At 42.7% G+C, this 115,615-nt stretch overlaps 2 protein-coding genes across 4 annotated transcripts; one reads left to right on the forward strand and one right to left on the reverse strand.

The window, feature by feature from the left end:
• Positions 1–1,753: 1,753 nt before the first annotated feature.
• On the reverse strand, positions 1,754–89,306 carry UBE3B (ubiquitin protein ligase E3B). Its single transcript, XM_077461316.1, has 29 exons — positions 89,110–89,306; positions 85,116–85,184; positions 75,433–75,546; positions 75,171–75,339; positions 74,932–75,052; positions 66,223–66,282; positions 60,515–60,619; positions 60,300–60,396; positions 57,675–57,760; positions 52,818–52,900; positions 51,452–51,557; positions 51,249–51,369; positions 47,031–47,208; positions 46,507–46,676; positions 44,420–44,587; positions 43,522–43,693; positions 43,171–43,289; positions 42,931–43,045; positions 33,176–33,275; positions 32,548–32,667; positions 24,658–24,834; positions 14,260–14,370; positions 14,041–14,178; positions 10,607–10,672; positions 7,979–8,037; positions 6,389–6,571; positions 5,924–6,035; positions 5,747–5,839; positions 1,754–5,162 (listed from the first exon to the last, which is right to left on the reverse strand). Exons 4-29 carry the CDS (start codon positions 75,329–75,331, stop codon positions 4,971–4,973), a joined length of 3,213 nt encoding a protein of 1,070 aa, XP_077317442.1. The 5' UTR covers positions 75,332–75,339; positions 75,433–75,546; positions 85,116–85,184; positions 89,110–89,306; the 3' UTR covers positions 1,754–4,970.
• A 149-nt stretch (positions 89,307–89,455) lies between these two features.
• KCTD10 (potassium channel tetramerization domain containing 10) lies at positions 89,456–113,777 on the forward strand. Of its 3 annotated transcripts, none has more exons than XM_077461318.1 (7): positions 89,456–89,609; positions 95,271–95,484; positions 99,671–99,840; positions 102,772–102,861; positions 107,402–107,454; positions 109,764–109,959; positions 112,803–113,777. In XM_077461318.1, the coding sequence occupies exons 1-7, from the start codon at positions 89,607–89,609 to the stop codon at positions 113,019–113,021; spliced, it is 945 nt and encodes a 314-aa protein (XP_077317444.1). In that variant the 5' UTR covers positions 89,456–89,606; the 3' UTR covers positions 113,022–113,777. The 3 variants fall into 3 exon arrangements, with proteins under 3 accessions (XP_077317444.1, XP_077317445.1, XP_077317446.1); XM_077461319.1 differs by having other exon boundaries at positions 89,457–89,609; positions 102,775–102,861; XM_077461320.1 differs by lacking the exon at positions 89,456–89,609 and having other exon boundaries at positions 102,775–102,861.
• The last annotated feature ends 1,838 nt before the right edge of the window (positions 113,778–115,615 follow it).

Here is a 115,615-nt window from a genome sequence, read left to right on the forward strand (position 1 = left end):
CGCACCTGCTCCTTCCCGTATCTCTAACTTTGACATGCAACTAAGTTTGTGCACCAGCTGCATCCCCCTTCCACTTCTATGGGATGCCTGTGTGCAGCTCAGAGGTGAATGTGTATGCAGCAAAACCCAGATCAGTATGGAGGACAGGGCTCATCAACCATCTGAATGAAACCTTAGGCCCCTTGCACACAGGTGTCTAGCTTGTGTGCATCCAATTTTGTTTTCAGGATTGACCACAATCTTTTAAGTTCAAATGCATTTAGCTCCCACCGCCTGCATTCGGCAAAAATCTATAGCATGCTGAAATGCATTGTAGCTATATGGGCAGAATGCTGCACCAAGGGCACTCTGTGTTCATAGATGAAGGTCCTGAGGCTGTAGCTGGGCGGTGACTAGGGGACCAGTAAGGTGTCCACAGTACAGGGATCCTGGCAGGTGCACAGGCTCAGCACTTCTATACAGGGTGCAGATACAATCTGACCATAGTATACAATTACACCTAAACACCCTTTACTGTGATTTTCATAACTGCAGCAAGATACGGTAAGTGTGTGTGTATATATATATATATATATATATATATGGCTTTGCATCATGCCTTGGCAAAAATTATACCCTCTGATGTGTTCAGTGGGTAGTACTTGGACTCTGGTGTATAGCTCCGTTACAGTAAAGGATTTGGAGCTGTCTTGGTGATTTAAAACAGCTTCTAGAATTGAATTGATAAAGGTAATTTATTGTCACAAAAATAGAAAAACTTACATACGAACTGCCATCTCCTAGGCCCCCCAGATGTTTTGGAACTACATTTCCCATGATGTCCAACTACACTGCAGAATGCATAAGCATCATGGTAAATGTAGTTCCGAAACATCTAGGGTGCCAAGGTTCACTGTCCTAGGCCAATGGGGCATACAACGGGGCCTGTCCTTGGATGGAAGGGACTTCGGTGTGTCACAGAGAAACTCAGCAGTGCTGTGGATGAAGGTGTTGTAGCCCCAACAGCAAGATGGATAATACCTGGGGAGCCTCCTTGCCGTCCGGAGGGTGGTGTGAACCCAGTCAAAAACACCACTGGTATCCCTGCTGAAGTGATCGCAGCGTCTGGCGATGACGTAATCCACCTGCCCTGAAGGATCAGGTGAAGACCAATGGGAAGGTGGAGGAGAGAAGCACAGGGAGGCAGTCCGTGTTCATAGTCCTGCCACCATAACGACATGTTTCGCGTCCAGTGCTTTGTCAAGTCAGGTGACTTGACAAAGCGCTGGACGCAAATCAAGTCATCATTTATCCGTAAATATACATTGTCTCCTTGCCCATTCAGGACATAGTGTCAGTATCTTTGTAAAGGGCCCACACCTGAACTACTGTTACTTATGTGTCAGAGCTCCCCTGCTACTCCTTCCTCTGGAGAAAAAAAAAAATACCCAGTGCTTCTGTGTATAGAGAAAGCACAGGATCTTCTCCCCGTGACAGTGCTTGGGTTTATCATCCAATTGCTAGGCCCAAGTCACATGACCTAGGTTGTAATCGCTGCTCCTTTAGGCATCAGACAGCAGCCACCATCATGGATTTTTAGTGACATCTGTGATGGAGGAGACAGCGGCAGGATAGCACTGACAAGGCGAGTATCAGGGGTTAAGGAGGCTCTTTCAAAGACATTATTGCTTTTTCCCGAATGAACAAGGCGATAGTGCTTCTTTAAATTAGCACAAGATTTTATTACATTAATTTAGGCACATTAAAGGGAACATAGCAAAGAAGTACTTTATTTTAAATAGGTGGACATTAAATAACTTGTGAAGCACAAATAAAGTGATGCTTTATTTTACAGTATATCACCTAATAATTTATTCTGGTAGCATTTTTACAAGCAGATAATGATGGCAGGGCTTTCCTCTTTACACAGTAAGAGGGTGCTGCTCATTGCTTTCTGGACATCTAGCACTGTAAGATTTAAGCCCTTCAGCAGTTAGTGGTAAGATCCCTTAATGAAGACATCTGAAACTAACATAACAGCACCTTTTGATATTAGACTGGCTTCAGGTTAGTTTGCAAATATTTCCTTTTGAATATATTTATGTTCCATGATAAACCAATTTTACCTATGATATATGATAAAAAATACATCAGGAGGCGATGCATTCTTTCAGGGAGAAGAGAAAGCATAACCACTGTTTTGCAGGAATATAATGGTAACCCAGATGTACTACAACAGGTCATTATATATGGTTAGAAAATACCCGGCAAAAACAATAAAACACTATGGCAACCTGAAGTACTCACTTGTTAGGTTTCTTTGGATGGAGAAAGCAAAAAAGCCATATACTGACACAAATGCTTTCCATTACAGGCACTGGGGCGGCTTTCAAAGACAATGCAGAGTATAATTATCCAGGTGAACAGCTTAATCTTTCCTCATCAGCCCTGAGATTGCCAACTATTTTTTGTGCACACCTACTACAACAATACACTACTAGGTGCACTTTATCTCAGAATGGCTGGAATTTAAAATGTATCTTCACTAAAGATTGATTTCTGTTCTGGGAGGAGTAGAATAAAGTCAGTTGTTTTCTGAGTCTTTACTGCTGTCCAGGATATTAGCAAACTGATGTCTCCTGCCTTGGCTTTTCAACTGAGCTACTGACTTCATTCACCTACAAAGATGCTTCATATACTACTACTGAGATTATACTAAGAGGTGAGTGATGATGTATTTCTATACCCCATTCGGTCTAGTGAATTTTCTACAGCTTAGTTGAGTTTAGCATATCATGACTTTGAAAGGGAAGTCCTTTTGCAGGTTAGTAAAGATCCAGAGAGGGCTTGAAATCTGACCAGACTTCACATAAAACTCTGTTTTGGGCAGAATCATGCTTTAAACTTCTAAATCTATATAACCAAAATTATGCAATTCTTGCACTGCCCCTCAAAGGTATTTTTTACTGAGATATAAAAAGTTCCAGATCACCCACCACAAATAAAGGAAAAAGCATGACCTTTTATTTCTGGTGGGTGATTTGGAGCTTTTTATATCTCAGTAAAATAAATACCTTTGAGGGACAGTGCAAGAGAAAGCATAATTTTAGCTCCAGGATCACAGACCGATATCAAGGTATTGATAGAAAGGTATTCTTAGGTAAAGGAGTGGACAAAGTGATCTAACATAGCCAAGAATTTGGTTTCCTAACCAGTACGACTGAAGTTACCCCTCAAGCCCCATACACACTATCAGTTTTTCTGCTGAGTTTTTCCTTCAGATTTACCAAAACCATATAATATGAGGTCAAACCTTAGGAGTTTCAATTTGTATGCAATCAGGCAGGCCCTTACACTACATGGTTTTGGTAAATCTGAAGGAAAAAGTCAGCAGAAAATCTGATAGTGTGTATGGGGCTTTTGAAACTGTGGCTGGTGGGTTTCAGACTCACTCTATAGTCCTGAGATTGTTGCCCAAAATGGCTATAAATGGTTGAACAGTGTCATTTGCAGTCTGTGTTGCTTAAGAAAAAACACACTGTATCTAAGCTAATCTTTTAAAGAAAGACAAAATAATATTTAAAAAAACTTGCCTTTCTTGATGATAGAAGAAAAATTGAAATGACAAAAAAAAAAAAAAAAAAAAAAAAAAAAAGAAGACAAAATAGATGGGCATGACTGCAATGGCGATTACATGGATGAACATTGTGAACATTTTTATAACAGTGAGAAATACATATTTCTACATTAACAAAATAAAGCCCACACTACTACTGAAAGGAGGGAGCCAGCTCCATTCCATTTACTGAAATATCAATAAATAGTTTAAAATAATACTTCTCAGTAAATGTATATACAGTAAGATGATGTTATATCCACTTGTTATTTCCTTGCCATGAGCTTCACGAGTTCATGTACCATCCTTAGAACTCCCAGTACCTCCATTTTCTATCCACTGATAACTATTCACTTGTAGTGATTTCTGGGTATGTCTGCTTTACTTTAGTTCATATATACAGTACTTACTACACTAAAAGATGATACTAGCACACCAGTATTGTCATAAATGTATGCAGAAGTCCTTACAACAAGCTAAAATATTACGTGATGTTTAACTTTCTTTTTGCCAAACACTGCATCCAGTAACAAACATAAGATGCAGGTAAGTAGCTCTTCTTATGGCTTATGATTGTAGCTTTATTTTTTGTCAATGATAGGCTGAAAAAAGGTTACAATCCTTGCTATTATTTTATTTCTGTTTGTGACCTCACCTCTATTTCTCCTAACTTCCTGTGTGGAAGTGCCAAAACAGGATGTGGGGAGAATCTCTCCAACAGGGATCAGAGAGCAATTTTACACTTGGTTTTAGTAGAGTAGAACTAGGTTTAGCTCTACAATCTGTGATGCTATTCGGGGTTAATTGCATCACTTCCTGTGTGGACAAGGACAGAAAGTGACGGGAATTTTTTTCAACAGTGTCACATACAACTTTAAAAACCTGACCAGGGTTCACATAGTTAAAAAAAAAAAAAAAGCCTTTTAGCTACATCTGGACTTTAAAAAATACATCCTAATTTTCAACACTGTAGTGAAAGTTACAGATTTTAAATAGGGAAGTTTTGTGCTCATTTATAAATGAAATGCATTGGGAGTTATTTAGCAAGCATCCTAAAGAAGATCTGTGTTGGCAACAGTAATGTATAGGAATACAGCTGCCCTATTCCATTGTGGTACAGCCTATGTATGAAATCATCTGGAGGCTAGGGTCAACACGTATAGTTATGCTTTCAGACACATTCATAGATAAACTCCAGTGTCTGCAACCTGAGGGCTTAAATCATGCAATATACGTAAACTGCATATTTAAAATAGTGCGATTCTGACACCTCTGCTTTTACACCACAGAAAATATAGAATACACTGTGCTGCCATAAGGCAGAGAATCTATACCATTAAAAACAATATTTGGAATGAAGTCCATAAAACAAGTGCTAAGACAATTCAAAGCCAGTGTTCATGCTGATAGCATAGCGGAGCTTCTCTCTGAGGATCGCTTTCTTGCTGTAGTTTGGAAGTTTTAGAAGGTTGAAGCAGGTAGATGAAGTGGGCAGACGACCCCCTGGCTCTCGTTTCCTAATAGTAAAGAAGCCACGCAGCACACTGCCTAAGGTGTCCCCAGTATCCTAAAAAAAAGAAAAATCTTTATTAAAAATAAAAGGCACCTTAGTGCACTGCAAACAATTTAAACTTCTAGGAGGTACAAAGTGAAAGAACCTAGATGTTCCAGCACATACCTGCACAGCAGCTTTCATTGCTCACCCCACTCCTGAATGCCAAGTTGTTCCAAGCTGTTATATTTCAAAGTAGTGTCAAACTTGTCCACTACCTCCTACCCCCAAACATTCCTATGACTATGGTGGGCTACCTCACTTACCGATAAGAATGTATGCAAAACGGGAGGGATTGGGTTAGCTTCATCACTAGCAAGGAGTGCCAGAGCTTTTTACGATCTGAATGAAGCCACTCTAACCAAGGAAGAGTAACGGTACCTCCAAATATTAATATGGTGCTAGTACACGCAATGAGAGTAGGAACCATCATATCTCTAACTAGACACTGGAACATGTGTGGAAGCTTCCAACGTATAACATACAATGGCACAATGCGCAAGCTGTGGTGACCATTATTACAGGATATCAGAAGCTGTGCAGTTTTAATATTTGTTTGGTGCAGTACAGATACTCTAAAGTATGAATTAGTGTCTCACCTGATCATCTGATACTTCTACACAGCGAATGGAAAATGGTGGTTTGAGGTAGGCAAAGCCAAGCAGAGGAGGGCGGGAACAACTTGTGATAAACTGCATAAAAAAAACCCAAGACATCATAAATTCATGGACAAGTAATATGGGTATTATTGATAAGTCTCTGTTACACTTTCATACCTTTAGAAACATGGCTTTTTCCTCAGAGGTAAAGTCATTGGCCAGAATATCCCATAGCCAAATAATTACTCTGTGACTGCCATGGAACCCTCCATAGTATACTGTGTGCTTCCTGTCAACAAAAAACATGTTCAAATAACAATCTGAGTATATAAAGATCAGGTATTAAAATGGATAATACTAGGGTAACACTCACTGTACTGTATTTTAAAGAGCAGTGGTTCTCAACCTCAGTCCTCAAGTACCCCCAACAGACCATGTTTGCAGGTTTACCTTCATCTTGCACAAGTGCTTTAAATCAGAGGCAATGGCTTGGTATTTTGGACAGCTATTTTATCTAAGAGAAATTCCCAAAATATGGCCTCTTGGGGGTACTTGAGGACTGAGGTCATAGAGGAGCAGTGTGTCAACCTAGGCCCGTGATTATACATATATGCCTCAGTGGCGTATATGTACTTAACTTACTTTAGATCATCCAGGTCAATCTCAGCATTGTCCCCTGATATAAGACGCTGCAGTTCTGGAGCAGAAAACATGCGTATCCACTCTGGCCGGATGATGGAACGAAAGCCGCTTATTAGTGCAGCTGTTTGGTTTTTAATCTGAGTGTGCATTCGGAAGTGAGCCATGAGGTGGATGTAACTTATCCTGAAAAACAAACAGTCAGGATCAAACATCAAGTACTGCTCATGTGCAGTCTCTGGTGTGTATGTCCCTTTCTTTAGCGTTTCTGAAATTAAATAGTCACTGTTACATAGTTAGAAAGGCAGAAAAAAATAACACCTGGCCATCAAGTTCAAATGTGGGTACTTGCAGTAATCTCAGGCTGCATTCATCCCTGGGCCTTTTGAATCGCGGGCAAAATCGCTGCAATTCTGCCTGCAATTTCAAAACACGTTGTTAAAATGACAAATCACACAACATGAATTTCACATGGCATTCATTTTAATGTCACCTAAAAATGCAATGCCGTTCTGCCGCTATTGCGGTGCGATAAATCATGCAATCGCGGCACACCACATCACAGGAAGCTTGTCGCCCAAAAAAAGTTCAGGAGCTTCTTTCGAGCAACACGCTTTGCTGCAATTTTTCGCATGGCAACCGCGGCAGAACAGAACGTTTTTAGGTGCCATTAAAATGAATGGCATCTGACATTCGCATTATGCGATTTGTCATTTTAGAAGTGTGTTTTGAAATCGTGGGCAGAGGTGTGAATGCAGCCTCAATCTTCATTCTTATAGTTTAACCAAGGTCAAATTTTTTTTTAGTTTTGGATAGGGTAGAGAGGGCTTAGAGCAGTGATGGCGAACCTTGGCACCCCAGATGTTTTGGAACTATATTTCCCATGATGCTCAGCTACACTGCAGAGTGCATGAGCATCATGGGAAATGTAGTTCCAAAACATCTGGGGTGCCAAGGTTCGCCATCACTGGCTTAGAGCACCTGTCAGTTTTTATTGCTTTCTGTGGCCCTGTTAGGGAGATTTACACTTTCTAATTCTCCCAAATTTTGGTTTGACAATGGAACAGTAAGTTAGGGGGAAATGTTCCCACAGGGATACTAGTTCTGGTGACACGACAGGATTCCCTCACTTCCTGTTTTGGCACAAGAAGTGAAAGTACATCTCCCCTATGGGACACAGATGGCAAAATAAAACTGACATTGATTATAACCTTCCCTTGCTCTACCCATAATTGAAAAAATATTGCCTTTAGTTACACTTTAAAATGGTAAAAATATGGCTTTAACCGTGAAGGATTTTTAAACCTCTATATCTGTCACTTAATGTAGCTGCATTCCCACTCTCCACTTCTGGTCTGAAAGTCAACTGAAAGGTCCTATAGCTCTTCCTGATAACTCCTTATCCTACTCCATTTAGCTCCAATACTAAAGGTCTAAAAAACAGATCCAGCAAACCAGTCATCGTGGCAATTAGTCAGACTGGTTGCCTATAATTATCTTTCATCATTAGAGTGTTTAACATACATTTAGAGAAACATTATGCAAAATCAATATGAATAGCAGTCAGTGCTACTATAAAATGTGCTTACTTACTTGTTCTCATTAATAACAGTAATCGATTTCCCGCCCGGGACCAGTTCATGACACACCAGCTGAGAAAAACATGCATGTTAAAGTTAAAAACAAACCATTTTTTATGCATTAGAGTTAACTGCAGTTTAAAACCTATTTTAATTTTCAGCTTCAATTGTGGGGAGGGAGGGGAGCAAGTCATTTCTCTTTCACTTATGTTAGTACATTTCACCTTGAGCTACTGAATTCAGTAAACAGTCATTTTACAAAATGAGTTAAGGAGAGACGGAAAAACATGTGAAAACTGAGCCAAGAGCTTCACCTGCTGGCTCAGTATAAGAATACGTATATTAACATGCAATATTTCAGATTTGCCTAAATAAATAAAAAAGGATTTAACACTTTTCGCCCGGTCAATAGCATATTGATGTCCAGGAAGTGGTTCTGTTATCCTGACTGCGCGTCATATGACGTCCTTCAGGATAACAGCCTCCGCGTGCCCATCGTGGCGATCGGTGGTGCGGTGTGTGTCAGTCTGACACACCGATACACCAATCTCGGTAAAGAGCCTCCGGCATGTCCAATCACGGCTGATCGCGATGTAAACAGGAAGAGCAGTTGATCGGCTTTTCCTCACTCACGTCTGACAGATGCGAGTAGAGGAGAGCCGATTGGCAGCTCTCCTGACAGGGGGGGGGTATGCGCTGATTGTTTATCAGTGCAGCCCCCCCTCAGATGCCCACACTAGACCACCAGGGAAGCCCCCAGCATGTGGATAGCCAGGTACATCCCCCATGGCCATCCACATGTAAAAAAAATGCCCAAAATATGCCAATCGGTGCCCACAAATGGGCACTGACTGGCACCTCATATTTACATTACAAAACTGGGTACCCAGCAATGCCACCCATTAGTGCCACCTATCAGTGCCCATCCATATCACTTATCAGTGCCACCCCTAAGTATGCATCAGTGCCTATGAGTACCCATCAGAGCCACCTATGATTACCCATCAGTGCCACCTCATCGGCGCCCATCAGTGCCACCTCATCGGTGCCCATCAGTGCCACCTCATCGGTGCCCATCAGTGCTGCCTTATCAATACCCATCAGTTCAGCCATATCAGTACCCATCATTGAAGAAGAAAACTTACTTATTTACAAAAAATACGCCTCCACACGTGCAATGGTGTACACACAAACCACACTGGGGGATATGTGAAAGAAAGGAAGCCCCCCCTTTGGTATTGCTCTTACCAGATACAACTGGTTTCATAGGCCTTTAGAGATCACTCAAGGTTTAAGTGAAGCTTGTAAGGTCCTGTGGTGGGCAGTTTGTGAAGAGGGCTGAATATAGAGTAGAGGGGTGTAAAAAATAAGTAACGATAAAAGCTTATGAAGGGTTAATAATATCGACCTCAGACACACATAAAAAGGTGATAGGACCGTATGACTCCACCCTCAGATGATGTCAATACGACGAAACGCGTCAGCGTGGAAGCATACGACACGGGCATAGTGAGACTGACAGGAGGGAAAAAAGATGTGCAGTTAAACCGTGAGCTATTTTGTAGTAACAACTTGTAGCTGCGGGTGATAAAACTCTTCCTGATCTTGATCATTTCAACTAGCTATGCATGCAGAATGAACCAACGCTTTTAAAGATTTTTACGTTTGTGAGTGCAATACTTTTGGGTTTTTTATTTAATAAAATTTTCGTGTGAGATGGAATTACGCTATGTGTGCTTTTTGTAATTACCCTTCTCCGAGATTCTGAACACCTGGAGTCTACGATGTGAATGGGACCCGGCTTTAGGAACCAGCAAGAGTGATCTCTAAAGGCCTGTGAAACCAGTTGTATCTGGTAAGAGCAATACCAAAGGGGGGGGCTTCCTTTCTTTCACATATCCCCCAGTGTGGTTTGTGTGTACACCATTGCACGTGTGGAGGCGTATTCCCGATAGAAAGGGCCACACATTACACATCCAATGAACTGTGGCAGAGAACCTCTTTATCTGTTTGGATTAACCATTAAGAGAGAGCTGATGAACATTGTAGTGAAACCACAAATTGGATGCAAGGGCAGCTCTTATGAATGAATTGCACACTAATAATTTATTTGTGACTATTGTATATATACATGCTAGATCTAAAATAGAAGACTGCACTATATCACTTTCCATTGCAAACGTAGTAATACGCGCTGTTTTGTCTATTGGTGGATTGATTTATCTTACGATATATTTATTCATTTTGTAGATTGTTTTATATTTGTGTGGGTTTTAAGTTTAAAGCCTTTTTTAATACAGCTGCTATTTAGAAATATATTACTAAAACATTCCACAGCCCCCAGATAAAAAGCACGCTACTTAGTGCAAGCGCCTGAAATTGTGCAGTTAACGGGCGGGTGTTACCTGTAACAAAAGTGGTGATCAAATTGCTATAGCACTGAAAGCTGAAAATTGGCCTGGTCAGGAAGGTGTCTAAGTGCCTGGTATTGAAGTGGTTAAGTTTTTGTTTTTGTGTTTTTAGTATTGCCTGTCATAAATAAAGCGCAAGACCACTATAAAATCCTTTTATATTGTAATATTCATTTTAGAAGGTTAGTCACATGTCACACACAAACATCAAAGTACATAAAAATACCCACCTGTCCCATTACATCTTCATCATATGAAAGCGTGAGGCCCAGATCACTAATATCACCATCATAACGCTGAAAAACACAATATACCAATAGTATTTATTCAGCGGGAAGCAGAGCACAAAAGTAAGAGCAGCTTAGGTTTATTTCATTATGATTCTTATATTTACAGCATGGATAAATGAGAATTGTTTTAAGAGAAAACAATGTAGTTATAGATAAAAGCCAGGCTTTTTCAACCTGAATTCTGTAGAACCCAAGGGGTTTCTTAAAGAAGTGGTAGATTTGTCTCCCACCTACAATGACTACCAATGTAAGAGGTTACTTCCCTATTGGCCACAAACGTAAAGGGGGGCAATTCAGGAGAAGTGACAGCAGCAGACAGGAGAAAAGAGTTGGGAGGAGGTGTGGGCTGTGCCCCTCCACCCTCTACAGCACAGGATTGCTCTGATACATGACTGTATGGGGTTTGATCACCTTCCCCCTCCCACGATTTCTGCTGGAACCATATCCTGTACGTTCTGATGTGAGAACAATCCGGTGTTAACTCCTGTGTACAGACAGGAGGGAGAGAGCACAGCCCACACTTCCTCCTGGTTCCCTCCTGCCTGCTGCTATCTGTACTAATTCTGGCAAAACAGAAAGCTGTGCGGGCCACCTGACATGTCATTAGCAACCAATGACATCATCGCTTGGTAGAAAGCGGATGGGCAGCCCGCACAGCTTTCTGTTTTGCTGGAAATAGAACAGATAGCAGCAAGGAGGAGGAGGAGAGAGCAGGGAGGAGATGCAGGCTGTGCTCTCTCCTCCTCTCTGTACACAGGAGTTAACACAGGATCACCCTCAGACCAAGCTGTTCCCTTGGCACCCCAGTTGAAAAACACTGCAGTAGGGGAATGATGTAAAATGATCTGCTCTGGGTATAAAATACTCTAGAAACAACACATATTTTCTGTATAATATACCAAGAGCTGTAGATTTTTTTATGCATTCTATTTTATTGAGTTTTCAAAAATATGAGCTGTAGATTTATTTATGTTTAGCAGGGGTTACCTGAAACCTAACAATTATTTCAATGGTAATTTCTGGGTAAAAATTTTGTGAAAGGCTGATTTAAGCAGGGTGCAGTGGAGGCCCTAGACTGGGGGAGGGAGGGGGTAGAGCTGGCCCTGGACTTGAAAAATGGGGTTGGTGTGGCAAAGAATCTGGATTCAGAAGGCAGGATGCAGAGGAGGCTGGACTAGGAGGAGAGCGCAGAGGAAGCACTGAACTGGGGGAGAGGGGGAGTGCAGAAGAGGCTCTTGACTAAAAAATGGTGGTTGGTGTGGCAAAGGCTCCTGGATGGGGGGGGGTCAAGGGAGATACTGAACTAGGTGAGGGGGTTCTTGGCGCTCCAAGATTAGAAGTGGGGTGTCTGGAGGCCCTGGGCTAGGACAGCAGGTGTCTGGAGGCACTGGACTATGATAGGGGGACAGTGGAAGCCTTCTGTACTTGTAAAGAGGGTGCCTGAAGGACCTGGCAGCTTCAGGGAGAAAGAGCCTGGACCTAAAGCCTGGGCTGAGGAAGAACGAGTTCACAACATAAATAGGGACATTTATCAATTGCCGCAAGTAATGCCGAACAGGAGCAGAGAGACAGGTAGTGTGATAGAGATGTATTGCTTATTTGGCTGTACTTCTCCTGTGGATCACAGCAGTGCAGAATGTTTTGTTGCACTCCTTTGACCTGTTTTCACCTGACAGTGGGCTGAGCCAGTCCAAGCTGGGGAACAATCGCAAACCAATGGTTGGGATCTGCACCCAGCTCACCCCTCCACAGCCCGGTGTTTCAGTGAGCATGGGGGGGGGGGGGTCAGAACAGAGAGCCAGAGACTGACAATCACCAGCTCTCTGCTACGGTTGTACTGAGAACAGAGTAATCGGTGGTGTTTGATTACTTGGTTCTCAGCCTTAGAGCTGGTGAGGGGACAGATGCAGCATCCACCTAGGTATAATTAAAAAAAATAAAAAAGCCCATACCTGACATCTCCTCTTTCTTGCTATCTGACCCGCATGACAATTAGGCCTCATTCACATGGAGCATATGCATCCATGCCTGGGGTGATGGACATGTACCGCATGGGGATACTTGGTGTTTTGTGCATCCCTGTGCAGGGAGTCCAGCCTGCCAAGTCAATTTGGACGCAGCAGCTGCATTGACCTAGTCGAATGTCAAATTCAGACACACAGACAGGAAGGGATGCATGTAGCGAAATGCACAGCGTCTACATTTGGATCTGTGCACCCACTTCTATAGGTGAAGCTTTCTGGTGGATGCAGCAAAAAGTGGCTCAGCATACAGGACCTGTCTCAGCACCTGTATGAATGAGCCCTTAGTAGAATTATAATTTAGAATTTATCAAAACTAGAGCAGACAGAATCTGGAGCAGCTGTGCATGGCGACCAATCAGCTCATAGCTTTCATTTTCAAAGTTGAACAAGCTAAAGATAGAAGCTGATTGGTTGCCATGCGCAGCTGTTCCAGGTTCTGACTGCACTAGTTTCGATAAATTCCCCTCACTGTGTTTTACATTTCTTACTCCTGACTACTGCATTCTAAGTACAGCACATGCTTTGGCAAAGTGGTTGTAAAGGCACAAGGTGTTTTACCTTCATTTATTCTATGTATGATGTAAAAAACCTATGTGCAGCTCCCCGCAGCCCCCCTAATACTCACCTGAGCCCCCTCTTGATCCAGCAATGTACAGGAGAGCCTTGGCTTTTGGCAGCAACGGGAGCCATTGGCTCCCAGCTGTCAATCACAGCTAGTGAGCCAATCAGGAGACGGAGTGAGCATAAGTGCGCCTGCTTGGATGTCCCTCCTTAAACAAGGACTCAATCAGGGTAGCTTTTTGACTTAACCCTTTACAAGTGGACTTATCTGCTTTTCTATACTTTTTCCTTCTTCTTCTCTTTTTTCCTCCTTTTTGCTTTAATTAAAATGGATGTCCCCATAGCAAGCTGCTTGCTGTGGGGACAACTGGAAGGAGGTAAGGGACAGGGGCGCCAACGGGGGACCCAAGAAGAAGAGGATGCAAGCTGCTCTGTGAAAAACCATTACACAGAGCAGGTAAGTATAACATGTTTGTGATTTAAAAAACAAAACAAGACTTTTTATATCACTTTATGGTACTGAGGTTTGTCTGTTACATATTCGCTTGTGGCACAGTCAATTAAAGAATATGGCCATTTAAGCCCCTCACACTGTTAATGAAATATGACCACACCCACAGTTTTGGCGTGACGCCGCTATATTTCCCCATACCAATATGGGTCAAAGAATGACCACCGCGGATGCCGGATGTGCTAGCTATGCCACTGTGTATGAATACATTTAAATAAACATAATGACAACCAGTTTCAGCTACTTCACAAAGCATTGTATTATTATGTAGTACTCACCTTGATGGATGTTAGGTTCTTATAGAACTCAGAATCCAGTGAAGGTAGCTCATCCACTGAGCTATAAAATATGCTGTGATGATGCCCTAGCAGCTGACTCAAGAAGAATGAAGCAAAGGGGACATCTACTACAATACCCTAAAAATAAGAACATATTTGATTGTCATTTGAGCAGATGTTATGCCTTTTTTCATACAGGCATCTCAGATGGTAACTTACCTCATACACTGCCTTTCCCAGCATCTTCCCTACAAACTCAAACAACTGGAGGTAGTTTTCATGGATATATGAAGTAGGAGATGGGTATAATCTATCTCCAGTGCTTGTAGTCTGCAAAAAAAAGGTGTAAGAAATGTAGTAAAGGTGGATTACAGTATTTAAACTCAGCAAAATGTAATATATTGGAGTTTACCAGTCCTTGGAGCCATCCGTGGTGGATGCATTCGTTTTTTTTTAAGGATTTTTTTACCTTTAATGTCACTTGGTGGTCTTGTCAATGAAACCCTTCCTGTCCTAGGGTGACACCTCTCACTCGCTAGATTGGATCTATGGAGGGGCAGAAAACTAAAATAGAAAGTGTGTTCTAACTACACAAATCTATCCCCAAAACGTTGGGGGGATGTGTTCTGTAATTCACACAGCTGAACTAGGCATGGCTGGTAACATTGTTGGCATTGTAGAGTACCCTAAGCACAGGGCAGCACTGAATTTCTGGAAGGATCAGCAGGTATTTATTTAACAAATATAACAAAAAGTGATTTTTACATACAAAGAAACTCAGTCTGGCGAATGAAAGCCATGGCAGCCAAGTAGACTGACAGCCCTGACAAAATCCAGGTAGTGAAAGGAAATTTTCTTGGCATTTTTTGGGGCAGAACACACGGAGATAAAGAAAATATCTTGATTGAGGTGAAAGGAAGAGATCAACTTGGGTAGAAAAGAAGGTCTTGGTCTTAAGACCACCTTGTCCCTGATTAATACAAGAAACGGCTCCTTATAAGAAAGGACTGCTAGCTCCGAAACATGCCTAACAGATGTAATGGTCACAAGGAAGGCAACCTTACATGTTCTTCCAGAGGAATATCTTTATTCGGTTCAAAGGGGGGTCTCTGGAGTACTGAGAGCATCAGGTTGAGATCTGAAATGACACAGGAGGTTGAATTGGGTGATTTACATGAGCAACACCTAGAAAGGTGTTGATTAGGGTCGGCAAAGTAAGCGGTTTATGAAAAAGCATTCATAAAACAGAAACCTGTCCTATAAGGATGCTCAAGACCAGATTGAAAAAAGGCCAGGATACAAGTAGCAGTATTTCCAGGAACTCAGAAGTTTTTTCTCAGGCCTTCCATGGCTTGTTCACCATGAGTCTGAGAACGTCTGTGTATTAAATCCTTCTGGGCAAAATTGATGTGACGATGACCCTATTTGCCTCTATCTTGGCTCAGCAGCCGAGGGAGAATTACCCAGAATGGTGTAAAAAAAAAAAAATCACAAGGGCATCTACTGCAAAGGCCAGAGGATACCTGTTCCTGGTCATATATCTGTTCAGTTTCGTTGTTGAATCTGGAGTCTAGGATGTCCACATTCCGTGTCCCTCATCAATGAAAGAGATTCTGCAAGATTTCTGGGTTGGGAGCCCATTGCCTAGGGCATTATCGGTTTAGGAAGACTGCTTGCCAGTTGTCCCCACCAAGCAAGTGGTCAGCAGAGAAAGTCAGGCTGTGACTTTCCACCCACGTGAGGATAAATTTGGATTTTCCCAGGGCAGCTTGACTTCTGGTGTCCTCCTGGTGGTTTACGTAGACCACTATTGCGGTACTGTCGGAATGAAACCTAACTTGCTGACCTTGCAGAGGGGGGTAAGGAGGTCCAAATTTGTAAAGACAATCTGCACACCTTCCAGGGCATGGGTAGTAATGACTTCTGCAACTCTGGGGCAAGTATGGAGGTGCACCATGTCAGGGAGAGCTTTGCATGCCTGAATAGAAGCTCAGGATACTCTAGAAAGTGAAATAGTTTGTTCCATCTCATGAGAACATTGAGTTTAAGAGTTCTGGAATGAAAATAGGCAAACATGTGCTGCCTCGAAGGAGACCAGCATTAAACCAGAGCACTCATGCAAAAATGAACGAGGGCTGCCTCTTGAATATAAAGGGTCTGTGTCTTGGACATTAAAGAGGAATGCGAAATGATGATAGATCTTGCTGGTTCAACTTGGAAATGTGACACATTGACACGTGAAAATCTGTTTACAGATTTTAAGTCCAGAATGGGGTGGATGCCTCCATTTGGTTTGGAGACTCTGAATAGGTTTAAATAAAAATCTTTCCTCTTAAGGAACTGGTACCACCACCCCTCATGACTGAAGTTGGCATAAGGCTGCTAGTAGACCTGCCTGCTTCTGAGCGGATTATGAGATCAGAGGGCAGGATCCAGACTGCCGTAAATGCCAATATACTATATGAGGGACGCCCCTTCATTGTAGCATAGCTTTTGGGTAAATGTGGTGAGCTTAGGGGTTCAGGGCTTATGACAAAAAAGTGCTAAGCCTTGGTTTGAAAGTTAACACTTGAGGAGAGCGAAAAGGTTCCTTTCGCTGAGTAGAGGTAGTAGTCATAAAAGCAGAAGACTAGGCATTTTCTTCATGTAATAGGAGTACCTTTCTATCAATGACTTCCTTGATTTCTATAGCGCCAACAGTTTTAGCAGTGCTTTAAAACATGAAGGCAGACAGTAAAGTTACAGTAAAATTCAATATAGAAGGAATCAGAGGTCCCTGCTTGTTACAGCTGCGTATGTGCACAGAAATATGCAATATTCTACAGATTTGGTGAACTGCATTCACTAGAGCAGAGGTTGTCAACCCCCGGGCCGTGTCGCCTCTGCTGCCAGGCCGTGAAAGAGACCCTGTCTGCAGTGCAGCGGCCACACAGAGAGATGACATAATCTCTCATTGCCTGCTCTGCTGTTCCAGCCTGAATTACAGGGCCGGGAAGGCTGCTCTACACAGAGGTGCAGCCACGGCCCGAGCAGAGAGAGAATGATGCCATCTCTCACCACCCGCCCTCAGTCTGGGACAGTACCACTAGCTACTTTACCCATGCTGAGGAGAGGCTGTCAGCACCCGTACTGTACTCTGCAATGCTGGGGAGGAGGGGGCTGCTATTATTTGGTGGCAGGTAACAGTGACAATTCACATCTGGTGGCAGGATAGTGACAATCCACATTTAGTGGCAGGTAACTGTGACAAGCTGCATCTGGTGGCAGGTGACGTGGCACGTGACAAGCTGAATCTGATGGCTAATGACAAGTTGAATCTGGTGGCAGGCGATGTGGCAAGTGACCAGCTGCATCTGGTGGCAGGTGGCATGGCAAGTGAACAGCTGCATCTGGTGGCAGGTGGACGTGACAAGCTGCATCTGGTGGTAGGTGACAGTGGCAAGTAACATGATCAGGGCTTCTTCTGATTCTACATAGTAATATTGCTATTACCTTCTGTACCACCCCCTCCCTTTAGAATGTAAGCTCTATGAGCAGGGCCCTCCCGTACCTTTTGTGTTGAACTGTACTGTAGACAGGAGACTGGGGTGAGATGAGTAAAAAGTAAAAATAATAAAAGTAAAGAAGGTGGGTGCCTTGGTAATCAAAAAAGACTCAGTTAGACTTACCGGTGACGGTATTTCTAAGAGCCTTTCAGGACAACCCCGGAGAGAGTAGCTCCACCTTGCAATCAGGAAACACATGCCCACTTTAAAAACACCTCCTCCTCCTCCATGGCTTCAGTTATTGTGGCCTTCCGACGCTGGAAAACAAAGCACAGAAAGCACAACACCATGGTAGAACTTAATACATTTACTAAGCATAACCTAGGGAGGGAAGTAACGGTTGTCCTGAAAGGCTCTTAGAAATACCGTCACCGGTAAGTCTAACTGAGTCTTTCTCAAATCGCCTTTCAGGACAACCCCGGAGAGGATAACCGAGAAACTTACCCTAGGGCGGGACTACTGCCTGCAGTACCTTCCTGCCGAAGGCCTGATCTGCTGCAGACAGTAGATCTAACCAGTAATGCCGGAGAAATGTCGAATAACTGGACCAAGTGGCAGCCTTGCAGATTTGTTCAGGCGTGGCACCGGCCCTTTCAGCCCAGGAAACTGCCGTGGATCTAGTAGAGTGGGCAGCAATACCTGAGGGAGGTATTTCTCCTTTTGCTTTATAGGCTTCTGTTATAGCCAACTTAAGCCACCTACCCAGCGTACTTTTAGAAGCTTTCTCCCCCTTGCGTGATCCAGAAAATATCACAAAGAGGGCGTTTGATTTTCTAAATTCTTTAGTAACTTTCAGAAACTGTAAAAGACATCTTCTCACATCCAATGTGTGAAAAACTTCCTCTCCTGCATTTGCTGGGCTTGCAGAGAATGTAGGTAACACTATTTCCTGTGATCGATGGAAAGTTGAGGATACTTTCGGTAGGAATGCTGGATCCGTCCTCAGTACCACCCTGTCCTGATAAATTCTAAGGAAGGGTTCTGTAATAGCTAGAGCTTGGAGCTCGCTGACTCTCCTGGCCGAGGTGATGGCCACCAAAAAGATTGTTTTTAAAACCACCTTCTGTAAAGAAGCTTCTTGTAAGGGTTCAAACGGTGCTCCCGAGAGACCCTGTAAAACTGTAGACAAATCCCAACTGGGAAAGTCTTTAAGGGCTACTGGTCTATTTCGAGCAAGAGCCCTAAAAAAATCTAGAAATTAAAGTTTCTTTAGATAAAGTCTTTTCAAAGAAAACTGATAAGGCAGCCACCTGAGTCTTCAGGGTACTGGCTGCGAGACCCTTCTCCATTCCTTCATGGAGAAACTCCAAGACGGACACCGTGCTCTTGACCTTGAGTTCTCTAGAACTGCACCAGGAGTTGAACTTTTTCCAGACCTTCATGTAAATTGCCTGTGTAACTGCCTTCCTACTGGACAGCAGGGTCTTTACTACTTTATCTGAGAGACCTTTAGCCTTTAACAGGTCCTCCTCAGAAACCAGGCGGTTAGCTGCAGGAGTTCCACTTCTGGATGACTTACTGTCCCCTGGGATAACAGATCTTTTCTGAGTGGTAACCTCCATGGGGGCTTCGAGGCTAGGTTTCGAAGACCCGCGAACCAGGGTCTTTTTGGCCAAAAAGGAGTGACTAGTATTAAGTCTGTCCTTTCTTCCCTGAATTTCCTCAGTACTAGTGGAATTAGAGGAAAGGGGGGAAAGGCATAGCACAGCTGGTAATGCCAGGGGTGAGCGAATGCATCCAACCCTATTGCTGCATCTCCTCGGTGAAGAGAAAAGAATCTGTCCACCTTTGAGTTCTGCTGGCTGGCAAAAAGGTCTACCTGAGGAACCCCCCAGGCCTCAGAGATCATCAGGAACACTTCCTGATTCAGACTCCATTCTGCCTCTAGCAATTTGCGCCTGCTTAGGAGGTCCGCAAACAAATTCTGAGAGCCCTTCAGATGCACTGCCGATAGTGAGGCTGTGTTCTGTTCTGCCCAGGCTAACAACAGATTGGCCAGCTCCATCAAGCTCCTGCTTCTGGTTCCCCCTTGCTTCATAATGTAGGTAACCGCTGTTGTGTTGTCTGACAACACCTGAACATGGTGGCCTCTCAAACTCTGCTGAAATGCCACTAAACCCAGAAAGATCGCCTTCAACTCCCTCCAGTTGGATGATCTTTGAGCTTCCTGTTTGGACCAGACCCCCTGAGATGTCTGACCATCCAGATGGGCTCCCCAGCCCCAGGCACTTGCGTCTGTAGTAAGGCGCTTGTCCACAGGAAAGGTCCACACCAGGCCCCTTGAGAGGTTTGCCTGGTCTCTCCACCACCAAAGAGCCCTTTTCGTCTTTGACGAAATTTTTAGCTGTTTTTCCAAAGGATCCTGATGGGACCAGCTTGACAGAACCTCCCTCTGAAGGGGTCTGGAATGGAACCTGGCCCACTGAACAGCCGGGATTGCTGCCGTAAGCAGGCCCAGAACTGCCATAGCCATCCTGACTGAGACTGTCTGGTTGCTCTGTATCCGCTGTACAGCTAGCTGTAACTTTTCCTGTTTTTCCAACGGCAGGAAAACTTTCTGGAGAATCGAATTTAATGTATACCCCAGAAATTTCATTTCCTGTGAGGGGGTCAGGATTGACTTCTCTAGGTTTAGAAGCCATCCCAGGCCCTCGAGGTGAGACTGGGCCCTCTGGAGATTGACTAGGACCTGCTCCCTGGAGTCTGCAAAAAACAAAAGGTCGTCCAGATAAGGAACAACTGGAATCCCCTTCAATTTCAGGGGTTCCAAAGCCTCTGCCATAATCTTCGTAAAGACCCTGGGAGAGGACGAGAGTCCGAACGGCAGAGCCCTGAATTGGAGGTGCCATACCGAACTCCCTACCTTCAATGCCAGGCGCAGGAACTGCTGCGATGCCTGATGAATTGGTATATGAAGGTAGGCATCCCTTAGGTCCAGGGATGCCATGAAGCATTCTGGGGTCAACAGCTTTGTGATGGAGAAAATTGTATCCATCCTGAAATGTTTGTACCGAATGAACCTGTTCAGGAATTTCAGATTCAGGATTAGACGGTACTTCCCTGAGGGTTTTTTCACCAGAAAAATATGTGAATAAAAACCCCCGCCCTGCTGGCTTACTGGGACTTGAATCAGAACCTCTTGCTGTATCAGCTCCTGTAACAACAGCTTCATTGCAGAGGCCTTCTCCTGATCCCTTGGCAATGTTGTCACATAAAACCTGCTCGGGGGTGGTTCTGAAAACTCCAACCTGTACCCCTGATCGACAACGCTCTTCACGAACAGATTTGGAGACAGCCTGTCCCATTGTTCGCGAAAAGCTGACAGTCTCCCCCCCCACTGGGGAGATATTGTCACTTGTTCTTAGGGGACTGCTCTGGGGGAGATCTAAAGAGGACTCCACCCCTGCCTTGGCCCTTCTGTGAACCCCATCTGCTCTTGTGCTCCTGGTCTTTTTTATGGGACTGCTGAAAAGCACGAAAATTCTTTTTAGCCATCTGCTTTTTCTTAACTGGAAAAGCCTTCTTTTTATCAGCTGTTCTATCCAGCACAGACTCTAAATCAGGACCAAAGAGCAAGTCACCCGAGAAGGGAAGACCACACAGCTTGACCTTAGAGGCAGTGTCCCCAGACCATGTTTTCAGCCAAACTGCTCTCCTGGCTGAATTTACAAGAGCCGAAGACCTAGCGGCCAGTTTAACTGATTCTGCTGATGCATCCGCCATGTATTTGACTGCATTCAGGATCAGTGGAAAGGACTCTAAGAGATCCTTGCGGGGTGTCCCCGCCTCAATATGGCTCTTCAGCTTCTCTACCCAACATTCCAGATTCCTGGCCACCACCGTAGCTGCCATTGCTGGTTTTAGACTGACTGACGCAGCATCCCAAGCTTTTTTAAGGATGGAGTCAGCTTTTTTGTCCATTGGGTCTTTAAGGATCCCCATATCTTCAAAGGCTAGATCCGTTCGTCTGGATACCTGCGAGAAAGCTGCATCGACTCTGGGTTTCTTATTCCAAACCTCTGAGTCCTTATCTTCGAAGGGAAACCTTCTTTTGAGAGCTTTAGAGAAGAAAGGGGCTTTTTCTGGGTCCTTCCACTCCTTTCTCACTGAGTCTGAGAGGACCCTGTGGACAGGAAAAACTCGCCGTTTTGTTTCGTCCAACCCCTGGTACATTTTGTCATGAACTGACAGTTGTACTCTTTCTTCCTGAATTTCTAGAGTAGTGTAGATTGCTTTTAAAATATCATCTACTTCCTCTAGTGATAGCTTGAATTTGGAGCCCCTGCTATCTTCTTCCTCTTCCTCCTCCTCAGAATCCCTGAAGGAGATGAGAGTACTACCCCCTTCGTCTCCAGACTCTTCAGTTTCCACCTGTCTGGATGACGACGCCCTGGGGCTGGGCGGTAAGTTCTGAGGCTCGGTCTGTGCGGGAGGGTTTTGTATCAGGATGGACTTGACTGAACTCAAAGAGTTTGTCAGCTCTTTAACCGAAGAAAACAAATCCTTATATTGTTGAGATGTTTCCTCTTCCACCAATTCTCTGATACAATTTCTGCACATTGCCTTCTGCCATGAATCTCTGAGGGGGGTTTTGCAGGAAGGACATTTTCTCTGACCTGGTCTAGCTTTTCCTAGTGATTTTTCCTGAAACGACATACAGGTTTAATTCACTAAAAGCTCTCAACAACCAGTTGCTTAACACCAAGCCAGTGCAGAGACCCACCACCAAACAGACCTACTAGTGAGACCCCAGAACTAGGCTGCAAAAGGTCAGAGCGAAGTCCACCTCTGACCTGCAGCGACAGGCCCCCAAGAGGGGGGAACAAACAAAGACATACCCACAGTAAAGCAGAGGGTGCCAGTGCACCTTACGTACCTGGGCTGGACCGGTGCTGGGGGCGCCTGTCTCCGCCATAGCTGGCTTGCACTCTTCCATCGTTTGAGTGAGGCAGCTATTTTACAAACAGCTCTCATTTTAAATTTTCCCGGCCGCCGCGTCATCAAGGCCGGCCGGAAGCGGAAGCACACGGTCACCTGACCCGCCCCATGACCCCTGCGTTCCAGGCGCTGAACCACGGCGCCACGCCCCCTCAGAGCGCCCGCGCGTCACCGTGAACGACGCCGTCGCCGCCCGGGACCCGGCGCCGAAAACGGAGCCATGCCGCTGACCTGCAGCGGCCTCCGCCAGCAACAGAGCCCTCCCTGCGCTAACAAGCGGACACCGGGCACCCGACGCCGGCACTCCGAGGGTCCTTACTCCCGTGAGATGGCGGGACCAGGAGCTCCAGGAGTCCTCTCCCCGTGGAGATGCTGCTGGGGGTCAAAGAGAAACAACCTGCAACAAAAGGTAAGCCTTACTCCCCTGCAGAGAGTGTAGCTCTCCCTGGTTCAGGCACATGCTTCCTCCAAGGAGGAAACACAATAACTGAAGCCATGGAGGAGGAGGAGGTGTTTTTAAAGTGGGCATGTGTTTCCTGATTGCAAGGTGGAGCTACTCTCTCCGGGGTTGTCCTGAAAGGCGATTTGAGAAAGAAGGAATTGCTGCTTCTACACATTACTACCACCTAGGTAGAGCAAAGGAATTAATTGGAAAGGTGTAGATGTGGTGCTATTCCTCTTTTTAAAATAAGAATAGAAAATGGAAGCCAAGTAGTGGTAAGAAATTGTTGGAAACCTGCACTGACTGCAGAATCCAAGGTGGGAATCCGTATTGGAGTAAAGAAGAAAATGGTGATTTAGAGTCAAGTGCTGGTGTACTGCACCCTCTGAAAAATGCAGAGTAGGATGAAAGAAAGGTGTGCTGAATGTAATTTTTTCTACCTAGTATATTTAGGTCTATATATACCCTGTTTCACAAAAATAAGACCTAGCGTGATTGTCGGTGATGGTTGCAATATAAGCTCTACCCCCCAGATAAGCCCTAGTTAAAGTCCTTGTAGGTCTTATTTTCAGGAAAACTGGATAGGGCTTATTTTGGGGGTAGATCTTATATTGCAGCCATCACCGACAATCACGCTAGGTCTTATTTTCGGGGAAACAGGGTAAATGTAAAAGACAAAGTGAAATTAACAACGTGCTAATGTGTTACACCCTCTGTGATATACAGGGTGTTATAAAAGGAGTGGTAGTGTGTTTCACCCTCTGCCTCCTGCAGAATTAAATAAGAAATGTGCTACAAATATTAAATATTCTGCCTAATAGATTATCCTCCTGACACTATATCAACCATTGTGCCGTGATGACTGAAGCATCGACAATTTTCTTCTACACAGCCAGTCCCAGTGCCAAAAAGGTTGGGGACCACTGCTCCAGAGCATCCACACAAAACAATAAGGCTGAAGGCACAAATTCTGGAATTTCTTTTCCATAGGATACATTTCAAAACGAGTGTATAGCATTTACGGATTGGACCGATCCTCAAAGTGCACATTCAATTTGTCCATTGATATTAAGAGTCTTTTTTTCTGACTCAGCCAGCCTCTTAAAGTGGTAGTAAAGTCATCTTAGCTCTTTTTTACCTACAGGTAAGCTTAACATAAAGCTTACCTGTAGGTGAAATTAATATCTCCTAAATGTGCACTGGTTAGGAGATATTCCACAAAGCAGCAGCTGGTGACATCACCGGCGCATGCGCTCTGTAGGAATGGCATACCAAAGTCTGTGCTGCAAACAGCTACTCCCGTGCGCATGCGCAGGAGTGACGTCATCTTGGCTCCGCCAATCAGATGACCGGAGCCCGCAAACTCGTAATGAAGACGGGTGAAGATGGAAGCCCTATCAGCAGCGACAGCGCGCCTCTGGAGGGCTTTGTTCTAAGGCAAGTCTCTCATAATGTGCTTTCCTCCATTTCATCCTCAAAGAGATATTAAGGTTCCAATCACCTGAAAGTAGCCTGCATATAACCTAAAGTCTATGAATATAACTATATTGACCTGTACTGTACAATTAGGACAGTAGAATTAGGACTTTTAATGCTATGTTTAACCGGCCAAAAGAGAGCAAACACAAGTTCATTGTTAGGTTTTACATAGACATAACATGAAACTTGAGTACCTGGGTATAATTTAAATACCTTAAACAGATTCAGTGCTGGATCAAACACCTTCTTTATAATTTCTTCCAAAAATTCCTTAAAAACTCCATCTTGGTCTATTCCAGCTTCATCAACTCCAAGGTCATTTACGAATTTTACTCTGATGACACCTTTCATGGCATTCTGTGACAACTGCCTAAGCTGGTCATAACCATCCTATAAAATGAATAAAGCTATGAAATTTGGATAGTTATTGTTAAAAACAGTATACTACACACATAAGCTATATATATGTTTTCTGATCTGGAAATGCATTGTTTCAGATGATAATGGAAGAAAAAAAAAATCATGACGACAAAACACACAATTTCACTTCACTTCAGCTGCAAAGGTACAAGTAATGATTAAAATGATGCAGTCTATAAAAAAGAAAGCACACAGTGATGTAAAGAAGTTCAGAACTGGGACATTTATTGCAACATATAAAAATACAGTGGGTTGATTTACAAAAGGCAAACTGTGCACTTTGCAATTACAGTTGCTCCAAATCTTAGTAAATGAAGTAAAGATTCACTTTGCAAAGAATACCCAATCACATCCAAGGGAAAAAAAAACTATTTTGCTAGTATTTGATTGTATGATGGAAGACAGCAAAACTTATGTTCATTTACTAAGGTTTGGACCAACCAACTGCACTTTACAAAGTGCACAGTGTATTTGCCTTTAGTACATCAAACACAGTATGTCAAGGCTAAAATTGCTGTTTTACTTATGATGTCATGGCTCCTTCCTCTTCAACTTTGTCAGTGGCAGACAGTCCTTACTGCTGCACTGAACTGAATGACTTTGATTTTTATAAAGCCCAGAAGACTGGCAACATCCACAGGTGGATTAATTCCAGACTTAAGGTGTGAAAACTGTCAGGAGTAGTTACAATAGTTTCCCTTTATTCCCATGAATTAAAAAAAAAACTCACTGCAATTGTTAACAGTGTTATAGAGATTGTTTTCGCCCCAATAACTGCCACTTAGATAGCTTGTTTGCATGTACTGTAACTGTAGAGGCACACACAATACACACAAAGGCACGCAAAGTGGAATTTTTTACTCACTGCTAATTTTTTTTTTATTCCAACAAGGAACACACAGAAAGTCAAATACTGTTAGGTTATACAGTGCATACAGCAGGACTGAAAATAAAAATGTAGGCTAGCCCAATATAAACTCTCTTATACATGCCTTGGTTTTGTGACATGCACATGATTATAAATGCAGAGGAGTGGAGAGAAGAGAATAAGGCAGCGGTGACAGAAGACTGGGCCAACGCTAGTAAAAGAGCTATAAGAAGATAGTGGAGGCCCGGCAGAAGAACCGAAGAGCGGGACAAGACCCCAGAAGAGCGGCACAAGACCCCAAAGTCGGAAGAAGACCCCCAGACGTAGGCGGTGGCAGGAACGAAGAAGAAAGACAGGCTCTTCCGCTAGTAAAAGAGCTAGCAGAAGATAGTGGAGGAGTCCGGCGAGAAGACCCCCCCAAGACAGAAGAAGACCACCGGAGCTGTCTAATAAATTATTTTAAAAACTTGTGTTGTGTTTTTTTATCGACACTTTTTTCACCAGGTGAATGGGTAGGTGTATATTATACCCCATACTCTTTCACATAGGGTGGGGGGCCGGAATCTGGGGGCCCCCTTATTAAAGGGGGCTCCCGGATTCCGATAAGCCCCCCGCCCGCAGACCCCGACAACCAACGGCCAGGGTTGTTGGGAAGAGGCCCTTGTTCTCATCAACATGGGGACAAGGTGCTTTGGGGTGGGGGGGTGCAGGGCCCCCCTTTCCCCAAAGCACTCCCCATGTTGAGGGCACTCGGCCTGGTACGGCTCAGGAGGGGGGCCGCTTGCTCGTCCCTACCCCCTTTCCTGACCAGCCTGGCTGCGCGTTTGGATAAGGGTCTGCTATGGACTTTGGGGGGACCCCCACACCGTTTTTTCGGCGTAGGGGTTCCCCTTTAAATCCATACCAGGTGACGGGGCTAGCGAGGTGCCAATCTCGCTGATGGAAACCGCGACATTGACGTCCTTCGCTAGTCCCGGCTACCTGGAGCTGAAATGAACTGACTTTTCTCCGTGTGTGGGCAAGTACGTTCATGTGAAAAGTCTGATGGACTCCCGCCATAGTCTGGCGAGTTGTCCGCCAGACCTAGCCCGCCGGAAAAGTCCGGTCGTGTGTGGGCAGGTCCGCTCGTTTGGAAAGTCCGGCGAACCTCAGCTGGAAAGTCCGGTGGTTTGTCCATCGGATTAAGTCCGCCGGATAGTCCGATCGCGTGTGCGCGGCATAACAGGCTCACAAAAAACAACAGAACTAGGGACTGCCTGCAGCACAAAGATCTTATGCCTGAAGCTGACATTAGATAATCCTGATCATCCAACTGGTAAAACTTGGAAAACCTGTGAATAGAAGACCAGGTGGCAGTCTTTCAAATTTGCAAAACAGTAGCCTGATATTGAAGAGTCCAAGAGGTACTTACAGATTTTGTGAAGTGTACGGCAACCACAGAGATCATAAGCTTAAAGCGGAGTTCCACCCAAAAGTGGAACTTACACTTATCTGATTCCCCCTCCGGTGCCACATTTGGCACCTTTCAGGGGGAGGGGAGAGCGAGTACCTGTTTTTGACAGGTACTCTGTCCCCACTTCTGTCGGACCTCCCTGCAGCAAGGTACATCAAAAGTTTGGCCCCCTCCTCCTCCCTCCTTCTTTCCCTGCTGCTGGGTCAGTAAGAGAGAGCAGTGGGCTTTGTGCATGCACAGTAGGGAACCAGCAATGGCGGCGGCAGCATCCAACAGCCAATGTAAACATCAGCTGGGGTGCCAACATTGCTGGATTCCACAGATGTACAGATGTCTTGATGGTGATGAAGGTCTAATGCTGATCCAGACCCATCTGTAAAAAAGGTATGGATTTATCACACAGAGAATTTCTTGCGGTGTCCCCATCAAGAGTCTTATCAGGTGGGTTTTACCACATCCACCTGCGCCAATCCACAGCTATGACAGTCACTGGAGTTCCCGTCATCTTAATAGTGCCAAGCAGACAAGGAGAGAGTTTCAGGGGAGGCAAGGCATAGCTCACAAACTACTGATCCCAGGGAGCCACCAGTGTATCCACTGCTTCCGGTAGAGCAGTGGTTCTCAACTTGGAGGTCAAATGATGATTTGCCAGGGGTCACCGAATCCTGGGCTGTTCTTGAAGCCTGCACCGCTCTCTCAGCCTTTTTGCAGCCGCCCAGCAGGGTTGTCCCTGGAGCCCGCGCCCACCCACTCAGCCACTTCACAGCCGCCCATTCAGTTCACGGCATGGCTAGAGGTCAGCTGACTGGTGAGGAATGTGAAATGGGAGGGGCTGGAGGAGACCCTATCTCCTGATTTCCGCATATGTGTCACTGCTACGAGACACCACAAAGTTGGAGACACAGCGAGTAACACTACCTGTGATTATAGTTGCCATTAAAAGTCCCCACTACAGTTCTCAGATGACCTTGCTCAAGAGCACCTAACCTGGCTGATCAGAACTCCCCCCAGCATTGCCACTCAAACCATTCCCCCCACCAAGGAGTAAGAGAAGGAATAAAAAGAGAGAATACATGTATACATGTAAGGGAGAGGAGGAGGGGGAGGAACAAAGAAAAAGGGAGAGAAAGAATAGGAGAAAACAAGAAAGATGGCTAGAGAGAGAGAGATGGGGGGGGGGGGGGGCCAATAAATTAGGCTAGAGAGCGATACAAAGGGAAAGAAAGGAGAACAAATAGTGGTACATCTTAAAATGTACCATAAGGGGGGTTAAGTCTATGTTCTCTTGCAGAACATAGACTTCTCCACCTTCACGGACCCTCAGGTAGAGCTCCTTGAAGCCCCCATAAGAGAGGAATGTATTGCAGAAGCCATAGCATGTCTGCCATCATCTAAAGCCCCAGGCTCTGACGGCCTCCCCCTAGAATTCGACTCCCAATTCCAGGAAACTCTTCTCCCTAAACTCCATGCATTGTATTCCCACATATATGAAACTGACACACTCCCACGCACTATGCGAGGCCCTGATTGTCCTATTCCGATTAGATTAAACAAAGTAATACTTAACCTCATTCACGCCGACCAAACTGGTTTCATGCCTAATAAGAACATGGCATTCAACCTTAGAAGGTTATTTATGAACCTCCGAGCCTCCCACGACAACACCAGCACAAGGGTAGTGGTCAGTCTCGACACCGCCAAGGTGTTCGATTCGGTAGAGTGGGGCTACCTATGGGAGTGCTTGCGCAGATTTGGCATTGGCCCCAGATTTGTCAAGTGGCTCCAGCTCCTCTACCAAGCCCCCACCACCCGCATCCAAGTAAATGGTCAGATATCTAACCCTTTCCCTCTGTCCAGAGGAACCCGCCAAGGTTGCCCCATCTCACCCATGCTCTATGCATTGGCCGTGGAACCCGTGGCCATCGCCATCAGAGCACACCCTGATTTCCGGGGCCTCCGTATGGGCCAGGTGACTGAGGTGATCAGCCTCTATGCTGATGATATGCTGCTGTACCTGGAGGATGCTGGCCCCTCCTTGACAGCAGTTCTGCAACTAATTCAACGCTTTGGGGCTTTCTCTGGACTTTAGATAAACTGGTCAAAATCCCAAATTCTTCCAATAGATGTCACCGTCCCTCAGGAAACGCAGGCGGCCCTACCCCTAGTGTGAGTCGACCAAATTAAGTACTTAGGTGTACAATGCTCCCACTCCCTTACAGACTACACTCACTTAAACCTGGAACCTCTATTTGAACTCTTGAAACGCAGAACCCAGGTCAGGTCCAGACTCCCTCTTGGGGTCATGGGCCGGCTAAGCTTGGTAAAAATGATTCTCCTTCCCAAATTACTCTACCTTTTCTAGCATGCCCCACTCCATGCCCTGGCCCATATGTTTAGAAACACGGAATCTATCCTTAATACATTTATATGGGGCTCCTTCAGGCACAAACTGGCATGGCAGACCCGTAAATGCCCTAAAATCCACCTGGGCGGCACTACCCTACCTGATCTGGCACTATACTACCTTGCTTCCCAACTGTCCCACTTCTACTACCTTAACAAGCATGATAAAATCACATACTCTACACTAGTGTGCATGGCGGCCACGGATGTTGTGGCCCACCCCTTTCAAATAATCTTAGCATCAGGGTCTCTCACGCTTAGGAGACAGACAGCATATGCTAACACACCACAGTCAAATTTGGCACATGGCTCAGACCACTACTGGGGCTCCCCCCGTGCATGCCCACACACCCCTATGGGAGAACCCTCATTTACCGGAGCTACTGAGTATCCCTGATCACAAAATATCATATACCTATCTCAACTCTTTACCAATCGTACCATTAAGATGTTCCAGACCCTCAAAGAGGGATTTGACCTTCCCAATCACACATTCTTTCGCTACTTGCAGATCTGCCATGCCATCCAGACCCAATTCAGGAGCTCTACCCCGGTATTAGAATCAGTGACCCTAGCGGGCATGGTACTCGGCGACGACCCAAAGAAACTGATTTCCCTCCTATACACGCACCTCCTCACCCCCAGAGCTACAGCCCATGCATATCAGCTAAAAACAAAATGGGAGGCGGACCTCGAGGAAATTGAGGATGAACAATAGGGGGAAATATTAGAAATACCCAAAAAAGTATCACCCAAACTCTCTGACAGACTTACCCACCTCTATATCCTCCACAAATCGTACATCACACCCGCTTGACAGTCTAAATATAAACCAAACACTGATCCTACATGCCCCAGATGTGGGGACTCTGACGGCACTTTCTACCACCTCATCTGGTCCTGCCCACCTATCCAATAATACTGGACGCAGATCATTAAATTCCTCCATGACCACATGGGATCCCTCCTGACACTTTGCCCATGCCAATGTATTCTCGGTCTTCTTCCACCACCTGAAGAAGAGAAATACCTCACAGTATTTTTGCAGGAAACCCTCTTTACTGCCAGGATGCAGACATCCCAACTATGGCTAAGACCCGTGTCTCCTATGGTTCAGCAGTGGAAGAGAGCTGTGAATCTTACACTACCGTATAAGAAAGTCCTAAACTACCATCGCGGATGCCCAGGCAAGTTCCAAAAGATATGGGATAGGTAGATCGAAAACTCCTACACTTGCACAGAATAGGGCCACTGCTACATTAAATTAGAACCGCAAGGATGACCCTCTATTACCCTTATTACCTATGTCAGAGGAATCTCAAGTGCACCTATACTTTTGCACAAATGATATCAAGATATAAAAATTGTAAATTTAGTTACGTATGTCAGACAAAGCTTATATACCCTTTCCAATGATGGTTGGTGCCTGTTGCACCGGATGTTTAATCTGTAACATTCTGTATTGACTTTTATGCTCAATAAACTTGATTTTTGATTTTAAAATACCTTCAAATTAAGGGAGTTCCTTGGGGACTCCCAGAACTAGTGTCCCCATTGGAAGATTTGCCCTCTATTACTATTCAGGGGACAACCCAAAATTTGGGGTTGTCTTTTACTTTCAATGAAAATTGTAAGCAGGACAAATAGAGAGGGCAAATCACTTTAAAGGGGCACAGGGCAGCAACAAAAACTGACAGGTATTCTAATACCTCTTCACTCTATCCAAAACAAAACATAAAACGTTTTCCCTTTAGTTATACCTTAACGTGAGTGTGATAGTGTGTTATCTTCCATTACAATTACCAAGTTTAACAATTTTCCTAGGCCCTGTTTGCTCTCTTTTTGTCATTATCTAAACTTTTGGTCAATAAAATTCTGCATGACTGTAGTGAAGTCCTCCGTGGATAGAGCAGGGGTAAATGGCTTTGCATGACAGGACTAGGTAAGACTCTACCAGAATGAAAAATTCTGGGATGTAAATGTTGGCTGCATCAGTAGGCATGCAGCAAGCAACATTTGAGCGATCAGAGGAGTGTGATCCGTGAGTAGAAAAAGTAATCTAGCACTAGGAACTGATGAACTCAAGTGCTGGGAGCAGATGTAAGGTCAGATGGCCAGGGATGACCAAGGTACTGTAGGCAGGCTGTGGAAATTGACTGAGGATAAATGTTATGTTGCACATGATTCCTTCAAACTGGAGCAGCAGCGGGAAGGTGCGACACTCCACCCAGCAGATGATATTAGTACTCAAACCCTCAGTGTTAACCCCTTCTGTAAAGCCAGGAGTAGTGGGCATTTTGAAGGTTGCCCAGCAAAACAAAATATGAATTAGCTCCCAGTGTTTAACTTGAACAACCTGCCCACAAAGGGTAAGCTCTGAGACAGTGCCATGGCCCTGGCAAGCACACCATGCCTAACTTTTTACCAGTACTTGGTGTCTGAAAAGTGCAATATGCAGAACTCAGAGCCCAAAGATCATATTCCAAGCTAGCCCCACAAAGTCCAGTCAAGTAGGGTTTAGGCGTCACACCCCAAAGTAAAGCTAAGGAAAGGCCAATCTAGGTAGCTGCCGTGGAGACATGAGCTTAAGCAGGGATGTAGTGAGGAATCTTGATTTAAAAGAAAAAGTTAGTAAAAAACATGGTTTTCCCAACAGAGCAGAAGGGGTCATCATGGGCCAGCATACATTTTTTTTTTGTTTTTTTGCTTGCCAATATCCAATCCTCTTGTAGGCAGCAGTATAAACTGACAATATATCACTTTCTGTGTCACTCAATGGGCAAGAAAGAAAATGAAACTGTACACCTAAATAATATCATTACATATTTTTACTTGCATAGTTTTCATAATGCAATATTTTTGAGACAGTGGTCCTTTAGCATAGATTGATCACATAATATTGTTGCTGACAAATAAAAGGTGAATAAACACTGGTTTGTTTATCTGAGTTTGAACCTACCTCCAACATACGTGACCTTCTTATAGTGATGTGAGTAACATGTGGAGAGGCTGTGGTTGTTTCCACCAAACCCAGCTTCTCTTTTTCTTTAGTTACTATATTTCTGAACAAAAGCACTCTCTGCAAGAAAGAAAGAAACAATCACCTGTAAGACCAGGAAGCATCATTAAATCAGTTTTAAAGTAAAAAAGAAAAAAAATCTACTAAAATAAACATGCTATAATCATCAGCTCTGTGCGAAGGTATTGGTAATCTTGGCTCCTCTCCTTCTGTTGCCCTGTCTGATCCCAAGCTGGGCTGTGTGCATCCATTGGCGCACACAGTATGGCTTGTCCTTGCCCTCCGTTCTCTGCTCACAGGATTAGGCTGACAGCAGCAGGAGCCAATGGCTCAGTCTGTTCTCAGTCAAGTTGGTAAGAGCAGGGAGAGGGGAGAGAAGAGCAGCAGATGGGGACATTGCTTTATCGATACAGGACTTGGGTAAGCATTTGGGGTTTGGGGGGGGGGGGGGGGCGACAGCTAAACAGCAAATGGTAAAATGCACGGAATTAATTAAGGTAAAAACGCTTTACCTTTAGGATAGCTGTGTTTAAATCCAAGCAGTGTGAATGCAGATAATGAAACTTACATTTTTGTGTGGGATAACATGAGGGATGTACTGAAGCAAGAGCTGGGCTCTCTTTCTCTCTTTGTCCAGTTCTTGGAAAAGCACAGCAGGTTTTAGATCCCTGGAGAAGTAAAATTAAATTAATTAGAAACTGGCTAAATGGCAAAACACGTGCACATCATTACTACAGATTTTCAAGAGATAACTGGGCAGACTTCTGTACATTTTAACCACTTGAAAACCAGGCCTTTTTCTGACATTTGTTGCTTACAAGTTAAAAATAGGATTTTTACGTCATACTCACCTGTAAAATCTTTTTATTTTCTTTGAGACACAGAGTCAGGCTAATATTCTTTACCTGCTGGTTTTATACTCCATGATTAAGTGACTGGACACTGGTAGACCAAAGGTCTTTAGACAGGAAGTGATCCCCTATATAACCCCTTACATACAGGAAGTACTTTAGTTCTGTAGCAAGCACTAAATCCTCAAAAAAGAGGGGAGGGATCTCTGTGTCCCATGATGTACTCAAAGAAAAGGATTTTACAGGTAAATATGGCGTAAAAATCCTATTTTCTTTTTCATACATCATGGGACACAGAGTCAGGCTAATATTCATTACCTGCTGGGATGTCCCAGAGCAATCGCCTAGAGGGGAGGGAGACACCCTGCCAAACAATAGCCATTAGAACTTATACGGCAGCCCGCAGTACACCGTGGCCAAAAAGCCGAATCCTCGGCTGCTCGAACATCCACTTGATAACATTTTATGAACTTATGCACTGAAGACCAGGTAGCAGCCCTACAAATCTGACCAACAGATACCCAATGGCGAAAAGCCCAGGAGGGTCCTACACCCTGGGTAGAATGAGCTCTCACCCTAGGGGGAGGAGCTTTATGTTTCAGACCGTAGGACTGAATGACCAATTGATGGACCCAATTGGCAACGGAAGCTTCGGAAGCTGCCTGCCCCTTCTCGGGTCCTTTTGGTAAAAAAAAAAAAAAACTGATCCTCGGATCTCCACAGATCTAGACAAACCTTGACTGCCCAGACAACGCCAAAAAATGCAGCCGCCTCTCTTCCGCCGAACGAGGCTGAGTGAAAAAAGGCGGCAAAATATATGTCCTATTTAAACGAAAGGCCAACACCACCTTTGGCAAAAAGGATGGAACAGGTCGTAACACAACCCTGTCAAGGTGAAAGGGCTGTCAACTCAGACACCCTTCTAGCCGAGGTGATAGCCATCAGGAAGGCTAGCTTGCGTGACAGCAAGTCTAATGGAATTTTCTTAATAGGTTCAAATGGTTGTTTCTGTAACACAGACAGCACCAAGTTCAAGTCACAAGGACACATAGGTGACCTAATGGGGGGAAGCAAGTGAGTTGCCCCCTCCATAAAGGTTCGGATCAGTGAATGGGAGGCTAAATGCCTTTGGAAGAATACTGATAGGGCCAAAACCTGACCTCTGATTGTACTCAAAGCCAATTTGATTTCCACAGCTGACTGTAGAAAAGAGAGAATCCTCCCAATCACATATTTCCGAAGATACCATTTTCTGGCTTCACACCAAGCAATATACAGTCAGGTCCATAAATATTGGGACATCAACACAATTCTAATCTTTTTGGCTATATACACCACCACAACGGTTTTGAAATAAAACAAACAACACTTATTTTACCTGCAGACTTTCAGATTTAATTTGAGGGTATTTACATCCAAATCAGGTGAACGGTGTACGAATTACAACAGTTTGTATATGTGCCTCCCACTTTTTAAGGGACCAAAAGTAATGGGACAGATTAACAATCATCTATCAAACGTTCACTTTTTAATACTTGGTTGCAAATCCTTTGCAGTCAATTACAGCCTGAAGTCTGGAATGCATAGACATCACCAGACGCTGGGTTTCATCCCTGGTGATGCTCTGCCAGGCCTCTACTGCAACTCTCTTCAGTTCCTGCTTGTTCTTGAGGAATTTTCCCTTCAATTTTGTCTTCAGTAAGTGAAATGCATGCTCAATCGGATTCAGGTCAAAGCGATTGGCTTGGCCATTGCATAACATTCCACTTCTTTCCTTTAAGAAACTCTTTGGATGTTTTCGCAGCATGCTTCGGGTCATTGTCCATCTGCACTGTGAAGCGCCGTCCAATGAGTTCTGAAGCATTTTGCTGAATATGAGCAGATATTGCCTGAAACACTTCAAAATTCATCCTGCTGCTTTTGTCAGCAGTCTCATTATCAATAAATACAAGGGAACCAGTTCCATTGGCAGCCATACATGCCCACGCCATGACACTACCACTACCATGCTTCACTGATGAGGTGGTATGCTTTGGATCATGAGCAGCTCCTTTCCTTCTCCATACTCTTCTCTTCCCATGACTCTGGTACAAGTTGATCTCGGTCTCATCTGTCCATAGGATGTTGTTCCAGAACTGTAAAGGCTTTTTTAGATGTTATTTGGCAAACTCTAATCTGCTCTTCCTATTTTTAAGGCTCACCAATGCTTTACATCTTGTGGTGAACCCTCTGTATTCACTCTGGGGAAGTCTTCTCGATTGTTGACTTTGACACACATACACCTACTTCCTGGAGAATGTTCTTGATCTGGCCAACTGTTGTGAAGAGCATTTCTTTACCAGGGAAAGAATTCTTCGGTCATCCACCACAGTTGTTTTTCATGGCCTTTCGGGTCTTTTGGTGTTGCTGAGCTCACCGGTGCATTCTTTCTTTTTAAGGATGTTCCAAACAGTTGATTTGGCCACACCTAATGTTTTTTCAGCCTAATGATGGCTTGCTTCACTGATAGTGACAGCTCTTTGGATCTCATATTGAGAGTTGACAGCAACAGATTCCAAATGTAAATAGCACACTTGAAATTAATTCTGGACCATTTATCTGCTCCTTGCGGGATAATGAGGGAATAATACACACCTGGCCATGGAACAGCTGAGTAACCAATTGTGCCATTACTTTTGGTCCCTTAAAAAGTGGGAGGCACATATACAAACTGGTGTAATTCCTACACCGTTCACCTGATTTGGATGTAAATACCCTCAAATTAAAGCTGAAAGTCTGCAATTAAAGCACGTCTTTTTCGTTTCATTTCAAATTCATTGTGGTGGTGTATAGAGCCAAAAAGATTAGAATTGTGTAGATGTCCCAATATTTATGGACATGACTGTACGTCTTCCACACCTTACGATAAATCTTCCTAGTGACAGCTTTTCTAGCATTAAATAGAGTAGACACCACTGGTCTTTCGATGCCACGGTCCTTTAACACCCTGGCTTCAATAGCGATGCCCTCAAATTTAGAGACTGTAAATTGGGGTGGAATATAGGACCTTGAGACAGTAGATTGGGGCGACGTGGAAGCATACATGGCCCGTCTATCGTCAGTCTCACAATCTCCGGCATCCAGAGCCTTCTATGCCAGGCTGGTGCCACCAGAATGACTGGAGCCCCCTCTCTCCGAACAAATGTGGAAGGAGAGGGATCGGAGGAAAAGCATAAACCAGGGAGTACTGGCTCCATAGAATTATCAGAGCATCTGCTCCAAATGCCGAAGGATATCTCGTTCGAGAAACAAACTGCTGTAGCTTGTTGTTTAACCTAGATGTCAGTAGGTCAACCTCTGGCCATCCCCAACGTTGGAAAATTTCCTGGAACACCTCTGGGTATAGGGACCATTCCCCCGGGCAGATCTGCTGGCGGCTGAGATAATCTGCCTTCCAGTTCTCTACTCCTGTAATATGGACTGCCGATATCATTGGTACATGTCCCTTTGCCCAGGCTAGTACGTAGTTCACCTGCTTCAGAGCTGAACGACTCCTGGTACCGCCTTGGTGGTTTATATAGGCCACTGCCATGGCATTGTCGGACTGAGCCCTGATGGGGCAGTCCTAAAGCTCCACCGTCCATGACCGCAGGACCAGACGTACTGCCCGTATTCTAGGATATTGATGGGCAGGGTCTGCTCTGTCCCTGACCACTTTCCCTGAGCTGTGGGCCCTCCCAGCCTGAGAGACTGGCATCTGTAGTCAGTGAATGCACGAAACTAATGCGCTCCACCTGGCTAATATTAAATGTGTAGAAATACCTACAAAATATATATATGTGAACCTAAAAAATATATATCTAAATACGTGTACATATGTAGGAAGCCGCCAGCAAAAAATAGTGATCTCAACACCAAAAGAAATATAAAAGTGCAAGAAATGCGGCGCTACCTAGAATAAAATACAATGCTCAAACACATGTAGTGCAACAGTGAATTCACCTCACTAAAAGTGATAAATGTGCAATATTCAACCGTGAATATTATAGTATCCTGATAAAATAAAGTGTATAAATCTTCAAAACATCATGCATGAAATATTAACAAAATATTAAATGTGAAAATTGCTGAATAAATACTCTTATGAAAACAGTCCGAGAAATGACGGATAATAATCAAATGACAAATCAGGATACTATAATATTCACGGTTGAATATTGCACATTTATCACTTTTAGTGAGGTGAATTCACTGTTGCACTACATGTGTTTGAGCATTGTATTTTATTCTAGGTAGCGCCGCATTTCTTGCATTTTTACATCTGTAGTCAGTACTCTCCAAGTTACCGAGAGAAAGGATTTTCCCTTTCGCAGGTTCTGATCCTGCAACCACCAGTTTAGGCTTAAGCATGCCTGAGGAGATAAGCACATTGGATAATCCAGGGCTTTTCGTCCTCTGTTCCAAGCCAAAAAGATGTATTGTTGTAAAGGCCTGGAATGGAACTGGGCATAGGGCACTGCCTCCAAGGAGGATACCATCCTCCCTAGAAGACTCATAAAGAGCCAAATGGAGGGTTGTCTGGTGCCCCTTATCTGATGCACCTGATCCTTCAGGGCACAGATCCTTACGGGTGGCAAGAAACCTCTTGCTTGGACGGTGTTTAGACTCAGACCTAAATATCTAAAGCCCCAGCCTTGAGACCAACTCAAAGTCTAATGCCCCATACACACTATCAGTTTTTCTGCTGAGTTTTCCTTTAGATTTACCAAAAACCATATTACATGACGTCAAACTTTAAGAGTTTCAATTTGTATGCAATCAGGGAGGCCCTTGCACTACATGGTTTTGGTAAACCTGAAGGAAAAACTCAGCAGAAAAACCGATAGTGTGAATGGGGCATTAGACTTTGAGGTGGTCTCAAGGCTGACTTTTCAGTATTCGTGATCCAGCCTAAGCTTTTCAAATACCTCACTGTATATTATGCTCTGTTCTATAGCCTGTACTGAGTGATCTCTGAGGAGGAGCTTGTCCAGATAACCGAGCACCAGGATCCCTTGGGCCCTTAAAAGACCCAGTGCTGGTGCTAGGACCTTTGTGAACACCCGGGGAGCTGTAGCAAGCCCAAAGGGTACAGCCACAAACTGAAAATGACGTTCCTCTACTGCAAAACGTAGGAACCTCTGATGAGGCTGAAAGATAGGTATGTGTAATACGCATCCTTTATATCGATGGAGGCTAAAAAGTCTCCCCTCTGGAGTAAGGTTACTACTGAGCGGACAGACTCCATCCGAAAGGACTGTATCAGTACATACTTGTTCAGGGACCTTAGGTCCAAAATGGGCCTTGTATCCCTGTTTGGTTTCTGAACCGTAAACAGGTTTGAGTAAAACCCTGTGCCCCTTTCGAATACAGGAACCTCTACAATCACTCCTTGATGCACTAGATGATGTATTGCCTGAAGCAATAAGTTTCTTTTTGGAGGATCCGAGGGAACGATAGATCTTAGAAACCTCTGAGGGAGGAACCCCCCTGTAACTCCAGCTTGTAACCCGAGATATAATTGAGGTGACCCACTCATCCTGAATTGTTTCCTAAATACCCACAAAGTGCAGCAGCCTTCTCCCCACAGATGGAATGGGGGCGTCCCCTCAAACGGAGGGCTTGGTTCTGGGCTTAGAAGAATTTTTGACCCAGGGCTTTTTCTGGCCCTGGCCTTGTGGCTTGCCCCGGGCCCTAGCTCCCTGTTGGCGGCAGAAATGCCCTGACGCTGAGACATTTGAGGAAGTAGTCCCTGGGTTTTTAAACAAGGGACATCTGGTGCTTTTCTTCACAGGAAGTAGAGAACTCTTTCCTCTGGAAATCTTTTGGATATAGTTGTCCAAGTAATCACCAAATAAATGTTCCCCATAAAACGGAAAACCTGCCAATAACTTTTTACAAGGAAGCTCGGCTGACCAGTTCTTAAGCCATAAAAGTCTGCGCATATGCACAGACAAGAGAGCCAGACGAGAAACCTGCTATATTGAATCCTTTAAAGCATCAACAGCAAACCACAGCACTCAAGGAATATCTGTCTTGCTTTCAGGCAGATCATCCTCCTGGTTAGGCCTAACCGGCCATTTGACCTGATCCTTTAAAGACTGGCAAATACCAATTGCTGCAACAGCTGGCTGAATAGCTGAACTGGCCAAAGAAAAGGAAGCCTTTAATAATAACGCCAATTTCTTGTCAACAGGGTCTTTTAAGCCCTGTGCATTATCCACTGGACAAGTTAAGTTCTTGTTTAAGGAAGAGACTGCTGCATCTACGGCTGGCTTGCTCCACTTTCTAATGAACTTTTCATCCATCGGATATAAAAGGGAAAACCTTTTAGGGGGCAAAAAAGTCCTGTCATGATGTTCCCAATCAGCATACACTGCCTGTTCCAACAGGGGGGTGTAGCGGGAAAGTCTGTGCGACCTGAAAATGCCCCAGAGATCCCAAAGAGGACCAGGGGGCTCAGTCACATCTGAGAGGCACATATCGACTGGATATCTTCTTTTCCAGATTGCTTGGAAGCAGACTCATCTGCCAGGCACTCCACCAAATCCTGAGCTTTCAGCTCTTCCCCATCCTCAACCCATTCCTGCTCCAGACTAGGAGACTCTGGGAGGGGGATCTGTCACGCTTCCTGCCACCCTGCGGGATGGAGGCAATCATGCCTGAAATCCTGTGCTCTAACCCGGCTAGGGCTGACGACAGTTCATCCTTAGTGATAAAGGGTGAAGCAGCAGCAGCGCTGACTGTAGGCACAATACCAAATAGGCGCAGCGGCTCAGATTGCCCGGGAGCCTCTGGTCTTTCAGGGGATACAATATTAGGGATACGACTAGGTTCATCAGGAACTACTGATGACATAGGTGTGCCCTTCCCTATTGTGTTAGTCTCACTTGTCTTTTTGGAAGACATTCAATGCCACAAACAAAGAGTACTTGGGTGTAGTTAAAACAATAGGGCTCACTACGCCCCTATGCAACAATCCTGCTAAGCACCTTTAGCCTGCCAAGCCTAAGCCTATTACTCACGTGACCCGTGTAAGGAAAAATGAACCACTACAAGTGTCTGTTCAGAGCCTGCTCTGTGTCCACAGCTGCCTTCTGGAAGCACCACATGCTTGGCCTGCACAGCTTAAATAAGCTGGGTGTGCGCTGAAACCCTCTATGCGCATGTGTGCGGTCCCGGCGAGTGGGCGTGACTGTATTTTCGCGTACAACGCGAATCTTCATGCGCCCAGATAAAGGCTACGGCGCATGTGCAGTGAAGCCGCATGTGCCATGGCCGCCAAACTGCTGAGCCCAGTGGCACCCTCTCTGCGCCATCATACAGGTAAAAATCAGCCAGAAACAAGCAAAAAAGGTACACTTTGCAAACAGCTACAGCTAGCCCAGAACTCCCCCGTATGGTCATTGCACACAGGGGTCCAGCCTTTAGCTAGCTTGACTGATTGTTACAATCACTGGGACACCCCACAATAATAAAATACAGGGTTTTCCCTTTTCCCGTCCAGGTGCAGGGCCACTTAGAAGCTAAGGGTCCAATCTTCACCCTTCACGGTGGGTTCCTGTCACTTGGACCTTCAAAGACCAGGTACCCTTTCATGTTTAGGGTCTACTCCCTTGGACCTGTACAGCACTCTACAGGAAATGCCTTAGCGCTGTAGTGTCCAGAATTTCCACTCCGCAGGGTTCAGTGCCCGGAGGCCACGTTACAGGCAAAACCTCGCAGGATCTTGAGTCATCTTTGCGAGGCTCGGGTACCATTTATCTAAGCATAAAAGCCTGAGTCAAATGGATCCGATCGATCAATCCCTTGATTCATTTTTGGAACCATTTGTGGGACTAGAGACCTGGAGCTCAGAGAGCTAAAAAAAAAAAAAAAACGTGTCATCCACCTTGCAGACACTGGTAAAAAGCTAAAGTACTTCCTGTATGGGAGGGGTTATATAGGGGATCACTTCCTGTCTGAAGACCTTTGGTCTACCAGTGTCCATTCACCTAATGATGGAGTATAACCCAGCAGGTCATGAATATTAGCCTGACTCTGTGTCCCATGATGTATGAAAAAGAAATCAGTATTTTTTGCTAGAAAACTACTTAGAACCCCCAAACATTATATATATATATATATTTTTTAGCAGAGACTCTAGAAAATAAAATGGCGATTGTTGCAATATTTTATGCCACACTGTATTTGGGCAGCAGTCTTTCAAACGCAATTTTGTGGAAAAAATACACTTTAATGAAATCAAACAAAAACAGTAAACTTAACACCATTCTTTTTGTATAATGTGAAAGATGATTTTATGCTGAGTTAATAGATACCCAACATGTCATGCTTTAAAATTGCGCACGCTTGTGGAATGGCGACAAACGATGTTACTTAGAAAAAACCAATAGGCGATGCTTTAAAAAATGTTAAGAGTTACCTGTTTAGAGGAGGTCTAGTGCTAGAATTATTGCTCTTGCTCTAACGATCATGGCGATACCTCACATGTGTGGTTTGAACACTATTTACATTTGCGCGCATGACTTACATCCCTTGTGACAGCAATAGGCACATGTCAGCCATTATTATGGAGGGATCTGGGGACTTTAAGACCCCAAACCCCTTCTCTCTGCACTTAAAAGTATTCAAAAACGCCAAGATCGGCATATTTGAATACTTTAAATCTTTGAAAAATTACGGCGTTGGCTCCCAAGTAAACCAGATTTGCTTCCGGATTACCATATCCAAGACCCGATCAAAGCCAATTCAGGCATCGTTCGGTTCTCTAGCCAGCACGTCGCTTAGGTCTCCCGGTGAGACAGGAGAGTCTAGACAAGCGGCGGGAGGGGGGGAGGTCCCCTCCTGCTGCTTGTAATAACAGCTGAGCAGCTGCTTAGCCGCATCAGTTGTTATTACAAGAGAGCTGACTGTCAGCTTTAAAAAAAAAAAACAGTACCGAGGGTTATGCCTGAAGCTGCATGCATCACTCTGGTACAACCACTAGAAGCCAAATGACGTATAGGTAGGTGATTTGGCGGCAAGTGGTTAAATGCTTAAAACCATATTTCAGTACAGTAGGTGAACATGTGTCTTAATCCTGAATCAGTTACTGAATTTCCACAGTGATGAAACCAAGCCAGGAGAAAAGTATGAGTATATCATTGCTCGTCCTTCCCGTGAATGCTAACTGACTGGCTTTTGAGCTGACTCTCTTGGGTAAATCTTTTTTTTTTTTTTTTATTCACTGACCTGGACCAAGTATGCAGATATGAAAAACTGGAGCAAAGTCAGAATTTCTCATCTGCAAGAAGCATGACAGCCAGGCAACTTACATTTACAGAAGGAGAGTCTAGCTATGACAACCTCCCTGTTTTTCTAAAGTCAATTTGCCTTCGGTATATGAATTCATAAACAATGCATACTGTATAATCAGTGCCAGCCATGGATTAACACATGTACACATACTCACTTTCGCAGCCAGTGGTCCTCTGGAGCAAATCTTCTACGGCAATCTCTTTCGTACAGAACCATCAGCCAGCCATGCACCGAGTGAAAAAGCTCCAGGGTTTCTCCATTCGCATTCTCTGCAAAAAAAATAAAATAAAAAAATAACAATAAATTAATAGATAACTACTACTGCTTCCAAATACCTAATTATATTGTTTAAAAAGAGCACATGAACATTATTTTCAGCATATGACAGCCTTACCAAGGATTCCGTCCCATACCATCTTGAATACGAAGGAGTTGAGAAAAGAAGAGATAGTGACAAGTTCTTCCACTTTGAAGGAGATTTGCTCTTCGTAGACCTCAATGTCATCCAAAATCCTATTACACAGAAGAGTATACCCTAAATCGGCTGCAATTAAGTGGGCTTTGATTTTACTCTTTTCATTTTTTTTTTATTTTTTTTTTTATTGTAATCTCAATCACGATTTTGTCTTTCGTTTTCTATCTTTATTAAATGTATTCAAATTTAAAATGATTCAAATGATTTAAAATGTACTGTTAACATTTCCTACATTCTTGCAGACATAAGGCATAAACAAGCAGTGCTTACGTAATTAAGTGTCTGGAACAATCACAGAAGAGAACCAGCATAGCCAACAGTCTGCGGGACTCCTCAGTATCATTACTTAAACACTCGAGAAAGAGTTTCAGTCCTCCTTGTGGTCCCAACTCACAGATGAATGCCCACAGCTTTGGCAGCAGATCATCCAGATAAGTAAGACCTAGTGATAGAGTAAAAGACCACTGGAAACGTACGCCATTCAAATTTTCAAAACACTGGCAATACTCTTTGAAGTACAGTACTCGTTTCCAAAGAGAACATGATTGCCTAGCTACATAGTTAAATTTTAGGTTTCAAAAGCTACAAAGGTTATCACATAGCTTCATCTTTTTGCTAGAACTCTATGAATACATAAAAGCTATCTGTAAGAAATCTTATACATTATACATATACTGACTGATAGCAAACCAATTATTCCAACAGCTCATGGCTAGTGGTCTTGCTAAGAGCTGGTTCACACCAGAGGCAGTCCAGTTCATTTTTATTCTGCACCAAAACTGCATGGACAATGTTTTACATGTGTTCCAATGGCCCTAGTTCACACCAGTACAGTGCGTTCTCATCAATATGTGCCTTCACACCAGTGCAATGCGTACAGAATGCAGAAATTGTGGTGTGAGCTGTCCCTAAAGCCTTTATTGTAAAATACAAGTTTAGTGATATGTGGCTATAGTTTTAAAAATTATATTTGTTATGTGATACTCTCGCACTACCACTCTGTGTGTGGGGTAAAAAATGTATAGCTAGCCTGTTGCCTTCACTTAAATAGCTTAACCTTGACTATTCATAAATAACAATATAGAGTTACAATATTTTTGAAACTGTAGACTATAAAATGGTTCCTAATGGAAAGGTTTTGTGATAACTCCAGCAAAATGGTGCTTACCAGTGAGAATCTGTAGCCGGATTTGTGTCAGAGTAGTAAGTACAGTCTGGTAAAGAACACAAATATTGCACACTTTTTGGACTTCTTGTGAATCTACTCTTTTGCCTCCAACAGGTTTCAGGATGTGGCGGACAGAGGCAGATTTCTGAAATGCCCTTTTAAATAGGTCTGCCGGAAAGAACACACTACAGTAACACAATAGACACTGTACGCAGCATGTTTTACTTATTTAGAAAAAAACATACACAAGTGGAAAAGATAATTAGCAAATATGATCTAACATAAAATCTTGTAAGACATTTAACAACAGAAACATTTGAAACGTACCAATATGACATAGGCTAGACAAAAAAAAAGAATATTTTAGAGGAAACCTAGTAGCAGTCAGATCTACTAGCCACAATAACACTTATTTGTGTCCAATGAGAAAAATATGAAAGCCTATGAAATATTAGGCACCATCTATAATAATGTGCAGTGACAATCAGTTTAACAAAGTAACTGTAATTAATCATTAAAGTGTCACTAATCCCTCAGCATAACTATCCATAAATGCTGTATTACATGCGGTTCATACTCAGTCACTATGAGATTTGTTTTCTGTATTCTGCAAAAAAATATAATTGATCCTGCTGTTCTCCATTTCCACCTTCAGTTCATGTTCCCAATTCAGTTTGGGATTTTGCAGCTGTGGTGGCAACTCTGCACATGCTCAGTTTTCAGTGAGTTTCTATGCTGAGAATTTCCTCCCCCGGTCACACCTGAGCAGCTCATATGACTATGGAGTCACACATGTGGGTGTATACAAAGTAGTAAATGACAGCCCACTCCCTCCCTCCTCATTCATTCCCACTAAAACCAATGGGGTGGCATATTATATGTAGACTGATAGAGGTTTCCACTCCCTCTTGTTCTAAGACAAACTGGAGGGATGCGACACAGCCTGTGACTGGCAGAAATACACTTACACCATGGTATTGCCAATAAATAATAAAGATTTTTTTTTTAACTATATATTTGTGTGACAATTTAAAACCGTTTACTGATACTATTTACTTTTACTCTGTATTCAAAGGTTGATTTTTTTTAATTTATTTTTTTTATTAAAAACATGTGACCAGCAGCAGAAGACTAGAAGCTCCTCCTGCTTATGTTTCCCTGCAGACAAGCTGGGAAAGAGCTGGGTCATGTGACAGCTGTATATTGATTAGGAAAAAGGTGCTTAGATTTTTTTATATTTTTTATTAAAATAATTACAGTGCCATCATCTACATACTGAAATGGAAGGGACAGTGTAAATTAAACAGTGTGTGTTTAGTATCACTTTAAATTGAACTGTAATGTATTCTTATTAAGTACAAATTTTAAGTTATTTTCAGATGTTTACTGAAAGTATTTATATGAGGGCGTTCACATTTTTACTGACATGGTGTTCCATATAAATAATATAGTATTTCATGTGTAAATATTGCCCCTAGTGGTTATAGCTGGATCCATCATCAGCATCACTGCTCAATGACTGCACCTAAGCTCAGTTATCTTTATTCAGGTTATGCTCCCCTAAGCATCTTGCCAAAAAATGTGTGTCACGGAGCACATAACGCATGGTAACATACTACCTCACATTACAATAGTGCATGCAGGTTTGTGGTGCATATTGGTGCATACACACCACAACTGTGTAAACCCAGCATAAGGGGTTGATTTACTAAAACGAAAGAGTGCACAATCTGATGCAGCTATCCATAGAAACCAATCATCTTCCATTTTATTTTGTCAAAGCTTAATTGAACAAGCTGAAGTTAGAAGCTGATTGGCTACCATGCACAGCTGCACCAGATGTTGCACGCTCCAGTTGAGTAAATCAACCTAGACCTAGTCCGTCGAAAAGTCCGGTCGTGTGTACACAGCATTAGAGTCTATTATTTTCAGCCAGCCTTTTTTCCATTCACTGAGACAGGTCATTAGGTAGTACTATTCAGTAGGAAGGAAAGCCTACATATTCAATATACAAATCTGAGTGCCTCCATTTACAGTTATATTTATAAAGTATAAGCTAGAACCTCTTCCTTTAACAGTGAACATACTTTTCATGGGCAGATTGTTCTGCGGGGATGAGCTTGGAGTGGCCACAATAGACATCTCCTGATTTTCAGCAAGCTTCTTGCTAAGAACTTCCCGAAACAAGATGCGGATCATATGGACACCCCACAAGTGCTGAAGCTGCTTGGTAAGTAAAGGCATTGACTCATTGAGACTGGAAAAAATATGCAGGAAAAAACTTGAGTGCCATTGGACAATTTAAAGTCATCGATTTTTAACAGGAAAAAATGGAGTTGAATTGCAAAAGGAAAGGAAGAAACAAAAATACTGAACGGATGCAGAATAAAAGACCAAAGGAGGAGAAAAAGTCAATTTCACCAAGGTATGAATGGAAGGGTGGCATAAAAAAAGGTAAAATGAAGGGAAATGGGATGGGAGAATAAGGAAGCAAAAATAGAAGAAAGTTAGTAAGAAAAAAAAAGGACAACCTCCAAAATACCCATCATGTTTGTTTTTCAAAATAGCTATTATTTTATCATAGCTTGAAACTTTTTATAAAACAACATACCCATAATCAACAGTCTGAGAGAACCAGCCAAGCACAGGGTGCCAGTGTGTGAGATTAGATTTCTTCTGCGATACATACTGCTGACAGTATGATAACATCTGAGTGAGGACACTAACAAAGTGACCAGTTTCTTCTTCCAGCACCTTCTCAGTAAGGTGTCCAAGGTGAATGAGGTTACCTATAAAAATTGGAAGTGTTACTGATCTGAATTCGATGGGAAAGTGAAGAAAAAAAAAAAAAAAAAGGAAAAGGCAATTTCAGTAAAACGTTGCCTACCTGCTGATAGCTAATAAGGTAAAAAAAAATCTTCTCCTTAAGGGTATATTTAGATGTGTACCTAAATCTCCCTATTCCTTTGAAGCACAATCCACATTCAGGATTGCGCTTCAAAGGCTACTGACAGATGGTAAGGAAGTGATGTAACACCTCGTCACCGCCTGTTTCAACCCAATTTGTGCTGACAAAAATGAGAGTGTTGCAAGCCAGCTGATTGCTACATGTTGGGTAAACTTTGCCGTGGGCACAAAGCATCGTGACTGCAACACGTAAACACTGTAGTCCAATGTCTACTGCAGCTTAAATATGCAGTTACACCATTCATTTTATGCCGTCCCCCCAACCGCACAAGTAAATGAAGCACAAATATCTCCACTAATTACTATCTTGTTTTATCAGTGCAGGTATAACAATACATTTTTTTTGTTTGACAAGAATGTTATGATGTAGTTACATTGATTTATGGTTCTGTAATTTAGAATGTTTACTGGGGGGGGGCAGAACACCGGGACAGTGATATTGACAGGAACATATTTAAGCTAATCTCAAAGGAATATGGAAGCAGTGGACAGGCACACATAAAAAGTGAACTCATTGTAAGCCAGGGCTATAGAAGTACAGCAGAATAAATCAATATAGTTAAAAACAGACATACAGTATCACACAAAAATGAGTACACCCCTCACATTTTTGTAAATATTTTATTATATCTTTTCTTGCGATAACACTGAAGAAATGACACTTTGTTACAATATAAAGTAGTGAATGTACAGCTTGTACAACAGTGTAAATTTGCTGTCCCCTTAAAATAACTTAACACACAGTGATTAATGTCTAAACCGCTGGCAACAAACGTGAGCACATCTCTAAGTGAAAATGTCCAAATTGGGCTCAATTAGCCATTTTCCCTCCCAGTGTCACTTGTGACTTATTAGTGTTACAAGGTCTCAGGTGTGAATGGGGAGCAGGTGTGTTAAATTTGGTGTTATCGCTCTCACTCTCTTATACTGGTCACTGGAAGTTCAACATGCCACCTCATGGCAAAGAACTCTCTGAAGATCTGTAAAAAAAAAAAATTGTTGCTCTACATATGGATTGCCTAGGTTTTAAGAAGATTGCCAAGACCCTGCAACTGAGCTGCAGCATGGTGGCCAAGACCATACAACGGTTTACTAGGACAGGTTCCACTCAGAACAGGCCTCGCCATGGTCGACCAAAGAAGTTGAGTGCACGTGCTCAGCATCATATCCAGAGGTTGTCTTTGGGAAATATATGTACGAGTGCTGCCAGTACTGCTGCAGAGGCTGAAGGGGTGGGAGGTCAGCCTGTCAGGGCTCAGACCATACACCGCACACTGCATCACATGGATCTGTAAGAATGTCGTCCCAGAAGGAAGCCTCTTCTAAAGATGATGCAAGAAAGAAAGTCTGCAAACAGTTTGCGTAAGGCAAGCAGACTAAGGACATGGATTACTGGAACCATGTCCTTTGGTCTGATGAGACCAAGATAACCTTATTTGGTTCAGATGGTGTCAAGCATGTGTCGTGGCAACCAGGTCAGGGGTCCAAAGAAAAGTGTGTCTTGCCTACAGCCAAGCATGGTGGTGGGAGTGTCATGGTCTGGGGCTGTATGAGTGCTGCCGGCACTAGGGAGCTACAGTTGATTGAGGGAGCCATGAATGCATGTACTGTGACATACTGAAGCAGAGCATGATCCCCTCCCTTTGGAGACTGGGCAGCAGGGCAGTATTCCAACATAATAATGACCCCAAACACACAACCAAGATGACAACTACCTTGCTAAAGAAGTTGAGGGTAAAGGTGATGGACTGGCCAAGCATGTCTCCAGACCTAAACCCTATTGGACATCTGTGGGGCATCCTCAAATGGAAGGTAGAGGAGAGCCAGGTCCGTGATGTCATCATGGAGGAGTGGAAGAGGACTCCAGTGTCAACCTGTAAAGCTCTGGTGAACGCCTGCCCAAGAGAGTTAAGGCACTGCTGTAAAATAATGGAGTTCACAAAAAATATTAACCCTTTGGGCCCAATTTTGGCATTTTCATTTAGGGGTGTACTCACTTTTGTTGCCAGCGGTTTAGACATTAATGGTTGTGTGTTGAGTTATTTTGAGGGGACAGCAAATTTACACGGTTATACAAGCTGTACACTCACTAATTTACATTGTAGCAAAGTGTAATTTCTTCAGTGTTGTCACATTAAAAGATAGAATAAAATATTTACAAAAATGTGAGGGGTGTACTCACTTTTGTGAGATACTGTATAAGAAAAGAGCACTAAGTGGTCCAATAATAGGTATAGAAGGAGTAGGAGTGAGAGGGGATAGCATAGTGTACTGAAGAGAGTCTCAGATGAACAGTAGCATATGAGTGATGCAATCACAGTAGGTCCAAATGGCCATTATATGAGCAGGAGGGAGTTGAATGTTACTGCATGCCATTGGTCCAGAAATAAAAGCAGGTTAAGGGAGCATGAAAAAGGTAATGATGGGATGCAAATGACTGAGACACACAATAGACAAAGGCTGCTTTTGACCCAAAGACAAATGAGCTGACAACACCGTGGTGGATTTGGAGATTATGATTATAAGGGCTGGAGAATAAAATAGTAAAATGAAGGAAGATGTTTCAGAATCGTAGGACATGAGACTGTAGAATGTAACCCAGCACAGGACCACACAGGGATAGACATAATAGAAAACATGGGGAAACACACAGAGTTGCTTCTGACCTGTAGACAATTTAGCCGACGACAGCTAAATTGAAGCTTATGCTATGGGGGCTGGAGAAAGATATGGGAACTGAAAAAAATATGTCAGAAGCATAGGCTATACAACTGGAGTCAAACATAGGACTTTTTGAGGAAGCGACCTGACCTCCCTAAATTTAATCTGCAGGTTAGAAAGCAAACATTTGAGGTTAATGTTTAATGGTTTTGCTGCGACCGATGTCAGCAGAGGCATGAGGAGTTACACTAATGGCTACTGTGAACAGTGTGTATATTTTCAGCAGCTGGGCCAACGGACCCCTGAAATATGCCTCCCCCCCCAGCATGACTCCCCAGGCTCCACTATCCCTGCTCTTCCAGGACCAGCATGGCGTGTGCCACTGGGTAGCTGGGCAAGGGGGGAGACCAGGGAACATCTAGCTAGAATAAACTCAAAAGTGGCATGTATTATTAAAAAGTCTAAAAAATTTGTTGCAACCAAGTACATAAACAACTCCCTTCCACTCATAAATATGAATGCAAATACATGCAGTGTGGGCACCTACATGTGAAAACGCAAATTGCACTACACATGTTACATATTGCCATGCATGCCAGACTGAAAGCAATAATTCTAGGGCCATTATCCATGGTTAATGCTAAGTTGATGACCTGTAGGAGCGTTTAAAGCGTTGCCCATGTGCAATATTAGGTACCAGAGATCGTCACTGTTGACATGCTGGACATTTACTTGTTTTAAGCTCATCTTTTACATTTTACCAAATAATGGGTAATGCATTGCATTTGTGTGCACTAAAAATAACTGTGTAGTGTATTTTAATAGAAAGAAAAATAGAAGACCGCAAGGCTGCAAAGCTTCAATGAACACAAAAAGGCACCCATGATCTGATGGGAGAAAAGGCCACAGATAAGACCACAATTAAGTTACAGTGAGCTGGCATGGAGATCTAAAAACAGAATATGGAGAAGAAAGGAGTGCTAAGGGAATGGATATATTGCCATTAACATGTGGGAGAAGTGATAACACTGGAGGAAAGCACACAGCATAGAGCACAGTAGCAGGTGGAGGATGGACCACAGATTTGGAGTGTGGAAAAGTCACAGTGAAAGTGACAAGGAGAGAACTGACCAACAAAAAAATAGTAGGAGGTAGTGCATGCTGCCCAAGTGAAAAGTGACACATGTCAAATGACCATTACCTAGCAAGCACAGAGTGTGGCTTCCTTCCAGACAGACACATACATCTCTGCATTGTTCTTCCCGACTCAGAAACAAAATGAATTTATGAAAAAGTCCATTAGATTCTATTACAGCCATCCGCTATAGTGAAAAACAAAGTAACGAAAGTAAATATCACTTTATTTTATCATTTATATTTTTCCTGTATGTTAGTAGGACTTACATCTGGAGTGAGGATAGAGAGGTGCGCAATCAGAGCTGGAACTGACATTATGTGGATCAGGAATGAGCGGAGAAGATTGTCAGAAAACTGAGCAACCACTACAGGACTAGAAAAGATTAAAGATAAATATGTTACTATAACAATTGAAGGAGAAATTTGGCGTTGCAATAAAATAAATAAAAACACACACACTCACCTCCACACATCAAAGCTGCAGCTCTACCTTATTAGCTCTGAGACTGAGAACTGAGAGATCACATGACCGTTGATTGCTCAGTTTACTCAGAGCAGAGAGCAGCGACTGTCAGTCACTGCACTCCTCTCTGCTCCTCCAGTGCTCACTGGAGTGCCAGGCTGGAGAGAGGAGCCAGCTGTCAATCAGGCAACTGGATGGATCCCTGCAAAATGGTTCTTTCCAGAGCCTGGAGTGACTCCGCCACATCAGGCTATAGCTGCTGTCATCTGATTCTGGGTCAGAGGAGAGCAAAATTAAGTGCAGTAGTGTGACCCACAAGATAAATATGGCCAAAAAAATGTAGGATACATATAGTAGATAGACAGGCAGATAGATAATAAGACTGGAATATAATGTCAACATTAGCCTTGTTTATATCTTATTATTGCTGCATGTTCTGATCAAAGAAAAATTTTCCAACAAGCCATGACTAAGGAACGGCATAAATGGATTGAAATTCAGCCAGTAGCTGCTGAACCAGCTGAATTTCAATCCATCTATGGAAAGCTTTAGATTAATGGACTTACCAAGTTCTTGCCCCAGAGGCAAAGTGCTGCACGAATAGCTGAACAAAATTCATGTTTCATATTATTACTATCACATCAACTTAATACCTTCTAGGTTACCTTTTAAATATAAAAGAATCTTGCCCTCTCCTAAAATTAAATGATCAATAGATTTGTCAGGGCTGACAATGTTGTGTAAATACAATCGAAAGACAGGTGTAGGAAATGGACTGTACAGTGTCCATACAACTGAAGACCATGGGGATGGGGGTTATTAAACTGTGTATATTACAACTTACCTGTTGATCCACTCAGTAGGTTGGCTGCAATTCAACGTGGAATTTTATTTCAAAATCTGCAGCCAACTCTTTGTCTCTCTCTGGGTGTGTAAGTCAATCGCTTGCATGATGCCAATGCAAAGAGCCCTAGCTGCTGGTTCTAAGTAGCATTTAAAAACTCCACAAACTCTACATTCTTAGTTTTCAGAGTAAAAAATAGTGCTAGAATTGTTTCAAAGTTAAACTGTGTCAATATATTGTAGAAGTTACCACAGGTACGAATAAATGTCTACAGTTTCACCTCCGGTAAACAGTTGACAAAAACACAAGAAACACATTAATCTTACCGCAATGCTAGGGAAAATAAGGCGGTTAAAGTGGCTTTGGAGAGAGATGGGCGTGATCGTGCCAGGCCATTAGTGAGAAGGATCTGAAAGGAATAATCCATACATCATTTTGTTTACTACACTACTGTTTCAATTACCTACAATGGCTTACATTTGCAATCAAATGGAAATAAATATTATGCCTTTGAATTTCAATGATTAGCTCAAAGCTGAGCTCCAGCTTTACCGTCAGCCTTGCACAGGTTTGCAGGCTCCTTTTCTGTGTTGAAAATGCTTAGCCTGATTTCAATGCACACTGAGTTTCTTACAGCCCTTTCCCAAACCTGCCCGACTGTCTTTGGCCCTTTTTATTAATTGGATTTTAGTTTTGAACATGAGGATTTAGCATAACACGGCTGTCCCTGGCCCACCCCTTTAACTGGATTTTAATTTCAAACATGGGGATTCAGCGTCACATGTAGACCTTACCTAAGACAGTGTTTATAAAATGCAGTCTGTCGAGGAACACTCCAGACTTGCACCCACCCATCAATGAATATTACTCAGGAGTCAGCCCACTTCTTCTATCAGGGCTGAGAGCTCTTAAAAGGACAACTAAGGTTTTGGCTCTTTCCACAAACCATAACCTGCCTGGATTGCATAGAGAAAAAAAAAGCGATGACGTTGTTGGGTCTAAAATAAAATGTGTAATACAAAAAGGTCAAGTTTTTATTTAAAAATGTAATAAGCATGGTGATAAAGGGGGAGGTAGGACCCAGGGAAGAAGAAATATAAGCAGATTAAACATCATCTTTTAATAGAATGAACATATTCAGGCCCCGTTGGATAGCAAACCTAAAGCCTATATTTACCTAAAACAAAAAAAAAAATCAGTACAAGGGACGTTACTTACCTTACCTACAGTGATATGTGTCGCTTGCAATTCTGCATCCTCCTTTGGCTGAAATCTTCGTCCTCCAATGCCTCCACTGCACCGCAAGATTATGGCGGTTAAGAGAAAGGGGCTGTGACCGGCCCTCAAAACTGCCCAACTATGCCTGCCCTTTCTGCCCAGTTGCTCAATTCATAAAAATCTTTACTACAGCTTCTATGAATGAAACAGGATCTGTAACTAAAGGGGGCAGATCTGTCATTCATCTGCCCATCCTCCATGTATAGATTACGTTCAAGGAGGATACAGCAGCATAAGGGAAACATCTCACTGAAAGTAAAAGATGTCCCTTGCGCTGATTTGATTCTTTTTGGTAAATGTAGACTTTATTAAAAGGTGGCAAAATATTAAAGGCATGGAATAGCGGGGTCAGGGTAGTATAATAATGTACTTTATTAAATATGATCAGATTAAGGTTTTAATTGCTTCTAGTTACTCTTCACTTCTGGAAGCTAAACAGAAGGGTGTTTATGTAGGTGACATGTTTGGTAGGAAGAATTATTCAATACAGAACTGTATGGTCAAAATTTAAAATCATCATATTCCGATCCACATTTAATTTCAATTATTTCCAGCCTACTCTTATTATTCTGATAGATCTTGAAGTTTACAACTTTGTGAAGAATTCCACACATTTACTTCCTTGAATTCTGTGAGCCACAATCACTATGGCCTGTGAATATGTGCTGCTGTTCCACGTAATTCACAAAGTCTGCCTCCTGAACTGCAGAAGGTGCTGAGAGTAGGCAACAGAGCCAGTAAAGGAATCATAGTCTGCAGGTAGCAAAGTATCATGGGTTATTAAGTCCTTAGAATTTGAAAATAAATCAAAGGATGGAGCAGAGAAGAAGCTGCAAAACACCCAGGAAAATCATCCCCTCGCCCCCAAGTAAAACCAGAAAGGGTTTCTTGCAAGATAAGGCCACCAATTCTGACACAGTTTGCAGGTAATGGCCACAGGCAACATCAGCTTGTGGGGCAGAGTAGAGAGAATGTCTCTAAATGGGTTCAATCAACAATTTCTGAAGTGCAGAGAAAAACAGATTTTTATCTCATTGAGTCAAAAATGAACAGACAGGAGGAGCTACATAGAAGACCCCCTGAAATCACAGACTCAGAAATGCCCCTGTTCCTCAGATTCTGGGCTTTAAAAGACATGCCATTAAAGCCAGCGGCCATAAAGCAAAATGGCAAATTGGTCACTGGGAAAGAAGATCTTAATAATCTGGTGGTACCCATGGAGCGTCATGATACTACATCTGCATGGGCCAGTTCAGTGCAATGAGAATCACTACAAAACCTCCCTCTCAATCCTGCAAAGCAGATGAGGAATACATTTCAGGAGAAAGGCATAAATCAAGATGTACTGATTCCACAAAGCCACCAAAGCACTCTGCTTCAGCTAAAGGATCCCTACATCTAAAGACAAACCTTTTCAGTTTGCTGTTCAACCTGAAAGTCAGGACGCTTTCCCTTCAACTGAGGTCCTAGGAACATCTCCTGGGTCCAGGCATTGCCAGCTGTTGAAATTTGTCTGGCAATTGTCTACGTCTGGAATGTACTGAGCTACCAAGGCTGAAATGTGATGTTGCTTCACTGACTCCACAGCTAGATTCCTAAGCCACCGCGGCCGAGACAATGTGGGCCTTAGCAACAAATAAACCAGTCTTTCCAGTGACTTTATCAGCTTATCCCACATAATGTTCTGATGCAAAGATCTGAAGTGAAACAGTGCAAATAGAACTTTTTTGAAGGTGGCTACCACTAGTCTTGGAACTTTCATGCAAAAGCAGAGAATTGGACGATTCCTACACTGGAGAGTTTTAATTTGAGCCTGTAACAGAGTAGGAGGCAGGGAGCAAACTCCGATTTGTAGCCCTGGAATACCAGCTCCTGCACTCAAGTGTCCGAGATACTGCCCAAACAACCGCAAAGGTTAAACAAAAAAAACTCTGGAAAGTGGGTGCACACCTTCATGCTGAGGAAGGCTTGTATGAAGATTTGGCAAAATTTGAAAGACCTTGTGGGTGGACTGGGAGCCAAGCTTGGGAGGTCCAGATGTGGAGGTTGATGAAGTGAAGAACAGGAAAGGGATATTTCTTAACATTCAGAAAAGGAGAAGACTTTGCACTCTATTCCTTAGACTTCTTTCAGTGAAGCAGGTGGGTGCTCTTGCCACCAGAAGCATCATTGATAATATTATTAAGAGCCAGTCTGAAGGGACATTGTCCCTCAAAAGCCATGCATATCAGAGGTTTTTTACACAAGGTTTGTACAGTCCAGCACTTTAGCCAAACATGAAACACATGCAGAAAATGAAGTGAGAGGCTTCCTGCAAATTGTCACAACTAAACTTTAACACTACAGATATCTGCTCAGTAAGCCAGGGTTCAACTGCAGCAGTTTTTGAAAACAGGCGCATGCTTTACTGGAATACTGAAATAGGAAGAGTCTTGTTAAGGCAGGACAAATAACATGGCTGAATCCACAGTGGGAATGGCCAACTTCCGTATGAAATTCTCACTAGATACAAGGCTTAATAAGTACTTGGAAACTTATTAAGCAAATAGCTTATCGGGATGCATTCACTCTCCAAATAGTCCAAATACATGGAAAAGCAAGGTGCAAAGGGAAAGTCTTTACAGCCTTAAGAGTTTTAAATGACCCCAGGCTGGAGATAGCATTGGTGGAAACAACAGGCCGATCCTTTATAGTTTCAGAGTGGTGCACACTGTATTCATTGAGAGCCAGAAAGGTCTACTTTAACTTGGGAGTAATTGCAGTAGACCGAGTCCTCACAGGTAATCTGATCAGTCAAGGACTCAGAATCAGACAGTCTGCGCAGCTGATGGCATGAAAGGTGTTAAGGAGTCAGGTAATTTAGATAGAAAATCTGCAGGAGAGGGCACACTTGCAGCCTGTGCGATCAGTCAGCAAAAAACATGGTTATTTGGCTATAAAAGGTTAACATAACGGTGTTAAACACCTCAGACATACCTAATTAGGCTAAAAAGGAGACAGAGGATGGAATAGACTTCAAAAGCAGAAGGCAATAGGACTCCAGGCTGTAGACTTTGGCACTGTCAGTAGGTACACTACAAGCAGTCCTGGAGCCTTTGGTAGAAAGTGAGCTGGGGGCCACCCGATACAGCGGGACTGTTGCCCCACTTCTCATATCTAGAATTGCAAATTTTGTGAAACCCAAATTCACCAGATAGATACAATCAAAAAGACAAAGTTCCAGCAGTCCTAATGAAAAAAAAACAAAAAAAATAAAAACTGAAGAACAAAAAAAAGTGCTAGCAAAAAAGTTGTAGTAGGAAAGGGGTATCCTGGGCTGGCCTACAGTTTGCCAGTGTCCAATCCTGCTCATGGGCTATTATATCCCAACAGTTTAAGATTCTCTGTGTCCCTTAATGGGCGAATCACATTTTCTTAAAAACACAAAAGACTGATTTCAGAAAGCTAACACACCACAGTAAGGATATTACTTTTAAAAATAAAGGTTTTCAGCCAAATGTGATTTAAAAATTAATGTCATAGGCTATCAAAATTCAAAGTCTATGATACATCTTAAGGAATAATAAAGAGATGCCTGCTAGGTCTACAGCTAGTTTGGAGCTGCAAAAGTTAACAAATTTCCTCTTAGCCATACTTCCAAGGCGCTGGTTGATAAGTCCCAATTTATCCAGGAGAAAAATATCGTAGATCTATGCTGATCAAAGTCATTTCAGGGCCAATTCATCAGTCAGTACTGTTTACAGATTCTCATCTGCTCTTACGGGTTCTCTTCTAGCAGTACATGTTATTCAGGGGGGTAGTTCCAATTCTTACAGGAAATCCATAATAACAGCTACAGATTTAGCAAACAGAGGTGCATAATTTTATGCAGTTGAAAAACGCTAGTCTATACTGTGGTTAAGTACCTGTAACACTGAGTAAAAGCCTTTCTGGTTGAGATGACCCATTATGTTTGCACAGATATGGTTCATTGCTGGTCTCAAGCTTTCCCCTGAAATAAATACAGATTGATTACAACTGCTAAAAAAAATAAAAAATAAAATGCAATAACATGCTAGCTTACGCTATGCATTTACACTGCAAGGCAAAAACAGAGCTGTTCGCAATTATGCAAGCCAGATCACACCCTAAGGTGGGAGATCATCCAGACATTTAGCATTGTTTGATTATTATTTTTATGTCTAAACAATATGTACAAATCTGAGTTTTCTTAGCCACTGATATCATTTTAATATATGGAAATGTGAATCTTGCAGCTAAACAGAATATTCTGCTAAGTAGATTAAGCACTCTGAGCCTTGGCTGGACTGACCAAGATATATTACAGTACCACTATAGCCTGTAAAGATGCCACTATGTGGACCACAACTATATACAAACTTTGAGATGAGAGGGTTCATAGTAATTCTGGCTGCTCTCAGGTATTTCTACGTGAGGATTTCAAACAGGCAGGCAATAGTGGTCACAGCTTTCACCTCTGATGCACATTTTATCTACAGGGTCCATCCTTTACCTCCATGGCTCACTTAGGCCATAACATAACTTTTTACAGGGAATGTAATTACTATGTTCAAGACTAAAGCATATAGTTTTTCATACGTATATGAATATTTTACATTTACCACTTGTAGCCAGTACCTTTTGGCTAAGATCAAGTGTAGTATCTGTTCTTATCTAATAGTTGCCAGAGGAGGCGCTGACATCACTCCCGAGGTGTGGGGAGGGCAGATGCAAATCCAATGGTGTCATTGCACCTGGAAGAGCGGTTTCGGTAGGGGTCAGCGTCTGGGCATCCATGCTTGTGTTAGCGGGGCCTGAGTCTGAGCCGTCCGGAAGGGTGCTCCTGGTGAGGATGGGTGCTGCATGCAGTCTGACCCCAGGTCGGGTCTCTGGCCCTTTGGCCTAGATTGGGGTAGCACTAGCTCCAGACAGTCTTTCAAGAGAGAACACCGGGTCCTCCTCTGCATGCAGGGGAGGAACTCTTATGCCGCGTACACACGAGCGGACTTTTCAACATCCAAAGTCCGAAGGACCGAGTCCGTCAGACTATCCGATCGTGTGTGGGCTGCAACGGACTTTTGATTCACCAAAGTCTGACGGACTTTAGAATATGGAACATGCTTCAAATTTTCCCGAAGGACCCAGTCCCCTTCGAAAACTCCGCTCGTGTGTATGCTACTCCGACGGACTAAAACCGACGCTAGGGCAGCTATTGGCTACTGGCTATGAACTTCCTTATTCGAGTCGGGTCGTACGTCATCACGTTCGAATCCGTCGGAGTTTAGTGTGATTGTGTGTGGCCAAGTCCGTTCGGCCGAAAAGTCTGTCAGAACTCCGTCGGAATTCCAGCAGAACTCCGACGGAACTCCTTTGGAAGTCTGTCGGACTTAAGTCCGCTCGTGTGTACGGGGCATTAGTATCTCTGAATGTAATTAGGTAGGAGTGATGGGAGCAGTGATTGAGCAGGCTCTCCCCGGGCTTCCTGAACTCCATGCCTTTTAACTGGAGTGGGGGCTGCTGTTGGTCAGGGCGGTCTTGAAAGCCTATCTAGTATGTGCCCCTGGAGTGGCAGTCCAGGGGTGCCATAAAATCACTGTGAGTGAGGGTCACTTTGAATTTGGGCACCAAGGTCACTGCACCATAACACGCTTTTTTTAGCACCTACCTCTTGGCCCGGGCCTTTTGGCTGGGACCAGCAGAATTTTTTATTCCTGGCTGGAGGGCCTGTTCATTGTTTTACCACCTTTTTCACTCTCGTTTTCACTTATTCCTCCCCCACTTCATTCAATTTATTCCTTTGTGTGTGTCACATTTTTTTATGTTGTGCACTGCACGTGTGACGAGTAGGGTCGCAGGTCCTCGGGCCTGTCCTGAAAGTCTGGGGAGGGGGTGGACATGGCCTTCTGGCTAAGTTTGCCCTCTCTCTCTTCTGGGATCTCCCTTCGGGGGAGCCCTACCTAGTACTTGGGTGGGTATGTTTCGTCAGACCTTCCAAAGAAAGGGGTCTGTCTGGTTTCAGCCAGATAGACCACATTTTAAGTACCCTTGTCCCTGTTAGGAGCCTCACGCCCCGGGGGATTCAGGGCAAGGCCCTCTGATTTCAGAGGGCTTGTGTACCCGTTGCACTTTTTTGTGTTTCACTCCTGTGTGCAAATTTTTTTGGCACCGGGTGAAGTTTTTGAATGTGTTTTGCATGCCACTGGCTTTCAATAAAAAAAAAAAAAAAAAAAACTTGTAGCCAGTATGTTGCAAGCATGGGGCAACATTTACCTAATTAGCAACTTGACTTGCACATATGTTGTGAATAGTTTGTGCTTTGAGTAGACCTGAAAACCAGGGGTACGCACTCCCCCTTCACTTACGCGCAGAGAGGGCACCTTCTGCATTAGTAAGCCATAGAGCTGGGCTTTTTTTTATATGAGATTATTACAGATTTAAGCCAAAAATAACTTGGTGTGTGATTAAGTATAGTATTTACCAGAGAATACCGAGTACTATATGTGGCAGTTTTGTTAAAAAAAGAAACACACCTTTTCCTCTAAATATCTTCCAGGTAGAAGTGTCTGTGAAGTTGACAAGCATGGTGAGGTAGACAGTGATCAGCTTGGAGTCCTGCAAGATGTCCGGCTGAGTGAAGATTAAGAAAACCATCATTATCCCATAGATAAATGCTCTCATATATCAAGAACTCCCTCCTGTAGCTTTGCAATGTATAAAAAATATATTTCAAAACAAGAAGACTCACTTTCAATGTCTTCAGAAATTCACAGCATATCCATAAAATATCTTTAATTTGTTTTATCCACAAAAGAGTAAGGTCTTTGGACAGTGCAAGAGACACAAACCACACCTGCAAGACAAATAATGGTAAAAAAGTAACTGTCTATACATCTCTTTAACATACAGTATTATATAATTTAATATTTAGATCTATTATTAAATAAAATGAAGAAAAACATATTGCTGCATATGAACTAAGTACATAACTGATAAATACAGCAAACATAATTTATAAAAACATAAAAAATTCTAGAAATATAAACAAGCATCAAATAATAATTATTAAATGTGCTGTACTCTGGCACTGTAAAATAAATGCTACAATTTTGATATATTTTTCATAAAAAAGTGTAAATAGTACCACTTTATGAAAAACAATATTTCTCTTCTAGTAATTCAAAATCAGAATGGTTTCTGTAAGGGGATCAATGTATTTCATTGTATGAATGCACAATGAAAGAACGCATTGTTCATTCTCATGTGTTTGTACATTTGGGGGGCATCTTAACAACAATGGCAACAATTTTGGCGTCATACTAACGGAGCGTAAAACAAAGCTTATACAGAAGTTTTTTGGTTTTTTTTTTTATGCCTGTAAAAGCACTCTATGTTAGTCTATGTGGCCACGCACACATAGGCGTTTACAGGAAAATTTTAAGATTGTGTTCAGACAGATAAAAACCACACCAAATGCACATTTTGATTGGAGTCTTTAAATAGAAAAACGTACGTCTAACTGTGCATAAACACACACATATGTGTGTAAATGTATTCCAATCATCACAGTAAATATTCTGCCCAGTAGAATGCATTTACACTCAAATCACATACGGGCATATAAGCATGTGTTTACACACATAGAGGTGTATATTCAGTTGTGCTCATAAGTTTACATACCCTGGCAGAATTTATGATTTCTTGGCAATTTTTCTGAGAATATGAATGATAACACAAAAACTTTTTCTTCAATCATGGTTAGTGTTTGGCTGCAGTCATTTATTATCAATCAACTGTGTTTACTCTTTTTAAATCATAACGCCAACAGAAACTACCCAAATTACCCTGATTAAAGTTTACACACCCTGGTGATTTTGGCCTGATAACATGCACACAAGGTGCCACTGTAATCCAGCCCAAATCGCATATTACTCACTGTTTAAAGAAACTTTAAAAATCTTGTTTCCAGGGGTTAGGCAGCACCATCTTAAGCATTGTTGAGTCCACAGTGGAGTGTATTTCTGCCCTTACATTGAGCACAATCCAACGTTTCTATGGCAACCCTGCTTCCCTGTTCATAGCCGACTTGTTTTATTTCGTAGTAATTACTTGTGCTGATTACCTAGTGTTTGCCTGCATGAGTCCTATCAGCTTCAGCTGATAAGACTGCAGTTATTTCTGTCCCATGCCCTGCTTTACACTGTATGTGGGGGTCACATGGTGTGTAGAAGGAAGCTCTGAGTGATTAGCAGCCTCCTGGGAGTTCAGTGGTGTGCCGTAGGAAGTCCTGATAACAGATAGATAAGACATAGAGAGTATACCGTAAATCAGGGGAGATCTGGGCATGCTCCGTGACTTCATTTTAAAGAACAAAAAGGGATTACAACAATACTGAGCAAGTAAGGAGATATCTACAAGCAGGGTTCATTAGGGTTTTTTATGCTGATTTACATGGAACAAAGTTGTGGGGGAGGGTCTACAACCACTTTAAAGGTAACCATCCTCTCCTGTGATCGGTTTGCTTGTAATTAGTGTGTGTGTATAAAAGGTCAACGAGTTTCTGGACTCCTGACAGACCCTTGCATCTTCCATCCAGTGCTGCACTGACGATTCTAAACTCCGAGTCATGGGGAAAGCAAAAGAATTGTCAAACGATCTGCAGGAAAAGGTAGTTGAACTGTATAAAACAGGAAAGGGATATAAAAAGATATCCAAGGAATTGAGAATGCCTATCAGCACTGTTCAAATTCTAATCAAGAAGTGGAAAATGAGGGGTTCTGTTGAAACCAAACCACCATGAGGTAGACCAAGCACAGAGTTCAGCCACAACTGCCAGGGAAATTGTTTGGGATGCAAAGAAAACCCCACAAAATAACTTCAGGTGAAATACAGGACTCTCTGAAAACTTGTAGTGTGGACTTTTCAAGATACACAATAAGGAGGCACTTGAAGAAATATGGGCTGCATGGTCGAGTCGCCAGAAGAAGGCCATTACTACGCAAATGCCACAAAGTATCCCACTTACAATACGCATAACAGCACAAAGACAAGCCTTAAACCTTCTGGCACAAAGTCATTTGGAGTGAGATCAAAACTGAGCTATTTGGCCACAACCATAAACACTACATTTGCAGAGGAGTCAACAAGGCCTATGATGAAATGTACACCATTCCTACTGTGAAACATGGAGGTGGATTGCTGATGTTTTGCGGATGTGTGAGCTACAAAGGCACAGGAAATTTGGTCAAAGATGATGGCAAGATGAATGCAGTATGTTATCAAAAAATACTGGAGGAATATTTGCATTCATCAGCCAGGAAGCTGTACATGGGACGTACTTGGACATTCCAACATGACAATGAACCAAAACACAAGGACAAGTCGACCTGTCAGTGGCTACAGCAGAATAAAGTGAAGGTCTCAGTCTCCTGACCTCAATATCATTGAGCCACTCTGGGGAGATCTCAAACATGCAGTTCATGCAAGACAGCCCAAGAATTTACAGGAACTGGAGGCTTTTTGACAAGAGGAATGGACAGCTTTACCATCTGAGAAGATGAAGAGCCTCATCCACAAACACCACAAAAGACTTCAAAAGACTGTCATTGATGTTAAAGGGGGTAATACACGGTATTAAGAACTAGGATATGATCAGGGGTAGTTTCTGTTGCCATTATGAATTAAAAAGAGTAAACACGGTTATAATAAATGGCTTCAGCCAAACACTAACCACGAGTGAAAGAAAAGTTTTTGTGTTATCATTCATATTATCTGAAAAATGGCCAAGAAATCATAAATTCTGCCAGGATATGTAAACTCAGTGTATACTATATATATATTACATGCACACACAGTGAAATTATGAAAGGCGAGATGATTGATGGACATTATGTTTCACCTCGTATGTGTTTGTTTGCTGAAAACTAAGGTGAAATCCGGTCTGGGTTTTACCAGCAACCTTGGCAGGGTTGGTTCCGGACCAGAATTTGCAGTCCACTTGTGTCCACCAGCAGGTGGTCTAAATAAAGCAGGATTGGAGCAAAAAATTGCTCTTGGCCTAGGGCTCAGGAAGCCAAAACCCTGAGAGCTGCTTACGCGAAGTTTGCTTTGTAAGAGAAAAGGTTTGCATTATCTTTGTTCTGTGGGTGACTGGCAGAAGCCCTTTACCTGTGCGTTAGGGACCTGCAATTTCAGTGCCTGGATGGCAAGGATTTATTTTCTGTTTTTGTTTGTGTTATTTCCATGCAACCTTTAAAAATAACACTGGCTACAAGTCAGATTTTAAGAAACCTTCCCTTTGGACTACCGTTTTTCCCAGGGAAGGTGATGCCCTTTGAGTATTGAGCATGTCACCATTTTTCTAGGTACCGTAAATGTATTTTTAAAGGTGCTATTAACATAAAATATTCACCACATGTTGGTAAAAGGCCATGCAATCCATTCATACACAAAAAACAAAACAAATAAGTTCAGAAATGAAGTTATATGTAATAAAATGGAATGACACAGGGAAAAAGTATTAAACAAACTAACTGAAATGCATTTGATACTTCGTACAAAATTATTTGTTGGTAATGATGGCTTCAATGATATGCAGCCACTGCAACGGTAGATTTTTGTTTCTAATTCTTAGAGCTGGACTTTTTACAGTCACAAAAATGTCAACTGTTTATAATAAACACTGTTTAGCAAACCAAAGGACTTCCAGTTAGGGTTAAGTTCTACAGTACTTTAAAAGGGTAAGTTCACCTTTACAGAAAATCTGTAAGGTGAATTTACACTGGACCCTCTCCCCATCCCCACCGGTGCTGCTGACCTTGGGTGCAGTGATCTCCCGCACTGACACATCCTATAGCCGCTTTACCAGTCTGGGATATTAAATCCCCATGGCTTAATCTCCTAAATGTACCTTGTAAAGGTACGTATAGGAGGCAATCAGAACCCGCATAGCCCGTCCTGTCAGCAGGGGAGAAGAGGAGAGAAAGCAGCAAGGATTTCAAATGCCCAGACCAGTAAAGCGGCTATACAATGTGTCACAGTGGGAGATTGCAGGACTCAAGGTCAGCGGGACCAGGGGGGATGGGGAGAGGGTCCATTGTATGTTCACCTTACAGATATTCTGTAAAGGTGGACTTGCACTTTAAAATGAACTCATGTCAAAAAGTTGCTTCAGATCCATCCAATGTCAGGAAAACCTAAAAATATCTGCCAAACACTTACCTGTCACTCAGAGTGCTCTCGCTCCAGATCTGACAGGCCAGGGATTCCCTACTATGTCTTAAAACCTTGGATATGAAATTTGTGTTGTGAGGAATGGGAAGGCTGTCTTAAAATGCTAGTTGTACAGCTGTCTTTGGCTTTTTAGCCTTTTTAGTCACTGGTAAAGCATACAATGTGTGAATGCAGACCGCCTTATCTGCATGCTGATTTCAGATCATCGACTCCGTAGGTATTGAGGCCACTGTCTTAACATGCCAGTCACATACCTAGCAGGTCATTAAAGGCAGCTTGGGTATTTCTCTCAGTACAGATTTCTGTAACAAGACAAATATGCAGGCTGACATTACTGATCTCTTCTTCTGAAAATGGCTTTCATGATGACCTAGTAACTTAAATACATTTTAAGTCACTGACCCAGAATATTATACAGATGTAAAGTTTGGAATTGAACCTCCATTCTCTTTGCTGCACACTTTTACCAGGTTAGCGAATAAAATATGGATGGGTCTGTATTCCTCGAAGTATTGGTTTACTTAAAGAGGAAGTAAACTTCCCTCTAATTTTTGCACCTATAGGTAAGCCTTATCATAGGTACTGTAAATATCTCCTAAACCTGCACTGTTTAGAAGATATTTACTGTATACTACGCCGATGACATCATCGGCGCATGCGCTCTAAAGGAACGGCCGCATGTGCCATTTTTTCAGAGCCGTGTGCTGTGGCCGGCAGCTCCCTCACGGGAGTGATGTCATGCAGCTCCAGACAGTTACACAGCTGAAGTCCGCGGACCGGAAGGAAGACGGGCGAAGATGGATGAGTCCTTCTCTGTTAGTTTATAATGGTCCGTTTCCCTTATGTCTTCTCTGATAAAAGCCTGTCTCCAAAAGAGAAAGTTAGAGCCTTTTTACCCTAACAGAGTCCTGGATAGAAGTAAAAAAATGACAGGATTCTAATCTTTTCCTCAAAAAAAAGTTTTGGATATAGATATACTGTACTTTAATCTCGCACATAAAGAATGATTTATTGAAATTAATTGGCCAACAGAAAAGAAACACAAAACTAAAGCTGTTGCCTATAGCAACCAAACCAGATTCTTGTTTAATTTTTCAATAAAATTAAAATTGAAATATGACTGGTTGTCATTTATAACAACATATTTCTACACATTTTATTTTCTCAAGTTCCAATAAATCATCTACAAATGGTCGCAATAGTATCAATACATAGAATACATACCTTGGGCTCATTCTCGCACTCCATACTGTTAAGAATACAACGGCAAAGTTTTTCAAATCGCTGTAAAAATTACAAAATATGTGTAAGATTAGAGATTCAGATGAGGAGGACAAACTTGTAAATAAACATAATAAAATATTAGTATCAGCATGAAAAGAATTCATCATTCTTACTAAGAAGCACCATTTACCACAATCGTTCTCTTGGTCTGGGCTGGAGGAAGCTTTTGATGTTGAGTCCCGTATCTCTTTTGGAGTTGGTGCGCATTGCCTTGTAAATGCTAGAATTGGGCCATGATTTTTGCCATGCTTGGCTGCTTGCTCTGCCCGATTTTAACAATTTTAGATGGTGAAAAGTGCTCCAGAGGTGGTACAGAGGTTGGGGGTGCCATAGGAAGTATACAGGGTGCAGGATATTATGTAGGCTGAGGCAGGGTTTTGGAGGCAGCAGCGCTTAGAGTCCATCTATTCCAGTAATCAGGCCATGCCTCCCAATTTACAATAATCTTTAACCACTTGCCTACTGGGCACTTTTACCCCATTCCTGCCCAGGCCAGCTTTCAGTGCTGTCGCACTTTAAATGACAATAGTGCAGTCAAGTAACGCTATATCCATAGATAGAGCTTACTTTTGGTGGAACATTTTTAACCACTGAGTTTTTTTATTTTTTGCTAAACAAATTAAAACAAAACGAAAATTTTGAAAAAAAATAAAAGTTTTCTTTGTTTCGGTTTTAAAATTTTGTAAATAAGTAATTTTTCTCCTTCATTGATGTGTGCTTATGAGGCTGCACTGATGGGCAGCACTGACAGGAATCAATGATTGGCATCACAGATGGGCGCTGATGGGGCTGCACTGATGATCAGTGAGCTGATTATCTGTACAGATGTCCCCTGTTATGAAATGCTGCTGATCGGCTCTCCTCTCCCCACATGCTGTCAGCTGCCGACAACCGGCATTTCCTTGTTTACATGTGATAAGCTGTGATTGGACTCAGCTGATCACACGGGTAAAGAGCCTCATCATCAGCTCTTTACCAAGATTGGTGATGTGCCGTGTCCCAGGGACAAAGTGCAGCAACAATCGCCACACCAAGTGCGCCGTGGTGACATCCTCCCAGAACAAAGAGCATCTGCCTGCTCGTCATTTCACAAAACGATGGGCAGGAAGCGGTAAATCCCCTAGAACCAGCCCTCACAAAGCTTCTTTCAGCTTCACTGGGAGTGTTCCATCTGACCCACAAACTGCATATCTGTTTCCTGTATCAACAATCACATTAAAAACTACCCTAACATAAATTAATAAATGAATAAGATTGGTGGTTGTGTGAAATGTTTTAGTACTGGCATATTTCTGTATGTGAAAAAAAAAAAAAGAGCGTGAAGTATGTGTGTATTGGAATAGCTCATCACACTTATGGGTTCTCAATTCACCATCTGGACGAAAAACAGAAATACTGGCACGCTTCCTGTGTGCATCTTAAAGTGGTTGTAAACCTCATATGCATAATTTCTCATATACACGTACTATATTATAGTTTTTTCTAGAAAAATCCAAACCACTGTATTACTACCTCTGTATTTTCATCTCTAAGCCTGTCACTGCTCTCCGAAAATCTCTGGTTCATGGGCGTGTCTATGGATCAAAGTTTGGGAATCATTACATCACTGGCCCCACATCCCAGCTGTAAACACACACTAGCGCCGGCTTAGCAGCACGCACAATGCTGGAAGTGTGCGAGCACATCACTCCCTGCTGGGAGGTGGGCTGTACACTTGGGAGGTGGGGCCAGTGATGTCATGACTCCCCTGCCTGCGGACTGGAGATTTTCAGAGACCTGTGATAGGCTTGGAGATGAAAATACAGAGGTACAAATACAGCAATTTTTTACAGAACAAATTATAAAATGGCGCATGTCTTTGGGAACTGATGCATTTGAGGTTTAAAACCACTTAAAATAAAACACACTTTTAATTAGGTTGGGGTAGCAGGAGACACACACCCTTAATGTATGCTCGTTCATGAGTCTCCTCTGCATGTCTGTCAAAGGAGAGGAGACGTGGCGACACATTTTTTGCATGTGTAGTATTTTTATTCAGTAGCAAAGCGGGGAGGATTACAAATGCAGGCTGCTTGTATCCCTGCCAGACTGTACACAAATGAATTGTTTTTTAAATAACAAACATATCATACTTACCTCCACTGTGCAGCTCGTTTTTGCACAGAGTGGCCCCAAACCTGCTCTTCTGGGGTCCCCCGGCAGCTTTCTCAGCTCCTCCCCACATCTGATAACCCCCTCAGAGAAGTGCTTCCTTGAGGGGGTTACCTTGCGGGCACGCTCCCAAGTCCAGCATTCGGCGTCCATAGAGGTCGAATGCAGGACTCAGCCCCGGCGCTCGCGTAATTGGATTTCATTGACAGCAGCAGGTGCCAATCAATCTATCCAATCAAGAGCCAAGAACCCCAGGCAGAGAGACAGCACGTCCCCACTGGTCAAGTTCGAGGGCTCAGGTAAGTAAAATGGGGGGGGGGGGTGGTCACTGACAGGTGTTTTTTCACCTTAATGCATAGGATGCATTAAGGTGAAAAAACACGAAGGTTTACAACCCCTTTAAGACTGAATTTTCAGCTTTGATTGAAATACAGTGATTGTAAACCCATCATATTTTTAAACAAACATGTCATACTTACCTGCTCTGTGCACTGTTTTTGTACACAGCAGCCCCAATCCTCTTCAGCGGGTTCCCCACCAGCGCTCCTGGCTCCTCCTCCCTGCTTAGTGCCCACCATAGCAAGGCATCCACATGACACACACAGCATGGCTCAGCCCCACTCTCTGCTCCCTCCTCACTGGCTGTGATTGCTGTCTCTGAGCCTTTGAGGAGGTAGCGTGGCTGCTCTCATGCATAGCGCTGGATCGAGATCAGGCTCAGGTAAGTATAAGGGAGAGGCTGGGGAGGGAGAGCTGTACTTTTTACCTTAATGCAGAAAATTTATTAAAATAAAAAAACCTTCAGCCTTTAGAAGCACTTTAAAACTGCTCATGCCATGTCTTTCTATCCTATCTAACAGTATCTGTTTATAGGGGTTATTGTATGCTCTTTTCTGCATCTTTTTTTCAAGTTACAGCTCTCTAGCAACCTCTAGATGGCAGTTATGAAATTGCAGTGTAAATATTAACGTTACACCCTTTCACTTGACCTCAGTAAAGAAGACTAGGGGATGATGTCATTGTATCCAGACAGACTAAACTGATTTTTGAAGGCAAAGTTGATTTTTAAACAGAGTTTTCTCAATTTCCATCTATTGGTTGCTAAACGAGAAGGAACACCCTGATTCGGTATGTGTCCCTGAGAAACTCCAGGCATCCCAAGTGATAGGACAGACCTTCTCTGGAGGTGTAGAATCCATCCGAGCATCTGTAAACATCTGGACAGTAAGGAACACATTGTTCCCCAGAGCCCTTGCTGTTTCCTCAGGAGGAGATGGTCAACCTAGCCCACTATCAGGATACCTTGAGAGTGTAAAAGTGGTAACACCAGAGCCACCACCTTGGTAACCAATTTAGGTTCAGAGGAAAGCATCCAAGGTTGACCTGAAAAGATAATGCATCTCAAAGGCTACGTAGAGAAAACACTTCTTGTAAATCAGTTTTGCAGTCAAACGCTTAAGCCACAAAGCTCTGAACAGGTATACTGACAGAAAACAAGAAGACGGGGGGGGGCTTCTAACAAGCCATCACAGGTAAAATTCAAAGCCTCAGATATTTGGTCAATCCAATCAATGATCTGCAGGTCAATGGCAGCATCAGTCAGATCATTTTAAAGAAACTAGATCCATTCAACCATAATCTGGCATAGAACTATAGGCAGAACCAGATGCAAGGCTGGGCCTGCCTATGAGAACATGGCCCTAGAAAGAACTTACAGTCTCTTATGAGTGGGGTCCTTAAAAGGCACAGAGCCTACAGGAAAAGGTGTTGTAGTGTGTTTGTGGCCTGTGCACTCAGGGTCAGAGATTAACTGAGCAATCTGCATAACACTTGTAAATACCTTTTCTGAGAGAGGAACAAGCCTAGTAACACTTGAACAGAGCCAAGGAGGACTCCAAAGAGCACAGATTCTAACATCAGAGGACAGCATGACACAAATCCCAATCCTTTAATAGACAGCGTGCCAGGGAAACCGGAGACAGAGAGACTTTCCCACAGCGTCCTGTATCAGCTAAGTTGCAAATGGAGTAGGCAATATATAAGGTAGAAGGCTAGGCCTCAAGTACTCACAAAACATGGACTGCTGCTAGATTAGAGATTAAAGTTCCACATGTTTCTTTTAGTAGAAACAGCCGCAATGCTATCTGGCGAGAAGGAGGCTGCAGAGAGCATGTGCTAGACACTCCACCCAGTGGAATGGCATCAGCTCTCAGTTCCACAGCATACAAATTGGCACCTAGCAAAAATATGACAGAGCTCCTGACGCCTGACCGGAATGGCCTATTCACTGCCAACAGTTCTGGACCCGGAGAGTGCTCTGCAGCTTACATAACCAAAGCTTAGGCAAAGCATGATGCCCGAGGGTCACTTCCAATCACACATGCAATGTCCAGTCTAGTGAGGTCTGGTCTCAGAAAGAGCCAAGGCCATCCGCATCAGGCAGCTGTGATGATGAGATCTCCAGCAGCTACAGGGAGTTGATTCTTAACTGAACAGAAAAAAGCGCTGTTAGAAAAAAGTAGGTTTAGACACTAGTAAAAAAAAAAAAAATGAGGCTTCCTGCTAGACTGGGGATTACACTCAGAGCTGACCTATAGTCTTTTTGTTTGCCAGTGTCCAATCCTCCTGTACATGGCAGTATAACCCGAAAGTTTAAGACTTCTGTCTTAAGGGACTTGTGTCCCTTTATGGATGGGGAAGAATTACATATTTCTATAATGTAGTCTTCTATCTTGTCTGCAGGTAGAGATATATAAAAAAACTGTGAAAATGAAATATATGTACCAAAGTGCATATATAGCAAAATTTACAGTAGCGCAACAATAACACATAATTATTTCAGTGTTCAATACAAAATGTAATTATCGAATATTACATAGTTACAAAGTAGATGAGGTTGAAAAAAATACAAAAGTCTATCAAGTCCAACCTATGTGTGTGATTATATGTCAGTATTACCTTGTACATCCCTGTAGGTTGTGGTCTTTCAGGTGTTTATCTAATAGTTTTTGAAACTATCGATGCTCCCCACTAAGACTACCTCCTGTGGAAGGGAATTCCACATCCTTGCCGCTCTTACAGTAAAGAAACCTCTACGTAGTTTAAGGTTAAACCTCTTTTCTTCTAATTTTAACGAGTGGCAACATGTCTTGTTAAACTCCCTTCCACAAATTTTTTTTATCCCTATTGTAGGGTCACCAGTATGGTATTTGTAAATTGAAATCATATCCCCTCTCAAGCGTCTCTTCTCCAGAGAGAATAAGTTCAGTGCTCGCAACCTTTCTTCATAACTGATGTCCTCCAGACCCTTTATTAGCTTTGTTGCCCTTCTACATTTCCAGCACATCCTTCCTGAGGACCGGTGCCCAGAACTGGACAGCATACTCCAGGTGCGGCTGGACCAGAGTCTTGTAGAGTGGGAGAATATCACTTTATCCCCAGAGTTAATTCCTTTTTTAATGCATGCCAATATTGGCTTTGTTAGCAGCAACTTGGCATTACATGCCATTGCTAAGCTCATCATCTACTAGGACCCCCAGGTCCTTTTCCATCCTAGATTTCCTCAGAGGTTCTATTATTATTTATGCCTCCTAGCAAGGTTAGTAGCTTAGGGAAGTTGGCTCTTTTTAAATTCAGTGTCTTTGTATTTTCCTTATGTTTCCTATTTGTGTGATTTATACTGAAGCCAATTGACCTGTGATCGCTGTTTCCTAAATTGCCCCGTATTTCCACATCCGTGATCAGGCCTGTATTGTTGGTAATCAGTAGACCTAGTAACGCTTTATTTTTAGTTGGTTTGTCTACCATCTGACCCATGAAATTGTCTTGCAAGACATTTAGGAACTGGCGAGCCTTAGACGAATGTGTGGTTCCCACCGCCCAGTCTATGTCTGGAAAATTAAAATCCCCCATTATGATAACATGCCCCATCCTTGCTGCTAATCCGAATTGTGATAGGAGGTCCGTCTTCCCCTCCTCCCTCAGGTTAGGGGGCCTATAGCATACTCCCAGTATCATTTTCCCTTTAGCTTCATCCCTTTGGAGCTCTACCCACAAGGATTCCACCCACCTCCTCCCTAGCTCCCTTCGTGATGTCATCTCTCACATTCACTCATACATTATTCTTAATATATAGACAAACCCCTCCCCATGGTTGCCAGCCAATCAAGAGAGCTGTTGAACCAGGTCTTTAAAAAATTCCCACAAAATCCAAATCCTCCTCATACAACAGTATCTCTAGTTCACCCATCTTGTCTGCCAGACTCCTGGCATTGGTGAACATGCCAAGTAGCTTAGACCGGTCGCATACTAGCCTCTTGTTGGGTATTCCAAGATTGCAACTAGGACTTAGGGGTGTACTCACTTTTGTTGACAGCGGTTTAGACATTAATGGCTGTTTGTCGAGTTATTTTGAGGGGACAGCAAATTTACACTGTTATACAAGCTGTACACTCACTACTTTACATTGTAGCAAAGTGTCATTTCTTCAGTGTTGTCACATGAAAAGAAATAATTAAATATTTACATGTGAGGGGTGTACTCACTTTTGTGACATACTGTATCATCACTTTTTTTTGTTGTATAAAGAGGACTGCTATTATGTACTTGTTTTGTTTTTTTCTTTTTATGACATTTTAACTTTATTATCACATATTACATTTTTGCATTGAACACTGAAATAATTAGGTGTTATTGTTGCGCTAATGTGAATTTTGCTACATATATGCACTTTGGTATATATATTTCATTTTTACTGGTTTTTGATATTTATGGTTGTAAGTAGCAGCATTGGCTGTAATTTTTCCTTGTAATTTGGAGTGTGGGAGATCACTATTACATACAAGGTAGAGATATACCCTCTTTCTAACACACGTTCACATATGTAAGCATTTTCTGCATACTGCATTGTCTGCAGCTACTTACAACTCAGGGATATATTGTATATGCACAGCTTTTTTTATATTCTGCACTCTGTTCATACATCTGTTTGCTTGCAATTACTAGTGTGTGTGTGTGTGTGTGTGTCATATATATATATATATATATATATATATATATATATATATATATATATATATATATATATATAAAAGGTCAATGAGTTTCTGGACTCCTGACAGCCCCTTGCATCTCTCATCCAGTGCTGCACTGATGATTCTGACGATTCTGAGTCATGGGGAAAGCAAAAGAATTGTCAAAAGATCTGCGAGAAAAGGCAGTTCAACTGTATAAAACAGGAAAGGGATATAAAACGATATCAAATGAATTTAGAATACCTGTCAGCAGTGTTCAAATTCTAATCAAGATGCGGAAAATTAAGGGTTCTGTTGAAACCAAGCCATGGTCACGTAGACCAACTAAAATTTCAGCCACAACTGCCAGGAAAATGGTTCGGGATGAAAAAAAAAACACAAAAAACTAAAGGTGAAATACAGGACTCTCTCTGAAAACATATGGTGTGGCTGTTTCAAGATGCACAATAAGAAGGTAATGAAGAAAGATGGACTGCATGGCCAAATCACCAGAAGCCATTGCTATGTAAATGCCACAAAGTATCCCGCTTACAATACGCCAAACAGCACAGAGACAAGCCTCAAACCTTCCGGCACAAAGTCATTTGGAGTGATGAGACCAAAATTTAGCTTTTTGGCCACAACCATAAACACTACATTTGGAGAGGAGTCAACAAGGCCTATGGTGAAAGGTACAATGTTCCTACTGTGAAACACAGAGGTGGATTGCTGATGTTTTTGGGATGTGTGAGCTACAAAGGCACAGGAAATTTGGTCAAAATTGATGACGAGATGAATGCAGTATGTTATCAAAAATACTGGAGGAACATTTGCATTCATCAGCCAGGAAGCTGTGCATGGGACATACTTGGACATTCCAACATGACAATGATCCAAAGCGCCAAGTTGACCTGTCATTGGCTACAGCAGAATAAAGTGAAGGTTCTGGAGGGGTCATCTTAGTCTCCTGACCTCAATATCATTGAGACACTCATGCAGTATATGCAAGATAGCCTAAGAATTTACAGGAACTGGAGGCTTTTTGACAAGAGGAATGGGCAGTTTTAGCATCTGAGAAGATAAAGAGCCTCATCCACAAATACCACAAAAGACTTCAAGCTGTCACTGATGTTAAAGGGGGCAATACACGGTATTAAGAACTGTGGTATGTAAACTTTTGATCAGGGTCATTTGGGTAGTTTCTGTTGTGATTATGATTTAAAAAGAGTTGATTGATAATAAATGGTTTCAACCAAACACTAACAATGAGTGAAAGAAATGTTTTTGTGTTACCATTCATATTCTCAGAAAAATGGCCAAGAAATCATAAATTCTGCCAGGGTATGTAAACTTATGAGCACAACTATATATATATATATATATATATATATATATATATATATATATATATATATATATATTATATAAAACCAAAAAAAGATACATTTCTAAATTAACCCAAAAAAAAGAAGAAGAAAGCACCTACCATTCTGTCCGCCTGTAATCGGAATATTACCAACAGTTTACGAGCTGTTCGAAAAATAGAAAGAGCATTGATCTTGACTGTTCCATTTTCTGGACCTTCTAAAAAGACATCCACTTCTTGTCTGCGTTCAGCAGAAATGAAAACAAACAGAACAGAAAGACTTAGTAAATGTTATAATAAACTCCAAATTACACATTGGCTTATCATAGGGATTCTTTGATAAGATAGAATAATAGTACCTGATTTCCCTCTGCAGCCGACATCTGCATAGGAAGCGTCTAATAAGAGCTTGGATTTTTATTGCAGCCTTCTCTCGTTCTTTGAGGCCTTTTCTTTCTTCACGTGCCTGCCTTGCCTTGTCTAAAAATTGATCCTTTGTAGCCTGAGATGCACCAAACATGTTTAAAACTGTGGGGAAAAAAGCCATAACATTTAGTCAGTGTTACTACCTGATTAAATCAACTCAGTTGCCATATTTCTTTAAATATTATTAATACTTACCTGTCTGGCGGATGGTGACCCCCACCTTTGTTTTTCTGAAGAGCTACATCCACCAAAGTACGGTATCTTCAACATCCAATATATGTCTGGGTGTGTTGGATGCCTGGCCTCCCACTGGAAATGTTTGTTTTATTAAAATATTGCAAACACACAGCTCTTATGTGAACATTTTTACATATATACAAAATAAATATCCATACACTGTATACAAAAAAAAAGTACAAAAATAAATAACTTACATCAGCACAGAATAAACACAACAAAAAAAAAAAAACTGCTATTTGCCCAAAAGAAACATAAGCAATATACAAAAACTCAGATTACTTTTATTATTATTCTTGCCAATATCAATATTATAAAGCAAAACCAACAAACCCTACCTCAAAACCAAAATTCGAACATAGGTTAAGAAACATCCAACATATACCCATGCATGCAGATTTTGTTTTCTAAATCTTAAACTTACCATTACCAAAATCTATGGCGTGTGTGAAAGGACAGAAAAGAAAACCACACACTCAGAGATCCACATAAGACAGCTACAAATAACTAACTTTCCTCCATGCCTTTGTCCCGGCCTCCTGTTGCCATCTGTATTCATCAAGACTCAAGATTTTTCCAACCTTACCCAGAATATCATGAACCACCACCTGGACAGGAATTACATTTTGCCAAATGGGTATCCGTGGATTAGACATAAAGTAATGACCTACTAAGTAAAGCGTCTCAAAATCAAAATCCGAGTATTGAAGGGTCACTGAAGCAAGAAATTACCCATAGTCTCCTCCACCCAACCACAATAACAGTCTTCCAGAGAGCAATAATTCAGGCCCCCACTCACATAGAGTCTGCCATGGAATGAGAGCCAGGTCAAACCCAAACCTTTTTTGAGATACTTTCCACATGAATCTAACATAGACACTCCCTCAGAACAAGACCTGGTCTTTCCTAGGATACCTCATTTCCTCAGCTGTCACTCGCTACTGCAGAAAATGTTTTAGACATGACTCAACGCAAGTCAGGAATTTACCATGTTGGACGTTGAGGCTTATCACCTTCCCAGCTACACAGAAAAGGTCTAAACCAGGACTGGAAAATGCCAACCCACCCAGTCGGTTTTCCTGCCAGCGTGCTACCAAGATTATGTTTTAAGAACATTCAAGAACCCAACTGAGCCCCACTGACTGGCCCCTATGTCACTACAAGACACAATTTTTTGTAGAGTGCTTTTAAAAAAAAGGTGACGGAGTTGCAATAAACAGAAAATAGCAGTTTACTTCAGTTAGTACATGTTCACTCCAAAAATACCTTAAAGTGGATGTAAACCCCATTAATCAAATTTGACCTGGGCACATATTTCTGCAGTGTTAACTTATCTCTCTCCATAGCTCTAAGTCCAGTGTCTTTTTGCTGCTCCGTTCCTCTGTAATCAGCATGAGTCACTTCTGACAAGCTCTCCGACACATGAGATAACAGCGGCTGGAAATTTGTGTTGGGGTGGGTGCATAAAGATAGATTAGTAGAGAGCTTGTTTATTCACAGTACAGCTCTGCGTGTTTCTTTGTTCCTCTGCCTATGTGGGGGGGGTGTCTTTCCTCCAATCAGCTGTCACACAGCGTATGCCAAGACTCCCCACACAGTGCTGGAACAGGAAGAACATTTTCAAACACGATTTTCACCTCTGTGTATCATCTGAGGCTATTCACTTCACTGGGCATATGTGAGGGTTTACATCCGCTTTAACAGTGTTTGGAGCAACTTTAAATACTGATATGGGAGTGGATTTACTACAGGTAGATAGGCTGTTCACTTTGCAAGGGAATTTTAATTTTGCAAGGGAATTATCCCTTAGATTAGTGAATGAGATGAATGTAATGTCATAAGCAAGCAAAAAATCAGAGTAATGCCCTGTACACACAATAGGATTTTCCGACAAAAAAAAGTGGATTTTTTTCCGAAGGATGTTGGCTCAAACTTGTCTTCCATACACACGGTCATGCAAATGTTGTTGAAAAATTCCAAACGTCAAGAACGTGGCGACGTACAACACGTACGATGAACCGAGAAAAATTCAATTCAATAGCCAGTACGGCTCTTCTGCTTGATTCCGAGCATGCATGGACTTTTGTGCGTCAGAATTGTGTACACACGCTCCACACGCTCGGAATTTCCAATAATTTTGTTGTCGGAAAATTTGAGAACCTGCTCTCAAACATTTGTTGGCAGAAATTCCAACAACAAATGTACTATGGAGCATACACGCGGTCGGACTTTCTGATGACAAGCTCACATCCAACATTTGTTGTTGGAAAATTCTATCATGTGTACAGGGTATTAGACTTAACGGCAACAACTTTTCTAAGAGTCTTCCAGGACAGCCATGAGACCCAAGGCTCCTCCTACCAGGACAGGAAACACTTTAACCCCCACCAGATAAAAGCACGGCCCACCAGGCCCCATGTCAGTATTTCTTGAGAACCGTAGGATGTACCTATAAAACATATGCATAATATACCTAACTTCAATACAAAATCGGGTGGGAATCTGGCTGTCCTGTCCCGTCCTCTTAGAAAAGGAGTTACCAATAAGTCTAACTCAGCTTTTCTCTAAGCATCTTCCAGAACAGCCAGGAGACGATGAGCCAGAACTTACCAGTTTAGGGGGGGGGGGGGACAATTGCCTGAACGACCTTACGACTAAACGCCTGTTCCTGAGCAGGTAGGAGATCCAGGTGATAATGTTTAATGAAGGTCGAAAAACTGGACCATGTGGCAGCCTTGCAAATTTGTTCCAGTGAGGCTCCAGCTCTTTCAGCCCAAGACACAGACAAGGCTCTTGTCGAGTGACAAAAGGCGGAGGAACGTCCCTAATTTTGTAAGTTTAAGAAATAGCTTGCTTTAGCCATATAGCCAATGTGGCTTTAAATGCACTCTTTCCCTTGTGTGCGCCTGAAAAGAAGACAAACAATGCGTCCGTTTGTCTTGGTGACCTCAAGGTAGACGAGAAGAATTCTTCTAACGTCCAAAAAACTAAAATTTTCTTTCTTGGTCGCCCTTTGGCGGTTGGCAGCTGGGATCCATGAAATGTACTGGTCATTTTAGGTAGAAATCCTGGATCTGTTTTCAAAACCTTCCGATACTCAAGAATTGTGAGGAAAGGCTCCCTTACTGAAAGGGCCTGTAACTCGCTTACCCCACAAGCTGAGGTAATTGCCACAAGGAAAATAGTTTTTAAGGTAAGTAACTTGACTAAAATATCCTCTAGGTGCTCAAAAGGGAATTTTACCAATGTTTGTAGCACCCAGGACAGGTCCCAGGTTGGACAACTTCTAACCACTACTGGCCTGGACCTAGAAATTGATTTAAAGAATCTCGCTACAGTGGGATTTTCCAAGAGAGAAAATTGGAGAAAAAAAAAAACTGATAGCTGCCGCCTGTACCTTTAAAATACTAGCTGAAAGGCCTCTTTCACACGAAGGATCCGTTCAGGTCTGCCTGTCAGTTTTTTAGGCGGACCTGAACGAACGCTCCATAGACCTCTATGGAGCATCGGATGTCATCGGTGACATGTCCGCTGACATGCGACCCGCTACGAAAAATTGTGACGTTGGAAAAACCTACTTTTCCATCCGTCTGAGGATCAGACGACAACGGACTCTGCGATCCGTCCTCATCCGATCCCCCATAGGGGAGAGTGGCGCTCTGACAGGTCCGTCCCTGCAGTGTGCAGAGACGGGCCTGTCATCTTCCTGCTCAGCGGGGATCGACGGAGCGATCCCCCGCTGAGCAGAGCGGGCTCTGTACACGGACACATCTGTGTGAAGGAGCCCAAAGACCTTTGTCGACACCCTCTTGAAAAAATTCAAAAACTGAAGGAACATTATGAATTAATCTTTGGTTTTCAGTTAACCGGGAGTTAAATTTCTTCCAGACCTTGAAATATATGGCTCTAGTGACCAGTTTTTTGCAATTTGCCAGGGTCTTGACTACTTTGTCAGAGAACTGCTGGGCGCTTAGTATATTTTCTTCAGATACCAGGCCGTCAAGTTTAAGGAAACCACCTGTGGATGCGACGCTGGACCCTGTGATAATAAGCGTTGTCTCTTCGGAAGACTCAGTGGAGGTTCTTGGGTGAAAAAGGGGCTATTAGGATAAGATCTGTTTCTTTTAGAAGAAAACTTCCGGAGGACTCCTGGAATCAGCCTGATCGGCAGGAAGGAGTAACAGGGGCCTAATGCCCACGGATTCGCCAGACCATCGATCCCCGATGAGTGATTTGCTGAGTTCAGAGAAAAGAACTTCTCTGTCTTGCAATTGTTCTGATCCGTTTCAAGACATCCTCATCTGTCAGTGAGACCCGCAAAGATTTCGGGATGAAGGGACCAATTGTATTGACATACATGGTAGCAGCTGAGATAATCTGCCAGACAGTTTTGTGTCCCCTTCAGATGCACTGCTGTAATTGAGGCTAGATTCCCTTCTGCCCGTGATAAAATCTCCTGGGCAATAGGTATCCGACTCCTCGTATCTCCCTGTTTGTTGAGGTATGCAATAATAGCAATATTGTTGGATAGAATCTGGAGCTTGTGACCCCTGATTTCCATCTGAAATGCCTGCAAGGCTCTCTGAACCGCTAGAAGCTCTGATTCGATGAAGCTCTTGCTTCCCTTGAGGACCATTCTCCCTGCGCCATTGTGTTGCTGAGATGGGCTCCCCATCCCCAGGAACTCACATCCTTTGTGATCCTCTGGGATATAGGCATGGACCATGGTAGACCTCTTGTTAAGTGAAGGTGCGTCCTCCACCACCACAAGCTTCTTTTTACCCTGGAGAGTAACAAGACCCTTGATTCCAGGGAACTTGTGTCTCCGTCCCAGTTCCTTAGTAAAAACAGCTGTAATGGGTGTTGATGAAATCTTGCCCATGGCACTGCGGAAAAGCAAGAAGTCATCAGACCCACTGCTCTTGAAACTTCTCTCAGAGAGACTGACTGATTGGTCTGTAAGGCTGACATTATTTGCATCATTCTTGAGATCTTTTCCTGCGGGAGAAAAACTTTTTGGTCAATTGAGCAAAATTCATATCCCAGATATGTCACTTTGTGGGCCAGAATTAAGGAGGACTTCTCTTTGTTTATTAACCCTGTACGGTCTGGAGATCCACTAATAACTTTTGGTACGACTCTGCCACCACTATGAGGTCGTCCAAGTAAGGTATAATAGTTAGTTATCGCCTTTAACTTTAGTGGAGCCCCAACACCTTTGTAAATATGCGTGGGGCTTAGGACAGACCGTAGGGGAGGGCTTGAAATTGAAAGTGCCAAACCTCTGTTCCCATCTTGACCACTAGTCTCAAGAATCTTTGGACGGCTGGGTGAATAGAGATGTCATGATGGGCATCTCCCAAATCCAAAGTGGCCATGATGCAGTTTGGGTAAAGCAGGTGTTTGATTGAGAACACTGTCTCCATACGAAAGTACTTGTACCTGATCGAACAGTTTAGAGACCAGAGGTTCAGGATAAGCCGATATTTTCCCGATGGCTTTTTGATGGCAAATATATGGGGATAAAATCCCTTGCCCTGATCCGACCGGGAAACCAGGATCAGGACCTTTTGATCTATCAAGAGACCCAGGGCCCTCGCTTTGACCCGGGCTTGGGGAGGGAAGGTGACCAATAATTGCTCTGGTGGTTGGCAAGAAAATTCCAGCCTGTACTCATTGGTCACTAGGTCCAGAATAAATGGACTGGAGGTGACTGCTGCCCACTGTGGGAGAAATGCCCTCAATCTTCCTCCCACTGGGAGACACAAGTTACTGTGGCTTGGCGGGTTGTTGAGGAGGGTTAAAAAAAAAAAAAAGACACCCCCTTTACCTCTGCCCTTGTGCCCTGCCCAATGGTTTTTGGGCCCATTGTCCCTTTCTCTAGGACCTTGCTGCCTACTTTAGCTACAAAAAAAAAAACTTTCTGGCTGTCTGATTTTTCTTGTTCTCTGGAAAGGCCTTTTTTCTATCGGCCGTGCGTTCCAGCGCCTCTTAAAGGAAGACCACATAGGCGTAACTTTGAGGCAGCATCGCCTGATCAGGTTTTAAGCCATAGGCTTCTCCTGGCCGAATCCACAAAGGCAGAGGTCCTACCTGTCAGTCTTACCGACTCTGTGGAAGAATCAGCCAAAAATCTCAATGCATGAAAGAGAAGAGGGAAACATTTCAGAATCGGTTCTTTAGAGGTACCTGCCAACAAGTGTTTGTATTTGTGAAAACAATACGTCTAAATTTCTGGCTACACAAGTGGAGGCCAAAGCTGGTTTAAAATTCCCTGGCTCTGTGTAGAAGGATATCTCCTCTTTTAGCCATCGGATCCCTAAGCATGCCCATATCGTCAAACTCTAGGCCTGAGCTTTTTAAAACTTTTGAAAAAGGTGCGTCTAACTTAGGATTTTTGTTCCATGGCTGCGCTGTGTCCTCTTCAAATGCAAACCTTCTTTTTAGGTTACCGGAAAAGAAAGGTTTTCTTTCTTGATTTTCCCACTCCAGCTTGATAGTATCAAGAAGGGAACAATGCAAGGGAAAAACGCCAGCGTTTTTCTTATGCAAATCTTTGTACATAAGGTTATGTTTAGACAATTGTACCTTCTCATCTTCTATGTCAAGTGCTTCCAATGATAACTTCCACTTCAAGCCCTTCTCTATCCCTGGGTCCTGTATCTGACCCTGATTCTTCCAGAGAAGAATGAGTAGATTTGGCTATAGTCTTCACTCTCCGCACTACTGTGGAGCTCTAGGACCGGCTGAAGTCCTAACTTGAGATGGACCCTCTGAGGGGACTTGAATCTTATCAGAGGTTTTAAATGAGCTAAACTTAGACGTAAGCTCATCTCTAACAGAAGTCAGCATTTTCTGACAGGAGACTACTGGGTCATCCTTAACTAGGCTGTCTATATAGGTGCGGCAAATTGCTTTGCTCCAAGAGGAGCTCAATTTGTTTCCACAAGCCGCACATTTCCTTTTTGGTGGCTGCGCTTGGTCCTTGTCCTGAGTCTTGGCTTGCAAGAGACAAATGACCCCAATGAATTTTATGCCACAAACACTCCATAACATCCCATGCAGGAGGAAAGGAAAATGTGCCCCCTTCTCCTAGTCCCTACTGGTTACATGGGGAGAACAATCACAGGATGTGCAAGCAATACACTTCAGGCTTACCTGTGAGGTGCTGGTGTTAGGGCCTGCTTAAACTGCCTGTGCAGGTATTGCAGGGGAGTCCATCCCGCCCCTGTAGTAGTCCGTAGCCTCTGCTGGGTTTCACTTTTTCAAATATCAGCCTTCCAGCGTCCCTGTTTGGGCCATTTTAGAGACAGGAACTAGCATCATACGCTGATGATGTCACAGGCCTCGGAAGTGATCCTGCCAGGTACTTCCTGTGGGCAAGCTTGGAACACATAACTTCCACCCCTCCACAGCTTCCTCTCTTCAACTGCACTCTCCAGCCAGGCAGTTTATCAAGGAAAACAAGCTGACTGCCACCATGCAGCTTGCGGATAGGAGCTCAGATGTACACCACGGTGCTGGCATTCCCCATGCACTGAGAAGCAGGGACAGTAGCCACAAACCTAATACCCTGGTGGTTGTGCCGATCTGGGACCTAAGAAGAAGGTAGGAATACCACCCCAATTGCCACAAGAGCCACGCATCTGAGACCTAGGGGAACCAGTTCCAGGAAACATGTTAGGCGACCCCCCCGTCCAGAGGAAATACTAAGACCCCTTTCACACTGGGGCATTTTTCAGGCATTTTTCAAGCGCTTTAGCGTTAAAAAAAGCGCCTGTAAAGCGCTTGAAAGAAGCCTCATCTGCAGTCCCAATGTGAAATGTCAGCGCCCAAAAAACGCTTGTAAAGCACCGCTTAAACTAGCAGCGCTTTACCAGCGTTTTTTGAGCGTTAATGGGGCGCTTTTAACCCCTGCTAGTGGCCAAATAAAGGGTTAAAAGTGCCCACAAAACGCTGCTGCCAGTAGCGTTTTTCAGGCGTTTTTGGGGCGTTTTACAAGCGCTTCTCATTGATTTCAATGGGAAGGGGCGTTTTAGGAGCGTTGTATTCACCGCTCCAAAAGCGCTGCAAAGAAGCTGCTTGCAGGACTTTTTTTGACGCTCTGCCAGCGCAGCGCCTCAGTGTGAAAGCACTCGGGCTTTTACAGGGATTGCAGTTGCAGCTTCTTTCAGGCGCTTTTTTTAACGCTAAAGCGCCTGAAAACCTCCCCAGTGTGAAAGGGATCTTGGTGTGAAAGCACTCAGGCTTTTACATTGGGATTGCAGTTGCAGCTTCTTTCAGGCGCTTTTTTTAACGCTAAAGCGCATGAAAAACGCCTGAAAAACGCCCCAGTGTGAAAGGGGTGTAATACTGACATGGGGCCTGGAGGACCGCCCTTTTATCTGGTGGGGGATAACATGTTTGCTGTCCTGGTAGGAGGAGCCCTAGGTCTCATGGCTGTCCTGGAAGATGCTTAGAGAAATACTTTTGCTTTTATTTTCCTTGCATGTGACCAGGCATTCTTTGCAAAGTGAGTTTTCACCACATTCAGAGCCAGTTCACATAAATGCAGTCCAGTGTGTTTTTTTTCTGCATTAAAAAATGCATGGAAAGCAGGTTACATTAAATGGTTTCCAACAGCGCAGTTCATACCAGTGTGGTCAGTTCCAGGAAAAAAAAAAAAAAGTAGAGCATGCTGCATTTTTCCTGCACTGGAACATAGTAAAACGCATCAAAAAGGCACTGTACCCCAGTACAGTGGGAAAAAAAAAAAAAAATCAGGAAAAAAGAGGAAAATAAAAACACATCAAAAACACGTTAAAAATGTGCATGCATTACAAATCTGGAGTGCATTTTTTGGGTGTGAAGGGAAAATTCCCATGCAAAGTAAACAGCCTATTAGCCTTCAGTAAATCAACCCCATGTGTACACGAAGCATAAACACATCTTGTACAAATTTTAGTTGTGGGGGAACAGGCCTCCAATATAGTGCAAGCTACATATTTAGTTATTTGCATATATGTTAATGAATCCTTGTTTTCCCAAATAGATACTGGAATGTCACCTGGAAATAACAGTAAGGATGCTTTACTGCAGGGATATGCAATTAGCGGACCTCCAGTTGTTGCAAAGTCCATGATGGGACTTGTAGTTTTGCAACAACTGGAGGTCCGCTAATTGCATATCCCTGCAGTAAAGCATCTGTCTCTGGGTGTCATGCTTGTGGCTGTCAGAGTCCTGCTATGCCTCATGGGACTTGTAGTTCTGTAACAGCTGGAGGTCCGCTAATTGCATATCCCTGCTTTACTGCCTAATGGCCTGGAGTGCTTGCAATTAGTAAAGGACCTATTAATTACTGTTCTATCAAGAGCTCCCTGTTCTCTTAAAATACTATGGCGTGTTCCTGAAACAAACCATTAAAAGAATCACATCCCAAAATTATGAATGAGCAGCAAAAGTTTTGTAGATCAGAATTCACCAAACTACATTTATGCTATTGTGTTACAATGCCCACTAAATGAATATATAAGATCACTTTACTTAAAATGACCTTTCTAATGGAAGACAAAATTAAAAATATCAAAACAAAAAACTAAAAGCTCTTTTGTTATGCACAAACAATAAAGAACACCCAAAAGATCTGCTATAGAAGAGCTTACCTTATTCTTTTAATTGAGAGTTATCTGGCTTGTAAGCCACATTCTGCCATCTATCTTCAGACTCCAGGTCTACAATAAACAAAAAAAGTGAAAAAATAAATGTCTATTTAATAACCCTTGTCTACCAATTGGGGAAACAAACTGTGCAGCTTCTTATACTGTACATAGAAAAATATCCTTGTTTCACACAAGCTTTCCAATCAGGTCAATGTGCCAGTTTTTCAGGCGGACCTCATCGGATCCATGCAGCTCTATGGTAGGTGGATGTAAACGGACTTGTGTCCAGTCAGTTACAACTGTCTACCTCCGAGCCCAGGACTGCATCCTTTTCTGTACCTAAACATGACAGATCAAAGTGATGTAAACAGACAGTCAATTTGCCTGCACATAGAGCTGTCATAAGTCCTCTGAACACAAACCTAACAAGAACGGATGTAAAAAAACTGATGGATCACATGCTGATCGAAATGGACCATCTCCTTGTGAAAGAGTCCTAGAAGAGGAAATTCTCCCTCCCGAATTTTTTTTCCACTGCTCACCTTTTACTGTCTTCTGCACAGTAAGCATACTCACCTAGCCAGCGGGTCCAGCGTTGAGATGCTCTCTGCAGCTACTGCACAGGTCTGGCGCCACCATGTTGCCTGTGACAGCTTTTTTTCTCTTTATTTTCCTCTGGTGATCTGGCCAGTAGCACGATTCCTGTCTTCGGGTGTCTCTTCTATCTATAGAGGAGCAACAGAGTCACCCTTGGACAGGAGTACTGTCTGGAGAGAGTCGTTTTAGATAGGATGTTCTAGAAAACCAGCAGAGTCAACAGGTAAAAATCAATAAAATATATGGGGGGAGGTGGCTCCACTGGCTGAGAGCGCTGATCGGGAGCTGGTAGCTGGTTTTCCAGCATGCTTGTCCAACAGAAGCTGGCCAAACATCTGCCTTCTATCAGACCCGCTGTCATACACACAGGCCAAATGTCAGAGGTTTTCATTGAACTGGCCGATGTTGCCTGGCATTCGGCCCGTGTGTACTAGGCTTAAAATGGAGTTCCGCCAGCAGAAAAAAAAAATTAAGTCAGTGGCTACAAATACTACAGATGTTGACTTAGACCCATGGCCTTTTCTGGCCCTGGCCCTGAGGCTTGCCCCTGGCCTTAGCACCCTGTTGGCGGTGGAACCGGCTTGACGCTGAGACATTGGAGGAAGCAGTCCCTGAGGTTTTAAACTAGGGACGTCTGGTGCTTTACTTCACAGGAAGTAGAGAACTCTTCCCTCCGGAGATCTTTTGGATATATTTGTCCAAATGATCACCAAATAAACGTTCCCCATGAAAAGGGAAAAGCTTCATTCAGCTCACAAACTAAAAGAAAAAAGTTTTAGATACACTATAAGTTGGCCACATATCAATTTTGCATTGTTTTTTCTTAGATTTGTTTATAACTGCATCCAACACGTTTGGAGATCATTTATTTCTGACTTGACCCAAATAAAGATGTTATCTTTGATTATAGTGAAATTAAACCCCTCCACTTTAAGCAGCCGATTTAATCGCTTACTGAGTATGCAGTTTCCTTATCTTTCAATATTTGCCTATGTTCCTGTTTAAGTTGGTGTCATGGCTGCTGCCCCAGGTTTCCTATTTCAGGGTGGCTCATTTCTCTTGCAGTTTTCTATGGATCCTCCCTTGCATGCAGAACTAGAGTTGTGTCTCCCTACACTGTGTGCATCAATAGAAACCACAGTAAGGCACTCCCCTGTTCGTCCTTCGCTTTCGTCTGACTGGAGACTGCTCTGTCCAATGCTAACACTTTCCCATGAAAACCAGAATTTCCGGGAAGTAGCACTTAGAAGGCAGGAGCCAGCAGCATTGAAAGCTGTAAACTGCAAATGCTGGGGTCAGAATTTTATCAAATATTTTACTGAGGATTTTTTATTTTTTTATTGTGCGCAGTGTGTTTAACCACTTCAATACCGGGCACTTAAACACCTTCCTGCCCAGACCAATTTTGAGCTTTCAGCACTGTCGCACTTTGAATGACAATTGCGCGGTCATGCTACACTGTACCCAAATGAAATTTTTATCATTTTTTTCCCACAAATAGAGCTTTCTTTTGGTGGTATTTGATCACCTCTACGGTTTTTATTTTTTGCTAAACAAATAAAAAAATACCGAAAATTTTGAAAAAATATGTTTTTTTTGTTTCAGTTTCAAAACTTTGTAAATAAGTAAGTTTTCTCCTTCACTGATGGGGCTACAATGATGGGCACCGCTGAGGTGGCACCAATGAAGTGGCATTAATGGACACTGATATGTGGCACTTATAGGCGGCACTGATGGGCGACACGGATGGGCCCTGATAGGTAGCACAAATTGGCACTGATAGCTGGCATGGATTGGCATGGATAGGCGGTACGGATGGGCATGGATAGGCGGCATGGATGAGCATGATGGGCACTGATAGGCGGCACAGATGGGCACTGATAGGCGGCACAGATGGGCACTAATAGGCGGCATTGTATTGTTTTATACTATACTAATGGATGCCAGTGCCAAGCAATAATGCATGCCAATCAGTGATGCCCGTTGTGGGCACTGATTGGCATCCATTGTGAGCACTGACTGGAATCCCTGGTGGTCTAGGGTGGCATACCTTGTCCTGGGCATCCCTGGTGGTCCATTGTGGGCATCCTCGGGGGGGGGGGGGGGCTGCGCTGATAATCGATCAGCACAGACCCCCCCCTTGTCAGAAGAGCAGCCGATCGGCTCTCCTCTACTTGCGTCTGACAGATTATATATATATATATATATATATATATATATATATATATATTAACATTTTACAATCACTTTAATACTTGGTTCACACTGGTGCGATGTGGGAATCCCTGCAAATCCTGTGCGTGTTCCCGCATCACACCTAGGGTCGCCACCTTTTCTTTTCTTTTTTTGCAGTAAACACTATAGGATTATAAAAGACCTGGGACATATTTTGGTGCCCCATGGATATTAGTAATGGTACTAACAGCAAATGTGGCCAAATTGCTCTTACTGAACATCATCGCCCCACCCTTCAGTGATGCCAAACCTACCGAAAGACAGCAACAGATTTTTGTGTGACTGTCTTGGCTACTTGGGGAGCCACAGCCCAGTCTGTATAGAATGTATAGCATGTCCGGGTTTCAGGTGGACTGAAACCTGGACACATGATTCAAAGCCTGGACTGTCCAGGTGAATCCTGGACAGGTGGCAACACTAAAAGCGCCTGAATCATCGGTGGTTCACACTGCCCTATGCGAACCGTTCGGAATGTCAATACAAAGTAGTCAGATTATAATGGGTATAGTCACATTATAACGGTGTACAGACATATTATAATGAGTATAGTCAGATTATAATGGTGTATAGTCAGATTATAATGGTGTATAGTCAGATTATAATGTTGTATAGACATATTATAATGGTGTATAGTCAGATTATAATGGTGTATAGACATATTATAATGGTGTATAGTCAGATTATAATGGTGTATAGACATATTATAATGGTGTATAGTCATATTATAATGGTGTATAGTCAGATTATAATGGTGTATAGTCAGATTATAATGGTGTATAGTCAGATTATAATGGTGTATAGTCAGATTATAATAGTGTAGTCAGATTATAGGGTTCTCTTTTCACCTGCTCCTATAACTCTCAATCAGGAAACATAACATTCCCTACATTCCCTTTCACTATATCCTGTACAGACAGTCCAGAAAACATTGCCATCAGCCCTAACTACTACAGTGCAAGTATCTGATCAGTACCCAAAGACATTCCCTGCCCCAATATGTAATGGAATCCCTACTTTATTATGTTTATTGAGGACCACCTGACCTGTCTAATCCCTATTTCACTATAGCAGTAGACGAGCACGGGTTATCTGTCCTGTACTGACTGCATAGCTCAGGCTCTGGGAAAGCCAGGGTTGAGGGTCACAGGGAGGGAGGGTTTCTAACCTTAGAGGGGCACAAAATGTCCCAGATCTCCCAAAACAAGAGCCACTCCCGGCTGCAGACAACAACTCCAGCTGCCTCTCATCGGACTGTTTTCGCCAGTGCACAAAGTGAGGGCGGAAATACGTCAAAGAACACAAAAGCTAAACTGGCACGGACCCCAGTACCACCAACAGGAAGTGAATAAGAAGCCATCATTGTTGTGGGAGCAGCTTCTAGTCGAAGAAACTTTATTCGTGACTAAAATCGCTTAGGTGACTAGTGATGTGTATGTGATTGAACGGGCGGCTCTGACATGTCTATGGGCCTTTATACATTTGGTTTATGTATGTTTGCTGGCCTGTCCTTGTTCCAGGCAGGAAAAGGGAACTTTGCAGTTCCGGAGAGGGGGCGCGCTGAGGGGGATGAATGTAGCGGAAGTGCGTCAGTGACGGGCGGAAGTGTCTGAGCTGGACTGGGTGGCTCCCGAATTTTGGCCTGAGGGAAGTTTATCGGGGTTGATGGTGAGTATAGAACCTTTTACTAATGTATTTGTGGTGACAGGGTTGGGTTGTTAGAAGGATGGCCGGCGTGTTTACCTGGGGTTGGGGGTCACCAGATAGACCTCCTGTAAGTCATGGGAGATGCACAAGCCATTGTGTGTGTGTGTTATCCTGGGGTTCAGTTGTATTAAATACAAGGCAAGAATTTGAAGAAAATAAACATTCACCAATGTCATCTTCTCCCAACATTTCGAGGAAGATCCACTGGCCATACACTATACAATGTCCATACATCCTTCTTTAGATTTACCAGAATTATGTATCTAGGGCATCCATTCAGGCAGGCCCTTGTACTACATAGTTAATGGTAAATCTAAAGGAATTTGTACAATCAGATTGTATAGCGCAGTGGTCTCCAAACTGCGGCCCAGGGGCCAGATGTGGCCCTTTGCTTGCCTTTATTTGGCCCTTGGGGCTCTATTCCTCCCACTTACACCATCGCTGGGGCTCTATTCCTCTCACTGATACCAACGATGAGGCACTTTTCCTCCTCTAATACTAAGCATGGGGCACTATTCCTCCCACTGACACCAGGGCATTTTCTACTGCCACAGTCTGGCCCACCTAAGGTCGGAACAAGAGTAAAGTAGACCTTTGTTTAGAAAGTTGGGAGACCCCTGGTATAGTGTACAGTCACATTAACCATGTCCCCCACTCCCTTCCTTTCCCTTCTAGCCAAATCCCCATTAAAAGGTTACTTCACATTTACTGCCTATACAGATCAGTGTATAGGTACCTTTTATGAAGCCTGAATGGAAAACTCCCAGAGATGGTATCCTTCCATCCCGCCTTGTTGCTAGAACTTTGCTAAAACACCCTCCGATGATTCAGAAGCCCCCTCCTCACATGCACATCTCTCTCCTGTCCCAACAGATCTGAGTTCAGCAACACTGTGACAGAGGAGATGGTGGACTTGATTGAAATCAAGTTGATTTAAATCATAGGTTTTAACCACTTACAGACTAGCCACCGTCGTTATACATCAGTACTTTGACGTGGAATACCGTTGTTATGGCAGCAGATAGCTGCCATAACCCCACTATCCTCTTAAACGGAAAGTGAACCTTTTTCTTTTAAAAGTGGTCTTCGTGGCGTGAGAGGTGTAGCTCCACCACCTCCCTCCCTCCAGTTGTCTCCATCACTTTAGCCCCATACACACTATCACATTTTCTGCTGATTATTACCTTCAGATTTACCAAAACCATATAATATGAGATCAAACCTTAGGAGTTTCAATTTGTATGCAATCAGGCAGGCCCTTGCACTACATGGTTTTTGTAAATCTGAAGACAAAAGTCTGCAGAAAATCTGATAGTGTATATGGGGCTATATCGGAGCCATCGCTTGCGGCAGAGACTGTCCGATCCTATCCCCTCACAGGCCTGGATGCAGAGTGAGGGAAAGATGGCAAGCAGTCGACTCCATAACATTGGGTGACGGAAGCCATGTGAAACGTCACTTCCGCCCAATGGTCTTAGCCCTTGTACACACGGTCGGAGATTCCGACAACCAAATCCGTCGGATTTTGTCCGAAACTGTTGCATACACACGGTCGGAAAATCTGACGTGATGACGTTATTTCGTTACGACGGGACTACGTTCACGCTACTAGCCAATAGCTTTGGTGTAGGAATTTCATCTGAGCATGCGTGGCACTTTGTCCGATCGGAATTCTCTACACATGATCGGAGTATGTCCGATCGGAGCATTTTGTCCGAAAATGTTACCAACAAGTTGTAAAACTTGGTCCGTCGGATACTCCGACGGAAACAGTCCGATGTAGACCACACACAGTCGGAATATCCGACAAAACAGTCCGATCGGACACATTCCGTTGGAATCTGTGTACAAGGGCTTAAAGGGGAAATTATTTTTATTTTTTTTCTAAAAAGACATGTATTTATTTTTATTGCAGTGTAAATGTTAGCTCCAAGGTCTTTTTGACCCCATATCTCACATTAACAGTGGCCCAAATCCTTTTTTTTTTTTAAAAGGACAGTGTAAAAAAAAAAAATAGTAATATAAATAAGAAAAAAAAAAAATGAAAGCTCCTTTGTGCTCGCGCGCAGAAGCAAACGCATAAAGAAGTTGTGCCCGCATATGAGAACAGTGATCAAACCACACATGTGAGGTATTGTCGCGATTGGTAGAGCGAGAGCAATAATTCTAGCAAAAGACCTCCTCTGTAACTCAAAACTGGTAACCTATAGAAATTTTTAAACGTCGCTTATGGAGATTTTTAAGGGTCAATGTTTGTCGCCCCTTCCACAAGCACAATTTTGAAGCGTGACATGTAGGGTATCAATTTACTCGGCGTAACATTATCTTTCACAATATAAAATAAAAAACAGTTGGGCTAACTTTACTGTTTTCTTTATTTTTTTATTTAAAAAAGTGTACGTTTTTTCCAAAAAAGTTGCATTTGTAAGATCACTGCGCAAATACAGTGTGACATAAAGTATTGCATCACCACCATTTTATTCTCTAGGGTGTCTTGGAAAAAAAAAAAAAAAAAGAAACAACAAGATTGAAACATAGGCCCAGTCTTTAAAGAGGGAGTCCAGCAAAAAATTTTTTTTAAAAGGTCAGCAGCTACAAATACTGCAGCTGCTGACTTTTAATAAATTGCCACTTACCTTTCCTGGAGTCCAGCGATGTCGGCGGCCGAGCAGTCGCTCGGCTCTCTGCTGCTGACGGGGCCATTCTCTTTGAGGGAATCAGGAAGTGAAGCGTTGCGGCTACACTTCCCGGTTCCCTACTGCGCATGCGCGAGCCACGCAGTGCGATGGGAATGGTCCTTGCTGTCTCTGGGACCCCTGTGTGTCCCAGCAGACAGCGCAGCAGGACAGGAAGAGGCATAGACTTCCGTGGGAGTCTATGCCCAGAAGTGGGTGCAAATACCTGTCTTAGAGGGGAGGGTTCCGATGAGCGGAGGTTCAATTTTTGTGCGAACCTCCGCTTTAAGTGGTTAAACTACTCTGTCCCAAAGCAGCTCCTCCTCTGACCCGCTGTTCACTCACTGACCGTCCCATTCACTTTAATGAAAGTGACACAAGGTGAGGGACTGGACGGCAGCAGGTGAGTGGATGTCCGCTAACAGGCGCTGCCATAATAGATCTGAAATGTCAGGTGCTCTTTAAATGTAATGACTCATTGCTGGTAGTTCGAATCTTTAATAGTTGTAAACCAAATGAAGGTTTCCTATTTAAAATAAGATGTCAGTTTAGTAAAACAGCGTCATCAGAACCGATTTTAGGTTAATCACACATAGTTTTGATAACTACTCAAATTCTTTTATTTAATTAAAACAATAACATTGGCAGTGCATGTCATCTGATCTTGCAGAGCTTGGATTTACAAAAATGTAAATATTGCAGAATATACAGCCTCATGCTACATAACTAAACTAAATTATTAAAAGGAGAAGTCCAGCCTGAGCTCGTTTGGCTGGGCTTTTCCTAAGGGTCACAGGAGCGCAATTTGTTTTCCACTCCTGTGACCTTTTTTAAGCAGAGTGATCTGAGGTCCACTCTCCGCTGATGTCAGACAGATCAGCCCATAAAGAAAGAGATCAGTCCAGGGACAGTGTCATCCCGACTTTGGAAGTCTGGATCCGCCAGGTGCCTGGACTGATAGGCGTCTCAGCCTCTCAGTGAGCTGCTGAGACGGTTGCTCCCTGCCCCTCTGCAGCTCAGCGCTCCAGTCAGCGTGGAGGAGCAGAGCTGAGAGCTGCTGATTGACAGTCAGCAGCTCTCTGCTCTGGGAGCTGTGAGAACCGAGCCATCGGCGGTGTTCAATCGCTCGGTTCTCATTACAGAGGCAGTGGGGACAGATGCTGCACAAGACCGATGCTGCATCCACTTAGGTAAGTATGATGGGGGGAAAAATCCCAAACCCATACTTTTCTTTTAATGTATCTTACATGGAAAACTATCTTTAGATAGATTATTATTCTAAAAGCATTTAATTAAAATAAATTTGATTAAAAAAAAATCTGAATTTTTATTTTTATAAAAATCATCAATTTTATTTATTTAAATTTTTTTAATCCATCCTGAACTTCACATGTGCAGGGGTTTGAGAGTGCGCTCCTGTGATGGTGGGCCTTGTTGCTAAGACTGGGACTGTGTCTTAGCAACAAGGCAGGATGGGATGGTGGCGTCTCTGTGAGTTTTTCTGCCAGGCTTTGGGAGGTACATAAATGGCTTACACCTATAATAAGGGTATTCTCCAACTTTTTTTTTTTTTTAAACACTTAGGTTTTATTGACTTAGTGCAGTTTTAAACAAGGCCATTTACAATTCAAAGTTATACTAAAGTCTTGTCTTTTTTTTTTTTTTTTTTAAGTCAGCAGCTACAAATACTGCAAATGCTAATAAATGACAGCTGAGTCTCTTGTGCAATATTGCTGGATCGAGATTGGGGCTTAGGTAAGTATGAGGGAGGGAGGGGGGGGGGCTGCTGCACGATGCGAGTGCCCGGTGGTCGCTATCACCGCAGGGCTCCCGCAATCACAATCACTCGGGGGGGGGGGGGGGGGGGAAGCGGAGAGCCGGGATCTCTGTGTGTACACACAGTTTCCGGTTCTCTGATGGGAGAAGTGACAGATCGTCTGTTCATACAGAGTATGAACAGCGATCTATCTCTTTCCCTACACAGTCCCCACCCCCCTTCTGTTAGAACACACAATAGGGAACACATTAACCCATTGATTGCCCCCTAGTGGTCAACCCCTTCATCGCCAGTGACATTTTTACAGTAATCAATGCATTTTTATAGCACTGATCACTGTAAAAATGCCAGTGGTCCCAAAAATATGTTAAAATTGTCCGTGTCCGTCATAATGTTGCAGTCCCGATAAAAATCTCAGATCACCACCATTACTAATAAAAAAAATATTAATAAAAATGCCATAAAACTATGCCCTATTTTGTACACGCTATAACTTGTGCAAAGCAATCAATATACGCTTTTTTGCGATTTGTTTTTTCTTTTTGTTTATAGCGTAAAAAATAAAAACTGCAGAGGTGATCAAATACCACCAAAAGAAAGCTCTATTTGTGGGGAAAAAAAAGGATGTAAATTTTGTTTGGGTGCAACGTTGCATTGAAGAGGAAAATAGGCTTGAAAGAAGCTTGTCAACTGCCTGGTTTTGTTGTTTGGATAGTGGTGTGAATCACAAGACTAACTGAACACAACAGCAAATCCTGCAGCGGCAAACTTGAGGCCTTTGTCTAAATCTTTTTAACTACATCCATTGAGACATACTGGAAGCACAGAACACTGTCTGTTCCTGAATGATATGTGATGTCAGATGATTATACACCATATTGAGTGCATCTGACTCTGTAATAGAGTCCTGCAACTTTGGTAAGAGTCCATCTTGCAGTGGGTGGTGGATCACGTCTGTAATATTTGATCACCCACATCCTCAGTTTATTTCTGCACGATTTATGAACTTTATCTTTTTGGGATATTTTGTTTTTTGTTGACATATTTTTGATCTGTTTATACATTTTATAGATTTATTCTTCAGATAAATAGTGCTACATGACTTTTTTTTTTTTTTTTATATAAACTTTTTTTTTAATATATATATGAATTCTGTCCCCTTGCTCGCAGGAAGAAATGTCGGGAGAGAGTGTCGTGAGTACTGTGGTACCAGCAGCTACAACTAGGACCACCTCATTTAAATGCGCCAGCACCAGTTCAAAGTATGTGAAGCTGAATGTAGGTGGTGCACTGTACTACACCACCATGCAGACACTCACCAAGCAAGACACAATGCTGAAAGCAATGTTCAGTGGGAGAATGGAAGTATTAACAGACAGTGAAGGTATGAAAGCATGAATCTAATTTGCCTTGCTATTGTTGTCGGTTGGTTCAATAGTGCTGAGTGAATTGATGAATATGATACAGGTATTTTGTAATAAATAAAAAAGTTTCTTTTTTTTATTTATTTTTTATTTTATTTTTTACTTATAAATTCTGGTTTCCGTTTATGAAGCAGTGAAAAAATGGCTGGTTTGCCTGTTTATGAAGCTTTGTAGATTTCTACTCCTTTGGAGGAGTGAATCGATCTACAAACGCTTCAAACAGTGGAGAACGGCTCTTAATACTGGAATCTCGTGAGACTTTATGAGATTACAGTAGGCATGGTTACTGTCTTGGGGGGTGGGGGGGTCTGATCGAGTTTCCCTGTTCTCTCCCTGATGCTCTGAGCTGGTGAATCTGGAGGGTGAATTCTGACACAGATCGCCAGTGAAGTGCTGAGATCGAAGCTTCATAAACTGGCCATTTCTGTATCAGACAATGAGTATTCTCAGTGAGCGGAGATCATCGGCGGGAGAATATGTTCAAACTTGTTCTCCCCGAATATCTCTGTTTCATAAACTGTTTATGGACTGTGATCAGGGGGTGATCCTCGGGATCGCTGCTGTTCACAGTTTCATAAACGGACGACTTTGAAATAAAAAAACGAAAGCTTTTGTTCAGTCATTGTCATTTTCCAGTGCTGACTTTGACTCTTTTATATATTGTTTTCATTGCACATACAGACCTTAGGCCCCATTTTCACCTGTGTGTTTTTTTTTTTTTTTTGTATCTTCAAGCTACAAATGCTCAACATCCAAAATCCCATGTATTACAATGATGACTGTTCAGATATGAGCACTCATACTCCTGTGGCTTGAAGCCTGAAACTCCAAAAGCTACATGAGCTATTTTAGGCAGATTTAGGCATTTTTGGCCCTATAGACTTCAATGGAACCCTCAAAGCGCTTGAATCAAGTATTTTTTAGGTGCATTTCAGCATTTTCACACCTGTAATTACTGTTTCCATTGGCTTAAACAAAAATACCTAAAGCCGTGGAGCGCTACCTTCGCTGCATTGTCTTAAATAGATGGTAGAAGAATTAAATTGGACTCATCAGTTTATATCACATAGTGGACTTTTTTGTCCCCTATGTGATACAAATAAAGTTTTAGCATTTTTCCCAAAAAAATTTTGCACTTCACAAAAAAAAACTCTACTAAATGAATGTATACATTATTTCTTGAAGTTATGCAGTATTTTAGTAGTGACAACTTTCAGTATTTTACTCTTGGCACCCGCTGGCATCCTTAACCAATGAATAGATAGTTGGTAACCACTTCCCACCCGGCCAATGCATATATACGGCCGGGTGGGAGCCGTCTACTCCTGATAGGATGTTCAGGAACGTCATTCAGGAGTAGCGGGATCGCACGTGTGCCCGCGCAGCCCCGATGTGCTCGTGTCACCCGGACACGGCACATCTCAGATCGGCAGGAGGGCTCTGTGATTGGCCCTCCTGATCATATGACGGCCGTGTCCAATCACGGCCGTCATGTGATGTAAACAAACAGCCGGTTGCTAGGCAATCGGCTCTCCTCTCCTCACACGGAAGTCACCGCTGAGGAGAGGAGAGCAGAACGCTGCAGCCGGCTGATGATCAGTGAGTATGGGCTGCTTTTTACAGCTTTTTACTCACTGATCATCAGTGTAGTGTAAACACACAACACACCACACAGTACAAACACAGTCCCCACACATGTCCCCAAAACATACATGTCCCCAAATAATAAAAACACATGTCCCTAATAATAAAAACATGTCCCCCACATATGTCCCACTAAAATCACATGTCCCAATGATTATCTGCACACATATGTACGTGATCACCTGCACACATATGTACATGATCATTTGCGTACATATGTCCGTGATCACACAAACCAATTATTATACACTTAACGGATTTTTTTTTACCAAAAACATGTAGCAGAATACATTTTGGCTTAAATTTATGACAAAATTTGATTTTATTGGATTTCTATTCAAATAGAAAAAAGAAAATATTGTTTTTTTTCCAAATTTCCGCTTTTTTTGCGCTTATCACAAAAAAAAAACGGAGTCGTGAATAAATAACACCAAAATAAAGCTCTATTTGTGCGAACAAAATGATAACAATTTCATTTGGGTACAGTGTAGCATGACCGCGCAATTGTCACTGAAAGCGCTAGAGCGCTGAAAGCTGAAAATTGGGCTGGGAAGGAAGGGGGTGAAAGTGCCCTGTATTGTAGTGGTTAAGGAGCCGATACCCACTGATTTCCTTAACAACCATGATTCTTCCGCTGTCAGTGGGATTCCCCACTGACAGCAGAATGTAAGAGAAAGAAAAGCCCCCCTCCCCTCCCCTCCCCAAACAAATCCATACCAGGCCCTAAGGGGTCTGGCATGGATTTGGGAGATATCTCACTCAAAAAAAAAAAAAAAAACCTTATCCAAGCATGCACCTTGGCAGGCCAGGAAAGGAGGGGGACCATCGAGCCCTGCCCCGCCCCACCCTTGAACCATTCCAGGTCACATGGGTAGTGCTTTGTTATTTAAAAAAACAAATGTAATGAAAGAAATGTCTTATGGTGTCTGTTTTTTGCCTTTCTCTGTCACAAAAGATGTTAGATTTTTGTGCTGCTGTGTGTATCTCTTTTAACATGCTATAAAGAGTAGGTTACAGCAATTCTGCTCTGCTTCCACAGTACAGTGCAACCTTTTAGTGCTTTGTATGTAAGTATGATGCAGAGAAACTTGTGGCTAGAGCTACGAGGACAGAGATTTACAAGGATATTGGGCTACAGTTGAGCTGTCCTGTCAAAGCAGCTGTCCTAAAATAAAAACAATGTTATATTTAGCTGTGCTATGGTATTGCACAGAGCTACCCCTTACCTCCTCTTTTGGGGTCCCCTACTGCTCCTCTTCTGTATGTGCTCCCATAGCAAGACACTTGCGTGTAGCTCAGCCATGCTTCCTGCTCCCCCCTCACAGGATTTGGCTGACAACAATAGGAGCCTGTGGCTCCCATTTTTCTCAGTCTGTTCTTTGAGAAGAGGAGCAGAGACCAGAGCTTCTGCAGAGCACAGCGCTGGAATGTGAGAGGGCTCAAGTAAGTTTTTATGGAGGTGGGGAGGGGGGCTATAGCTATTCAACATTCCTCTAGCAACATATTACTTCTGGCCCCTCTGGAACTTTCAACCATCAGGAAGAACTGTTTCATGCAGATACTGTGACAGTCGAGTGAGCAAGATAGCCCCGTCTACAAGATGCTAAAGTTTTCCATTTGTGTTCCAGAGCTGTTGCAACTAATGACTGTGCAGAAGTGTGTTTTGTTTCAGTGCTGTAATACTTTTCTGTTATTACCATTCATTTTTATGTTCATGAATAAGCGGTTTGGTTGAATTGGGGCAAGCACTTTTTTTTTCACAAGACCGAGAGAGAGCAATGCTTCCTGCAGTTGTCAGTCAAATCCAGGGAGAAGGGAGCTGGGGGCATGGCCGAGCCACACTGTGTGTGTCTGTCTGTAGATGCACACAGCCCAGCTCAGTAGCAAGTCTGCACATGTGCCACCATAGAACACCACTTGCTATGGGGGTGCACTCAGGAGAGATGGAGTGGACAGCGATGGCAGAGGACTCCAGAGGAGGCGGTAAGGGGCTGCTCTGTGCAATTGCGTAGAGAGGGTAAGTATAACATCCCTTTTATTTTTCCGCTTTAAAAAAGTGAGCCTTTAACAGCACTTCAAGGCTTGTAAGGCAGTGGGCAGAGGACAGCTATATGATGACATGCTGCAGTCATTTTTGTGGTGTCTGAGCATTTCCACACCGATTATAAAATTCGATACATTTAAATACTTTATATACTATTTATAATGCTGTTACAAAGGAATTGGAAGACAAATTGGGGTTTATTTACTGAAGCTGGAGAGTGAAAAATCAGGCTTACTTCTACATAGAAGCCTATCAGCTTCCAGGTTTTATTGCCAAAGTGTAATTGAACAAGCTGAGGTTAGCAGCTGATTGGTTTCTATGCAAAAGTGAGCCCGATTTTGCACTATCCAGCTTTAGTAAATAAACCCCATTATGTCAGGTTTTATTTATTTCTGTAATTAAAGGAGCTGAAGAATGATAGGATGTCCACCCATAAGTATTTGTTGTGTTTTGTGCAGGTTGGATTTTAATTGATCGGTGTGGCAAACATTTTGGGACCATATTAAACTATCTGCGTGATGGAGCTGTTCCTCTTCCAGAGAGCCGGAGAGAGATTGAGGAACTCTTGGCAGAAGCAAAGTATTACTTGGTGCAAGGACTGGCGGATGAATGTCAAGCATCTCTCCAGGTAGCGTTTGTGTAGAGATCTCAGCATTGAGAAGCAATACTATTTTTATATGAATTTCACAGGACAAAGCATGTTCAAGTAAATTTCTCAAGCAGCAAAACCTGAATTTTCTGCTGTTCTGTGACATAATTTTATGTAAAGCTGGCCAAAGATGCGTCGAATTTTGAATGAAGATTCTTAGAAAAAGAATGCACAATATAAAGAAAGTTTGTTCATTTTCTAATCAATACAAGAGTCAAATTGACATTCGCTTTTAAATTCAGTGACATAAAAATTCAAAGGAGGAGGGTGGGAAAAAATTTCTCGACTGAACAAATTTCTAACAGTGTATGTGGTTTTCATTTGATAAAGTCCAGTCATTCCAAAATCAAATTTTAAAGTGGAAGTAAAGTCCACTTTATAACTTGTACCAACAGGTAAGCCTACAATAAAGCTTACCTGTAGGTACAGTGAATATCTTCTAAATGTGCACTGATATTCACATGGGATGTCGCCGGTGATGTCACATTCAGATGAACGCTGAAGGAACGGCATACCCGTGCCATGGCTCCTGCCCGCATGTGCAGGAGTGACGTTATCATAGGGGGCCATTCATACAGCCGAAGCCTGTGAACCTGAAAGTAAGACCAGGCAAAGCTGAAAGTGCCGGGGAGATGTGACACTGTCATAATGTGCTCGTATGCGGTGCATAGTAGCACGTTATTGCATAACGCTGCAAGGGGCCCAATAGTTTTTTTTGAGTGGAGGTTTACTTCTGCTTTTAAAAGCAAACAATCTTTCAAACAGCAATGTGAATGTTCTGCCATTTTTTTTGTACAAATTTTTCTAGATATTTTCCTTAGAATTTTTTGTGTGAACTTCTAGCCATCTATGGCCAGCTTAAATTAAATTGCATTCATAGTCTAGTTTTAAAAATTCATGGTTTATGGGAAGTGTATTTCTTTTGTGAAGTTATTCAAAACAGACTTTTGTGTTGAGTTTTGCCTGTCTGCTGGCCATTTCTTTCCACAACTCCTGAATTCCCTGCACGCTTTTCAGCTTCTCCTATACTGTTTATGGTCAATATTTAAGCACTACATATGCCATGGTACCTTGCTGCCTGCAAGCATTGATTCCTGTATTGACTCTGCCTCTTGAAACTCCTTCTCTTAGCACCTCTGTAGTTCAGAAGGCAGGCTTTGTAAAATGTGTGCCACACCAGTTTCTGCTTCACATAGTGAATATGCGTTGCAGAATTAAAAAAATAAAATGTGTAGGAATCTTCACAAAGTACATTTTGCAAACCTTAAAGTGGTTGTAAACCCTTACAAACCACTTTGACCTACAGGTAAGCCTAGATTAAGGCTTACCTGTAGGTCCAAGCAATATCTCCTAAACCTATATGGTTTAGGAGATATTTGCCCGAAAACGGGCACCGCTGTCTACGGCGCATGCGCCGTAGACAGCGGCGCACTGAGCGCGGCATTCTCAGCGACGGAGCTGCCGCGCGTGTCGGCTCCCGTGCGCATGCGCGGGAGTGACGTCATCGCGGCTTCGCCGAATGACAGCGGCGGAGCTGCGAGACCCCACCAACAAGATGGATGCGGCGGACTACAGGGGACAGCGGCGACTTCGCTGGCTCCTGTGTCAGGTAAGTGACACATAATGGACTACTATGCGATGCATAGTAGTCCATTATGCTTTTGCCTTTGCAGGGAATGAAAGAGGAAGTAAACTCATCAGGGTTTACTTCCTCTTTAAGATCATTCAAATTAATATGAGTACGCTAGAGATCATTGTAATCTAATGTGCAAATGAATATGATTTTAAAGTTTGACCATATATACTTTTACCATAGATATGCTTTAAATGGTATGCTTCACCATTAAGCACCAAATGGAAAAATGATGGTAATTTTGTGAACCTTAAGCTGGCTATACACTATACAATCTTCTGTAGGTTTTTTCCTTCAGATTTACCAAAACCATATAATATGAGGGCCAACCTTAAGCCCTTGTACACACGGTCGGAAATTCCGACCACAAAATCCGTCGGATTGGTGTTGCATACACATGGTCGGACAAATTTGTCGGAAAATCCGATCGTTGAGAACGTGATGACAGTTCATTCCAACAGGACTACGTTCAGCCTAGTAGCCAATAGCTTTGCTCTCGTACTTTGATCTGAGCATGCGTGGCACTTTGTCCAATCGGAATTCTCTACAAGCAATCGGAAAAAGTCAGATCGGATTTTGTTGTCGGAAAATTTGAGATCCTGCTCTCAAATTTTTTTCCATCGAAATTACCGACTGAAAAAGTCCGATAGAGCCCACACACAATTGGATTTTCCGACAATATAATCCGATCGCACCGTTTCCGTCTGAATTTCCGACCGTGTGTACAAGGGCTAAGAGTTTCAATTTGTAATGTAATCAGGCAGGCATTTGCACTACATGGATTTGATAAATCTAAAGGAAATTGGACAACAAAAGTTGTATAGTGTGTATGGGGTCTAACTGATTTATGTAATATGCTGCACACCCTGCACCCACTTCTGTTTACTCCCCACTGACCTGTTTGGCTGTCATAGAAGATTAAAAATCCTTGAGTGGAATTTTGTTTGGTCTGGTCAGACTTCTTCAGGCCAGTGGAGCCACCCTTGTGCTGCTGACACCCCACTCCCTTGGCCCTGGCAGTTAGACCACTATTGGTGCTGAATTGTGTAAGATGAGTGTCTTATGGTTCACCTACCTGAAGGTGAGGAGTATGTCACTTCACTGTGGTAGACGTGAACAAAAGATAATTTTAAACAGTTGGAGGACAATCCATCTATTGCATAATCAGTACTGATCTTGGGTCACTATGAGGACTGTGCAATGGTGCACGTGCAGTGTGATTCTTCTTGTTATGTTTTAATTCCATTCTTTTATAACTGTGTTTGTTTTTATTTCAGCAGAATAAAGACGTTTATGAACCTTTTTGCAAAGTTCCTGTAATCACATCTTCAAAAGAGGAGCAGAAGCTTATTGCCACATCCAATAAGGTAAGCAAGAATTTGTATACTGTCATATGAGAGTAAAATAAAAAAGGAAACCTGAGTTCACCTTTTTTGTTCTCAAGCTGTACATTCATAGCAATACTGTTGCTATGTTTTGTTGATGTAAAATGCCGGCCATACACGGTTCGAATTTCGAAAGAATTTTCGTATCGTATCTAAGGCCGCGTACACACGCGCGGACTGTTCGCCCAACCTTGTCCGCTGAACAGTGTTTGGGCGGACAGTCCGCTCGTGTGTGGGGCTTCAGCGGACAGTTTCAGCGGACAGTTGGCCGAACAAGGTCTTACGGAAATTCCGAAAAACTGTCCGCTGAAACAAGGTTTCAGCGGACTGTTCGCTCGTGTGTAGGCTTGTTCGGCCAACTAAGTCTCGCGCATGCTCAGAAAGGATTTCCACGTCGGAAGGTTGCATTGCAGTGTATAGGACGTCGTATTTTTCGTCCCGTCGTACGTGCCGTTCACGTCATCGCGCACGGTTTCAGCAAACTGTTCGTCCGTCGTGTGTGGCCATGTCCGTCCATGCTAAGTTTGAGCGGACTGTTCGCTCAAACTGTTGGACGGACAAAGTTGGGCCAACAGTCCGCGCGTGTGTACGCGGCCTAAGAATTTTCGTATGAATTTCGCACCATTAGTGGGCTGCAGCAACAGCCGATTTTCGTGCGGAAATAAAATTTGAGGAATCGGACATGTTGGAAATTTTTAGAAAAACGAACGATTTTCTAATCAATGATGGTAGAATCGTGCGAGAAACGTAATAAGAAAAGAAAATGTATGGAGATAAAAGAAAATGTATGGAGATAAAAGAAAATGTATGGAGATAAAAGAAAATGTACGGAGATAAAAGAAAATGTACGGAGATAAAAGAAAATGTATGGAGAGAAAAGAAGATTCCCAGCCAAGAAAATTCTTTTCTGTAGCAACATGAGGTGAAATTGAAGGCTTGGTCGGCCGAATTTCGAAAATCAATGGTGGCATCATCGGATCACAAAAAAACGAATTTTCTGATTTTAAAAAAGAAAATTTGTTCGAAATTCAACCGTGTATGGCCTGCAATAGATTTCAATTTCCATGTATAAACATGGTTATGTATGACAATGGTCAAGTGGGTGTTTTGAAATGAAAAACATCTATCTAGTTGCTATTATCAACACTTTATTTGTATACCTCTTGTTAGGCATGGTTATTTTTTTTTGTAGGGGAGGCATTTATAAGCTGCTGTACTGAACCCTTTGTTCATTAATGTTACCTGGCAAATATTTTTAGTTTTAAAGTCAGATCCAGTTCTACCAAGATGTTTCAAAATTGACATTTGTGGTTGAGAGGTGTTTTACATAAAGGGCTTTTGTGGTAGGCCCATCTGTTTAGTTCTCAAATTAAAGCTTAAGTTTAGGTGTGAATTTTATTGTTTAGGTACAATGGTCCAGCTTAGATTAGTGTAAGCGTACCTCATACCTGGCTGATCCCTATGTAAGCTGCAAATCACTGTAGTAGTTGCCACTACTTAATAGCAGCAGTCATCCAGTGCCAAGTGGTTGCAATTCTGCATAGTAACCACAGGGGAGTGTTCGCTATACATTGCTGCCATTCAGAGAAAGCCTTGTATTTTTTCAGCAAATACAAGGCGTTTTTTGAATAGGCAAGGTAGATATTGTGATTTCACAACCCAGCTTATACACCCTGCCCATGTCTAAGTTCTTTTGGAGAACTTTCTGCAACGCCACCAGAAGCACTGCACATCCTCCAGTCCTCCTAAAAACTGAATCTTGAGAATATTTTGGAGGAAAGTATTGAGGATACTTTTATGAGGTACGTGCTATTGTTTGTACTATGGACACACTGATGCAGTGCTCACTAGTCATTCCCTAGTCGGCCGGACTCTCAGCAGCCTAAACAAGCCCCTGTGGGCAATTAAAAGCTGTCAAGAAAGACCAATACACTCTTTCTGCCACTCTGTGCTGCTTCTGGTCCCTGGGCCCTCTCTTCCCAGGAAATCTGCTATATGCGTCGGGTCCCTTCGGGGTAAAACCACGCTATATTAAGATACCTCTCAACTCATGAATTTTAATAAAAACATTTTTATTGCTGTAATGAACAACATCCCTTGTGATAGCATGGGCCATGAAAGTTTATCTTTATGGAAAGATCTGGAGTGTCTTGGATCTCTGCCCTGCCCTCAGAAATGTGATCAGATCGGGTCGATTACGTGCTTTACAAGCCAGGGATGGCTTGTAAACATCAAACTGAAACCAGAAGGGAGTTTCTTACGCCACAGAGGGGTGGCGGGTACAGATGTACATTTCTCCCGTTTCAGTGCACCAGGGATTTGAACGACGATGGTACTGGGCTTCCAGATCTCTTGGCAGAGCCCAATACAGTAGGGAAAAAATAATAATTATTACTAAACTAAAAAAAAAAATATTTTACACAGTCTCTTTAAAAATATAAAAAATTTTGATCGCTTTTACTGCTATCACAAGGAATGTAAACATCCATTGTTCTAGCAAGAAGCAGTGATAGTAAAGATGACCTGAGACATCTGTTTTTTATTTTTTTTAGACCACAGATCTCTCCTGTGCCCTGAAAGCATATGATCAAGCCAAGATCGGTTTCAGCAGCTGCTTTTTCCAAGCCAAAAAGGGCTTGTTTACATTCTTCAGAAACTGGAAGTGACAAAATACTAATCGCTTCCCGATTCTAATATCATAGAGATGATCGGGAACGTTCTGGTACCCAATCAACTATATGGTAAGCCATCTTCAGTCCAGTAGCACAGGAGGCCCCCGAAGAGACACCAGAGGGTGACAGAAGGGGTCATAAAGCAATCCAGCAGGTAATTAGCTGCTAGAATTGCTTTTACAAAATGCAGAATGTCCAGGTGAAAAAAAACATTACTGGATGATGCCTGTGGCTGCAGGCATCATCCCGGTATAATGCTTCAACCTGCCACCATATATACAGTATTTGTATTGCGGTCGACAAGTGGTTTTAAAGTGATTTGTAAAGTCTTGTTTTTAAAAAATAAAATGAAATAACATGTTATACTTGCCTTCTCTGTGCAGTTTGTTTTGCACAGAGCAGCCTGGATCCTCCTCTTCTCAGGTCCCTCTTTGCTGCTCCTGGCCCCTCCCTTCTATCGAGTGCCCAATCAGCCAGAAGCTCTCTATGGGAGCACCTGAGCCGAGTCAGAGTTCCATGTATCCATTCAGACCCAGAGCCCCGATCTAACCCTGCCCCCTCTCCTGTGATTGGCTGGCTTATTTCTACAGGCGCAGGAGCCAATGGCGCTGCTGCTGTCTGAGCCAATCGGGATTAGTGCCCCCGACGGCTTAGACACTCATGGACATCGCTGGACAGAGATGGGGCTTAGTTAAATAATTAGGGGGGGGGGTGTTCTGTGAGGAGGCTGCTAAACACAGGTGTTTTTTTTTAATGCATTAGGCTAAAAAACCTTCTTCCTTTACAACTCCTTTAAGATTGTTCTTACTTATAGGAGAAGTCCAGTCTGGGCTTGTTTGGCTGGGCTTCTCCTAAGGGTCATGGGAGTGCAATCCGTTTTGCATTCCTGTGACCAGTTTTCAGCAGAGAGCTGTCTGAAGTATGCTCTCTGCTGATGTTACACACATCAGTCCAGGCACCACGTCATTCCGACTTCTGAAGTCTGGATCTACCAGGTGCCTGGACTGATAGCAGTCTCAGCTTCTCGGTGAGCTGCTGAGATGCTCCAGTAAGCGTGGAGGAGCAGAGCAGGAGAGCTGTTGATTGACAGGCAGCAGCTCTCTGTTCGGGGAGGTGAGAGAACCGAGCCATTGGCGGTGTTTGGTGCCTCGGTTCTCAGTGAAGAGGCAGTGGGGGACAGATGCAGCATCCACCTAGGTGAGTATGATGGGCCAATCAAAAGAAAAAAAAAACTATACCTCTTTTAAAGCGGGAGTCCGACGTTTTTTTTTTTTTTTTTTTTTTTTTTTTTTTTTTTTTTTAAAGCCAGCAGCTACAAATACTGCAGCTGCTGACTTTTAAAATAATGACACTTACCCACCCAGCGCGCCCGCGATGTCGGCACCCGAAGCCGATCTCTCGATCGTCTCTCGGCTGCTGCCGCCGCCATCTTGGCTATGGGAATCAGGAAGTGGAGCCTCGCGGCTTCATTTCCCGGTTCCCTACTGTGCATGCGCGAGTCGCGCTGCGCAATAAGGATGGTCCCCGCTGTCTCTGGGATCCGAGACCCCAGCAGACAGCGGGGGACCTGCGGAAAGGGGCGTAGATTCTGCGGAAAGGGGCGTAGATTCTGCAGAGATCTACTGTACAGGTACCTGCACCCCCCCCCCCCCCCTGAAAGGTGCCAATTGTGGCGCTGGAGGGGGGGAGGGTTCCAATGTGCGGAAGCTCCACTTTAGGGTGGAGCTCCGCTTTAAGATTGTTCAGTAAGTTTTTCTATAACATTTGAATTTAGTTTTCGTAATTTTTCCGTTTTGTAAAATAATTACATTGACATAGCTAGTGACTGATTTTTGTTTTACTTCCCACAGCCAGCAGTCAAGTTGCTCTACAACAGAAGCAATAACAAGTACTCATACACCAGGTATGGTTGGTCCTACTCCCAGCATGGGTCCTTGTTAAAACTGTTTAAAACGCAGGTAATCTGTAATATCCTAATGTAGAGATGCACCGAATCAAAGTTTTGATGCCAAAACTGAAAATGCAGGATGCACTTGGCCGAAAATGACAGTTTTTTTAAAATATGTATATTTTTATATATAATTGTATTGTATTCAACTTTTTAATTAATAGCATTCATTTAAATTAATATGCATTTATTGTCCGCCATTATTGGCACCTTAAGGTTCAGTTCACACTGGTGCGATGCAAGAACTCTTGCAAATCCAGCACGGGTTCCCGCATAGCACCTGACTCGCAGGCAGTTCACACTGCACTATGCCAACAGCTGGGAGTGTCAATACAAAGTTAATGACACCCCCAGATTGGTTCCCATACCACAGTGCGAATTGTCAGTTCAGACATGAATCAGATCGCATGAGTGTGAACACCCATGCGATCCGATTCTGGTGCGGACCAAAAAAGAGTCCTGCATAACTTTGGTCCGAAGGCGATGCAAATTCAGCCATATAATCTGTATGTGATTTGCAGTGCAGTGGGGTGCGAATCATCAGATGCGATTTTGCACAGTGTACCATTGTGAACCCAGCCTTCATGCAAGAAAGGCTTAAGAAAAATGTATCCCTTTTATATCTCTTTTAAATTGTATGTATGTCTGCACACTGGTCCATTGAGCTTCCATTGTGTTAAAAAACCAGCTTGGTGCATTTTTGGTCAGTTAAAAAAAAACGCGCCACCCTGTTCAAATACATTGGAAACACAACAAAAACACACCATTAACGCACCTGTGTCAAATTTTTTTTTATGTGGTTTTTGAGTCACAGTAAATCATTGTAAAATTGTCCCAAAGTCGCTGTGCATTTGTGGTAAAATTGATACAAATTCGCTGCAAAAACGCAGTGTTTTTTCAGTGCCATTAGCACATTTTCTCTTATCGACATTCTGCCAATAACACAATTTTCGCTCAAAACTTTTCGGTGCATCTATATTTATAACCTTCTGAATGTTCTGGGCATCCGGGTCATCTCAACAAAATGAGGGACTTAAGATGAGTAATGAGAGGTTCAAACCACTTGTTGCCTTGGCAGGAGTAAATGTATAATACCAGCATTTGATTAGGTATAACACAAGCATCTATTGTCAGATAATGCAAGCATCATTGAGTTGGCCGCCAAAGTATGGGATCTGTGAAAAGGTACTCTGTCTTCCAGTGAATGTTACATAAAAGGTTTCCTTTATACATTTCCCTATGACAATTAATCATTGCTTTTGAAATTCTTTCAGTACACAGTTGATGGTAAATTCAAAAGGGATTGTACTGTCAGTTAAATAGTGTATGATCAGCCTAAGCCCCTGTACACATGGTCGGAAATTCAGCCGGAAAAGGTCAGATCGGACCATGTTGTCGGATAATCTGATCGTGTGTGGGCTACATCGGACTTTTTCCGTCGCAATGTCCGACCACCAAAGTTCTAGAGCTGGATATAAAATTTTCCGAAAGCATGATGCGATCGGACAAAGTGCCACGCATGCTCAGATCAAATTACGAGACCAAAGCTATTGGCTACTAGCCGCAACGTAGTCCCGTCGTAACGAACGTCATCATGTTCCGAACTATTGGATTTTCCGACAACTTTATCCGACCATGTGTATGCAACACCAGTTTCGGACAAAATCCGTCTGAAAAAATCGGACGGATTTTGTTGTCGGAATGTTCGACCGTGTGTACAAGGGCTAAAGCCTGGTACACATAGGCCGAATATTGGATGGTTTTAGCAAGTTTAAAAGATACCTGGACAATATTTGGCCCATGTGTACACCAGCCTGTCTTACAGAAGCCGGCCGAACGGGCAGGCTGGTAAACCATCGGCTGTGAGTGCTGACCAGTGTGTTCTGGCAGGGGGGGGGGGGGGGGGGGATTGGACAGTCCCTCTGTCAGAATGCAATAGCTCAGCAGGAGAGATCGCTGTACTAATATCCGATAGTTAGTACATGGCCTCTTCCCGAGCTCCTCCAGTTTTTTGGGGGGAGTTTTTTCGTTGAGGGCGCAGAGCTGAATGGAAAAAAAACTGATAGTGTGGACTAGTCATTAGGTAAATGTCGACAGTTATACAGTATAGTCTCTATCCTATTTCTAAAAATGTGTTTAAGGCATCTCTGTTAAAATGATATATTAACCAGTCCTCTCTGCTGTAGATTTTCCAACCAGTTATCATCAAGCCTTTTTCTTCTTCTTCTGCAGTATGATTAATTCTGAATTCTATATCTTTTCAGCAACTCTGATGACAACATGCTGAAGAACATTGAGCTGTTTGATAAGTTGTCCTTACGATTTAATGGGAGGGTTTTATTTATTAAAGATGTAATTGGCGATGAAATCTGCTGCTGGTCATTCTATGGTCAAGGTCGAAAAATCGCAGAGGTGTGCTGCACATCCATTGTATATGCTACAGAGAAGAAGCAAACCAAGGTATAGTCTCGAATGTATTTTTTATTTTAATATTTTTGTCAAAAGTTGAAAAAAGACAGAACATATATGTAGTTAGGGCAGGATGAACAATGACGTAGAAATACATTTCTGTGGACAGAGTTACAGGTTCAGTCAGATCTGAGAGGACAAGACATAAAATCTGACGTCAGTGCAAATTGTATTTTTAAGTTGCATGCCAGTAGGCAGTATAGGCAATTATGCCTGGCTTTATTTTTGTGTGTATTTCCAGAATAAGATACCAAATAGGAGTTCAGACAAACCACTTACAACACTTCTTCTTTTAACCACTTCAATGCAGACCAATTTTCAGCTTTCAGTGCTCTCACATTTTGAATGACAATTACTCAGTCATGCTACACTGTACCCAAAAAAATTATTTTTTTATCATTTTTTTTTTTTCACACAAATGGAATTTCCTATGGTGATATTTAATCACCAGTGAATTTTTTTATTTTTTGCAATTATAAGTAAAAAGAAAAAAACACTTTTTTTTTTTTTTTGTTTCTAAAATTTTGCAAATAAGTCATTTTTGTTCATAAATTTGGGCCAAAATTTATACTGCTACACATCTTTGGTTAAAAAAAAAAATAACCCAAATTAGTGTATATTATTTGGTTTGTGTGAAAGGTAGAGTCTACAAGCTATGGTGAAAATCATTAAAAATTGATCACACCTGACTTACTGACAGCTCATTTCTTGAGGCCCTGAAATGTCAGGACAGTACAAACACCCCCCCAAATGACTTTTTGGAAAGTAGAGGCATGGTGAGTTTTTTGAAGTGGTAATTTTTTCCCCACAATTCTTGGAAAAATTAAGAAATTTATATATATATATATTATATATATGTGTGTGTGTGTATAGATTGAGATATATATAATTTTCCAGAGGCACAACATGCAGGACACCATCAGGCGTTCTAGGAGCATAAATTACACATCTAATTTCATTCCTACCTATCACACTTTTGAAGGTCCTGGAGCACCAGGACAGTGTGATTACCCACAGAATTACCCCATTTTGGAAAGCAAATACCCTAATGTATAATCCATGTGGCACACATAGTTTGGACTTGTGTCTTTTTTCGATCTCACCTACTATGTAATTATGAGTCTTTTGAACATGTCATTTTTTTTTCCACAAGTTTTTGGAAAATGTGGAAAGAAAATGAGAACCAATTTTTTCTTACACATTGTCAATTTATAAGATTTTTCTAACTCGTAGCATGTACATAGCAAACATTACACCACAAAATACATTTGTGACTTCCTGGGACACATCACATTTCCCAGGAGGTTGTGGTTCCATTCAGAAAGAGCAATGCGACTTGTGCATGCTCAGTGGGAATCTTCCTGTGAAGTCACAGGAAGTCACAGCTGGATTCCCACAAACAAGATGACAGCACCGGGGACCCAAGCACTAGCGCAAAACCGGGCCAGATGATGGCAGTGCTGTATCCTTTGACTGCTAAGTGTGTTAAAAGCCAGTAGCTACAGTATTTGTAGCTGCTGAGTTTTAAATTTTGAAGAATATTAGATCTCATTTTAGGAGTCATTCAGTTGAACGCCTTGCAATTTTAGGTTTTAAAATATTGCTTCATAATCTTTACATATGTTATTACTTTACTGAAATTTAAGTCTGTTTGACACAATACTGTCAGAAGGCCTAAGTGTAAATCGGGTAGTGGACTGAAAAGCTGGCGATTTAGTGCACTTTAGCTGAAAATGGTCTGTGTGAACATAGCAATCATATTAAAGACTTTAAGTGTCTCCAGAATATCTAAAAATATTTTTTCTTCTGCTGAGGGTAGCTGTAAACCTTAACTGAACTGCATATTGTTTGCTAAAGCACTGTGTTCTCATCCCAGCGATTTTATTATAATTTTTCCCCATTCTTTTGTTCTGTTTTTGGTACTCTGGAACCTGCACCCTCTTTACAGCTATTTCATGCCTAATGGCATTCACTTTTATGGCTGTATGGCATTTCTAGGTTTCCTGATTGTGACAGCCATAGGCCATATCTGTGTAATGCAAATTAAGAATGGCTACTTGTAGCCTCCATTGGAAGCCTGTAAGAAAGAGTAGCTTTGCTGGAGCACAATTTGTTGTCACCCTATAACAGAAAGTACCTGGACATGGCAGGATCACCACATATATTTTAGTAAAAGCTGCAGATTTAAAATGATTTCAAATTACATTAAAGTATTAAATCTCATATCGGATTTTAGTGGCCGGGTATACGTATACTTTATTATTATTCATTCATGTATTGTAATACATGTTTCCCCTAAAAAATATAACTTTATTATTTTGAAATTGTATTCAACCAATACCAACATTTTTATCTATTGCAGCTTACCAATTATTAGGTGTGGTGGCTGCGTTCATTTTATTTTTACCTTTTTTTTTTTTTTTCAATATGGTGATCTGTCCCCCAATGTCGGGAGACATCGGCCAGTTAAAAAAATAAAATAAAAAGTGTACTCCTGATGGTAGAGATCGCTGATCAGAGTGTTCTGGTGGGGGAGCTGTCCCCCTGTCAGAACACAACAGCACAGCGGCGGAGATCGCTGCGCTAATGTCTGATCATTAGTACATCATCTCCGACCAGAGCTTACAGAATTTTTTTTTTTTTCCGTGCAACCTGCTGCATTGCACGAAAAAAAAACCTGTAGCGTGTATCAGGCTTAAGAATTGGCAAGCGGTAATATGTTTACTTTTGGGTTTAATACCACTTTAATCTTGAGGGACACTGTATTATGTAGTGCATTTTATTTTGTGGTAGTTTTCAAGGATGCAATTAAGTTATTGTGTGCTATTGTTCAGGTGGAGTTTCCAGAGGCGAGAATCTATGAAGAGACTCTTAACATTCTGCTGTATGAAGCACAAGATGGACGGGGACCAGATAATGCTCTGCTGGAGGCCACGGGTGGAGCAGCAGGCCGTTCCCATCACCTAGATGATGATGATGAACGGGATCGCATTGAGAGAGTTAGGCGAATCCACATCAAAAGGCCAGATGACAGAGCGCATCTCCATCAGTAGGACTTGTCTTGTCTGTTCATGGCATTTTTCTTTCCGTCCACAAGAGATTTGTCTGCTTTCTTTAAGCCCAAACCCATGTGGGAAAAGAAGGTCTGTTGAGGTCTTCACCTGCTTGGAAGTTATAGACCAGCCAAAACTGTTACACTTTATGGTGATTTATTTAAATCACATTGAAAGGACAATGAATTTTGAGTATTTGCTTGAGTGAGGATCTCATCAGTTCTAAGTTAGTACTGGTTGTAATGTTCTAAACCTGCAAATAAAGCGGCAACATAGGGTATTACAGATGTGGAAATAAAGAAAAAATCTTATTCAAATGGACTGATTATGTTGTAAAAGCATTGCTTGATATTCATTGGTACATGACTGTATAACAAACCAGCAAACCAATATTGTACTTCGCTCTGTGGAGGTTTCCCTTTATTAGTCAGTTTGTATTCAGCTGTTCCTGCTGCATTATTGTTCAGCTCTGACTTTAACACATGTACAGTACACAGATGCCTTTGTTACTTTTATCATTTTGACTTTTAAGTCAACTATGAACCTTTTGTGGCTTTATAGCAATCATCTTGGGACGTATCCTAATCACCCACACAAGCAGTGCACCTTTGAATATTTGACTTTTTCTTTTTATGTCAAAATTAATATTCTGTATATTTTCCTTCCTGTTTTTACTTAGCCTTGGTTCTTTGTATGTATTAAATAATTTATATTGCCCCATGTCTTTAATAAATTTAACTACAGACTCTGTTTTAATCTTGGATTTGTTTGTATACTTTGATGCGTTGTATAAATTGGTATTCCTGTGAACAGAAGGTAAAGCTTGAAAAAAATATTCATACCCCCTTGAAATTTTCCACATTCTGTCATGTTACAACCAAAAACGTAAATGTATTTTATTGGGATTTTATGTGATAGACCAAAACAAAGTGGCACAAATTTGTGAAGTGGAAGGAAAATGATAAATGGTTTTCAAAATTTTTTACAAATATGTGAAAAGTGTGGCGTGCATTTATATTCAGAGAGTCAATACTTTGTACAACCACCTTTTGCTGCAATTACAGCTGCAAGTCTTTTTGGGGATGTCTCTACCAGCTTTTCACATCTAGAGTGAAATTTTTGCCCATTCTTTGCAAAATAGCTTAAGCTCTGTCAGATTAGATGGAGAGCATCTGTGAACAGCAATTTTCAATTTTCTTGCCACAGATTCTTAATTAGATTTTAGGTCTGGACTTTGACTGGGCCGCCATTCTAACACATGAATACGCTTTGCTCTAAACCATTCCATTGTAGCTCTGGCTGCATGTATAGGGTTCACCCCAGTCTCAATTTTTTTTTTGCAGACTTTAACAGGTTTTCTTCTAAGATTGCCCTGTATTTGGCTCCATCCATCTTCCCATCAACTCTGACCAGCTTCCCTGTCCCTGCTGAAGAAAATGATGGTGCGTTCAGAGTGATGTGCGGTGTTCGTTTTCTCACCACACATATCGTTTTTTGCTTTTAGGCCAAAAAGTTAAATTTTGGTCTCATCTGACCAGAGCACTTTCTTCCACATGTTTGCTGTGTCCCCCATATGGCTTCTCGCAAACTGCAAATGGTATTTCTTATGGCTTTCTTTCAACAATGGCTTTCTTCTTGCCACTCTTCCATAAAGACCAGATGTGTGGAGTGCACAACTCCTGTGGACAGATTCTCCCACCTGAGCTGTGGATCTCTGCAGCTCCTCCAGAGTTACCATGGGTCTATTGGCTGCTTCTCTGATGAATGCTCTCCTTGCCCGGCCTGTCAATTAAGGTGGATGGCCATGTCTTGGTAGGTTTGTAGTTGTGCCATACTCATTCCATTTTCGGATGATGGATTGAGCAGTGCTCCATGAGATGTTCAAAGCTTGGGATTTTTTTTTTATAACAACCCTGCTTTAAACTTCTCCACAACTTTATCCCTGACCTGTCTGGTGTGTTCCTTGGCCTTCGTGATACTGTTTTTTCAAAGGTTCTCTAACTAACCTCTGAGGGTTTCACAGAACAGCTGTATTTATACTGAGATTAAATTGCACACAGATGGATGCTATTTACTAATTAGGTGCCACCTGAAGACATTTGGTTTCATTGGATTTTAGTTAGGGCTATTGGAGTAAAGGGGGCTGAATACAAATGCACGCCACATGTTTCAGATATTTTTATTGGTAAAAATTTTGGAAAACCATTTATAATTTTCCTTCCACTTCATAATTATGTGTCACTTTGTTCTGGTCTATCTCATAAAATCCCAATAAAATACATTTACCGCATTTATCGGTGTATAACACGCACTTTTTTTCCCCCTAAATTCAGGGGGAAATCAGGGATGCGTGTTATACGCCGATCCCCCGCTATTTGTAACCCTTTCTGCCGCTCTCTGCGGCTTCTGAGTATTTTATGCCGTTCTCGGCTAACCTTGGCCGTTCTCGGCTATTTTCGGCGGCTTTCGGAAAGCCGCCAAGAACGGCCAGGTGCGGCCGAGAATTACCGAGCGCCGCCGAGATACACGGGAAATCCGCTCTGTATCTCGGCGGCGCCATTTTTAAATGGCAAAGCCCCAGACAAGACTGCAAG

The sequence above is a fragment of the Lithobates pipiens genome, unplaced genomic scaffold (assembly GCF_037356315.1).
Source record: "Lithobates pipiens isolate NorthernLeopardFrog02 unplaced genomic scaffold, aLitPip1_a1.2 Scaffold_3, whole genome shotgun sequence".
NCBI lineage: Eukaryota > Metazoa > Chordata > Amphibia > Anura > Ranidae > Lithobates > Lithobates pipiens.

Coding starts and splice junctions, on each gene's coding strand:
- UBE3B (XM_077461316.1), bottom strand. CDS start 75,331: ATGTTTGGTGCATCTCAGGCTACAAAGGATCAATTTTTAGACAAGGCA. Junction 51,558..52,817: donor TTATTTTCCCTAGCATTGCG/GTAAGATTAATG, acceptor AATCTTTTCTAG/TCCTGTAGTGGTTGCTCAGT. Junction 14,179..14,259: donor TGGGAAAGGCAGTGTATGAG/GTAAGTTACCAT, acceptor TCTTATTTTTAG/GGTATTGTAGTAGATGTCCC.
- KCTD10 (XM_077461318.1), top strand. Junction 107,455..109,763: donor AACAAGTACTCATACACCAG/GTATGGTTGGTC, acceptor ATATCTTTTCAG/CAACTCTGATGACAACATGC. Junction 109,960..112,802: donor CAGAGAAGAAGCAAACCAAG/GTATAGTCTCGA, acceptor GCTATTGTTCAG/GTGGAGTTTCCAGAGGCGAG.